The sequence below is a fragment of the Carassius carassius genome, chromosome 39 (assembly GCF_963082965.1).
Source record: "Carassius carassius chromosome 39, fCarCar2.1, whole genome shotgun sequence".
NCBI lineage: Eukaryota > Metazoa > Chordata > Actinopteri > Cypriniformes > Cyprinidae > Carassius > Carassius carassius.
This window is the reverse complement of record NC_081793.1, coordinates 20932269-21054151: the sequence shown is the minus strand read 5'-3', so window position 1 is coordinate 21054151 and position 121883 is coordinate 20932269. Positions and strand designations below refer to the sequence as shown.

At 36.6% G+C, this 121883-nt stretch overlaps 3 protein-coding genes across 3 annotated transcripts; 1 reads left to right on the top strand and 2 right to left on the bottom strand.

The window, feature by feature from the left end:
• The first annotated feature begins 9279 nt into the window (after positions 1-9279).
• On the top strand, positions 9280-13488 carry LOC132121091 (ectonucleotide pyrophosphatase/phosphodiesterase family member 7-like). Its single transcript, XM_059530272.1, has 6 exons — positions 9280-9659; positions 10616-10761; positions 10896-11528; positions 11616-11871; positions 12268-12391; positions 12481-13488. The coding sequence occupies exons 1-6, from the start codon at positions 9413-9415 to the stop codon at positions 12539-12541; spliced, it is 1467 nt and encodes a 488-aa protein (XP_059386255.1). The 5' UTR covers positions 9280-9412; the 3' UTR covers positions 12542-13488.
• A 13032-nt stretch (positions 13489-26520) lies between these two features.
• On the bottom strand, positions 26521-28254 carry LOC132121090 (noggin-3-like). The gene has a single exon (XM_059530271.1). It carries the CDS (start codon positions 27785-27787, stop codon positions 27116-27118), a length of 672 nt encoding a protein of 223 aa, XP_059386254.1. The 5' UTR covers positions 27788-28254; the 3' UTR covers positions 26521-27115.
• A 5256-nt stretch (positions 28255-33510) lies between these two features.
• LOC132121608 (ankyrin repeat and fibronectin type-III domain-containing protein 1-like) lies at positions 33511-106990 on the bottom strand. Its single transcript, XM_059531188.1, has 25 exons — positions 106789-106990; positions 106586-106667; positions 105662-105774; positions 105059-105211; positions 99059-99273; positions 89703-89932; positions 75342-75379; positions 64561-64689; positions 61419-61611; positions 60526-60736; positions 56048-56242; positions 54474-54587; positions 53811-53908; positions 53483-53573; positions 52683-52790; positions 47714-47813; positions 46786-46918; positions 45950-46066; positions 45131-45346; positions 44700-44866; positions 41644-41785; positions 41127-41295; positions 40269-40435; positions 36348-36567; positions 33511-34884 (listed from the first exon to the last, which is right to left on the bottom strand). The coding sequence occupies exons 1-25, from the start codon at positions 106833-106835 to the stop codon at positions 34127-34129; spliced, it is 4206 nt and encodes a 1401-aa protein (XP_059387171.1). The 5' UTR covers positions 106836-106990; the 3' UTR covers positions 33511-34126.
• Between the last annotated feature and the right edge of the window lie 14893 nt (positions 106991-121883).

The following is a 121883-nucleotide window of genomic DNA, read 5'->3' as shown; positions in this document are numbered from 1 at the left end:
AGCACATTCTCACCGGAACTTTTGCTACACCTACGTCATCTGCTGGAACACGACTCTTTCGTAAATGCACTTATGACAGTTAGCGGAAGTTAGAGATTAGTTGATAAAGTTATAAATATGGATATATTTCTTACAAAAACACATTGATTCATTTCAGGAGGCCTGTATTCATTGGGAGTAGCTGTCAGTGTGAAAAGTAGGTACTCTGCTGATGTCCATTCATGGCATCTCGCCATCAGCGCATCAGACAACATATACGTCAGCAGCAGGGATGGACTGGCCATGGGGAGTACCCACAGTGGACCAGTCGACTTGTGGGCCAGCTGTTGAAAACCAAATTTGGACACAGAGTAAATATACAAAGATTTAAAGAAATTGTCCACCCTCATAAGACTGGACCTTTAAAGTCCAGATAAAAAGTAACTAGCTCTTTTGCTTCATATTGTGACGTACATCTGAGTGTTATTGATAATAAAAAAAAAAGATTCATAGATATTTTCCCCCTTAACTATATATATATATATATATATATATATATATATATATATATATATATATATATATATATATATATATATATATAAAATCTACGAAAACAAATCATGTTTAATTAATTTGAAATATCAACACTACTGGTTTCCTGTTAATAAAAAAGCTAGAAAACAAGCATGGTTGCCAAAATTACAGATAATAATATTTTTTTTATTAATGTGTTTGAATACTGTTTGGTTAATGGGGGGGGGGGGGGGTATATGAAATGCAGATGTAACAAATATAGTACAGAGTACATAGTATCTAAAAAAAATAATGTATCATTTAGGAGTAGATAAGTGACAAGGGGGTAATTATTGCCCTTTTGTACAACCTTCCAAAAAATCAAATTTCACATATTTTTGGCCATTCACAAGCAGAAGAACAAGAAACTGTGCAGAGAGCACATTATACATTTTATCAGCTTGGTTCATAAATATTAATTAGGTGACAATGACATTCAGAAAACTGATTTGCAACAGGCAGGTAAGTGAACACTAGCCATAGCAAAATTACTTCTTGCATATTGATTCAGTTCAAGTCTGATTTTACAGAATGTATTTCTTCTCCCACTGTTGCCAATCCAAACACAACTCTCAAAATAAAATCATTATTTCCTAAAAAAGTGGGAGGCCAAATTTCTCAGAGCGTCATAATGCTCTGGTTTAGACTTCAAATTACTTAACATATTTGCATCAGATCTTCTGATTTTACTACCTGCCTGAATAATCACCTCAGTAAATGTGAACATCTCCTTTCAAAACGTAAATCCATGGCTATATTCTACCTAAATCATGTGTTCCTCTTCTCTCTTTGTCTCCCATCTTAGTTAATAACCAATACAGAGTCTAGCCATTGTAATTTTTAAACTCTTCTCTCACCTCCCAATAGCTCAGCACAATATCCAGCAAATAAGCCATTTTTTAATTGCCTGAATTCCCTTTTCTTTAACCACTTATGACAAGAACGTTCCCTATTCCAGAGACCTATAAACAGAAGGGTGGTTTCCTGACAAGAACATGGCCCTGTGACCCGAAGAGACCAACATCAGAGTTAACGAACCTCATGAAGTTTCAGAATTACAGTGTGGACTTCTCATTACAGGCACTCAGCCAATAAAGCTGTGAGATAAATTAATATTGTAGAAAAAAAAATACATGAAATGCAGCATGTGTAACTGAAATCAATTCTGGGCTCTAATTTATTGCGAATTGTGCTAACACAGAGTTCATAACATTGATCCGTCGTAGCGTTATTACTTGCTTTGAGTTTTAATGTCCCAGAGTCCAACTTTTCCCCATTTTGTTCAGCATATAAATGACCACATAACTCAAACTTCTCTACTCGATCTTGTTAATGTGAGAGATAATCAGTATAGTTGGGTTATTTGTGTGTTTTATGCATAAGCCCACGGCAGAAACACAAAGAAGATGCAGCCACATTAATGTAGATCTGATTTGCCTTGATCTGTAAAGTACATTTAAATGAGTTTTTTCTCTTAAAAAAAAAAACTGCATGGGAATGGGCTGTGGTTGGATGCCCTCTCAGCAGCTGGCTGCTTTGAAAAGAACGACTTTTTAAATTACCCATATATCACTGTCAGCACACAAGGGGCCGCTGTTTCAGTGGCCTGCTGGCAGTCAGTGGAGGGCGCTAAGGTGGCACAGCAATCTCAGACCCTGCCCCCATGCCTCACTGCGCCAGTCCAGGTACTGTAACACACAAACACACACAATCTAATAGATTACACAGGCACACAATTTACTCACCCACCAAGTACACAATGTTGCCTGCCAGAAAAAAAACGCTCACTGTAAGAACAGATTAAACAAAGCAGTTGATCACAGAATATTCTAGAAAATGACAATGAAAAAAAAAACTGGTGAAACAAACAAACAAAAATATATTAATGACATTTCATCTTATACATTTATGTTTGAATTTATGTATTCAGGTCTATTTATTTGTGTTTATTATTTTTTTTGTGTGTGTTTAAGTATTTTGCTTATTTATATAAAGTTTATTTTGTTTATTTAAGTTATTTATTAAGTTTATTTATTAATTGCCTGATTGATTGACATAAAAATATCCAAGGCTTTATTTATGGCAGAAATAGACAATAATTAAAAAATAATAATGATAAATAAATAGAATATAATATAATAATAAAGTAAAAATGAATTCACACAGCATTAAAGTAACTATATTAAATCTCGCAATTTAACATTTGATCCCAGGAGCAAACTTTTTTTTTTTTTTTCAAAACATCTACAATGATAATACAATTTCTATATATGGTTCTGGACGTACTGATCTGGATCTAGAAAAAAATTACATCCTCCCCTGACCTAAAGCTGAACTAAATGTCAAACAAAGCCAGGTTAACCTGCATTTTTCTATCTTTAAACACAATTCCTTGAGAAACAGTTGAACCTGAGTGGCAGGTAATTAGCCAGCTGCGGCTTTGGTGGAGTCTGAAAAGCCAATGCTTATGTCCCCATGATAAACAGCGTGAACAGGAGACAGGAGAGGAATCTAGCCATACTACACTCATCTGTTATACTCACAATTAACACAATTAATTAATGAAAGAGATCTTGGTATTAGATCCGTATGTGACTGCTGCTGTGTAACAACATTTGCTGTTAAAACTAATTAAGTAATAAGAGTTGAATGCAAAGTGGTGTGGCTCAGAACGCATTTGTCACAAATGAACGTGACGCAGGCCTGCGATAATGTCTCACAGCTGCCTCGCCAGCCATACGCCCTCAGTGATACAAACGCAAATGACCAAAAACGACAGGAAAACAAACCTGCTACGATAAAGCATACAACATTATCCATTTCATTTTACTATTACTTGTCTTTCCCAGCATCATTTTGTCGCTGATGAGTCACTATAAGACAAGATGACACATCTCTGCAGGAAGCCTCTCCTCTCGCTTGATTACAAACCCCAGTTGACAAATACAACCACTTAACAACATCTTTTCATAGGTTTCGCACAAACAATATCAATTCACACTTCCTCCGTGCATTCATTTCCCCCAGCGTTATATAGTGAATGCTATCAAGTGGCTATCAGCGAGTGCAACTTTAACGATGTACTGTAAAACAGTGTCTTCAGTCGGTGGTATTTAACAAGCGTTAACCCCCACTCCTTTACCCTTTCAGGTTCGTCTTCTTCATTAGTTTGGACTGAGTCTTCACCAAGGTAAACCCATAAAAAGGAGAACTATTAAAAGGCTCAGAACTAGTGTTACAAGGTGCCTTTCAAACTTGTAATATGATAGCTGAGGCCACAGTCTAGTATTTGAGGGCTTAGGATATGTTATTTGAAGTGCCCGGTGCAGGCTTAAGACTAAACCTAACCAGAGCTTTACCTAGGCTTAGTCCTAATCCTGCTTGCACAGTGCCATTAGGAGACCTCCACCCCCTTGGCCAACTACCAGACATGCCGCCTGTTCAGACCAAACAAACACTGTGAATATAAACCATAAGCTCAATGAGCACGTACAAATTGAAGTTTGCTGTGACTTTGATGTTTCAAGCGGGCCAAAACCCAATCATACAATTCAAATGCTGGAGTGGTATGTTGTGGTACTGACTTTCACATTTTTCTCTAACTGAGCTGCAAATGCGCAATCCAGTGTACAGTCAGTGTATTATGTTACTTAAAATTGAGATAAAACGAAAGTAGAAACAAATGTTTTCTTTCATATGGTGATGTAGCTGAGTGTGACAGATGTTTTCATCCTATGTCAAAAGTGAGGAACAAATCAGGTTTCATAAAGGCAAAAACTAAAATGTAATGCGTACGCCAACTAACGTTTTGCACTCACATAAATAATTAAAATAAACCCAACACTGTTTATTAAAACGTGAAAATTAATAGAGAATCATGTCTGATCTGAGCGTTTTTATTGTTCATAACTTCTGGAGAGAAATAATGCAGACACTATGACTAAGATCAAACTTTCTTGTGGGCATCCATTGACCACCTGCTTTGAAAGGCTATGGCTTCGACTCTATGTGTACGTTAGTGTACGTGTTGTCTCGCGTAGCCAGACCTTCAGACTAACAGCAGAAGGTCTGGGAACCTTGGCATCTTTGAATGGCAGCCAAGTCATGTTTAGGGGCGTGGAAATGTCCCTACAATGATAGACCATGTGTACAACTCTTGGACATATTTTAAAGATTCTATGCCACGAACTTTAAATATTTCACATAAAAATCCAGTGTTTAGTTGATCCTGATAAGCGCTCAATATCCCAGTTGTAAACATGACAGCCTTCTTCTAACATGAGGGAGATTGGCATCACGGCATATTTGTTTCCAGGCAGAACGTTAAAGAATGCAACACAAACATCTCCTGGAAATCCTGTTTAATTCAACCAATCCGATGACGACTTCGAATATCCCGGAATGTTTCTAATTTACTGTGCCATATGCATCAGACATGCATCCAAAGGTTTGTGGGTGTGATGTCTGTGGCTGAGACTAGACTCCGTGTTAAAAACCAAAGTATGCTTTGGACTTAAATGATTGGAAAAGTCAGAAAGAAGCCTTTCATTTTCACTGGAAGATTTAGTTATGACATTATAAGGTCAAAAAAAATTAAACATATGCAAAATAAATCATTCACAATATGATCTATGACATGAATGTGGAAAACAGATAGGGTGAATTTTCATTCCATGCCAACTTTAAACGCTTCACAGGCACAGAATGAAGAACTAGCATTCACTCTATCTCTAATACACACAGCTTTCGTTTTCTGTTCATGTATGCAGGTGAATGTAAATGAGAAAAAATGAGCCCTGATGACAGTAATAGGTTATCTTCCAAGAGATTAGGTGTTCACCTTGAACCTATCCCAAGGCCAAAAGCAACCCCCATCTGAGCAACTAGCTGTCAGATGATTTGATTGACTTCAATAAGGTCGCGTCATAAAACACTACTGACCAGCCTCCAAGATAAAATACTCTCCCAGTGATATACGAACAGACAACATTACCATCGATATGTGATTCTACTTTTCTTATTTCATAAACGGTCAAAGAGGGCAGTGGTGCGAACTATGTACTGAGGAAAGCAAGAGTGCTGCTTCTCTAAACACCAACACTCTTGTGATATGGCTAAAAAACCGGTAACAAGTTAATTTTGAGTAACTTGTTAATTGTAGACTCAATTTTGCCAGTCCAAAAATGTTTGGGCACATGGACAATTTGTGAACTAAGTGATGTACACTTCAATTCAATTATATTAGTCTATAATGTATCTTAAAAATAAGGCAAATGGATCAATATGTGTGGTTACCATACCAATAATCTAAACAAATTCACACAGAGATCAATATAAAATGGTTGACATGATTGAATAACCATAACTGTTATATGAAAAAAAATGCTTGTATTACTGGCAATCACATTCAAAAGCTTAAGGCAAGTGGTAATCACTTCTGTAGATCTAAATGGTCCTTTCCATTTACCACCACTTGTTTTCAGTAGTCATGATAATATACTACCATGTCTTCAAACAGCTAGCATTTGCTAGCTGAGAAAGTGCATCATAAACTGCATTATTAAATGAGATTAGTTTTGAGGTCGTGAACGTGTGTCACACGGAGGTCATACTATAAAACAACCACAGTTATTCAGTTATTGAAAGCCTGGGTCAAGACCATGAAATTACCAATAACACAAGCGAATGGGAACTAAGAGGTCGTGTGTGCCATACAATGATGTTCAAATGTTCAAAACATCTTGTAGGTCTTCTAGACTACATTTCTGAGATCTTTTTAACATATCTGTACAAAGTTTATTGAAAAAAAAACTGTAAAAGAGATGTTTGCTCTTAATAGAATTTCCTGCTACAATAAATTAAAATATTTATTAAATATTTATTTGCCGTTTATTCACATTCCTCCGATTCTTATTCTTTTTGATATTTCCTACAGCGGCTAATGAACCGGAAGTCTCGCACATAGACTGAAAACCGCCAACGTTACTTCTGCGTTGAAAAAGAGGTGGATGAAACAAACCAATTCTACGTAAGACGAAAAAAAAAACTCACACTAAGCTCTTACCAAAGATAATTTCAGCCAATTATACGACCACACTGCGATGAATGTTAATATATTGCATATCTCAGTGCCTGCGTAGTGTGAACCACCAAATGAAATTACAGACAGGATTCCTGCAGGTAACCAAGACTGAAACTAAACTGTGTCTGGCGCCATCAAGCGGCTGTAAGAGGAACCTAAACCACCATTTATTTTAGGTCAATTTTAGGTTACATTTAAGCACCATTTTTGGGGTTTTTATGTCTTCCCAGTGGTTCAGAAGTTCCTGCCACAGCTGTTCCAGAGATTTCTGTAATAACTACCCAAAAGGTTCCTGTCATGTATAAGAGCCAATCTATTCCCGGCATTCCTTTAAAGTTTAGGAGGTGGCAGACAGGCAGGCACAGAAAACAGGATTTTATTCGCATCAAAAGAGGGAAGACTGAAAAGTGAATATATAACATTTGTTAAACTTTAAAGCTGAAGAACTCAATTCATTGTTTAGTATTCTCCGGAGTAACAGGGTTTACATATAGTTTAAAAAAAGTTTCACACAACATATATCTAAAAATTATTACAGTCTGTCATTTTGATCACTCATCTTGATATAAAACGTGTTCTGGAATGTGAAAGTATATTGGTAGTAAAGGCAACCTGAATTTAATTCATTCTCATGTACTGAGTTTGAGTATATCTCCCTCTGGTGGACAATTTTGTGCAGCACAAGGGTCAATTGACTGTGCGGTACAAACGGAAAATCTGGACTCATTCTCAAAACTCCTCAGGACACAGTTTTGTAAAACAACAAGAAAGTAAGACCATGTACACTTTAGCACACTATGAGCAGTACAAAAATTGAGGTCCTTAAGATTTTCAATAATGTCCCACACATATACCCTAATGATTTTCTTATAACCCCTGTTTTATACAGACTGTTTGTTCAAGTACTGTGCTGGGGATGGAGTTGTGGGAATGAATGGTGAAGCCTGAACACTAGGTAAAACAAAATGCTAGCTAAATTGTAGTCCAAATCAATTTTACAGTATAGTTGACCAGTTAGAAACTTATTTGTACAACATAAACTTCATATAGCTTACATTTTATTTAATGTTATAAGCAGTGAACTATAAATGAATTATAAAACTATAAGGAAAAGAGCTGAGTAATTGCCTGTGCCCTTTAAATTCTGATAAGGCTGTCAGATAATGCAAGATAACAGAAACATGCAATCCTTCTCATAAACCTCAATGATAATGTTAAGTCTTAAGTCTGCAAAAACCGATGCCAAAGCACCTGGAAAAGAATAAGGCAAAGAGCTGACAGCATGTGACACATGTTGACTCTGCATAATACCACTGAATAGAAACTGGACTGCAAATCTGAGGCATTTAAGATTATTTAAATAAAAAATAAGTTTAGAATTAAAACATCTGTCTAGAATTTGTATAGATGCTTATCTTACATAATATGATGATAAGAGACAGGAATTAAATACTGAGTGAATAAAATATTTAACTCAAACTCCTGATTTCAAAGAGTATTACTTTATTATTTTTGTTTGAGAGAGAGAGAGAGAGAGAGAGAGAGAAAGTTTTTCTGCCTTAATTTTTGGTTGAAATCAACATAAAAGCTACATAACTTGCATAATAACATAACTTATACATTTCACATGGTCTGAACATAATGGAAGCCAGTGAAATATACTCATGCATCAAGAATCAGCAAATTATGGAAAAAAGAAAGGCCTCAAACCGAAGAAAAAACACCATAGAGCAGCCCAGTTAAGATCTTGACTTCAACTACAATTGAAACATTTCGCAATGACCCTAAAAAGAGCAATTCACACCACAGTTTTATAAAGAAGCCCAGTACAAAATTACTCCTAACTGTTGTGCAGGTCTGAACCACAATTTTGAGGATTACACTAAATTAGATTATGTGAAACTACAAACTCGGGTGCATTACCATACTCATAACATAGACATTCCTTTGGGCCACAAAATTACAATTTCAAATGTGCATCATTTCAGAAAACAAATAATTAGAAGAATATGCATAAGTATTGTCTTGTTACAAACAATGGAAATACCTTTTGTCAACAATGACCATGCATAACTTAAAATAACCTGGTTAAAGAACTAGACTGCAGGACTCCATGCTGAAAAGACCAGCAGGAATGTCCAAGCTGTTTAGTGTTGGTCGAGCTGGTTATCCAAGGAAATTGTGCCAGATAAGAAGGCTAGTGGGTACAAATACAGCAAGATGATCTGGTCATTTCAGCAGGGATGATTCCCAAATTGGTTAAGAGCAAAAATAAGTCAACAACAGCCCTTATACAGCTTCCATTCTTTACTATAGCTCACCTTTTGAAGCACTGTCTGATTATTAAAGTCCACTTTTTTTTCATCCCAATTGCATAAGCATAGATAAATAACTCATTTAGGCAATGAGTCTAATGACTGGTTAGACACTTATCTTTACCTTCACACAATACAGCCTTGATATAAAACACCATGTTTCATTTTATAAGCAGTGAGCAGTAAATCTTAGAAACCCTGCTCAGAAAAGAGCTGTATAATTGCTTTTGTCCCATAACGCCTGATAAGCCACTTGATAAGATATCAAAAGATAGCATAAGCATGTAATTCATCTCATAAACATCAATAGTGTGAACTTTAGTGTGCAGAAAGGGATGGAAAAAAAACACAAAGACAAAAGGATCAGTCAAAAGCTGAGGCTGTTAGATCAGGAGCAACCATCAGACCATCCAGAGAGAAGCACGTTTGTTACATCAGCTGTAGTGGTGAAATACCCATCATGTTATTGGCACTGAGCATTTTGCTGCTAATATTCCCTGAGTCTCTCTCTGCTCCAGTCAGAGATCACTGCACTACTGGCAAAAACAAACTTCTACTGATCAGCTTTGATGGGTTCAGGTGGGACTACGACCGAGATGTGGACACCCCAAACCTGGACAAAATGGCTGAGGAAGGAGTCAAGGCAGCATATGTCACTCCACCTTTCCTGACCATCACCAGTCCTACACACTTCACCCTGTTATCTGGTAAGGAGAAAAAACGACAGCAATACATTTCTAATTTAAAGTAAATAGATAATATACAAAATGCAAGTTGTAGATACATGCTATATTCCAATAGTGTAGATATCTACGGTCAATTAGTTCTTAATCAGACCACTGAATATATAACTGCATATGCAAAAATGCTAACAATTGGAATAAATATATAAAAGCCAAAACATATAAAGTCACATTATTTGTTTTATTTATTTATTAATAATTTACTTATTTTTTACTTCAAATCTTTTTTTTTTAATGTGTTAAAATGTGTCTTTATGCAGCCAAGTTTAGGTTGCTCTTTTCTTGCGCAAAATTAACTGTAAAGAAATAATAAAAACATTAATGCAGATTAAATGATGTCTGCTCTGACCCACCTTAGTCCCTATTAATCACAGTATACACAGTTGAAAATGCTGTGTAAATGCATTTATGCCACCTCTGAGCAGCATTAAACAATGTGTAAAGACATTTAATTACCACTTCAGAAGTTTTGCTTTGCCACCTTTGCGGTGTAAATTTGGCATGAGCAAAGCATTGATTGTTTGAAAATGCAACTTGCTTTTATATAATGCAATGAAATTTACACAGGTTTTTTGGTGTAAGTGCATCTTATATGTCTAAATATTTTAGGCACATATTAAGACAGAGAGTAAAGACAATGGATGTGTAGTTAAAAGAGCTTTAGGAACCAAATATACAGTACTTTAAGTGATAATTTAGCACAAACAGACAAGCATAATGCTAGAAATGCTAATGTCATGGGTTTGATTCCAAAAGAATGCACAAACTGATAAAACATATGCAATATACAATGCATGCAATGAAAGATGCTTTGGGTATATGTAACTGGCAAATTTTCAAACCCAATAAAATCTTCTGGGAAGTCTCAGCATAATTCAGAACTCATAAATTAGTGACACTAAAAATATCTCTTCTCCCAGGAAGGTACATTGAGAACCATGGGGTGATTCACAACAACTGGTTCAACACAACCACACAAGAGAAGAAACAATACTACATGACACAGTTTGTGGATGAATACTGGGATAATGGCAGTCTACCCATTTGGATCACTGCTCAAAGACAGGTACGTCTCAAAAAGCCTGACACAAAAGCTTTAGTACATCTCAAATAATATTAAAAATACTATATCACATCCTACTATACATACATTTGCTTTAAATAAAATATCAAGTGACTAGTAAATGTGTCCTTTCTTAGGGTAAGAAAACTGGATCCTTACATTTCCCTGGTACTGCTGCCACTTACCAGAAAGAAACAATCCAAGTGAAGGAGGTGGAACCGAGGTATTATGACCACACCAATGAGATGGCATGGAGGGAGAAAGTGGACAAGGTCTTGAAGGAATGGTTTAAAGATCAAGACTTAGATTTTGTCACTTTGTATTTTGGTGACCCTGATGAAACTGGCCACAAGTACGGGCCTGATTCACCTGAGCGCCGCTGGGCAGTAGAGAAAGTTGACCGAACTGTGGGCTACATAAGGGAAACTGCTGAGAAACACGGACTCAGTGACCATCTGAATATAATCATCACAGCTGACCATGGAATGAGCACTGTCTTTAAAGGAGAGCAAGTAAAAGAGATAATACTCGCCGACATCCCAGGATTCTCCTTGAAAGATCTGAAATTCCACATGGTGGACTATGGACCTTTTGGGCTGCTGTTGCCCAAAGAAGGGATGCTTGAAAAGGTTTATCAGGCCTTGAAAGGAGGTCATCCAAACCTTCACGTTTACAAGAAAGAGGACATGCCTGCTCGACTACATTACTCCAAACATCCACGCATCCTACCCATCGTTCTCTATGCAGACCCAGGATATGTCATCAATGGGGTAAGAATTCCATAAACACCTATAATAGACACCATAAATATACATGAAAAACATTATGTTATATGTGATCATTTCATATTCTTCCAGTTCTACACATTCCAGACCAATAAAGGGGAACATGGCTATGACAATGAGGTCATGGACATGAAGCCTTTCTTCAGGGCAGTAGGACCAGATTTCCACAGAAACTTGTTGGTTGGACCATTTGAGACTGTTAGCGTTTACCCGCTAATGTGCCACTTACTGGGGATAAAGCCAGAAATCAATGACGGGTCACTGGGTGACACCCAACACATGCTGATATCCAACGGAGAGTCATGCGATTCTGGAGGCGAATCTGGAGGTATCTAAATAAAAGTACAGATCCTACATATCTGACCAAATAATTCAAATAAAATCCTAGATAAGAATTACTTTGATTATTTTGAGAGGTAAAAAATACTTTAGAAAAGATTAAATCATTAACAACATTAAATCAAATTAATACCAATAAACTGCTATATTATGTCAGACACAATCTCTGCTTTGCCCTTAACTACCTTGACAGTTAAAGACAACTTATCATGATAGTCATTAGATGTGGTATTTTGATAAGTTATTACAAGTATAACTCTTTTACCCTGTCCTTCACCCATGAACCAATAACACATGAACCAACACTATAATCATCTTATCACAAATTGCATAAGTTACAGATAATCAATGTTTTTTTTTTCATCTTTTTTCATTTCTCTTGTAGAGGTCCCCAAGTCAATTCTTCATAACGTGTTCGTTGGTCTTGCTGCTGTGGCTGGATTTTTATTTCTTGTGTGTGTTGTTGTTACATCCTTCAACATGTATAAAAGATGGAAAGTGAATACAAGGTACGATAGTTGAAATAAGTATTTTTTTTTTCCCTAGCACATTACCAATTAAAAGTCTGATGTATAACTTTACCTTCACTCTCCAACAGAGCAAAAGTCATGGATGATGAGGACCAGATAAAAGCTGACTCCAAGCAAACATCATTCTAAGACGGACATTTACTTATTCTTGAATTGCTTGTCATTTAATGCTACAATGGGATCCAAGAATCTGAGACCACACTGAGACGTGAAACATTGAGGGCTTTTTTCCCCACTTAAATCCTGGATGTAAAATAGATAAATAAATTAAGTTAGTTAAAGAGATTTTTTTTCATATTTTCATATTTAAGTATTCACGTCAAGGCATCTTGACTACAAGTGTCATTAAAAGAAAAGAGGAACAGATTGTACAGTACTACGCTATTTAGTTAATAAGTCCATGTACAATTTGCAATTAACTAGGGTTGGCTATCGATTGGGTTTTATTCCATACCGGTGCCATTTCGATACTTTTAAAATGGTACCGGTGCCTAAACGGTGCCTGAATCGATACTTCTATAAAAATAAATAAATAAAATAAAAAAAGTCTAAAAAGGATAACATTAAAGAACATTAAAACTATTTACAATAAATCCATAGCATTCACATTGGATGCTCTAATTTCCCAAGCTTCCCTTAATCTAAGGCTAATAAATTTATTTCACGATCTGGGACATTGTTTAATACAACACCAAACACAATGTTTTTACTGTATCTCTGTCAATCTCTCTGATATTTAGTTAAAATAAGTGCTGTCTGTCACTGTCTTTAATCAGTTCTGTGAATGACTGTATGCTCATTATTTACAAAGTAGCAACGATGTTGTTTGTAAAGTACAGTCTTAGGCACATTAGTATTTTCACCACAAAAAAGGGTTTTAAGCAAGTTATTTATATCTTTTGCTGTAGTATGTCAGTAGGAAATATCAGTTTACATTTCCAAACATTAATTTTGCCATTAATTTTAATAATAAGTGAGATTGTTGAATGCACAAGCAGTCTGACAACACACTGCCTAAGACTATTGCACAGTAGTGTATATATAAAGTATGTATAATTAAATTAAGTGTGTTTAAATATGTGTAATTAAAGTATGTGTTCATATGTGTTAAGGGCTCGATTGTCACTGGAGGAAACAGCTGTGGTGTGATGAGCGGTGAACGCAGTGAAAACTTTACAGTAGATGAGAAACCGACTGCCCCTCGTGACCTTTTGTAAACTGTATTTATGACAAAGAACTGCACAGATACATATATTCTAACTATCTATCGTTTGTGTTTAAGTCCACTCGTGCTGCTCCGCAGTGGTCTGCGGATTGAAGAGCGAACTGAAAGATGGAGAGAAGACCGGTCTGACCCAGGTTTCATATGAAATTTAAGCAGAATGTCTCTGAGGCGAACACGAATTTGAGTACAGTTTATGGAGCTAAAAGCTATAGCCCTGCTAAAAAAAAAGCTTAGCGACGCCCCTGCTTCTTGTACATTTCAGAGAACCAGGACAAATATTTAGTTTTTTCCTTAATATCGATCGCTCAGGCATTTAAGAGGTACTGAAATGAGGCACCGAAATCTGCGTTCTTATTCGGTTCGGTGCATACCGGTTCCATAGGTACTGGTGCCATATTGGTACCGGATTTTGGTACCCAACCCTACAATTTACCCTTCATTCATATTTTTATGCTGATTAAATGTATTTAAAATGTTCCATTAAATTAGAAATGCTGAAAATATAATTTGTGATTTTAAATAGTTGTTTTAAAGTAGAAATGCTTTGATTTGTAATAAAAAATTGCTTTACTGCCTCATGTTGATTAATATGCAGCATATTTTATACAGTATATACTGATGCCATCTAGTGGAAATAGTGAGTATTTTCAAACTCAAAACAATTGTGACACTATGTAAACCAACTGCATCCAGCTAAATACTAACTGTTAATGATGACACATTATTTTACTCAAGTCTTCAGACTTTCTTGTCTTCCAATTACCCTCGCATGCAAACTCACCTTAGAATACACACAATGGGCTGGACAATACCAGTCGGTTCTATGGAAAACACAAAGCAGAAAAGGAGCTTAGGAGGACTAAATGACTGACAGAAGTTATCATTACACAAAGCTGCAGATTCAATGATTTATGATGAAATCCCATCCAGTCATGTGGAATTTTCCCAAAATAAGTTTAAGTAAACAGCTCATGACAAAGAGGCACTCAGAGCAGGCTGGTATGCATAAACAGTTTGAACAGTGTGCTGCAGTGTAGACCCCTCCTAACACACTCTCACATACACACACACGTACACACACTCAGTCACCCGCCAGAGCAGAGCCAGTCTGGAAATGTGGAGTCTCCCCCTGGCACGTGTGCCAGACTCCCATCCATCTTCCAGTGCAATAACATTTTTCTGTCTCTCCGTCTGTGTCTATTGCTTTACTACGGCTGCAGGACACACAGTCTTCTCCTGTGTGTAGAAATCATCCTTTATGCTTTTAAAGCAACAGTCTTGAATGCAGAAATTTATCACACTACACTTACAGTCAATGAGATGTCTTTCAGAGAACATATTAAAGCTAAGCATTTTAAAAGTTAAACTCAACACTTGTGGCATGATGTTGAAATCCACAAAAATACATTTTGACGTCCTTCGTTTCCTTTCAAAAAAGTAAACATCTGGGTTACAGTAGGGTGCTAACAATGGAAGTGAATGGGGCCAAATTTGAAAGTGTAAACGTAGTGCATTTTAGTATCCTTGTGATGCTAATATATTGAATTGTTTTTTGTTTTATTCATTTTTGTATTTTTAATGTCTAGAATTTGCATTCATTTCTATTTAGGTTTTCGTTATTTTAGTAGATAAAGTTAAACTACATTAAAATAATTGTTATGGTTTTAGTTTTAGTAAAGTTGTTTTTAATTAAGAAAATCATTTAAATCACTTACTAACCTTTTCTATATGCAGTTACTGTATATCGAATGTTTTATGCAATTATACAGCTTAATCGACATGAAAATGAAACCACAAAATTGACTAGTACCAATTTTAGTTTTAATATAATTAATGTAAGATATTTTATAAAATTATAAGCTGCTCATTTCTGCTTTCTAAACCTTTCAAAACTTGCCCCAATGGCTTGCATTATAAGCATTACACCATTAGGCTATATCATTAATTGCATTTTTAAAGAAATTAATTGAAATTTTCTGGTAATTAATATTATGCCACAAATGCTTTCTGTGGAGCTTATACCAAACATGTAATATTCCCTTTTGTCAATACACACATGCATCCTTTTAAACTTCACCCAGTTTTGGATCTGTCAGTAATGACAGATAGGAGACAAGTGTTAACTGCTTTGCTTCCTCTTGAGACCTTGTTATGACTGTCGTTTTGGCTGGTCAAACACTTGGGAATTTCCCTCTGAAGACCTACATAGCACTTTTATTCTATCACAGCATGTCAGCTCCTAACCAGGCCACTCTAATATTCTCTGCTCTCATCCATTATGAGCTGTGAGAGCATATGTCAAACAGCCACATTCTTCTGAGTGGATTTTCTCCTTCCCTCCGACTACACGCATGTCTGTGACATTCAGCCCACAGAAGCACGCTTGAGCCGGGAAACAAGCATGTTTACATCTGAGGCTTAACAAACATACTGTGCTGAGCTGAAGGGAATGCAGAACTAAGTATCAAAAGGATCATGTGGACTATTTTTCCAGGGCTATTTCAAGTTCATAGTGTATTGCTTTTTTGAGCACCGCCTTTATTCCTCTCAACGGGCAGAATATACCAAACTAGTTGTCTTCTATTAATTTGAACAGTCATATAAATTGAAATTCAAATATAGAGCCTTTTTATTGTGGTCTATCCAATAAAACCCTTAGTGGATGAAGTTTGAAACCATCTAAACTATTTCACAAGGACCGGCCAAGATGCACTGGTGTTCTTGGTCAAGCGCCATGTCTTCCAGCGGCCTTGTCTCGCGGGGGCAGACAAGAATCATGTCGCCTCGCACTCTGGTGAGACCTCGTAGGGTCTTGCGACGACAGATTTACTCTGACAAGCTCTGCGGTACGGCCGCCTGGCTCCGGACACCAGCACACCTCTGTAACATACCTGTCAATGAGGTGTCACTGCACAGAAAGTGCGCCGTGCTTTCTTCTCCAAAGCCGCTATGGAAACACTGACTCAACACCTCCATATCCTCACTCACGCACTCGCTCGCTCCCCAAGCAGTTCTGATGAGGCATTCCTTTGAGCTGAAACAAGGCATGGATCCATGATAACTTCTCCTCATGCCAGAATGGGTGCAGGTCAGTCCTCCAATGCTTGCCTCATGCTTTCATGCCTGCCAGGTTGAATAACTCAAATGTAGCTGCAAGATTTAGGAGGTAATATCTATGTAAAGAAGGAAATGGTCTCAACAGCAAAGCCATAAATCTGTCATTCCTCCTTTGATGGATAGACGCTTCAGAATCATTTTCACAAAGCGGCTGAACAAAAAAGCTAACATTTATCTGTGTCATATATGGTTTGGTTTTATGTATTTGTGAGAGCAGTAAGGTGTACGATATGCTTCTAATACCTAAGATGCTTTTTGCAATGCAAAAACAAATGATGTCCTTCTTTGTAACATAATTACAGATGGAAGAAGGTTTAATCAAAATATGGTTATGGATTCTCACGTATATTAAAGGGGTCATATGATGCGATTTCAATTGCTCCTTTCTCTTTGGAGTGTTACAAGCTCTTGGTGCATAAAGAAGATATGTAAAGTTGCAAAGACTAAAGTCTCAAATCCAAAGAGATATTGTTTATCAAAGTTTAGTCAACCACATCCCCCTAAAACGGCTCGTTCTAACACACCCCCACGTCTCTACGTCACTATGTGGGAAGATTTGCATAATGCCGCCCAGATATTCATGCAAAGAAAAGGCCTACCTTTTGTTCTTGTTTACCCTATAAACTTCTTTGTTTGGCCTTCCAAAAGAGGATGATATCTGCTTCGTCATGCCTGGAGCTGATCCGTGCTGGTCGCTGAGGAAATACATCAACTTTGCACTATGGATCGCCGGATCGGCTTTCCCCGTGGACGAAGCGGAGTCCAGCCCGGAGTCGTCACATGTGGCCCAACGAATGCTCACTCAAACCAGCCTCCACTCACTCTAGGCCTCCGGCCACCCTCAAGGCCATGGTGTGTGACGCTGTTTTGTTGAGAAAACGAAAATACTTTGTTACACCTCACTTTTCAGACCTATGAGCCTTGAAAAAAATCGACGCGTTTCAGAAGGTGGGGGCATAGAGGAGAAACAATAATGTACAATATGTGGGAAATAATGTGTTTTTTTATCCTTAAACCGCATAAACACATTTAATTACACCAAATACACAAAATAATGTTCTTTTTAGCAGCATCATATGACCCCTTTAAGAGTACAATGAGTCATATGTTAAATGGAGCCAAACCTCTCTGAGTGTGAATAAAAAACAAATTAACCAACAGGCAACTGGCCATATATGCCCAAAGGCCTATGACCACTTCACCTGACCACCATAAAACAAGCCAGATAAGATGATTTAGTGTACAATGATAAACTTTTAAGGAATTGGAACATTAAACTTACTATGAAGAGTGCTGCTTTACTGACTTACCTGGTCATGAAGGAGAGCTGATAGTACACCAAGCAATCAGTTTCTATGACTTGCCAATAAACATAACTAGGCCACATTCATTCTATTTATTCATTCTAGTTATTTTTGTATATATTATATGTAACACTTTATATATAATGTGTGTATATATATAATATTTGTTTGTATATATATATTTGTTTATATTTCTACACTGCAGTAATACTTTAGTAATTGTTTAACGTTTGTATGGAGTAGGCCTAATAGTTGTTTTTAATACGCAAGGGGCGTTTTGGCGGCAAATGTCTTTTCTCTTCCGGCTTAAACACGGTAGACATACGTAGCAACAATTTGAAAATAATTGTCAAATAAATTCTGTCAATATGGGGTGATGATGAATACTATGATGTCCCTATAGACTCAATTCAGTGTTCCAGGCTGAATTAATCATTATTTATGGAAATGGGGTGTCAACAAAGTAGGCAACATACTTTCTTGTTAAAATGGTGGTGTGTTTTTTCTTCACCATAAAACATAGCGGTATAAATGAAATATAAGCTAATTAACCCATATCTTTGTGGGTGTGATGTAAAGGGTGCTGAATAGCCTCTCAGTTAAATACCTGTGTTTCTAAGTTTTAGAAAGTCTTACGTTTTTAGCGATTCATACTAGTTAGATAAAAAAAAAATGGCACAGCTGTTCGGTGTCAAACCTGTCTATGGATTTATTTAATTAATACGAGTTCTTATATGGACCACTGGGGGGCGCTTCGTGCTTGGCAGCAAGACAGAGGATGCTAGAAATGTCTACATAACTGCTACGATGGCAATGATCACGACTGATCTAAAGTGATTCTGAAGTGTCCTTCTGGATGAGATATACATCTAGAAGAACATTAATGCTGCTAAAAGAGGTTTGATGGTTTGATTAAATTTTGCTTTCATTAATATATTATACTAACTCTTCATGGTTATTCTAATATTATAATAACAAATATATGTATGTATAAGTGGATGATGTCAGTATACTTTCACTGAATAAGGGTCAGGATTGAGTCAGATAAGACAGACTCTAAAACAATAAGATAAAACATTTTTTACGTTTTTGTTTTCTTTGGCAGTGAAATGCAAGAAAAAGAATAACAGATTTAGAAAATTGGATTAGCAATTCTCCTGCCACCTCTATCCATCAACAACACCACTCGTTTACTTTGGAAAATGCAGCCTAGACATTTAATGGCAATATTCTTTATGACTGTTCACATATTCTGTTACACCGCTTCTCATGTTAAGAAAGGCTGTGATCCATAACAATTCAGTCCTGAGCCTGTATTTGGAAATAAATAGTGGGGGTATCATTCAAGAGGAATTCTAAACTTTGATTCCATTACATATACAGACACAAAAACATGCACTCACATGCTGTCTCATCCAACACACACACATACACAAAGCAATGCTTATGTACAGAGGCACACGCGAGAGTGGCGCCACAGTCTGCTGGGTGCATTTATTATGGATCAGCTTTGCCAATACTTTCAACACCAGTCCAGCCTCTTTCAAACAGCCACAGGCCGATACATGATGGATCCCATTTTTGCGCAGAGAATCAATGCAGGACAAAAAGTTCCTACGTCGACCCATGTCAGTGCCGCCATCAAAAACACCACTCAATCCAACTGCTAAATTATGTGAGTAATTGATCTGGACAGCGAAAGGCTGAGATTTTAGGCCTTGGCTGTAAAATTGTGCCGCAGATTTCCCGGGTGGCTCAGTTGTTGAGCTCTTGATGAGCTTCCATGATGTTAATTAGCTTGAACACAAACAAAATACTGTTTCCATGAGGACTGAAGGTGATCTGTTCCACCTCATTACAAATTAAACCTCTATACATTCATCTAATCTCCTGTAAATATCTATTGCAGCAGCCGAGCATGACGACAGCACTGTGAAATTTCAAACGGAGGAACCTGATCTACACTTGAAAATATTGAGAATGAAGCATACGGGTGGTAACTGCGTACACAGAGATTTGTCTTTCAGTAAAGGATTAAAATGTTTGTTCAAAGCGTTATGAATACAGAAGAAGAGATCCTTCCTCTGCTACGGGAACGAGCCCATTCTTTACAATATAGACAGAGATGGGTGTAACGATGGCACAGAGCCCACATTGGCCTGGCGATTGGGGGAAAATTATAGGCCTACGCTGCCAATTTCTTAAGGGGGAAAAAAAACAAGGAGGAACAAAAGGGAGATGAAACTTGCGGTTTGATTAAACCTCAGTTGAGTCAAGTATTTGCCATCCCTCATGTTTGTGTAGTGTTTTGGAGGGGGAGAAAGGATGAGAACTTGAGCTCAAACTGAAGGCAAAAGGGGCTTTAGGCATTTCTGTCTGTCAACCTTGAGGTAAAATGAAAAATATACGCTTTTAGATTATAATTATTATTATATAAGATTAGGGTATATAAGGTTGTCAGACACTGAAAAAACTAAAATAAAAAAAAGAAGAACAAGAAGTAAAAAAACGAAACAAAAAAAACTATAAACTATAAATAAATAAAAAGAAAAAAATTAAACTGCATGCATTTTAATATTTTTAAATTTGGATCAATTTGCAGTCCCGATGATTATGCATTGATGTTCCCCTTTCATTAACAAGGAGATGTACTTTAATCATATCTGGTACTAACTCTCTTACACTTCAAAGTCAGTTTGAGCCTGCACGTCTGCAAATATAGCTCTGATCTTCCAACATATGACATGCAATCATCCGCCTGACCCCATTGCTATGATCTCTGGCATGAATTTGAGATCACGCTGACCTTTTTCTATGTGATGTTATCCTCAAGAGCAAACTCAGATATCCCAATTACACCTGGCCATTTTCAAAGGTGCCTAACAATAGCGTTTTAATGTCGTCCAAGAAAAATATAATGCTATTGAGATTTTGAGAGAGAGAAAAAAAAGATTGTAAAATGAAGTGAATTTCCTTGTAGCGGAGTAGTGACAGACATCAGCCTGAGGCTTATGTTGATACATGTCTCTTCCTGACATCATTCGCATAACTGTAAATGTAAGCTATAATAAAGAGTTTTACCACATGTTGTTTTTGAATGTCACACTCCCATAAAATATGAGAAATGTTGTCAAGGCTGTAGTGACACATTTCACTGCCAAAGTTAAAAACTACATAATTTCTCAATTTTACAGATATGTTTTCACAGTTGGAGGCTGTTTTTGGAGGCTCATCTGGTCCAGCTTTAAAAGTAAAAATGAAAATGTGTATAATAGAAAACAAACAAAAAGCTAATGGAACTCCACAGCACAGGCTACAAAAACTAAAATATATATGTATATATTATATGGTGGGATCCAACTAATACTAATACTAAAATGTTGTATATTTATTATTTAATGTATATGATGTCCAGCATGATTTGAGAATGTTCCAAAGAGCATTAGATGTGCAAAAATATATATTATACTCTCTCTCTCTCTCTCTCTCTCTCTCTCTCTCTCGCTCTATGGCTTGAGACTTGACATTTACCCCAAATATATGTATTTAATTTAAATATTAACATTTTAACGTTAGTTAAACAATATCTGTAAAGTTACCACACTGAAAGTTCAATGTAAACGGAGACATCGTCTTTTAAAATTCTGGCAGTTTAATGCCTACAAAAACTGCTTGTAGGGACTACAACGTTACTTCCCGGGTTTATTATATCACAAACCCTGATAAACCCTGCCCCCGGGAACATGCAACAAAGAGGGCAGGGCCATCTTGCACTGCTTTAGAAAAGATGAAGAAAACTAGGGGTGAACGTAAAAACTATTCATATATGAATCCCAATTCTGTCTTAAAATGATTCTAATGGATTCACAAGTTTCAAAATCAGTGTTCTAAAGCAGCGGTTCTTAATACTGTTCCTCGGGTCCCCCTCCCCTGGACATGCTCAGCATCTTTCTCTCTCTCTCTCAATATCATTCGGATCACCAGCTCATCTCAAACAATGAACTGTTCCATTTATACACTTATTTTCACATAGCTAAGAGAAAACTTACACATGGACGTGCATGCAGTTGCCGTACTGTATTAAAGCTTTAATCAGGATAACCCCATATATTACAAGCTAACAAAAGCAGTAGCATTTATGAATAGCAGTGTATCTAAAAGTAAAAGACATTAAAAAAAACATACCATTAAGAGATGTGCTTGCACAGGTTCTGCACGATACTCTTCACTAATATCCTCTCCGTCTAAATCAGGCTCAAATTGATAAGCAATATTGAAATAGCCATTGTTTGCAATACAACTGGAGCACATGCCGCTGAGGTGAGGGGCAGGACGTTTAGACGTGCACTACAGGAGGTTTAGCCAATCACAACACACTGGACTAGCTAACCAATCAGAGCCTATCCCATTTTTCTGAGGAAGTGATTCATAAAAGCAGGAAAGGATCTGCGTGTTTATAGGAGATGGGACAGAGCAGTGTAGATTAAAGGTAAATTATGTGAAAAATAATGCGTTTAAAAAAAACTAAACAAAAACAAAGCATTAACACATATAAGACTGCACCCCATAAACACAATCAAGTTTAGGAAAAAAAAGTCAACCATCACTTGAATTTTATTTTATAGGTTAGAGAGTCAGACTCGCAATCAAAGGGTTGTGAGTTTGAGTCTTGGGCCGGCAGGAATTGTAGGTGGGGGGAGTGCATGTACAGTGCTCTCTCCACCCTCAATACCACGACTTAGGTGCCCTTGAGCAAGGCATCGAACCCCCAACTGCTCCCCGGGCGCCGCGGCATAAATGGCTGCCCACTGCTCCGGGTGTGTGTTCACAGTGTGTGTGTGTTCACTGCTCTGTGTGTGTGCACTTCGGATGGGTTAAATGCAGAGCACAAATTCTGATTATGGGTCACCATACTTGGCTGGATGTCACGTCACTTTCACTTAAATGACCTGCTGAGATCATTTCAGTAATCGTCTTGTTAACTCAGGTGATAATGTTGACGAGCACAAGGCTGGAGATCATTATGTCAGGCTGATTGGGTTAGAATGGCAGACTTGACATTTTAAAAGGAGGGTGATGCTTGAAATCATTGTTCTTCCATTGTTAACCATGGTAACCTGCAAAGAAACGCGTGCAGCCATCGTTGCGTTGCATAAAAATGGCTTCACAGGCAAGGATATTGTGGCTACTAAGATTGCACCTAAATCAACAATTTATAGGATCATCAAGAACTTCAAGGAAAGAGGTTCAATTCTTGTAAAGAAGGCTTCAGGGCGTCCAAGAAAGTCCAGCAAGCGCCAGGATCGTCTCCTAAAGAGGATTCAGCTGCGGGATCGGAGTGCCACCAGTGCAGAGCTTGCTCAGGAATGGCAGCAGGCAGGTGTGAGCGCATCTGCACGCACAGTGAGGCCAAGACTTTTGGAAGATGGCCTGGTGTCAAGAAGGGCAGCAAAGAAGCCACTTCTCTACAAAAAAAACATCAGGGACAGATCGATCTTCTGCAGAAAGTATAGTGAATGGACTGCTGAGGACTGGGGCAAAGTCATATTCTCCGATGAAGCCCCTTTCCGATTGTTTGGGGCATCTGGAAAAAGGCTTGTCCGGAGAAGAAAAGGTGAGCGCTACCATCAGTCCTGTGTCATGACAAAAGTAAAGCATCCTGACACCATTCATGTGTGGGGTTGCTTCTCATCCAAGGGAGTGGGCTCACTCACAATTCTGCCCAAAAACACAGCCATGAATAAAGAATGGTACCAAAACACCCTCCAACAGCAACTTCTTGCAACAATCCAACAACAGTTTGGTGAAGAACAATGCATTTTCCAGCGCGATGGAGCACGGTGCCATAAGGCAAAAGTGATAACTAAGTGGCTCGGGGACCAGAATGTTGAAATTTTGGGTCCATGGCCTGGAAACTCCCCAGATCGTAATCCCATTGAGAACTTGTGGTCAATCCCCAAAAGGGTTTCACACTTTTTTGTTATGTATATAATTCCATATATAATTCCACATGTGTTAATTCATAGTTTTGATGCCTTCAGTGTGAATCTACAATTTTCATAGTCATGAAAATAAAGAAAACTCTTTGAATGAGAAGGTGTGTCCAAACGTTTGGTCTGTACTGTATATATATATATATATATATATATAAACAACGAGGCAGTAATGACTATAAAATAAATTAGTCATAATAAAGTTATAGCCATAGGTCAGGGATCCTCAAATCTGGACCTCGAGATCCACTTTCCTGCAGAGTTTAGCTCTAACCCAAATCAAACACACCTGAGCATGCTAATCAATGCCAATCAATGTCTTTCGGATCATTCGAAAATCGCAGACAGGTGACTTTGATCAGGGTTGGAGCTAAACTCTGCAGTGCATTAGACCTCCAGGGCAAGATTTGAGGAAGTGGGCCATAGGTAAATGTCAAGAGCTACAATTGTAATTTGTAAATAATTCAATTTATTCATTTACTTTTTTATTTAATTAAAGTTCTATTTTCACCCCTATAAAGGCGTTTTTTTTTCCATCATCATATTTGAGGAAGGGGGGCACAACAATACAATCGTGCTTAGGGCACCCATTTGGCCAGCAGCGGCCCTGTATTTAAATATTTTTTATCATGGCTTAGGTCATGTTCTACCATCTTAGATTTAGTGAAAATACTGCATATCAATAAGCTTTTAAGGATGGACATTGTTTGAACGTTTACATTTACATTTTAGTTATTTAGCAGACGCTTTTAACCAAAGCGACTTAAAAATGAGGACTATGGAAGCAATCGAAGTCAACAAAAGAGCAATGATATACAAGTGCTATAACAAGTCTCAGTCAGCTACAATGCAGTACATGTAGCAAGGGCTTTTAAATAATATAATACATAAAAGGAAAACAGATGGAAAAAGAATAGAGCAAGCTAGTGTTTGAGGTCTTTTTTTTTTGTTTGTTAATTGTATAATAAATTAAAAGAAAACAGATAGAATACAAAAAGATTAGAAAGATAGTAAACTCTTTAAACTCTGTTTAAACTATTAAACTCGGAATCATTAAATCATTATGTAAATATATTTGCGAGTGATATTGGAGCTCTTTTTTTTTTTTTAGCAAGGAGTTTCCAGCTCATTGGTGTTGCCCACAGACCCACTCACATCCCCAGGATCCTTTGGTTTGGGTTCCCTCCATCCTCTGCACGCCAGCTATTTGGTCAGACCAATGATAGGCTTTTCTCTTTAAGGGAGTGTCTGTGCAAAAAAACAATCTGAACATTTAATGACTGGTGGTTTTCCGCTCTGTCATGGTTAGAGGAGCGCCTCGGTGGCCAGACTGTCTTTCATCACACCTGATTGTTAGTGATACTGGATGATCTCCAGAACTTGGGTGGCATGTTACTAGGCAAGATGAAGTTTCCAGTTATATCTCCTGGGATGTGATGCCCTGAGAGCCATGAAATGGGATCATTCAGAGCATCTATGAGTGTAAAGGTCTGAGCGTTGCAGATCGATGTACATTAAGCCGGTGTTGAAAACCACGCATGGTGCTGCCCAGTGTTCACTGTGTGAAAATATGCCTCAAGAAGAAAGAGACTGGCACACAGCATTTCCTGTTAAGTACAGTGGAGTGACAGGTCCATAATCTTAGTTTATTGGTAAACTGGAGGAACAGGCAGTGTTTTTATTCTGTGGTGAGCTGAGAAGGATAAAGATGTCATGTTCCTTCATGTAAACCCTCCTTTCTGTGCAAAACCAAGCGATGCTGCACAATGTGCTGCTGGATTAAGTCAAAATCTATGTAACAAAAGCAGGATTTACTCTTTTGGCATGAGGAAAAGTTTCATTTTTGTTTTAAAGCTGTGTATTATATGTTACGTTGAGGTTTATGCATGAATGATCCCTGACTGAGATTTACTCTAAGCAAAATTTAACTCTTTGGACTCTTTAAAATGCTGCAGTTTAAAGTGTGTAAGACGTAAAACCATCTGTGTGACGTTGGTCAAAAAAAGGAGCTTAAACTTAATCGATACAGAGTGGAAATTCAGTATCTTCATTCCTTCGCGAGGTCAAGTTGTTCTTTCATGCCAACGGACTTTAGGCAGCAGACAGAGCAGAGAATGTTTTTACATGTGATCATCCATCCAGCATGTGTTTCAGGCGCCACGCAGATTAAATGAAAGAGTCTGAAAGTGAAGGTCTTTAACTTTTAATCCTTTTACAAAGACCCTTCAGACTGTCTGAGGACGGAATGGCATCTCGGAGGAAAAACAAAACAAAACAAAACAAAGAAACTGATCCACTCCCTTCGAGGAATACGAATGACCCATTGTCCATTACAATCCAGATTTGACTTGCTAAGTCAAATTAAAATAATATCACCTCTATTAGCGTCACATCAGCGTGGAGGGCTTTATAAATAGTGGCGGGTTTTTTATATGTACAGTAAGTGAAATAAGCAAAAAACAGTTCACGCCATTTTTAGTGGTTTTATTTTAAATGCATTTTGACTACATGGACATAAAGAATAAATAGTTTCTTTTAATTTACATGAGCAGTTATTTTCCATTCCCCTTATATATACAGCACACCAAGACTGTAATCTATATTCTCCCATCTGAGGTGTATAAAGTTTTTTTTTTTCCGAATAATGGAAAAAGCTTGGAATTCCTTCAATAAACGCACTTTGAATGCGAAATGTTCTTTGACATAAATATGTATAAAGTTACATTACAACCAAAGTTACAGTAGACACTGGATATTATAGGAAAATACTGACCTTTTCTTTCCTTTTTTTAATAAATGATACAGGCACCACTTTACATTACAGTGTCCATGTTAGACTTATTACTATACTTATTTATTAAAATGACTATAATACCAAGCAGCTCCACAAAAGAATCACATGTTACACAAGGTTTTGTCAGCATAACTCAGTATTTCTCTATGAAATTACACAGTAACATGAACACCAATGTAAAGTGTAACCTAGAATGGCACCACATATACATCAAATATACATTCCTACACTAGACAGTGCATGTGAGAATGAGCACAGAATGAGCTTATTTCAGTTCTGGCAGGAGCATTTGCACTCTGATATAATGGGGTACTGGACTTGTATCCAGGCACATTTGAGTCCACCCTTTCTCTGCTGGCACCTCCATCGCAAAACCGTAAAATGGCTGGATTTGGCAGGTTTGCAAACCATCCCTTCTGGAACTGAACAAGACCTTTTATTGTAGCAGCTGCCCACCTTTACATAGCGGGGCCAGAATCGGTTCCCCAGGTCCTGCCATGTGTGCACCACTGGGCAGAAGGCATAGGACCACAGCCACAGCTGAAGCCTTCTTCTGAGTTTCTTACTGGGCTTTTGTTTTTTCCCATGCTGGATCTCAAACTCCATGGCTTTGATTTCTTTGGGCATGGTGCCGGTGGGACGCTTTAAATGTTCAGACTCGTTCAGGTCATCCTGTCCTGCGTATTTGTCATCCGGTGGGCTGATGGACATGAAATTCTGGTCAAAGTGACTGCCTAGTATGGCTCTGAGTTCGGTCTCGTTCAGATCCCGCTCCTTAGGATCCAGTATGGGATCCGGGTCCTCTATGAGTTCCACTAAAGGCAGAGTGTCACTGGGAATGGGACGGAGGAGGTAGAAATGTTGGCACATCCCTTGTTCTATGCTGAATCCGAGAGAGAAAATGAGCACGTATGTAGCCAGAAAATACGGCACGTTATCCATCTTTTCGGCTGATTAATCCTCGCGCTTAAGAGTTCGCTTGAGTTTTTGGCGAGCCGTGAGCGCGCAGTCTCCAGCGCGCGCGGTGTTCTCTCCACGAGCGGTCTCCTTAGAAAATGTTCATTCAATTCAAACGGAACTATCCTCGATGCCACTTCGCGAGTAAATGTGATGGGACATCCAAGTATTCTGTGTCAGTGTCTACTTTGTGGTCATTCCGCGCGTCTTGTTCCGCTTTTACGCACAGGTTCCCATCAGCAGAAGGGCTCATGACAGAATAAGGCGTTTTGAGCTGGACCCGGTCTCCTTTTTGAGCTCGCGGGCTCCTCGCGTCTGAATCCGGAGTCCTGGTGTCTGAGGATCCGCATGGTTTCTGGTGACGGGTGCCGAACTGAGAATCACCTGGCTCGTCTGATTTATCCTCGCGGGTCGTGATAGAACCCAAAGACCCATTCTCAATTGTGGGTCTGTTGCCAGAGCTCCACGACACCTCCTTCTATTTAGGGTATGGGGGTGTGTGGGTGGGGTATAAGGGGGTCCGGAGGGTTGACTATCGTTGGTCGCCCTCTGCCGGTGCGCGCGCACATGAATGACATACCACGAGATGAATGACAGAAGAATTTTAGGATCTGGGTGAACTAGACTGCAGCGTAAAGTGGTCCAATTCATTCATTCATTTATTCATTGTGAAGCGACATTTTAATCATCATTTATTTCACTTATATAATTATATTATTATTCTTATATAAAGCGTATCAGAACAAGACTATGTCAATGACAAGTAAAGTAAAAAAGAGAGAATTTCTTAAAATCCTATTTAAAACACGCGTCTACTCCTTAGAAATGAAATCTTTGAAGTAAATGTTATATGTTTTTGAAACATATTTAATATTTGTTTGTTTTAAACATTTCAGGTAACCATGAAGTAAAATGCAATACAAATACTTTTCCTTGCACCTGAACACATGAGTCTATACAACTTCAAAAAATAAATAAATAAATAAATAAATATTGTTAACAAGTGAAAGTTTTCATATATATATATATATATATATATATATATATATATATATATTCATTCAAAAGTTTTTAACAATTAAACAAATATTACTGAGTCATAAATATTGACAAAGGTTCCATTTGACCTGAATGAAATGTGTCTTTTCAAGTCTTAGGCTTTTGTCATGTTAATAAATATTGTTAAAATATTTAAAATAATTTAAAACAAACTGCTTTACTCCTTATTTTAAAATAAATACTAATAAAATATTAAACAGATATCAACATTTACAGTTTTCAGCCTTTTAAAAATATAGAAAATTACAGTAAAACAGAATACAGAAAAATATATGTTATGAATATCTCGGGCTTTTTTTTAAATAATAGGCTATATTCACGTTTTTATTGTTTTGTTAGATGTGTTTAATATCTTTATAAATTGATATGAAGCATGGTGAACAATGTAAACGATTTAAACAGGCCAACTGACAATATATAATTAGGAAATGTTAACCTTGTAGAGGTTTTATACAGATTTTCAAATACAGAACTTTATATTTTATGAATGTTTAAAATAATAATATTTTTTTATAACATATTTATATTTTTATCAGTTTTTGTCATAGATGTGTTTAATAATTTTTTGTAAATTGATAAGAAGCTTGGTTTACAATGTTAACAACAAACGGGCCAACAGCAGAGCCAAACAGAGACTGTGTTTGTGTTTCAAACTTACTGACTGCGTGTTAGCTACGGCGAAACCGTAACTTTCAAATCGAGCGTTCAAATTGCTCTCTTATTAGATCATCAAAGGTCTTCACAGGGAACTAAACAAAAACAAATGACATTTTTATCTATCAGGTTCATGAAAGAATCAGGAATATTTCGACCTCGAGCTGGGAGGCCTTCTGATCCGTCTTTAAGATTAAGTGAACTTCAGAGTCAGATCAGATGTTGATGGTCATGGAGGCGCGACTGGTCTTTGCCCAGATATTCCGCGAAAATCAAAGGACAAATATACCCCCAGATGATTTGAAAGGAAAGGTTAAAGGTTAAAGGAAAGAAATGAGAGCGTATATGTACATTGGAAACGAACTTAAACTGGCAATATTGTTATCAAGGAGACGATCTGATGATTAGGTCCGGAATGACGCAGTGTTATCAATTCACAGCTAAAACTGACAGGAGCCTGTTTGAATATGGTAGGCTATCTAATCCACCTTGCAGTGTGTCCAAGCACACACTTCCATGGTTACCATTGTAACACAGTTAAACAGTCATTCGTAAAAATGACAAAACAGAACGAAGGAATCCTCAAAAGTATAACAATATAGCTACATCAACTGAGCCGCAGTTCACAGGTTAAGACACTTATTATGAGTGACATTTAGTGCTAAGACAGTATGACGTCTGTTCATCACAAATGCATTAATCAGTTTATGTTCTTATGGAAGACTCTGGAAAACAGCATAGCTCTTTATTTAGCTCTCAGAAATGTCTCTGTTCACCGGTAGACTGAGCCGGTCCTGCGTTCTGTAATTCTAGCCGGAGGATAGGCCATTATCAAGGGCCACAGATTCCTTCGTCACTACAGTCGGTTGGCAAGCTTATCTCAAAAACATAATTTCAGCCCACTTCCTTTCTTTTAAATAAGAACTCGCATTCTACTGGCGCCGGACACTCACAGACACAGGAGCAATCCAGAAAATTGCTCTAAGGTAAATTTAAACGTTAAAGAGGAGCACGGGAATATCATGGGATGTCTGAATGCAACCAAAAAAGCCACGAACACTGATTTTATTTCAGAATGTGTTTCAGAGTAAGCTGAAATCAACTGAGAATGATTTAAACAGAACAGCACACAGCTCACTTTTATCATATATAACACTTCATTTTCTTTTTAAAACATTCCATAATTGTACATTTTGACTGGTCAGTTTGTTTAAATTCTTAACATTGCAAATTAAGTTAAATATCAAATTATACAAAAATATTAAACAGATAACAAAACAAAATAACAATATATTATACAAATATAATTAATACAATTATTATAAATTATAACAAAAAAAGTGCATAACTTGTAGTTTTCTGCATTTTAAAATCTTTAAGATTAACATTTCATAATTATACATTTTGATTAACATTGAAAATTAAGATTCACATAAATGTCTTTCTATTTTAAAATCTGTATTCAACACGTATTCAACAGTTGTATTTAACAGTTCCCAATTATTAAATCAATCTACAGTGAGCCGTATGTTGAAAAAAATGACAAATCATGAAAGAAAAACAGAAAAAAAAACTCAGATTGGCCTCAAATGAAAGAAACACAAATAACATATCATAAAATATTTACTCTGGAATGTTTATTTTTTATGACTTAAATACATCTGTCACAACATCATTTTCGAGATGCATCACAAAAAGCAAACAAGTTACATCAGAAACTTCTATGACATGGGACCAACCATCAGAAATACAATACTGAAATATATTATTTGGATCAATAAATCCATAATGCAAAAATATACAGATATGATGCTTTTTAATTGTTTTGGCTTGCATTGTGCACAGTATAAAGGTATCAAGACAAACATACTAAATCATTTAACAATAATACACTGGAAAGAGTTCAATGATTTAACTGGAAGGTGGAATATGATAAATAATGCCTCGTGTGTGGGCTTGTGTTGCATTTTACCCACAGGATCTGGAGCACCAGCTGACATCGATGTACATTTTTTTTTACACAATCCTTCACAGGAGAAACTCCAGTTGTGACAATTTTTTTTTTTGGAATTCAATTAACATTTTGTGCAAATACCATTTTTCTTTCATTTGTAAAAAACACTACAAACAGTAATAAATTGTTAAAACATTGCAGCAGACTCATTCACAATGTTGCTTGCAAAAGCTGCCCTCTTCATTCGGGGGAAAAATATATCTCACTTAACTATAGGGCGTACAAATGGATTATGAGAATAAATATATACTATATTCACAATGAATCTGTAAGGTAATGATCATTGCAAAATGAATGTGGTGTAGTTTTACAGAATTACTGATGCATTACTAAACAATCTACCTTTTTGGTTATGTCCTTAGACCATAACTTGCATTTCATTTAAAATATCTATGGCTTTATTGACAAAATGAGGGCTGTGATATTGGTCATTATGTTTAAAGAATGATCCACTTCCAAATCATTGAAATATTTATGAATGTGTGTTTATATATGTGACACAAATTTGTGGTAAAAGCAAAGAAGGTTCCTTCCTCTGCAAAAGGTCAAAAGTGGTCCGATTAAAAATAATCCAGCTACCAAACTCTTATTATAGTAAAAGTTGTGGAAAGCAAATATACTTTATGTATTAAAAGTGCAGTTTTTATCATTCCTTCAGACTGTATAACATAAGTGGTTTTCTTTTCCTTTCATAACAGTGGGTTACCCAGCATAAATAGGAACAGAAACAGACAAATTACAACAAATCTTCAAATGTGAACAATCACACGCCACAAACCACCATCATATGGTAAACATCACACAACTCAAGGTATTTTTCAATGAAACACATTCTGTGGAACAAATGTCACGCACTCTTTCCTTAGAACTACTTACCAGCTTTTTCAATTGAAAAGGGCTCGTGTTAGCTAACAGAGTTTGTAGTGATGGGATCATCTTACATTCATCCAGGGTTTCTGAACACTGAAACGCAATCGATTAGAAACAGATGTAATGTGAAGTGGGTGATGCCACTTCATACATCAATAGTAAGAGCAAACAATGCTTAATGGGCAGTGAAATTAGCAGATACATCAATCTTTCATTGCAAGTAAATACATAGGTGATTTGACGGTCAGTTAAAATTCAGTTTAAGTCCATTCTCCACCTAAAAACAACACAACAGAGCACAACAGTATGTTTCCAGAAGTAGAAATCCCATTCATTTTCTCCACAGAGACCTTGATTTTCATCAATAACCTTTAAACCTTTCAAAATAGACCAACCAGCAGTTATTAAATCAATTAATTTAATTATATATATATATATATATATATATATATATATATATATATATACAGTACAGACCAAAAGATTGGAAACATTACTATTTTTAATGTTTTTGAAAGAAGTTTCTTCTGCTCATCAAGCCTGCATTTATTTGATCAAACATACAGAAATTTTTTTTAATATTGTGATATATTATTACAATTTAAAATAATTGTTTTTAAATTATTATACTTTAAATTATTATTTATTTCTGTGATGCAAAGCTGAATTTTTAGGATCATTATCATATTAATCCTTTAGAAATTATTCTAATATGATGATTCATTATCAAAGTTGGAAACAGTTCTGCTGCTTAATATTTTTTGAGAACATGTGATACTTTTTTAGGATACTTTGATGAATAAAAAAAAAAAAAAGCTATGTTTTTAAAATATAAATATTTTGTAATAACAATATACACTACTGGTCAGTAATTTGGGGTCAGTAATTTTTTCTTCTTTCTTTTTTTTTTATAAAATCATATATCATCAATATATATATATATATATATATATATATATATATATATATATATATATATATATATAATCAATATATATATATATATATATATATATATACAGTATATATATAAACTTAAGTTTTTAAAATTTACACACACACACACACACACACACACACACACACACACACACACACACACACACACACACACACACACATATATATATATATATATATATATATATATATATTATACACACACACTTAATACCTTACATAAAAAATGTATTCATTTAGTTTTACTTCTAATCAATGGATTAGAATGTTTATGTTTAGAATGTCAGAAATTGGTTTAAATACTATTGTAGCTTCTAATCAAAAAGCTGTAATATTTAGAGCTAATTTGGGTTTTGTTCATGACTTCAAAATCTTTTAGTCTGAGCAAGCTTTAAAACCCCTATGGTGATAATAAATGGGAAAAATACATTCCGAACAAAGGCAGCTGAAAAAGTGGGCGCTCACTGTTGGGCTCTATTGGCTGAGGCAATTTCAAGTTCTGAGGAAAAGCAGTGCTTTGTTTCATGTTGCAATGATAATCAACATTGTAACAGTCAGAGCCATGATTTATGAGTCCCGCAGAGTTGACCAGCAACTTCATCCTCTGCAGAGAGGATGCAAGAATTGATTAGGCTAAGTGTTCACTCATTACAACTGTGAGCTGTTGTAAAGTGTGCAGTTGGAGAGAAAAGGGGTGTTTTGGAGCTTAGAGGCAATTTTAGTACTGATATATCCCCATGTCTACATGATGGAATGCTTATATCATCCTAGAGAGTGCTGCTGAGGATTTCCGACACTTGTTCATTCGTTTGCTCATCCGAATCCATGTCCTGAGCTGTAGTGCCATATCCCGATCCGGCCTCTCTGGCTGCAGCTCCTCTCGATCCCGCCTCCGCCTCCTCCCAATGTGGGGCATCTCTGCAGGGTGACGTCTTGCTGCATGACTCCACAAAGATCCTGCGAACATTGGGCTTAGACTCCCTGAAGGGCGCCCTGTATTCATCCAAACTGTAGGAGGTAGTGGGAGAGTGTGGTAGGGAGAGTGGCGACTCCAGTGGCAGGTCGATATCGCTCTGTCTGGTGTAGATGCCTTCGGATAGTGAAGGAGTGTGACTCTCGCTCTGTACACGCAGCCAGCGGTGCGGCCCGCCAAAATAACTCCTCTGGGGATGGCTTTTGGACAGCAGCTTACGTTTCGTGGGTGGATCGGCCAGGAACTTGCTGCGGGATGGCTTGTCTGTGGTTTTCATAGAATAAGAAGACAGCGATAGGTCCTCCATGTCCTTGGTGCATGATTCGGTTTCCAGGATGGACTTGGAGCAAGTGCTGTTTTTGAGATCATGCATCTGGAGAACATCAGGAGCACTGCCGCTGAGGACATGCACAGCCTGATGGGAGAGATCCTGGGCTGAGGAGTAAACTAAGTCCAGGTCACGAGGACTCAAAGCATCACTGGAGTCGTAGTCACTGTCTGTGGGGAGAAAGACCTCCGAACAGCCCTCTTCATCTGAACCCGGCTGGGATTCTGCATCAGATGGGGATTGAAATAATAAATCCATTAGAAATAAGCAAAGTGTTCATAGAACTAACATTAACAATCCTTTGCCTTTAAAATCTGACTGGATGAACCATGTTCAGAGTCCATTGTGAAATAGCCAATATACACCCCTGTTCAAAAGTTTGTGATCATCAAAGATGCCTTTATTTGATCAAAAACACAGTATTATTGTGACATTTTATTTTTATTAAAATAACTTTTTTGCTGAATTTTCAGAAGTTATTACTCAAGTCTTCAGTGTCGCATGCTAAAGGAACATTTCTTATTATCAGTGCTGAAAATAGTTTTGTTATTAATATTTTTGTAGAAACTATGATACAAAATATATAACACAATGATATAATGAGAGACAGACAGACAGACAGATAGATATTGTAGATGATAAATTATTTAACTCACCTGAACTTTTGCACAGTGGTGTTTATTTATAATGTAGAAAATAAAACTGCTGTGATATCACATACTGTACTGTCAACCATTATATAATGCAATATTGTTTTGTTAAACGCATTTAAAAGATACTATTAAGTATCTATGGTGTATAGTGAAGAATCATGCATAGGTTCTTTCTGAAAGATCAATGAAAACAGTTTTAATTTTCAGTATTAAAATTTTAATGCCGCAGGTTGGCTGAATACACATCCTCACACATAATGCAATAAGTATAATCCCTGGGAAAATTGTCTTATCATCTGTTTTTAATTAATGTTTTTCATTTTCTTAATACATTCAAAATAAATGTAAAAGCATACTTTATCAGCACTGCATGTTTTTTTTTTAAATGCACTGAGACACTGGTAAGATTTGGAATCATTAAATCATCAATATTTGGCCTTACATTTATTGCCACTCTGTGTTTTAAAAGATAAAATAAGCAGTTTGTGACTTTGTGACAAGATTTGTGCAATGCCTTAGACAAATGCAAATCTATCAAATCAAGACATGGCGCAATTGGGTCTTATTAGAACAGTAATGATGATCTGTGAATTATCATAATTTGCCAATGCTTAGTGATACAGTATAGTTTGAAACCCAAATTTCCAAGCATCACAGGGTGCCAGAACATTACTGAGGTGAGCGTAATCTGTCATTTCATCTTTTTCTTGAAAACTAGTGTCTTTTGTTATATATTTATTTGCCACAATTTTATAAACTCTATTCCCTTTGAACACCCTGTAATGCTCTACAAAACACATGGCATCTTAAAGCTTTAATACTGAATGTTTTATCAAATCAATAAGTGTTGCATTATAATGAAGCTGATGCACTTATGCATTTCTTACAGAAACGTTCTTTTGTGCTGTCAACAAATACCACGTTCTCACTACTGCAAATATAATACAAATTTGAATGCAACACAGACACGCAGTCAAGCACCACACATATTTTTATGCCTGGAAGAAATGCAGCTATTGAAAAACAGCATTTACCATCTGTAGGCTTTCGTCTCCTCATTTCTGGAGAGGGCGAGGGCGAGGGAGTGGGCACGTAGTCTGTGTTAGAGGACATGGAGTCATTCTTCTGGACAGGAGGCTCCACGCTGACATCTACTAACCAGGTGATAGGCACCCAACCGAGAGGCTGTTTATAGCGGGCATGCTGCAGGGCATTGGTGATCCAGCGGACGTCTCGCCACATCTCGTCCGATTGCTTCAAACACACAAAGGGAAAAAACAGTGAGGCTGAGTGCACTCTTATTTCATTGGAAATGCTGAAAATAAAGTTAGCTTGAAAACCAAAGCGTGCGATTTAAATGCTGATTCAACATAAATGCAAATTGCAGCTTTCAGTGTGAGAAATGCGGTATTTCCCCCACACAAACATCACAAAGCTTTTCAAACCATTAACGCGCATCGCACAAAAGCTTCAAAGGAGGCCACAGAAAACTTGCTGTGAAGTCTGAAGGTGCATGACCATGACTAATATCACAATTTTTTTTTTTGTCATCTTCCCCTGTTCACCAATCACAGCAGGTCAGAGATGAATTGTACATATTGCTCCTGTTTAGTGTGCAGAAGCTAAATGAGAAGTAAAATGTGTTTTCAATCAAAGCTGTTAACCTCCATGAAGTGAATCTTCACAACTACCACTTTCATATTTTCCATCTTTTGGATGTACTATAGCAATTGTATTTACAAGGAGCTTATTTCAAATTGGAAGGAAAAAGGCTGTACAAAAATGAAGCAGGGTAGACGAAAAAAAAAAAAACTCGGCAATCTGAGCTCTTTCTAGCAAATGCCATGTGAGATCCATCTTATGGGAATGAGCCTTGACACCACAGGATGACTCCTTTGGAAAATATGCCGGGCTTCTAATGACGAACAGGGGACTCCAGTATGACAAGGGCAATAATATGAGTTTCTTTAAGTTGCGAAATAGACTACTTGAACTAATAAATGTTTGGCTGATCCTGCAGGATGGGAAATATTGCAACAAATTAGGGGAAAATAAGAATAAATAGGCAGCGTGGCTTGTATATCATACACAGTGCTCTAATATACAGTAGCAACTCTCAACCCAAAAATTAATCACAGGTCTGTTCTGATAGAGCCGTGGACAGTGGGAAAGAATAATTTTAAAATGGAAATAAAGAAAATGTAACTGAACTGCTATTTAGGACAGCAAAATTAATATTTCTTACTATTATTAAAGGAATTAGAAAATGTTTTCCTCTTTATGTGCGTCAAAGGCTGTGCAATCAAAGTCAGCGGGATTTTGATGCAAAACATTTGGCGAAAAATATTCAAATATTAGATAGATCCAATATTGAGAGGCTGCTTGTCAGCCAAGGTCCATTTCAAATGGGCCAGGACTGCATGGAGAAATAATGTTAAATGGAAATAATAAAATGCATCCGACCATGTAATCATGCATATTTAGGAAATGATTAGGCCTGACCGTTAACAGCGATGAGAAAATGCTTCCCATTTTTATATGCATTAAAGGCTGTGAAATCAAACTCAACAGTATTACGATGCAAAATATTGGCAAAACAATATTTAAATATTAGACAGATGCAACACGGCTATAATCTACATTTATACTCAAGCTATAGGAAAACCAGTTACTGAACATAAAAATTCAAGAGATATTTCGAAACTAACAGTCAATTTTCCCTCTCAGCCTGTCATGTTAACTATTTTAGTGTTAAACTATGTCCATTGTAAAATCTGGGCCCTGAACTAATAACTCTAATTTCACTCGCATTATAGCAGCAAACTTGTAAATCTGCCAACTTAAAGCCATAATGTTACTACTAAGTAAATTTGAGTGTCATGGAAGCTCCATCTCAACTATACATCTCGCCACATGCATCTGAAATGTGCATTTTGCGGTCTGCCGTTAGCTCTTTGACAGGACCTCACAGCGATACAAACCTGCCCTCTCGCACGAGAGCAGAGCGCAAAGCACTTTCCACCACCATGCCACTCTGACAGACGTGTCTCTTTTCTCATTCGCCGCCTCCTAGAACATTAAGGTTTTCAAGTTAATTGATGCCACATTGCTCAGCCCCACGCACACATTCATGCAGTAACACTCATTGATCGGTATTATTTTTTCCCCTCGTCACTCTTAGGCGCTGTGTAATCTGTGGTTAGTGTGCTGCTTTTTTCCAGCGCCTCTTGGACCTGACATCACACAAACACTCTTGTGGTTTTGTGGTCAATCTCAATTAATCGTCCAGACCAGGGTGGCGGAGAGGGATTATTTCAGACCGGCACACTTAACACATGCCTCTCTTTCAAGTCTGCTGAGCTGTTATTGAAATTTCGACACAAGAAAAACAACTTGTTTTACAGTTTATACGTCTAGTAGTTATGCTTTATGACATCAATAAACTATCTTAATTGGATTATTAGTTTAAATTGTTTTTGTAGTTTGATGTTTCCAACACTCCCAAGCGGCTGGGAATAAACATGTGATCCTCAGGAGTAAAACATGAATGACGTATTGCTAAAAGTTGTAATTGAAAACAACACGAATGGGGCTTATAAAAGGGAAAGAAGCAGTAAAGCATAATTTCAGATAGTGTACAAACAATTAAAAATACTAAATAGCAAAGAAAAAAAAAAAAAAAACACAACTATAGCACTATTCTACACACCTGTTTATTGCTATACATCATGTTATGCATACATTCTTACAAAGTCACTGCATGCATTGGCATAAGACAGAGTCTGAATTACTGAAATTACCACATGCAATTCCATTCAAATGTTTGGGGTCAGTAAAATCCTGAAAAAATGTTGTTTACACAGACAAAAAAAAAATAATTGTAGCTCAATTGTTTTCGAATTGGATAAATTAACAGCTTTGGTGAGCATAAGAGACTTATTTCAAATACATTAATAAATCTTACCGACACCAAACTTTTGTACAGAAGTTTACTTCTCATTTATTTAAGGTGATTTATCAATAGTTTTTCAGAGACTGCTGAATTTGTGATAACTAATTATTTAGAGAAAATTCCCTGTTGAAGACCAAAAACACTGTTAAGCTTGGCTATAAAGATGCAAAATGCTTGCAGTGCAACAAATTATTTAAATTGGGAAGGAATGGATTTGTTGTGATGGATGTGCAAAGTAGGCTCACACTGACTGCTCCAATTACAATGAAGATTCATTTTGCAAATTATTCATTTGCAAATTATAAATTATTACAATGAAGATTCATTTGCAAGATTCATTTGCATATTAACTAATATAGTTCCAAGACGTACAACAAGCTGTACAAAACACAAAATAATACAGATCTTATAAAACAGCTATTTGAGAAGTATTGAAAAAGAAAATGCACACGAAAACTTGAAAATATATATTCTTACACGTCATCCGAAAACATATTGCTGTAGAAAAAGCATAAGGTGCTAAATTGTTTCTATTTTGTATTATATTTATGAGTCCAGGCCCTTGTAAAAGTATTTAATAACTTTTGTAAAAAGAAACGTTAAAAGAAGCTTGTTAAAAATGGTGTTTCTCCATTAATATACAATATAGAGCTGAGTTAGATTATTTAAAAAAAAAAATTATTTGTCATACACTTTAGGACAAGAGAGAAAAATAAACCAAAAGAACAAGTATATATATTTCAATGTCATCCAAAAGATATTGCTATATTAAAAGTATTAGCACAAGGTGACTAATTATTTACATTTTTTAATAATATTTAGTCCAGGCCTTTTTTACAGCACTTTATTTTTTTTGTAAATAAATAAAAATAAAAAGGTTATAAAAATGTGTTGCACCATCAATATTCAATATGATACTGAATTATATTATGTAAAAATATAATTTCTAAAGCGGGAAAGGGAAAAAAAAATCACAAATCATATTATCCTTCAAAGACCATACCTGAATGTAGTCCAATATGTGCTGTTGTCTCTGTTTGGCTGTGGACACCTCAGAGTCAGTGATGGCCTCTCTAAAAGCCTGCTGGGTAATTAGAGCATCCAGATCCAGCACTGAGGACAGCCGGCAGTACAGACTGATAAATTTCTCCTTATATGAGCAGAAGTGAACTGCACATGGGAGACAAAAATATATAACACCACAGTTAGTAATGGACAATATAATATAAGGGTAGTGAGATAATATTGCATTTCTCAAACTGACTTCAATGGGTGGTGTGCCACATGAAATTGAGACCCTACGAAGGTTATCATTAATGTCCCCAAAAACACTGACAAATCTTTTTAAAAGATGTTTTTGTAATGGAAATCTGTGGGTGGTTTACAAGTGTATGGTGTTTGGGTTGAAACTACCTCACAGTATAATATTTAAAAAGTTGTTTGAAACTCTCCCCACAACAGCAGCTGAATAAGCTACTAAGTGTTCTAACTGGCACCACTGCTAAGCATACAAGCACACGGTTTGCCTTCGCGTCTGAAAACAAACCTTGCTATTTGAATGAAAGTGATCTGCCATTCTTTAAAACACACTTTATTGAATTATAATATTGATTACTTGTTTAACCTTTCCTTATTTTACACAGTCTGGGCTCAGCAAGGGGGGTGGGTGGCTGTTTGGCTGGCCGTGGTGCACACCGCCACCCCGCTGGTGTCTGTATGTGTGTGTGTGTGTGTGTGTGTCTGCTTGATTTACTAGAGGTCCTGAGGGAGTGCGACTGGAGGCAGAGGGGGGAGGAATCTGTGGATTTTTATAAGGCCAACTGAGCTAATATTGTAGGGGTTGAAACAGAAGCCAGTGTACCGAGCTCAAACATTTGAAGAGGGAGGTTGAGGAACCCCGAGTGTGGTGTGTAGGGGTTGGTCTGTCCCGGGGCAGAGCAGACGTCGTCTGAGGCAGGCAGCAGCAGAAGAAAGGACACATTGTGACCCAGCTCCAGCACCTCGTGTGTGTAAAGACGGAAGTGCTTGGCCTGTGTGGGACACACAGACACACACACACACCCAGACACACGCACACACACACACACACACACACACACACACACACACACACACACACACACACAAACACACACACACACACACACACACACACACACACACACACACAGACTTTAACTCATGAGGGTCGAAGGGTAACAATGTTATGCCATAACTTAGCATCAATCACATCTGTCCCCTCTAACCATCCATCCATCCAGATCTCAAAGTATTAAGTAAAATATATTGACAAACTTTTATATATAGAATTTTTTTGGGATGATTGTGGTGCTTTACACCAAGATACCACTTGTGACTTGTCCTGTAGACTGCAGTACCTGGTGGAGAGGTAGATTGATCTGGTGCAGCAGACTCTTAATGGCTGTCTGGAGCTCAGAGAAGAGGAGGCAGTCTGTATCCTGATCTTCTCTTTCCACCTCCACAGGGCCAGACAGTGACTGCAGCCATTCCCACTCATTCCTGGGTGGGAAGAGACACTGTTTAGTCAACATACACACAGCTCTATATCAAGGTTTCCAGTAGTGTCCTCGACAGAGTGGTTTCCAAAGGCTAGTGGGATGGCATGTCTGATTTTTAGGGTAAAGATTAGTGAGATGCTTGTGGCCAACCACTAAAAACTCTTCCTTTTAATCTGAACATTTTACACCAAGAAAAGTGCTTAATTGTCCAATAATGCTAAAACAGATGCCTAGGAAAGCGACAATGCTTGGGTATTTGTTGCAGAGAGAATTAAAACAATTAGGGCTGCTCCGATCACGATCGGAACAGCCCTAAAAAAAATGTATTGCAAAGAGAATTAAAAAATAATTCCTACACTATTATCTGTGACGAAATATCCATAAATCTAAAGTATAGAATTTTTTTTTAATTTTAGGTAAACTGATTTTAAATTAATTTAACTTTCTATAAATTTCATAAAAACTGAAGGATGAAAAGCATCAGCTCATAGTATGTGGGTAAGATGATGATGGGGCAAAATTGAGTAATTTGGTCTTAGTCTCAAGGACACCCTCAAGGCTAGATTCTAGGGGGTAGGTTGGTGGAAAAAAAAGGTGAATTTCTTTGCTCCAGAGGTTTTCCTCAAGCCGTGAGTGGGCATCGTCCAGTGTGAACCTCCCACTGACTTCCACAGTCCGGCCCCATAGTAAATTTAGTTTTACTGCCACACAGAGCTGCAGGATAATACTCTCACTGTCTCTAGCTACCTACCAAGGTCCACACCATGACCCGAGATGAAAATAAATAAATAGCTCCTTTACTGAACAAAAACAAATAGCAGTTTTGTTTTGACTGTAAAAAATGGTGGTGTCAAGAAACTATGTAAGCCTGTGGTGAGGGGGAGCCCGACGCAGAGTTCAGGCATATTTCAATCTTCTCAGGGTACACTCACTCTGGAGAGCTCGTATTGGCTTCAATAATAAGATATATTAACTTGTTTCGGTGCTATAAAATGTTTAAAACTGAACATCCATATCAATGACATTAATTAAATTGCATGAGAAGTTTTTATGATGAGTCAAGATGTACATTTGCTGGTCTTTTGGTAAAAGCAATAAATTAACAAAAAAGGAGAAAATAATTATATGATTCAATTACAGCCTTTGAATACATGCTTTAATTGTTTGCAATATTTATCCAGTGATTTTAAACCTAGGGTTGTTTTCTTTCATATTTTTTAGATGAAAAAAAGACTTGATTTGAGGAAAAAATGAGCTAAAACACATCCACACTCATTTACTATATTAGTATATGCAGAATATTATATTTCCCCTAAAGCAGGACCAAACAATTACCCCATTTGTTGTGTTGCATATTATGTAGAATCTTACTTTTTATTTGCAGAAATTAGCATTTTTCATTTAAACATCCCAGGTCATTTCCCACAGTTTTTTTTAGCCAAGCTATTGAAGCTTATTGCCATTATGGGATTTAAAAAAAAAAAAAAAAAAAAAAGTAATTAGTCTTTTTAGCTAACAGACTTTTTTTCTTGAAAATCTAAAATGTTAAGAATTGTGAGATGTAAACTCAGAACTCTGAGTTTATATCTAGCAATGCAGTTTTTTGTTTGTTTCTGCCACAAAATAAAAAAAATACAAAAAGGTAATTTACTTTTCTCTCACAATTCAGACTTTTTTTCTCACAATTATGAGTTATCTTTTCGGGAGTCTGTATATTATATTTCTCAAAATTGCACACAAACAAATTCCAACATGGCATGATCTCAGAGGAAAAAAAAAAAAAAAAGTATGATAAAGTGGCAGTTGCTTTTTTATTTTTGAAACAGGCTTCCATAAGTAACTCACGACAATAACAACAAAATCAGCATTGCGCATGTGCTCTACACTAAAGTAAAAAAATAAAAATAAAAAAAATAATAAAAAAACTTACTAACTACTTAACTCTCACACTACGGTGAGATAAGCACACGAAGACAATAAGGATGAGGATACAAGGATAAATCCATGACAGAACAAATCAGGAGACACACTTAAGGATGTAGCAGACCAGACGACAAACAGCGAACAGAACACAACTAATATAGTGGAGCAAACAAGGATAATTAACCAGACACACCTGAACTAAAAGACACAATCACACATGAGGGAAAAATGGATCACAGAACACACGAGTACTAAAAACAGAAAGGTCCAAAGGTGTGTGACAGTAACATTTAGTTCAAAATGGCCCATGTCCTAAAATGAGTTGACACCTCTGATATAAAGAGAAAACACTAATAATAAGTGTCCTTATTATTAGAGGTCGTCCTCCACCACACAGACTCTCACACTACACAGTACACCCTGGACTACATTTCCCATGCTCCATTGCACCAATCACAATTTTACCTGATAAGAATCACACCATGCACCTGAGACCCATTACACACACAGCACAATCATCAGACACACTTTATAAGCATTGGACTTTCTCTCACACACTACCAAGTATTGTTATGTGTTTGTCACTCTTCTAGCAATACAAAGCCTTTTCGTGTTAGTTCGTTTAGTCTTGTCTCTTTTTCTAGTTCTCATAGCCTTGTTTCAGTTTCTAGTTTTCATAGTGTAGTCTTTTTCTTGCTTTGCCCTGTTACTTGTGTTTTGACCCTTTTGCTCTGGATACTGGATTACCCCTCTTGCTTAGCCCTCTGTATATTGTTCACTCATCGAAGACCCACGCTCGCTCTAAGATTATTCTTGTGTCTTGCTCTATAAACCTGTTTGCTAGTGTTTGACCCATGTCTGTTATGACCACGTCTCTGTGTAATAAAAGCTTGCATATGGATCTGCACGTCTCATCGGCTCCCACGTTACAATAAGAAATATGTGTAAAACTGTAAAAGTCAATAACATGTTGAAGAACACTCTAAGCTGACCTTGAAACATTCCAGTTGTCTCGTATCTTGGTGTGGCAGAGCATGTTGGGCATTCGCTGAGGAACCAGAACTTTGATCTGATCCACAGAGCTGCTAAGCTTCAGGTAACCCAGATAAAGTCCAGAGGACAGCCGATGCTGACTTCGTCTCTGATAGGCCAGAATGTCCTACAATCAAAATAAGAGAGTTTATATTACAAAAATTTTCTTTGAATGGTGTATTATTTAATACCACCCTACAACTTATTCCATTGCTTGTAAATTATATTCTATTCCATCTATTAACCACAAATGTAAATAAATATTTTTGTATTTAGGTTCATATACAGTATATATATATATATATTTGACTGATTATTTGAGGTATCATTAATATCTGTAGACTAAACAGTGCAAGAGTTGACATTTGAGTCAAGACAGAGCTGTATTTACCTGAATGGTTATGAGGAGGATGTCCAGGGCATATGGTTCCTCAGGAGTGGAAAGAGACTTCCTCTGACTCTGCAGTTTGGAAACCTGCATCCACTTCCCATTGAAAAAGGAATAAAGGCTATCCATCTCCCTCACTGTCAAAAGCAGGACATTCCCATGACGGTCTTTAATAGGCTCATAATGGACTCGGCCCAAATTGTGAGTGCCCAAAAGATTCTGTTTGGAGAAAGAGAGAAAGAAATAGAGAAGAATATAACCCTATGATGCTGTGCACGGTGTCCACTACAAAACAATAGTTTTTTTTGGGTTGTGACATTGAAACCACCACGGAACCGATAATAATAATACACAATATAATAAAGACTGTCCTCTTTATCATATCATTATGCTTTTGATTTAGCACAACAGAAATACAAAATACCTGACAAAAAGGACATAGCACCAAGTATTTCTGGAATGCAGGACTGGACCAATGTGTAATTCTCTCAATTTTGAAAAATTTACAATTTAATAATAAAATATATAAATTCATTAAATAATGGTTATAATGTAAATGCATTGCATTGAAAAAGAAATATTTAAAATATTTTAGTTTAACTTCCAGGGAGAAAAATATACACATTATTGTACTAAAAAACTGTTAAGTAGAACATGAGGCCAAAATAATTGTTATGCAATTTAAAATATGCTCAAACACAGACGCACACTCTGCTAAAGAGTCCCACATAAGAGATTATCCAACCCAATTTCAATTTGTACTGAGATCAAATCCCATTATAGTGATAAATTGTTAGCAAGGCTCATCACGGGCTGGCAAACCTGCAGTTGGCCCGCGGCCGCCAGCATCTTCTGTCTGGACTGCAGAGTGGAAGAGGAAGAGGTGGAGACTGCCAGGCTCTGTCTCAGCCACCGGACGTCTTCCCACATACAGGACAGCTGCAAAATAAACACACACGTACACTTTTAAAGTTAGAGGAAGCTATTTACCTAATTCCTCGACATCATTCAAAGTCATGAATGCCAGAGTGCTTTATCTTCAGTGAGGCGATATCTCTGCTATAAAGTACTTTAGACGGAAAAGTACATCATTCGTAAAGAAGAAACCATCTGTGTGCCTGCCCGTTTAACTTTCAAACTATTTTATCAAGCCAACATCAAAATTTGCCATGACGAACTTTCATTTTTAATTGTATATTAGGAGACTAGTTGTAAAATAAACATTTGGATGTGGACTTGAGCACTTGAAATGCTGCAAGGTTCGTTCCATGAGTATAACATTACCTCCAATCTCACCATAATATCTAGAAGTATTTGGCCATCAAACAAAGAGCTATATTCTGCTAAGACTCTCTCTGCTTTTTGCATCACACCACTTTAGCCTTGTAATGATGGGCTAATTACAAATGCGCGGCCTAACGTCAAAAGTGTGGTGACTGTTCACTTTGACAGAATATATTTAGGACGCTAAGCTGACCACGGGCTGCATTTGGAAGAAACCAACAAAAATATTGATACTTGTCAAAGAGATGTGTAATGAAAACACCGAAAATGTATGTTTCAGTTCAGTGTTAACAAAACGCACGTTACTTTAGCGCAGTTTCTCTCCTGACCTCTCCGCTGCTTAATGTCGCGGTTGACTGTATGTTTTTACATACCTTGGTAAACCACAGAAAGTCCTGCATGAGGGAGCTGCTGTATGAGTCTTCCACCTCCACTATGGGGATCTGATCCTCATTAGTCACTAGCAGACTGTCTTTATGGTAAAATACTGATGCTATATAAACTCCCCTGAAAGAAAGAAAAAAACAGCCAAGAGAACATATTCAGAACAAGACGAATTCAGCATATTCAGCTAGAATGTTAATCCTATAATGCTTGGCACTTTCCAAGAATAGAATACAATATAGGGCCTGAAACTCGTAAAGAGGGGGGCTTTTACTTCAGCAAATATTTAGTGATATGAATTTCTTAAAGTTAAGATAATGTTGATTGTTAACTTTACAGGAAGCAAATAAAATATTACATTTATATTTTAAATATATTCATTAGCAGAAACACCCAAACACCTTATACAATTATAAGTTTTATTTTCTATTCACTGTAAAAACAATTGACGTTTTTGCATGTCTAAATGTTGTTAAATCCCTAAAAAACCCTAGACAGCCATTTTGTCATTTTCTAGCAATAAATATTGCATAAACATTAAAATTAAATTGGCAAAATAGATTTTGTCATTAAAATGTGAAAAATATATATATATATTTTAATATCACAATAAATTATAAATTATAATTATAAATATATGCATTATAAATATAGTTAATCAATTTTTCAAAAGATTCTTTAAAAATTATGACGTTTGATTTTGATTGCTGGATTCAGCGGAAAAGGTCAAGACCACCTGAGGTGGAAAAGGCTGCGAATAAAGACGTGCTTAAATGTACTGTCATGAACATATCTAATAGCACAACAATCTAGCAATAACTATTTTTGCTTTAATTCTGAAATAAAACTAATGTGACACAAATATGTAATCTTTTTGTGGGAAAGTGCCACCTATTTTCTGTCATATGCTCATACCACCTTTTGAGAGTCTTGACAAATTTAGTAGAGGAGTGAAAGAGGTGTTTCAGGCTCCGGGACACTGACTGTTTACGACTTGGATTCGGCAACTTTGATGTGTCTAGGGGAAAAGACGTGTCAAAATAAACAAACAGGTAAAAACAACAAAATATATAGACTTGGTAGATTCCTATGGGAGAGTGAAAATAGCGTGAGAGACCTGCAATGGAAAAACTGTGTGAAAAATCATCTTATTTATCTGCAAGATACTCTACTGAAAAACTGATTCATTCTGACTTCCTTAAGATTGACTAGTTGTTTAGAAAACCCAGTGATTTATTGAGTATAAGCCATGTAGTTTTGGTCATCCTCTGGAGATTAACATTTCCGAGTCACTTGAAAACACTGTTGTCATCAAGACAAAAAAATCATTGTAAAGAGCAAAACAGACCAAACAACATACTGAATGAAGGAAAAACGTAGAGCACTTTGAAGACAGACAGGGTGAAAGAGTCTCGGGTGTAAGTGAGGGTCCAGGGGAGTCAGGCCACCGACAAACTGGTTATCTGGAACATTTCAGCTGCGTATCTCCAGCTTCAAGTGCAGCCATATCAGCCCACATTTCAGCGATGCCAATCTGCAGACGTCCCTGTTTTCGTGAAATTAAGCGTCACGTAATTGCCCCCCGTGTAAACAGCAGGGCAGACGGAACAATCCATTTGGCTGAGAAGCTGTTTACAACGTGAAAGTGGCCATCAGATCGAGTGAGTGAGTCACTGTGAGAGCAATCACGCTAACTCTAGTCTCAATGTCTCCACCGGAGGGGCTAGAAAGGGAGGTAGGAAGGCAGATTTTCCGTTTGAAAATCACTATCAAACTCCTCAAGGAATAATGTGTCTTAAAAGTCCCTTAAGAAGATTAACCCTTGGCCCCTTTGACCCTACCGTGGCGACTGTTAACAGTACGTGATTAAATGCTTACACTGATTGTTTCCTGCTTGGTGAGATATTGACATAACGTAACCTCATAACTGCAACACGGAATCTTACTGGAATCTCATGGCAATTACGTCCCTATTGAAAAAAAGTCAACTTTGATTGCGTATGCTGGAATATCACAACCAGTCTTTAAGGTTTGGATGTCAACCGCAATTTTTGCATCACAATAAGTAGGAGTAAGAACATAATTATCCACTTTGGGAACACATGAAATCCGTTTTATCATTTTGTTTTAAATGTTAAGATCAGTGGTAGTTTCCAGTCTCCGCAAACAGAGCCACTGCACGTGTTGATAAGTTGAGAGCAGAATTTGTATTTATTTCTCCCTCAAAAGGTTAACTGGCTTTGACAAGCAGATTATAAGACATGAGTGCATTGGCCTCCTGTGCCGCCAAACTGTCACAATAAATAAATAAAGAAATGCCTTTTCATTTATGAAAGCAAAAAGAAAAAAATGGATCGCCTTTGATTAATGACTTGGCAATCCACCTGTCTACCGCACAGTGAGTGCAACCATGAAATGAGGTTAGCGAGAGCCGGAGAGATGGCGAGCACTGGTAGCATTCTTCATTTTCTAACTAATTTAGCGGGGGTCAACGGACCCTTTTCAACATACGAGAGCGAGCGAGATCATCCATAACGATCGTGGCCAGACTTTCCAGGCCCTCGTTGACAGAAAGCGCTTACATAGCAGTGGCGGAGCGCAGAGGTGTGCATGTGAGCCATTGCGCTGTGCGTGTGGGTGTTGCTGTGTCTCATGCAGGAACACTGAGAGCTGTGTGCATGACACACACACACACACCTTGGCTTGAGAGCAACCTCTCAGCTCCACATATACACATCATAAATTAAGATAACCTCTGCTTAAACAAGCTGCATTTTTTTCAGAGTGGTTTTTATAGTGGTGTCATTGTACTGATGCTGATTAATTTTGCAGATTAATTTTCGAACACCATTGCTCCAAAAATAACTATGGGGGACACATAATGCACACATATTGCAAATAAATGTAATTTTTTTTGTTTTCTAGGAAATATCTCTAAATGTTCTTAGAACTAGATGAATATATTAAGAAATGTATCCTTGCTTGCTCATTCTGTAATTGTTTTCACTTCACTTTGTCCCAGAATGTGAAAACTTGTCTTTGACAGTGTGATAAGAAAAATTAAACAATATATATATATGTTTTGAGGTTCATAAAAAAAAAAAAAAAAAAAAAAAAAAATATATATATATATATATATATATATATATATATATATATATATATATATATATATATATATATATATTATTTTTTTTAATCAGTTTTTACCATCTTGAATATATTACATCATCAAAAATTTTAAATAAATTCATGTGGATATTTTGTACTTAAGGATATTTATATGTTCTTGTAATCAAACAATTTTTGTTTTGTTTTTAATTTATGTGGTTTTTAAAGATATTTCAACATTTTTACTGAAAAACAAGACAGACTGATGAAGAAAATGCGTTTTGCAATGTACATACCCACATTCTCTCTCAATTAAAATGGACAAAGACAGATGTGTTATTTTTGCATAGTTTCTACTGCTTTTCTGCTTTTCACATCATTCAGTGTTTTTCTTGTAGAATCAATTAAATAAATTCATTTGCGACGCTGGCAGCCATCTCTCTGACATCATTAGTGTTGACTTCTAAACAGATGAGTGATGCCGTTTTTTTGCTCACCCCCCTCCTGCTTGTGGCCGGCTACATAGCTGCCTAATGAAGTTACTGTTTGTGAGCAGTGCAGCACTGTCAGCACCAGGAACAGCGTTCGTCTATACCTCAGCGGCCGGCCTCTGGCTTAGAGGGTGGGCCTGAAGCCAAAGCAGACTGTCTACGCTTCACGATACATCCAGCAAGCCTCGTTTTAAAGGTGTTTGTGCTCGAGTCCTATGATTTACAGTGCTGCACTATACGGATGACATGTTTGACACATAGATGTTAAAATCTAAAATGGATAAATGTATTAAAACATTATTTATTTACATGTCCTCCTCCCCGGCCTCGCCTCTTGCGTGCAGAGTGTTGGAGGGCAGGCAGCAGGAATGCTGAGAGAGCGTATTCATGCTGCTCTGGATGGCCATACTTGAGTCAAAACACTTTGACCATGCTTCATTTAGTCACTTTAATACGGAGTTAATCTACTGGAAGAAGTGTGGACTTAAAAAGACGAAAGGATGATGGTAGGGAGAGATTTCTGGTGAGTGGGCAGATGGGTGGATGTTAGGGAGAAATAGGCAGAGAGAGAGACGATGAGAAAGAGTGAGAGCATTATGAGAGGCAGACGAGGCAAAGGCCGAACACAATAAAGAAAGCAAATAATAGAGCACCAGCTGAGCAAAAAACAGAGATTATGAGGATGATGTCATCTGGTGAGTTTCACAAAGCAGTCAGTGCAAATTGTCTAAAATCACGCTAATGAAAGCATTGCTCTTATATAATTTGTATTTTTTAATGGAATATTTTAACTGGAATAAAACCATGTAACAAACTGTCTAAATTGAAATGAAATGAATGCAGCAACACATTTTTATAAATTAAAATTTTTAAACGAAATATTCAAATTTATTAGAAAATTATAAAGAATGTATACACGTATAAAAAAAATTTAATGAATATAAAATATTCATTCCATTGTGAAATTCACCAGATATATAAAATATATTTAAATATACAAGTATAAATGAAAAAATGAAGAAGAAAAAAAACAAGCAATAAGACCAAACAAGAAACATCACACAACGCTTCAAAAAAGAAGCATCACAGAACTCTAATCAACATTTGAATTTTGACATTTTGGAGATGAAGTCTACTACAGACTTGACCTCTGTATTGACTATTAATGAATACTGGTTCGTGACTGGACTGTATAGAATCACTTAATCACTAATTAATCTGGTTTAAAATATTTCCCCGCACCACTGATCACAATGAAGCAGGTATGAGATTCCCAATGTTTTGAACCATTTACAGTGTAATAGGTTTTCAGGCTCACATGGGAGAGCAGAGATATTACCAAAACTTTCAAACCTAATTGAATACACCTACGCTACTGTGGCGATTTATGATGCTCTGAAGGCAGAACCAGTTTGATATCAGGGACCATAAATATGTTGCTCTAAGACAAATGGGGATGTTGACCATTGGGAGTATAATTGTTTAATCAACCCAAGCTCATAAACCTGAAATGTTTAAAACACTAATGCTCAAAAGTATGTACAGTTTTTTATGTTTTTGAAATCTCTTATTTTCATTTTGTGAAATATTATTGCAATTTAAATAACAGTTTTCTGTTTTAATATATTTTAATTTGTAATTCATCCCTGTAATGGCAAAGCTGAATTTTCAGTAGTCATTACTCCAGTCTTCAATGTCACATGATCCTTCAGAAATCATTCTGATATGCTGAACTGGTACTAAAGAAACTTTTGTGTGTCTCTCTCTCTGTGTGTGTGTGTGTGTGTATGTGTGAACAAAACAGTTCTGCTTAATAAAAGTGATGCTTAATATTTTGTAGAAACCATGACATTTTGTAATTAGGATTATTTAATGAATAGAAAGTTTGAAAGAACATCATTTATTTTAAACAAATATATTAAAATCAAATTAAACATCTTGTCTATTGAAGGCATCTCTTATAAAAAAAAACTATTTAAAAAAAACACATTTTTGAACATAAAATTTTGATCTCTTACATGTATCTTACACAGACATCATATACGTTGATGTAAATCCACTAAAGTTTCTCACAAGAGACATCCCATGTGCTCCAGAGCCTTGCTACATCACATAACTGCTCATTTCTCAATCTCCTTTTTATAAAAAATTATATAAATGAAATTGCCAGGAAGCTAAAAAAGGAGCATTTGTGAATATTTGTGTGAATGAGAGATAGTGTTCTTACACTTTGTGTATCTATGTGAATCAATACGAGTGATCTGTATGTGTGTGTATGTGTGTACCTCCACAGCAGTAGTGCTGGTGTGTGGCTCGAACCTGCTGTAACAGCCTCTCCATAGCCTCAATGTGTCCTCTCCTCTTGCTTTCTCTCCCATCGCAGTCCTTCCAGTCTAACAGAGAGCAATATCACACAAGACTGAGCTTTAGATTTGTGACATGTTCTAGATGTAAAAAAAAAAACATTTAATTTGATTCAGTCAGACTTGCACAAAAAAAAGAGCAAACGCTCAAATGTCTTATAGTCTTAAAATACCCCAAAACAATCCAAAAGTATGGTGAAACAGTGTTGGGGCACTTACTGAACAGCAACACGTTATCAAGAGAGGGTCAGTTGAATGCAATGTATTATAATGAGTATTAAAAAAAACTGTAGCTGTTCCAAAAAGGAAGGACAGCCTGACGGTAAATTCTCTTTCAAATTTATTTTATGAAATCTTCATTTCACTTAGACGATTCTCTGTGTCTGTATTACGTACATGCAGTTTTATAATGCTGGATTTGTTACTGACGCAACACTTGTCAGTTTGTTTTTCTTTGCAGTGCTTATTTGAAAGCATATACTCAAGGCCAGATTGTTAAATAATAGCGCAGTCCTATATCCAAGGATGTTGGCTAAAATCAATAAATTTTTCTTTCCTTTTATCTGACATAATAGTTGAATTAGAAGCACAAAACTATGCTGACGCAAAGCTCAAAGGTTTGAGAACTTTCCAGTCAGTGGTGTTTGAAGCTGTAGTATGCTTTTTTATAAATTATCCTTTATTGCGGTACTTAACAACTGTGGCTGCTCTACAGAACTTACTGGAGGGAACAGCAGAGGGAGGTTGAGAGAGTTGTGCCGGACCCCAGCCTTTCATATTGTAGGCAGACACTTGAACGTAGTATTGTCTACCCTGTAACAACCATGAAAAAAATATCGAAGACATAATTTACTTATAACAAGCTGTACTACCAGTGGAGTTCTATGGACATAAAATAACACATAACTGACAGCAGACATATAGACCAGACAATAATCTTTGTGTTTGTGGCAACAAGTGCACAAGAGACGATGATGTGATATTCTGTGAAAACACTCGAAGCATCTATCTCTGGATCACAGTAAAGACTACAAAGTAATTTTAGCTCACCGTGGTAAGACCTGTTATTGTGTATTTCAGGGACTGCAGATTTTCGAGGATCAGCTCTCCGGCTAATAAAGAGAAGTCCTTCAGACAGCTCCATTCCACTGCAATAAACGGCATCATACTTTATACAGAGTTAAAAGCTGAGAACATCAATAAATGGGTGAATCTAAAGAACCAAAATAGGACAGAATGAAACAGGACCATGATATCATAAACTACAGAAATTCCAGCTAAAACAACATTATAATTTGAATAACTAGATATTTATATTAGAAAATGTGAGTTGTTTTCGTCCATGCAGAAATCTGCACCATATTGCTAGGCTGTTGTGGGTCGTCGCTAAGATGCTCTAGATGGTTCCTAAGGGGGATTACAGTGGCTGTTCACTGATACATATCTCCAACTCTCTAAATAATATTCAGATACCTAGATAAGACTTGTGAGCTTCCTTTAATTTAAGTCCATGGGTTTGTTCACCTGTTAATCATCTTTTGAAAATAAGAGAAACTGTAACTGTAAACTGCCAATAAAAGTAATAAAACACCTGTTCTCCACCCCTTTCATATAGTTGTTATACCCACTGTAATAACAATTTAATAAAAAAACACCCTTTCTCAATGCAATCAGGTATATGTGTGTGTAATACAGACAAATGGCTGCACTGACCTTTATATTTGGTCACTACGGCCGAGTTCATGCTGGCAGGTTCCTGAAAGCTAACAGTGAGAGACGTGCTGCCGGTCACACTCAGATGCACCATCAACGGAGCCTCCGGTGGTCCTGAAAGAGCCAGTTCAAAGGTCACATAGCAGAACTTGCACATAGCTTGCATTGTGTTTTTAGGGTGGGGAGAACAATTACTGTTAAATAACAATAAATACAGGTGATGTTTAATTATTATGATGTGTGACTTTTTATGCAAAGTAATCCATTGTCAGGTTGATTCCCCGCAAGTATAAACATTGTTCCGACATCAAAACATGTTCTGCTCTGTTTGAGCATCTCAGCCAGCCCAGCTCAGCAACAATAGCTATGTTTTTGGGGCGATTTCTGTTAGAAAGATCAATTGAAGTGTTTGAGAGTCTGCACACAAAAGTGACTCGACTAACCATTTATTTTCACAATTAATGAAAATAAAGTTTGAAATTGCTTACACCTTCAAATAGACATCTTATTGTCCTTCAGAGGTGGAATGTAATATCGGTTTATTGCTTTTCTGTTGACCTGCTGTCAGTGTAAATGGAGCCACTGTCTGCCCAAGGGGAATCCAACAGCAGTGGAAAACTGCAAAAAGGGGTGAAATCCACTCATTTCAACAGGAATCCATTATGTCTGAGGGTAGACAATTTTTCAACACAGATATCATGTTGGATTCAAGTTGCTCATGCGAATTCTTTAAAATTATTTATTTTATTTTTTATTTTTTTCAAATTTTTTATTGTAATTAAAACAAAGGTGGTTCAACAAAATACTGACACAAGTGGGTGATCCTTTTTCCAACTCAGTGATTCTGTTTATTTTTTAATTTTTTTTTTATGACAGGTTGGTGTTATATCTTACACTAAGATGTTATAATTTGCACAGAGTAAATACAGCTCGATAAAACAAAAACCATGTCCATCTTCATTTCAGACTGCAAAGCAACAAAACTTGATTATTGTAAAGGGGGATGATTCTTTTCTATACCCACTTTATTTGTACATGCACGCTGTATGTGGCTCCATCTTCTTGTTAGCACCTTCATATTGTACAGCTAATGGTGCTCTTGTGTTACCTAAAATCCTTTTCAGAGATACCGCTGAGTATTTCTTGGCAATCCGAGAGTGTCTGTGACAAAGCGATGCTGATTTATTGCTGCTGCTTTCACTTGAGGTTGTTTACAAAGAGAAGCCAACGAAACTCACCTGATTTAACAAGTAATCAATATGACAGGAGGGTGAGAGGAACTTTATTTTGTGTGTTCCCAGCTCAAGAGTCATTTCAGGCCAATCAACCTGATATTAATATCAGTGGGCCAAATGATCATGGTGGCTTGTTTGCAGAGTATTCACATTCTAATAAAGTTAACAGGTTGGGCTGATATGGGAATAGATGACCTTTCAGCAGATAGTGATAGATTAGACAGGACTGATATTAAGAAAGGCTAGTTTGCTGTGCAATTGTATTGTATCTTAACATATGAATGACCTTTCTTCTCCCTGAAAGGTTAGACAACAGTAGCAGACTCAGGTTTAACTTACGTGCATGCTCGAATCCCGTGCGCATGCGCTTGTAGAGTTTGCATCTCCACTCCCAAGCTTTGAGCTGTTTTTCCTTGTCAGATGTTTCCAGGCTGAGACTTTCTCTCATCACCTGGGTGGACAGCTCGCTGGCTCTCCTTTGGGCTTCCTGCACCAGCGCTGAGAGATGGGCATCTCTGCTCTCCAAACTGACAACTGAAACACAACACAGAGGTCTGGTAATGATACTTTTGTATGATTACAAAATGTATGATTTTTTTTTTAAGCTTCTGGGCAACCTTGTATCTCAGTTTAAAAGTGAGGTGTAAAGTCAAAATGTCTTACTTCAAACCTGTATAGTGTAAAAAATACAGGTTCTCTGCTATGAAATGAAAATGAATTACACATTCAAGCTCTTGTACAACAGAGCACAACACTGGTCACCCATTTTTTTCAGTGGCCTAGGTACTAGAATTTCCTCTGTGGGCAGTAAAAAGGTTTTTCCATCAAAGAGTTTTTTAAGCCTTGAACCAAACCAATCAGCTCTGAGATGAACACAACATTACAATTTGACTGGAAGCTAAATTACCTGAAAACAGACACTAGACTGCATACTTAAAATAATTTATAAGGAAATGAAGCTATCATTCCATGACACATTGAGATTGACGTAATACAAAAACTATAGTACAATATATAATGACTTCATAGTTTTAGTTATAAAAACAACATATTTTGAGTTTATTGCAAAATATATATGCACTTTGAGTGTAGGGAGTAGAAATTTTTATCCACAGTGACAGTGGTTTCTGTTTGGGCTTTCTCTTTTGAGGATTATGAGTAGTGTAGGTTTTTGAGCTATAATAATAAAATAAAAATATATGAAATGCATCAAAAATCAAACAAAGCAGAACCAAATAAACAGAGCATGGTTTACACAGAAAATGAACTCATCAAAACTCAGCAAGAATGCTAACAAGAACATATCAAACATTCAATAATAAACAACTACAAAGATAAACATAAACCAGTAAGCAAAACCAACACATGACAAATCAATAAACCATAAGAAATACAACCAGAATAACAAAACAGGAACAAATATACAAAAAAGCTAGATAAACTTCAAAATAAAAGACAGATACAATTATTAGAAGTAGTAAGTTTCTGAAATAATATATAATTCACACTTGTGGCTTCTACAGAAGAACGAGTCATAATTTAACAGCCTCGTGCTAGCTCTGTCTTGAAGGGTTTATGCGTTACTGCTGAAAATCAATTTCTCTACGGAGACAATGACTAGGACATTTACTTCTGGAAACCTTCTGTAGCATTACGCTCCATATCCAAAAAAACAAAACAAAACAAAAAAAGTATTAAAAAACAAGTAAAAATTTTTGTCACAAAAAAAAAAACCAGTTTAGGCAGGGCATAATAGTTTTCCCTTGCAAATTTGTCAACTTGTTTATAATCAAAACTGTAATGTGAAAAAGACATGTATCTCCAACTTACATGAACCAAAAAAAAAAGTCCTGATTGAAATGACAGGAAGCCCATTACACTACCATTAATTCTCCCAGCTCACACTACATGTGTCAGCATAGCAGTGTGGATGAATGTACTCTACGGTCGTCTGGAACACACAGGACTGTTTTTGGCCATATAGATTTGTCATGGTAAAATGAATACTGCCTGACCAAACCTCCTCATAGGCTGTGAATACTACTGCATTTTCTTTCAGAGTCTTAGTCATAGACCATGACAGCAAAATAAACAAATAAATACATGGCTGAAGAAACCCTCTTTCACTGGCCCAGCCCGAACCCCTGGAGACGGGAGCTCTCCAGGGGAGATGATAAAGTGCGTGTTGTCAACTCAAAAAAAGAGGGTCTAACCTAGCCGGTCTTACACGGGGGTCTACAGCACAGTGGAAAAGGTTGATATTAGCTGCCTTGAGGTGCAATTTCCTGCGCTTTGAAGATTGACATCTGGCTACTACATGCGGTTAATTGAGCAAACTATAAATTAATGGGCAAGACGGCAGACATTGCACTGTCACACACAGTTGGCATTGTCGGGACTTTGGGACAGCCCTAAATATAGGCATTATGGGCCCCAGTCCTGTCCATAAACATGCTTTAACATCAGTCTTCGGTCAGAACCCTAAACTGTCAGGCGTCTGGCTGATTGATTTACTTGACACTTCTGGCCTGACATAAATATAATGCTGAAAGCCCAGGAGGGGAAAATACGGCAATGTTTATTTTCTGTTTGTTTACAAGGATTGGATTGTGCCACGATGAACTGTTTTGAAATTTAACTGCAGCCCGGGTACAATAAATCACTTAGTATAATTGCCCCCCGTTACATGCATAATTGGAAAAGTTAAACCATTAAACGACAAACCTTGTTAAGATTTTTGTGAGGGATGCTGTGTGCTGTCTACCCAGCCCTGGCCTTGCTCAGACTGCAGTACAGTACTCCCTGTTAGGTCCCAGACAACATTCGGCTTTTTCATGATTGCACTGAGCGCTCTGGACTGGAGGACTTTTTTATTCACGTCTTTCAAGGTAAGAAACACCTGTTCTACTGTTGCAATAGACTCAGGGACTGAATATGCTGTTGATTATTCCAAGGGCAATGGGCGCAGATATTTTTAACAGATCTGTTCTTGATGCATTAAAACCTGATATCCGCACCCAGGTTGTCACAAGAATTGTTATATGCATGATAAAAAATATGCACGAATGACAACAATGATTGTTTTATTATAAGGGTACAGTATGTGACACTGTACAATGTTATTACCAAAATATTACATAATGAACCTTATTCATTAGTGGCCACGACAGATGTCAGTAGATGTTTAAAGTAATATTATGAGTGCTTATGGCAGCTTTCATGGAAAAGTTTATTCTAGTATTCCTACTTGGAGGCGATTATTACACGAGCCCCTAAAGCAAAGTGCCAAACACTCACTTCGGCTCAGTCTGTTTATCGTCAGCTTCATTCTAAACAGCTTGTCCAATTACAGAGCATCTGCTTTTGGTAACCAAAGCCAAACAGGAGCGTGTGACACAAGAAAAACCTTTTGATGGTGAAGAAACTGCATAGAATGCACTTCTGTTCCTTAGGGATGAAAATGTGAAGATAAGCAAAACATACAAAAGTAACCTAAGATAATAAGTAATAAAATCAAAGTAATACAAATTTAAATGTTAATAGTAAATAAAATGTGAAATTTAATTTAATTCAGCCAAAAACACAGAATTACTGCTTCTGTAAAAGAGATTTTATTGTATTACTGTGATATTAACTGTAAAAATGAAACATTTTATCACATGTGACTGTTAATAAACTGAACTGTATATTTATATATATATATATATATATATATATATATATATACAGAGAGAGAGAGAGAGAAAGAGAGAAACTATTTAGAACTACAACTGTTTAATATTAAATTAATAAATTTAGATATTTTATTGCTAAAGTGACTTTTTAAACCACTTAAACAATTTAATTTTATACAGTTTAAATATTTTAATCACACAGTGTGTTTAAGTGTTAATAAAATGAATACTACATACTATGTGTGTGTGTGTGTATATATATATATATATATATATATATATTTTGTGTGTGTGCCTATACTTCTTGAAGTCATACAATCATTTTATGTGAGGAAATGCAAACTAAGTGATGTGACATCCAGCCAAGTATGGTGACCCATACTCAGAATTCGTGCTCTGCATTTAACCCATCTGAAGTGCACACACACAGAGCAGTGAACACACACACACTGTGAACACACACCCAGAGCCATTTATGCTGCGGCGCCCGGGGAGCAGTTGGGGGTTCGATGCCTTTCTCAAGGGCACCTAAGTCATGTTATTGAAGGTGGAGAGAGAACTGTACATGCACTCCCCCCCACCTACAATTCCTGCCGACCCAAGACTCGAACTCACAACCTTTCGATTGCAAGTCCGACTCTCTAACCATTAGGCCACGACTTCCTGTACTGTATTCATTTGGAATATATATTTTATATATCAATATGCAACAGCTGACATTTAATGAGGGGACACAAGACTTAATACATTAAATCAAATAAAATCTATTTATTTATTTAAAAAAAATACTAAGAAAATGCTAGTATTTCAAAATTTTTGTTTTAGGCACAGGACTTAAAAAGAAAGACAAACGAGGTGAGAATGAAAACACAGCTGAATGTAATGAGGAAATCAAATCAGTAACTATGATGACAGACAGGCGGGGCTATAGTGCAAACAGAGAACAACGTCCAAACAAGGTGATATTGTGACACCACCATGACAAATGTTCATAAAGGGCTAGATTAATTAATTGATTCACTCCAGTCAAATTACATTGTAAACCTCAAGAATGGTTTAGTGGCTCTTTAATAATGAAACACATTAGACACACTGAGGGACTTGACTGTTTGAAGCTCAACGCTGTTAAATATGCATACTCACAGTGAGGGCTCTCCTTCCCTCCAGCTTTGAGTAGCAGTTTGGCTATGGGGACGTTGTTGGTCATGATGGAGATGTCCAGAGGTGTCAGACCTTCACTGTTGGGAGTGTTGAGGTCCAGTTCATCAGCTGTGTACTGAAACAGCAGGATCTGTACGGCATCCAGGTCCTGCTGTTCAACAGCCTCAAACAGAGCCTCACTGCTCTGAAAGTTCTGTGAGGAGAAAAAACGGTTTGAAGGTAAGCAGCGGCACTCATGATACTCTAAGTAGACATTTAGCAGAACTTTTTATACACTGTAATTTGCAGAAAATTTGTTACAGGAACAGTCCCCCTGTTGCACCTTTACACCTCACTCAGACAACATGAAAAAAAGAGCACAGATTGCCAATAGATGATTTATCATGGGTTTGACCTACAACCTTACAATTAGTAGCACAGACCTTTAACCAGGCATGCACCAGAAACTACTAGTAACCCAATCAATTAATGCAATAATAAATTAAAAATTAAAATGTGAATTCATAGTTTCTGAGTTTCTTAGCAGTTGAGTTTCTGCTCTTCAATTGTGAGTTAAATACATGTATGAAAACATATGGAGGCAGCGAGGGTGAAAGATGTATTTGGGCACTTGAGTCAACAAGATGATTGCTAGACCTAGCTGTATATAATCAGTGACATTTGTGTAAGCTCTGAGAACATGACACAGCGCTGACAGTCTCATGAGCATCCGAAATGTCACTCCAGTTTTAAGCATGTCATGTGTAAGGTCAAGTGAATGTTAATATCAATTGATTCTACAGTTTATTAATGTAAATGTTGGCTAATATCAGCTTTTTACTATAAGAAAAATGAATTATTGATGAATTAAAAAAAAAAAACATTAAGATACTCACAGATACTTTGCGGATACGATCAGATCGACCAAAAAAGTAGGCATCCTCAAAGGAGGAGTGGCTTCCCTTGAGCTTTTCTGAGAGGTTTCGGTAGAGGCGCTTGGCAGCACTGGGGGAGGCGGGACCCGCCCCCTTCTTACTCTGCGTCAGCTGCAGGTTCTGCATCTGTTGGGTCATACTAATGGAGAAGTTCCTGTGGAGTTGAGAAGGGAAGAGAACAGACAAAACACATTTAGGTGTGATGACTGTTACATCAGTGCTGTTAAGGGGGTGCTCTCAAAATAAATTAATAGCATGTGTTTCGGTATGCAATTTATGACTAATATCTGAGTGAGCAGTGTCTTGGTGACAGATGGCCTGGCCACTGGATAGTCATTAATTCCTCAGCTCAAGCAAAAAGCTACCTGCAAAACAACTGCATATCCACAGGTATTTTATTTTGAAAAGAAAGAGCAAATATGTGACATCTAAATAAACTTTTCTGATATCTACACTATTTTCATAAAGTTGATTTTTTAAAGTTGACAGAAATTAACGCTTTTATTCAGCAAGAATGCATTACATTTATCAAAAGTGACATTTACAGTGTTACAAAAGATTTCTATTTCAAATCAATGCTGTTGTTCTGAATTTGATTATTGAAAAAATCCTGAAAAAATGTATCACTGTTTCCAAAAAAAAAAAACTGTTTTAAACTAAAGGTTTCTTGAGCAGTGAATCTGCTTTTTTATCATGTGACACTGAAGAGTAAGAACTGATGAAAATTCAGCTTTGCCTTCACATTAATCAATTACATTTGAAAATATATTAAAATTGAAAACAGCTATTTTAAATATTTCACAATGTTACTATTTCTGTATCAAATAAAAAAAAAAGCTTTGAGCATAAAAGATATATATTTGGTGTAATGCTATGTGTTTATGCGGTTGAAGGTTCAAAAAACACATTATTTTCCACTTAATGTACATTATTGCTGCTCCTCTATGCCCTGCCTTTCTGAAACTTGTCGATTTTTACAAAGCTCATCGTTCTAGCTGATTGGCCAGCTATCCAGTGCATTGTGATTGGACAAATACCTCAAGTGTGTGATGGAAATGTTACGCCCCCTACCAATCTGGTATGTAGCATTATTTATCAGAACACCGGTGCGACAGGACAAAAACAATAAAACCCAGTATAAACAAGGAATTTGTTGCATACAGTGTGGACATAATTACGAATTATAATTACTCACACTGTCTTTTTACACATTTCGCATCGCGCTGCATAAATATAAAACCACGTCTGCATTTGTGATCGGAGAAACGACAAACAACAAGCACTACTTTACACTGTATAAAACTCTCGTTTGAATCATTTGTAGCAAATTCTTTAAATATGAAAACATACTTACAGACTGTGAGTCAGAAGCGCCAGACTGTCCTTGCAAAGTTGGAATTTCCCCAATTTATAGAAACAGACTCCATATTGTAGGCTACTGTCAGAGGAACAGTCCTCATCCTCTGTAAAATGTGCTGCACACATCTGAATATTTGGGTTGAACTGTTCCAGAACAGAATACAACTTAACCACTGATTTCTAGTTGTTTTCTCTTTTGGAAGGCCAAACAAAGTAGCTTTGCTTTCACAACAAAACACAGCATCTCCACAATATGGCGGGTGCGGCAACAGCGAGAAAGTTGTGCTTCTTTTTTTAATGAACATTTGGGTGGTGTTATGCAAATTTTCCACATTGTGACGTAGAGATGTGGGGGTCTGTTAGAACAAGCCGTTTTAGAAGGATATGGTTGACTATTCACTTTTATAAAGAATATCTCTTTGAATTTGAGACTTTAGTCTTTGCAACTTTACAGATCTTCTTTATGCACCAAGAGCTTGTAACGCTCCAAAGAGAAAGGAAAAATTTAAATCGCATCATATGACCCTTTAAAAAAAAAACTAATTTCATGGCATTATTAGTCAACATCAAAACTGATATCACTCAGTGATCCAAAACAGACAATTTAATTAACAGTGGCAGCCAGGCCAAATTGACCTAACTGCAATTTGTAGATACTTTACTAGGTGGCTAAATACAACATCACTCGTACGAATTTGTGAAAAATTATGAGGTGGCAAATTTGTATGAAAGACTACCCCTAACCCTGTCCTTAAATCTACAGAATTAATCCTTACAGAAATCATACATTACATTTGTATAAATTAGCTACCTTGCGAAAATATGTATGAATTGGTCGTGAGATAGCATTGGCCATCACTGCAGGACAACATAATCTGGTTATCAAGGATATCCATGTTCTTATACTATAATGAAATCCTCCAGGAAATCAATTAATTCTGAGCTAAGAATAACAGTATATATAGACAGTGAATTTATAGTAGCTGTTGTAAAATAAATAAAAAATGTCCGAACATATGTAATATGTTTTGCTACATCCCAAAAATGTATAAATTTGTGAAAGAATATTCTGAACACCATCAATCACTCCATGACATGTAAAAACAATTAATATAAATGCCTGAATAAAAGACAAGATCTGAAACATTTGTCAAAACATCTGGTGCGAGTACACACTGTCTGAATAGAGCATAAAAAACATGCTGTTAAAAAAAAAAACAGAGAACTTGAAGTCCTCATTATTGAAAAAAAAAATAATAATAATAATCTTGCAATGACATCGAATTTGTCCTTAATTGACATTCCCCTTAAAAGCTATGGAACCATAGGGGATCAATGTGGTATTTCTCATCTCAGCGGTCCATAATCCTATCAGACATGACATTAAGGCAGTGTCCTTTTTTTTTTCTTGTGCGCAGTTTTGAGTGTGCAAACACCTACTCAGTGCACTAATAATATTGCACTCTGCAGTGCCAGAGTGAAGCCTCTGACACCACTGAGTATTCGAGCGAGCAAATGAGAGGTCAAATCAGAGTGGTGCTCTACGGTTATGCCTTGAATACAATAAGGCCAATCAAAAAATGCAAATGCAGCTGCCTGGATGACTGAGAAGCACCTGTTGGAAGCAGCAGGGGGGTGATGGGTAATTTTAGTAACACTTAAGAGAGGAATCGTACTGTGAGGAAAAGTACGCTTGAAGTAAGAGACTGCGGACGGACGAGAGTGAAAGCGATGCTCAACTCACCTGTCCAAGCTCTGAGAGCTTCCCGCAGCGCCAGAGAGGAGGAAGAGGGGTCTGAAATCCTTAATCAGTGCAGCATCGCTCTGCCTCTGGTTGAGTCTCTGAGCCAGTCGGGAGATTCTACTCTCAGATCTGATGAGAGAAAGTCCGGTAAGATGTGGGACAGTGTTTGATTCAGGACACTGGAAGAGGAAAAGGGTCAAAACAGACACCCCTGCTCTGGAGTCGCCCGGAGTACCAGGTGTTCACCGGAGCTCTCCTCTTCACGAGCATCTCGCCACGGTGTTGGCTGGCTAATGTGCGGTGAGAGGAGAGGAGATGGAGGGGGGAGGGAGAGGGAGAGAGAGAGAAAGAGAGAGGGAGGGGAGAGAGGGGCATTCTGCAGGCGCTAGGATGAGCGACACAGAGACAACAAAAGCACACAGGAGTTTAAAGGGAGATTCCACTGAGCATGCCCAGAGTGATGGGGGGGGGGGCTGTTGTTCCAGTTGTCTCACTCTCCCTCTTATCTGCAGAAACAGGCATCTAATCCCCAACATAACAACAATCTGGTGTTCTGACTTTCATGAGTGGACCTGAGTTGGATCCACAGGTGACTTGGCTCTCATGTACACACATTTGCAGTTTCAAACCCTAGTGAGCTATCTGTCAACACAGTATTTTAAGACATCACAGGAGGCCTGCTCCAAAAGGTAGCTAGCATAATTATTAAGATTATGTTTCGCCCCCTCTGGGTGCATTTTATACTAAGGCGCTCAACCAGCCACCACTGAGTTTTCATCAGATTCTTGGAAAAAGAGATGAACCTAAAGGTCATAGCCTCTGACTACACACACTGGTGACACGACTACCAACACATTTATAAATATTATTTAAAGAAAAATATTAAAATAATTATAGAAAGAATACAAATACAACAATTCTAAACAAGATAGATAGACAGCTTCAATTAAATTAGCATGCAGTGAGGCAGTTCACTAGGTTTTGGAACAAGACCAGTACACATGAATCACAAAAGCAAGCTGATGAAAACTCAATTGTGGCTAGTTGAACTCTTCAATTTAAAATGTGGCCAGAGGGCAAAATGCATAATGCTCCAACTTAATTGAGGCATACTTCAAACTAAAACATGTCCTAATTTCCCCTCGTTGATGATGTTGTTATAATAATGATCAGAACATTACGGGAAAAAGGTTGTTTGTGTCTTTGTATTTGTGAAGACCCTTAGGTTTTAAAGCAATATTGAGAATGAGTGCTCAATCACTGCATGTAATGCTTTTAATCCATTAATACTGACTTAATAGCTGGAATGCTTGACTGTGTGTTTAGTGCCCTAGTGCACAAAAGCATGCACTGATTTTTATTGTCTACAAAGGCCAATGGAAAATTACAGTTCCATTTAGGAGATTTCGAAGACTTTTTAGAAGTAATACTAGCTTTTCAAGATGAAATCTGAATTAGACTACAAAAAAGATTTACTGTGGGAGGATGTGCTCAGACTTTACTGTGTCTATAGTCGTGACATGGTGTGAAATGGGTCCCCGGGGAAAAGGAATATTATACTAATATGGCTTATCTCTCCACCTACTTGGATATTAGTGAATGCTTTAATTTCTCAGAGAATAGCTCAAGCCATTTGTTTCGCATGCAAAATGGTCACTGTGTTACAAACACGCCAGGTTCCACCTCCACTCTTTCACAACGCACGCCCTTACCTGAGTACTGAGCACTTCCACCTGACCCTCATCATTACCCAATCACCTCGGCACCATAAATACCACACACACGCACTCAATCAGGGTCAGGTCTCGTTCGCGACAAGGTCTTACCTGTATGCTAACTCAAAGGACTAACTCTTCCTCTACTTACCTCTCTTCAGTGATTCTCCGAAGATCAAGATCCCCAGTGTGCGTGTGTGTGGTTCACCTCCGTCCTCTGACGTCTTCACCCAGCTCTCACGGATCCATTCATCACTCTACCCAACACTACCTGCTCCTCTGCTTGTGTCTATTAATAAACCCTTCTGTCTGTTACTCCTCAGCCTCCCGAGTGATCTGTAACAGAAGACCGGACCAACACCGCTAGGCACAAGCATGAGCCTCACGGACCTTCCGTTCACGCCAGTCCCATGGCCCGGCCGTCGCCCTACTCTGGTTCGGCGGAGGAGTGCAGCGGTTTCCTCCTACAATGCTCGCTGGTCCTGGAGATGCAACCGCACTTGTACCCCACCGAGAGATCCAAGGTAGCCTTTGTAATTTCTCAACTGCAAGGTAAAGCACTACTGTGGGCAGATTCAATATGGACTCAAAATAATCCAGTTATCCAGTCTTATTCCAGCTTCATCGACCATTTCCGAGAAGTTTTTGGCAGACCAGCTTGGGACTTTTCCATTGGTGAGAAGCTGTATAATCTCAAACAGGGAAAAATGTCTGTCATCTCGCTGCATACGAGGACACCATCGGGCTTGAACGATTCATCCAGCTGTCCATCCGCTTCGCCACCTGTATGCAGTCGTGCTTAGAAGAGCACCAGGGCCAGGTGTATTCCTCTACGCCACTCTGCCGACTAGTGGCCGTCAGCTCCCCAGAACCAGCCAGCGAACCCATGCTAGTGGACTCATATCGTCTCTCTATGGCTGAAAGACAAAGACGGCTGGCCCAGAATCTGTGCCTCTACTGTGCAGCCCCGGGGCATGCCATCGCTGTATGCTCCGTCCGTCCTCCTCGTCCCATGGTGAGTGCCATTCTCCCTTCAAGATACCAAATGAATCCACTCACCACTGTTGTCACTTACTTACTGCCGCTGACATATCTCTTCCAGTTTATATCCCTCCCACTTCTGAAGTGGGGCGACGCCTGTTTCAAGAGTTGCATCTTAGGTTGTCCAGTTCCGGCCACATCTTCCCCTGAACCTCTTCCAGTTTGTTCCACTTTAATAGAGAGCCCAGTGGGAAACCAATCCATCGCCATCCCTACCTGCTATGCCCCCTTCAGTGACGTCTTCTGCCCCAAACGGGCTTCCAAGCTGCCTCCACACCGGCCGTGGGACTGTGCCATCGATCTGCTGCCGGGTGAACCAGTGCCTAAAGGAAGGATATACCCCCTATCCATTCCGGAGGAGAAGGCCATGGAGGAATACATACATATTCGTCCATCTACCTCCCCTGCTGCTTCGAGTTTCTTCTTTGTGGAGAAAAAGGACGGAGGTTTAAGACCATGCATTGATTATCGGGCTCTCAACAATATCACTGTCAAGTTCAGGTACCCACTTCCCCTCGTCCCAGCTGCCTTGGAACATCTCTGTGGTGCCACTGTTTTCACCAAGTTGGACCTCCGCAGCGCCTATAACCTCATCCGGATACGAGAGGGGGACGAGTGGAAAACAGCCTTCATAACCCCTACTGGCCACTATGAATACTGCGTGATGCCGTATGGACTTGTTAACGCCCCCTCTGTCTTCCAGGACTTCATCCATGAGGTGCTCCGGGAGTTCCTCCACAAGTTCGTCCTCGTCTACATAGATGATATCCTCATATACTCCCGGAGCCTGGCAGAACATTAACGCAATGTTGCGGAGGTCCTGCAACGCCTGAGGGCCTTTCAACTCTATCTCAAGGCCGAAAAGTGCACTTTCCATCAGCCCTCAGTGCAGTTCCTTGGATACAACATCAGCAGCAGTGGCTTCCGGATGGACGAGGGGAAGGTAAATGCCATCAGAGATTGGCCCACTCCTATCACCATCAAAGAGTTACAACGGTTCCTTGGCTTTGCCAACTTCTATAGACGGTTTATCCAAAACTTCAGTACCATCACCAGCTCTCTCACCAGTCTCCTCCGTAACAAACCCAAATATCTCCCCTGGACTCCTCTCCTGGACTCCAGTCCCCTGGACTCCTGCCACAGAGGCCTTCCACACCCTCAAAGAGGCCTTTTAAGACTGCCCCACTCCTGGTTCATCCCGACCCCGACCGACCCTTCGTCGTGGAAGTCGACGCCTCAACCACCGGAGTGGGAGCGGTCCTTTCTCAGCAGCAGGGGAATCCCAGTCGCCTCCACCCATGCACCCAAACACCCCTTTCTGGTCCTCAAAGATCATAAAAACCTGGAGTATCTTCAAGTGGCCAAAAGATTAAATCCAAGACAAGCCCGCTGGGCATTATTCTTCACCCGCTTCCATTTTACCATCTCATATCGCCCAGGGGTGAAAAACGTAAAGGCTGACGCCCTGTCCCGTTGTCACGCCCCCGAAGAGAATCTTGAAGAACCAGAAACCATTCTTCCAGAAAAGGTCATCGTCTTTCCTATTACCTGGTCCGCAGAGACCCTTCCTCCTACCGATCCTACTATGAACACCCCGCCGGGTTGCCCACCGGAACATCAATATATTCCCAGGACACGGCGCACTCCACTCATTCACTCCGCTCACACATCTCTTGGCACTGGTCACCCGGGGGTCAATGAAACCCTCTCGTTGCTTAAGGAACGCTTCTGGTGGCCCAACATGGCCTTGGATGTCAGGAGGTACGTGAACGGATGCACAAGCTACGCCATATCCAAGAGCCCTCACCATTTTCCATCAGGCAAGCTCCATCCTCTGCCCATTCCCAATCGCCCGTGGTCACACCTAGGGAGTAATGCTAACTCAAAGGACTAACTCTTCCTCTACTTACCTCTCTCTAGCGATTTCCCAAAGATCAAGATCCCCAGTGTGCGTGTGTGTGGTTCACCTCCCTCCTCTGACGTGTTCGCCCAGCTCTCACGGATCCATTCATCACTCTACCCAACACTACCTGCTCCTCTGCTTGTGTCTATTAATAAACCCTTCTGTCTGTTACTCCTCAGCCTCCCGAGTGATCTGTAACACACTGAACAAAGAAAAGCTAACGGCAGTCCTTCTCCGTAGTTGGTTTGAAGATACCCAACCATTCCAGTTGGAGATAAAGACAAAGTTTGAGGAAAGAAAAGTGGATGATTCACACGACAACTTGGACAGACAAGACATTTTACTACTACACTCTTACCAACATAAATTCCATCCTGTGTTAATTCAAACTTCTAAAAGAAGAGAGAGACACATTAAAGAAGTAATGAGGAGATACAGAGAAGAAAACAAGAAGGTGATACAAAAAAGATTCATGCTGCAATTTGACAATGGAATTCAGCTAAATGATATAGGGCTGTGTTCTTTATTTAAGCATTAATGAATATATGCCAACATAAAAGACAGCTTCAATTGTTCCTTATCTAACATAAAACTTATGAGGTGCAGCCAGAGACTCTGCAATTTACTGGGTTTTTCAATTTGTCAACAGTTTTTTTATTTTATTTTTTAGGTTATGCTAATTCGCAAACAAAGTCAATGGTCAAGTGCCTAAAAAACAGTGTTTATGTTATACTAACTTTTAGATAAGAAATAAACTGAAATAATAATGAAATGCAGTGTCTAAAATCGACCCCTTGTTCACTGTTCTTTGTACGTCAAATAACAAGTACTATATGAAAGAGCAAATGAATAATACATTTTAATCAAATTTACTTATGTAAATTTATGTACTTATTTTACGTAAAACTTTATTTAAAACTATACATTTTCTTGTTTGCTTTTTTGTTTTGTAAATGGTTTGATTACATAAATCAGTAAACAGTATTATACACTGTAAAAAATTATTGTTGATTAAAATATATATATTGCAGTATATTTCAGGCTTTTTTATAGATATAAACAATACTGAAATAATGTAAAATGTAACTTATTTCTATGTGTTTCTTGCCATTTCTTAGGAAATAATTGTGAAATTCATTAGTAATTAATAAAAGTGAGTTTATGAGTAAAATTATAAATCCTACAACAATGTTTTGGTGTTTATTATATTATAATATAGTAATAATGTTTTATATACATACACCACTTAATACTGTACCTGTGTAAAAAACAGCAATTTCAGACACAGCTAAACTTAATGTTAATAAAATTAATTCACATACTTTACTTTAATACTAACTCTCAAAACAAGCTTTCAAGAGCTAAAACTGTCTCATATGCAATACTCAAAGTGTATATTGTTAAATGACACCAGATATATACACCAGGGATAAGGGGTCAGCCTCTTTAAGAGGGAACTGCGTCAAAACAGTTCAAATATAATGGCAAAAATTTAGAAGAACATTTTCCATGAGGGCAGAACAAAGCTGTTTCCATAGCTGCAGCTTAAAAGCAAAGCTCTCATTGTCTTGCATGTGAGTATTCAGGAGACACAAGCTTAATGAAAACTGACACTAATGGTACAGCGAGATACCCGTGTCATCAGTTCCTATCAGTGGAAGTCCTTGAAAGGGTATTAGAAAAAAAATTAATAAAAATAAAGAAAAGCATCATTGTGCACCACTCAGCCCAAGGCAATCTCTAATAAGGAGAAAATAAATACATTTATTATTTCTTGAATTTTTACTGCTACTTTTGCACAGTGATATTGCATCCCGTGGCCTACAGGAATACCTCCGTGCAACATTACGCTTTATAAACTCAATTCCTCATGTTTGGCAGCACTGGGACAAAGAAACTAATTTACAAAAGCAAGACAAATAACTCTGTCAACATGTAGTGGCTCTGTTAAAAAGGGCTTAGTTTCTTTCTAACGTCAGGAGTAGTGTTGTCAAAAGTACCGATATTGGCGCCAGTCGGTACTGAAATGTTAAAAATGTGACGATACCAGCATTTTGAATTCTTAAACGGCTCTGATTGGCCATTGTGTTCAACAGAAAAATCTGTTGAGTGCGTGAACACAATGGCCAATCAGAGCTGTTCAAGAATCTGCTCAACAGTGCTCAAAATGCTAGTGGGAAATGCTGGTATCGTCACATTTTCGAAATTTCAGTACTGACATCTGTACTATTGATAACACCAGTCAAGAGGAAGTTAAAAGTGATACAAGAAGGAAACAATGAAGAAACCATGCCAGCTAGAAATAGTACATAAGCACAGGTGTAGAATGACTGAAAGCACAAAAGGAAGGTTTGAAAACAGGTAGAACCAGTGAAGCAAATGGAAGGAGATAAAAAAGACACCCTTGGTTCCTATTGCTTGAAGCATGAAACGGCTTTATTAGTCCTCATGGAACTTCATGTAAAGTTGTAGCTATCACAAAACCACTTCTAAACTCATGTCATCTCCAACCTGATCCAGTCGTCTCACATTGCAGCTGCTTCCAGATATTTCTTGTCTCATGGAAAGACAAGAAACCTGCAGAAGGGGGGCTATGAGAGGAGCAAACACGTAGCCAATCAGAAGGCAGTATACCAAGTCACGACAGCGTGAAAGAGCAAGCATTCTCTTCTCAGCAGGCTTTTGTGTGCAGCTCATCTCCGCAGCTCAAGGCCAAGTCTTCCATTTGCATGGCAGGCAAAACAAAAGCCACGACAACAGCTCTGCGACACACATCTCATCGGGGGTATGGGCTTGGATGCTTGGTTTCTATTAGTATTTTGCTCAAAACCTTAAAATATTGTTTACTGGCAGGCAAATCCACGATATCATGTGCCGATTCCTCAGGCGAAGTGCAAACCATATGTACGATGGTGATTAGTCTCAAAACAGCTACTCCAATGAACAGAAAAAGTGGGAAGTGGATACTAGAGCCAAAATCAAGCTCCAAGAACTTGTAGAGTAAATTATCAAATGTCTGCAAGATTTTACAAATGAAAATGCAGATTTTTGTCAAGCTCGATGGGTAGAGTACCACACTAGCAATGTTAAGATTATGAGTTTGATTCCAATAAATGCGATTCCAATAAAATATACACCATGAACAAAAATGAAATTACTTACTTGGCCTCATGTAATTCCAAACCTGATATTAGAAGAACATTGGGAACCAAACAACAAGTTGGAACCCACTGACTTCCAATGTTTGGACAAGGAGATTCTGAGACAATTTGCAAAATATCTCCTTTTATATTCCACAGAAGTCATACAGGTTTGGAACGATACAAGGAAGACTAATGATGACAGGATATTCATTTTTGGGTGAACTAAATTCAATTTGAAGGCACCCACTGCAGTCAACACAATTTGATAATACTTTAGTTTAGCAAACTGTGACTGTGTTTAAATGACTGAATTTGTTAAGCTAAACTATTGGCACATGATTAAGGACTCTGTGATTCAATCCTTCAGCGTATAAAAGTCAAGTGTCGTATAAAGCTTACATAAACATTAAAGAGATCTTTACATAACTCTCCTTAATAAACTCAAGTGTTACCTTTATGTGTGGGCAACATGGATTTCTGTGTCCCAGGCTAGGTTGAGTCAGCCGAAACTATAATTCAGAACAATTTGTGTCAGCGAAAGTACAACTCATCCTGAGATCAACCTGGACTCTTCTTTTTTTGGCATAAAATTCATACATCAAATGCAATGTTTCAACTGGTTGCTTCACTTTAAAGTCTCCTGTGTCATGAGCGGGGAACATCCATCAGTGAGAAATGAGCCAGAGACTGCCTCGACTGACCGAGCATAAATCAAGCAGCTGTCAATTTGTCCTGATGTTGTCATTGTTCATAGGAAGCAAATAGCCGATCGTAATGTTCAAACTTTTATTTTTGTCTGTGAAGCCATCTGCTGTTTCAAAGATGTATTCAGAGTTGTATTTTTCATTAAGACAATTATAACTGCAAAATGTTGCTTCTGGCTTAAATATGAGTCCTCTATCCATAATATTGCTTTCTCAAAAGAAAAAATTGTTTCATCTGAATCAGGAGAGAAATATGAACAGATGAAGTGAAAACTGTCTAAAACAGTCGTAAACAAATATGTTGATGTGAGAGGACAACAGTTGATAGCCTTTTTTTTTTACTGGAGAGTTTTTATGCGTTATGTATTATGGTTTTATATTTTTGGCCAGAAGCAACGGGTTTACATTTAGCTTTATGCATTTAGCAGATGCTTTTATCCAAAGCGACTTACAGAGCATTCAGGCTATACTTATTTTACCAGTATGTGTGTTCCCTGGAAATTGAACCCACAACCTTTTGCGCTGCTAATGCAGTTTTTACTCTAATGTTAACTGATGGACTGGATTTGTGTGGATTACGTTTCAATTATTGTGATTAAATTTTATCAGCTGTTTGACCTTATTCTACCAGCACCCATTAACTGCAGATGATCGATTGGTGATTTTATCTACTCATCTATATCTTGGATGGCCTGACGGTTGAGTACATTTTCAGCAAATTTTCATTTTTGGCTGACCTATTCCTTTAAATTTCAGTTTGTGGCTTCAGATGACTAGAAATATATTGCACAGGTAGTATAGGAATTTAATTAGCTTTTATTGTGATTTTTGCCCTTTTTGGAGCTTGGCAGGACATAGTTCCCATCTACTTGCATTGAATGGAAAAGAGTATCTCAAGCATTCTTATAAACTATTACTTTTATGATCCAAAGAAGAAAAAAAGTCATACGGGTTTGGAGAGACATAAGGATGAGACACGATGACAGATTTTTCATTTAGGGTCAACTATCACTTTCACCCTTAATCACATAATTGCACTGCTACAAAAGCTGATGTGTACATTCATGTCTTTCAAACCCAGTATGACTTTCTTTTCTCTGTGGAACACAAAAGGAGTTCAAGCTGTTCTTCTCCATAAAATGAAAGTGAATGGTGACAACAGCTTTTTTTTCACAGATTTTTTATTTTTCACAGAGACAGATTTTTCATTTAGGGTCAACTATCAATTTCACTCTTAATAACATAATTGCACTGCTACAAAAGCAGTGTACATGCGTTATGGAATACAGCAGCATCAGAACATCTTTGTAATAAAGTCTAAATAATTTGAATTATAAAACTGCAAAACAATGCAGTGTATCAACACCACAATGTTGCAGCACATATCTCTGGAATCATGAAAGCCAAAGGACTTGATTATGTCTTCCTGAGGCTTAAATGCGGCTTCCATTGAGTTGATCTCCATAGCAACGCTACTAGTGCCATATTTCTTAATGGATACCATGGGCTCCACTGATTCAGACTGCAGGCAGTACGGTTTCTCACCGAGGGGAAGCATTCTGAACAGTTTCCCTCTGCAGCTACTAGATGTGCGCATGCAAACACACTATTACCCAAACAAACTGTCTGGTTATGCATTTTTTGCTCATTAACATATTGCAACAGTTAAATGAATGAATAAATACATTATCAAATAGTAAATGCTGCAGATAGCTTAGTCAAGTTGAGATATCAAAAAGCAAACCTTCATGAAGTTTCATCAGAGTAGGTGACCAAAGCAGCCAATAATAGTGCATATAACACTCTCGGATATTGGCTGCTTCTGAGTAATGGTGCCCCCCATGGATTCATATCGATAAAACCAATAGCTTAGAAACATGCTCCTCTGTGCATTTGATTGGATTAAAATTTCAGTGGATCACAACGGATAACAATGATAAGAAGCACAAAAAAAACAGTTATAAACGTCTTCTGTGATAACAAGACCTTCTAATATCATTGTTCTGAAGTCGGAACTTGTCTAACCAGAAATACAGAATTTTACTGCTTCGCAAAGATTAATATATAGATATAGAGTTCATACCGAGCTCATTAGCCAACTGTAGTTACACTTCATCATATTCATGAGTTTTCTCAAGTGTGTCAATTTTGTGAACAATATTTGATAGTGCCATCATAAGTTCAACATCTGTTTCTTGTCTTTATCTTTTCCATTTTCATTTCTGACAACTGCATGGAGTTTTAGAAGGTGAAGGATGTAAAATAAACCACTTACTTTTTATGGGTTTCGTATCTGCCAGTGGCTCCAAGACTCTGCAAAATTAAATAAACAAAACAGTACAACTTTAAACATCATTTATATTAACATTAATGATAAATTAACCTTGATTAATTCTAAATTAATCAGTATACTATCTGAAAACTTACTCAAAAGGTTCAAAACTTTTTTTTGTTTGTTTAAAAACTAGTTATATAAATAGATTTGTTTAAAAACTGTCACTTTATGCTTTTGCTTAGAAAGTAAATCGGTTGTTACGTAATTATGAACTTTTCCAAACTAATACTAGATTGTATAGGTATTGAATTACCCATAAGTCAAATAAAGGCAACATGACAAAAATGCATGAAACTACAGAGCCTGAATTACTAGTCTAGAATTCCACAGCAGACATACAGATGCATAAAACAGATGTGTACATGTGGCCCCTCGTTGCTTACATAATGTGAGTTGATGATATTAACACTCTCTACTACTACAATGCCAAACAGAAATATTTAATTTTCTAATTATACCGTAATCAACGCAGATACCAAAGCACTTCCGTTACCAAAAACTGTGTCCCCACGCTTGGGAATGGCACTGTTGTCATAGCAACTTTCGAGAATGTTTTGAAAATTACCTTTCTTGTAGATGTGCATATCCTTTCATCTGACATCTAACGCCATGTACAAGTGCTGAAAACGGTGCACATCGATCAGCTACCGATGCATGAAACTCACACGAAGTAAAACGTATCATAAATATTATTATGGGTGAAGTACACAAAAATAGATTTGTACAATGCTTGAGCTGTTACAGCATACAGCACTTTGTTCTTTATGTGGTCTTTGTTATTGTATGCAATTATAAACACAGCAGGAATGTTTTTGGAGGATACAAGGGAGGCAAAAAATATGAATATGAAATATGAAAAGCAAAAATTTATAAAATGTGAAACATGGAATAGATAACAATAATGCAATGGAACAATATATAAACCATTTATTTTACTTTTTAAGCTGTGACATGGTGTTGAGTCAATACCCGGAAATGGTGTCAAAGTAAAAATTTTAAAATAAATGCTCTTTAAACACAGTGAAGAGAAGTTGCTTCCTCATTTCAAGAGTCCAGTCACACACCACTCTTTCATTTGTATCCTCTTTTTTAATAGCATCATTTTTTCAAAGAAACCAAACTCTTAAAAAGTTAATTCAAAGTTAATTCTCATGAGAGGAGTCCTTAATTAGCTTTAATGTGAAACGGAAGCAGGAACGCAAGGTAATCAGCCTTTTTAAATAACCAAACAAAAGAAATGAGCAATTAAGAAAAAATTATCTGTAGATCTGTAAATTCTGTGCAAAGCAATATCTAAAGTGCTTGTGCTACTGGATGTTAAAAATAAAATTAAATCAATATCTGCACAAAAAATAACATCACTATATCACACTGATATAAAAAGAAATGAAAATACTACACTCCCTGTCCAGACTGTTCTTCTGGTTAATATTGACAAAAGGCGCAGTAGCCACGAGCCTCTTTCTCCTGAACAAAGTAAAGAAAAACATATTTTCACATACTGAAAGAACACGTCTTAATATATGATGTGACTCACTGAGATGCACAAAATCGAGCTGAATCAATTTCCATTGATGATGACACACTTGCCACAGTGTGTGGTACACAATGTTCTATTCCAAACCCAGCAGCGTCTGTGACTGAAGTCATGCTTCCTAACAAAGCACATAGCGTGAAGAGTCGTGAATATATCCGAGAGGGACTGAGTCCCCCATAAATGCTGCTTATCTGCTCGCATAGCATCTTGATGAAATCAGCTGGAGATGAATGACAATGATCATTATGAGTGTAATTGTGTGAAACAAATTGACATCCAACTCCCTAACATTTCCATAAACTGGCCTTTTGGCAGGTTAGATATTTCACACATACTGTAAATGCTAAACATCAGATGTATACACAAAATCATACAAAACTTGGCTAGAAATAATGAGACTAACCATTTGTAGAAATGGAAGAAATTCGCAATATTGCACGTTTTGGGTCAGATATCTCTTTTTAAACAACACATTCAGTATATCACAACATGGTCACATTAAAAAAAGGTATCATATATACATCAGATACTAAGATATCAAAGATAAAGTTTAAGTTCAAATGAAAATCCTAATGTTTAAATTAAACCTATGCTATACTGCATACACATTGGATGACTGATCCTGAAGAAAAGTCATTTTTAGTGTATTCTGAGCTAAAAGAACAAAATGTACAGTATCACTGCTGTTAGATTTTATTGCAAATGTGATATTAAAATGCAATCTTGAAAAAAATTTTTTTTGCTGAAATATATATAAAATTAGAAGTTCTTTTAATTTTATGTAAAATACATATTTTAAAAATTATATAGACATAAAAAAACAAAAATACAAAACACCCAACGTTACCAAAAATTAAACAAAAAATTACTAATTCAAAATATTAACAAAAATTATAAATGCATTCCCATGATACTACAGTAAAACTGACAAAAGTCCAATTTTGAAATAAAAATTCCCAAGCTATGATAGATAAACTCACAATTGCAAGTGTGAAATAAAAAATTGCATATCTGAGATCTAATGTCACAATTATGACAAAGTTTAAAGTGCAAGAAACTGCTTTTTAAACAAATTTATGATTACAAGAAGTCAGTTACTTTATGGAGTCAGTTTACTTGTCATAACGAGACTTTATCATACTCTACAAGGTCATGTTTTTGACTTGAACATCCAGATCAAGCACAATCCAGTAAAAATGAGACAGCAATCTTGAACCATGTGAAAATGTGAACACAGCAAAATGTCTGAAAGCAGCAAATGCCAACCGACCAGCACTTTGAGCTTAGCAGCTTTGAGATTTCTAATCGAGAGAATTGCTATTAACGGCTTGTTGATTTTGGTGAAATGTCACACTCAGGAAGCTCTATCGGGAACACAACACAGGGCTGCTCTTGAGTGCGCCTGTTTTTTAATGTCAGTGAACCTTCTGGACTAATACAACAGTTCAGGGGCGACAGCTGTCAATCTTTGGGAATTAAAGGAGTCTGGAAGGGCTGTAATTGCTTTAAAACATGAACAGAGACTAAGACAATGCAATGGTACGGTCTTTCTAGTTGTGATGCAGAACAGTCACTGAAGGAACACTGATCTGACAGGTCTGAAGATTAAACACAACGTTAAATCAAACAGCACAAACAGAGTTCATTCATTCATATAATGTGTTCATGTAAGCCATCAAGCTATAAACCAGGTGTCTGAAAGCTCATACTAAAACTAACACCTCCACACAGCAGAAAAAACGTTTTGCAGCTGTGCATACGGTGGACAGATAAATTCTGGCAGCAAACACTCTCACATCAGAATCTAACACACTGGCAGACAGGAAACGGAAGTATTCACCATCCCAAAATATCTGCTTGGATGGACAAACATCTGGTCTTGTGAGCTTACAAGTGAAGACTTACATATAGAAAGCTTTTACCATTTCCCTTCATAAACATGTCAAATAAAAACCATAGCAATTCTCCTTTTTTACAGTACTGAACAATCCTGCTTCGGCCATGGCAGCATGTATTAAATCTTTCTCCACTGCTGCATCACAATTGATTTTCACATGAGCATCAATAATGTGTTAACCAGTGATGGGGAAGCTAATCAAAACTGTGCCTACAAGTTACTTAAGCTACAGTAAAGCTAGTGTTTTGATATAGTTTGCTATACTATAAGCTGATATTGAATGTATGAAGTATTCTGGTTAAAGTAGCAAATATAGATTGTCAAAAAATCAAACTTAGCAGTACTTTTGAACAGTAGTGCATTAACTTGCTTTTCCAATTTTTTATTTTTTTTTAAACACTCACTTATAATTATCAGTCCAATTATATATGCTAAATGCATAAATGTACTATTTGTATGGAAAAGTAGCATGTACAGTAACAGGAAAGCTACATGGTTTTGGGTTTACTACGTAAGCAAAAGTAAGCCACTTTAAGTTAGTCACTCCCCTGGTGTTAAACAACTATTAGTGATGACACTGTACAGGGCCAGTCATAAAGTTATTTGTCCCCAAACAAATCCTAAATCAGCCAAGAGGAAATGCAATGCTGCTGGATTATTTAAGCAGAATTGTTTGTGTTGTAGCATTTCTCATTTGCAAGTCGATTTGGATAAAATGTTTTTCATGACACATTTTGAAAAAAAAAAGTCAATACAGATCAAGGAACCAGCAAGGTGTTTGGTAGCAAGTTAATTGGACAAATTAGTTAGCGTGAGCATAGCTACAATTGCAGCCCACGAGGAAGCCGGAGGTATATGACCTCAAATTACTGTAATCAATAATTCACTTTGACAAATTTATATACGGCTCAGTCAAGAGGAATAGCGGATGGCAGGGCATTTGAATGCTAATTGCTTAGCACCCGGAGGATCATTATAGATGCCTGGTTTATCTAATCTGCCCTCTGAACTCCGTATAGAGTCTTTTGCTTCTTGACCCTGCTCATACCAGCTTAAAGGATCATTCTCGGCTGAAACCGAAGTCTGTTTTCAGCTCTGGACGTAATGAATGAAGCGAACAGCTTGAACTGAACTCAAATAACCTCTTTCTGTAGATTAGGCTAGGCAAGCTCAGAGCTGACAGCCAAGACAGTCAAGGGCTTCTAGAACTTCTCACTTCACTGTGCTAATTTGAACAAGGCCTTTATTTTTCTATTTGTCAGTAGAGTAAACTGTAGCATGGTTGTTAAACCTCTCCCAGGCCAATTAGGGGAGCAATGCTAGCATTCATAGCCCAGATCTCGCTTCTGGTCCGGGAGGAAGAGGGGGCTGTGGTGATGCCCCTGGCAGCCTGGTCTTGGCAGCTCCCAGCTCTTGTGGCAGCAATATTAAGTGATTGCTGAAATTCATGGCATGCACAACCATTTTATATGTTTAGGTGACAACCGACTTTCATATGGTGCAGGCATTCAGCAACACATTAGCAAATTGTGCCGTTTCATTTTTCATTAGTGTGCAGTCGTGCAGGAACCAGTGCCCTGGTGTGAAAAACATAAGCTTTATGACGATTACTGGCAATTCTTGGCTTATCATATTAAAGCTTCAATAATTGGAGCATATTTTGCAACAAGTTAAGACATCAAATTTTGATGTTGATAGACAAAAAGGTTCACTGACATATTATGCATCAAGCACCCAAAATCCAAGCATGAAATGTGTAAAGATTTTGTATTATTTTAGATCTACACACCTTTAATGAACCGAAATATCCCAAAAGTAAAAGTTATTTTTTACCATGGTGTTCCAGTAGGGTCCATTACTCTATCACATTGAAAAGTTGTGATTTTTGTTATGTAAATCTTCAAATTAGGGCTGTAGCTATCGAATATTTTAGTAATTGAGTATTCTACCAAAAATTCCATCGATTAATCGAGTAATCAGATAAAATGTGTTTTTGCTTAATTAAAGTGCAATATTAATTATGCAAGAGAAAATAAGACTCTTGGGTCTCTTAAAATGAACAACTAAGTTTCCTTTTTTAGAAATTTTATTTTTTATTTTTTAAATGCATAGAATGCCACTCATACATCAAAAATAAACATTTAATTATTACCCGTTGTTTCTCTGTCTGTACTTGTACTGTGAACAATGACAAGAAAGTTGACAGATGAATTAAGTGCATTTAAGTGCCATTCAGTTGGGGTTTTAAATAAAGCATTTTCTGAGAGGCACATTAAACATTAAACACATAAAACATTAATTTAATTTATCTTTTAATTACTGAAAATTAACTTAACTTTTTGGTAAACAAAGGGGATTTACTATAAAAAATAAAACATGGAAGAAATGTTGTGTGATTAAACCTTAAAAAAATTCTTTTTTTAGTAGTAGGCTATGTATATTCTGCTGAACAATAGTAATAAAGGACTTTTATTTTGACGGGTTGACGTACCTTTACAGTTCTGTGTATGTGATGTGACGCTAGTTTTACTCAAATCAAACGGTCAAATGCTCATAAAAGTGACTTTCAGAGCAGTTCTGGAGATGTTGTTCATGTGTTCACGTCCTTATTTAGTGAGACAGCAGACGCTGAAATCACCGGAGCGTCACGCGCGCATCAGTGTGTGATAAAGGAAGACGTGCTTCTGCTCCATTCATTAACAGAGACACGCAGAACATGCAGGATTCATATTTAAATAGACTGTTCCGGCTTAATATTTACAGATATTAGTCCATATCATGATTTGATGTAAGTGCAATTACCTATTTTTGATTAATTCATTCAAAATTTGGCAAATTCCGTGCCATTCCGCGTTAAACTGTAAATTCTGTTTTTATGACTGTACTCCGCGATTCCCTCCGCGTTTTCTGCATTGCGGAAATCATAGGGCCCTAGTTGTGGTATGCCAGCTCTATCTTGCAATGGACACACACCACGACGTTCTCTTTACGTTTGCCCGCGCCCTCAAATCAAAACACTGCTGCCTCCTTGCAGTATGAGATTTCAGACTCAGCGCTTGTGTCTCCTTCCGCTTTGTGGGTGACGTAAACATGTTGTGTCACATTAAAAATATAATTGCGAAAGAAGCTGACGTGAGATTTAAAATAAATTAAAAGAGGCTTCGAGGCAGAGGAATTTGCCTCGATCATTTTTTGTAATCGAGTTACTCGAGGAATCGTTTCAGCCCTACTTCAAATGACAAAAAGAAGGGGAAAAAAAGAAAAGATTTAAAGATTCGACAGCATTTCTATACCACTAATCATGTGACCAGATGTTTTTGCTTCCACTAAAGCTCTGGATCTTTGTATCATTCTCAGATCGATAGCATTATCATAAAATTTTACATAAATGTGTGGATTTCAGTCAGCTCAAATGCAATTCTGAATGCAAAAATTTGTTTAGCTGATAATTTATCGTGCAATGAGTTTAGTATTAAGCTAGAAAAGGACATGTAATAGATGCATTTTTACTGACAATTTTGAACCCCACTGTATACTATATTAGGTCTATACTTTATGATGGATTACATTAATAAGTAATGGAAATGTTGGGCATTAAATTCACAGCTTATTCTCCTCTCCATAACTTAGTAAGAAGGCCTGACATTTTCTTTTCCCTTTTAATGTGCTGCTAAATTGATTCCACCCACACAAACAAAACATTCATAAACATCTGAAATCAGAGATTTAAACTAAGCTGCTGCACATTGTTATCCAACCTATTACAATGTCTGGGTGCAACACAGCTTTGAAATTGTTCTGTAACATCTTCTACCCACGCTCATCACCTTGGGCAAGACAGCAGCTCCGGCATGGCAGAGAGAGGGCAAGCTTGCCCCCTTATGGTCTCTTAATGAAGCAAACTTTCATATAAGGCCACACTTAAACCTGTAGAAAGCAAGTCTGCCGAACTAGACCACCGCACCCCATCCAAAATGAAAAGAAAATAGCCCTCCCCCATTAGACAGCAGGCAAGTTCTCTTTTTGGCGGCGCTTGACTAAGTGGACTCTGTAATGAGTTTGACCTCCTGATTAGAGTGATAGACACGAAGGAATCTGGCAGGTGCTGCCAGAGACCACCATAAAGAGGAGGAGGGGAGGGGAAACAGGACAGAATGTCGGAGAGGTCTGGAGCTAAACATCCCAGAAAAGTCCTAGAAGTAATGTAGACCTTATGCTGTATTGGAGCGCAGGAACTAGGGACACTAGAAAGAGGGATTGCAAAGTGGTGAGTAAACACAACAAGGAGTTATATTAACCTTAAACACTGTGAAACTGTAAAGGATAAACTCTGTAGGAGATTCTCCATACAATCCATGAAATTATAGCTTTTGAATGTTTCTTAGAATAGGCTTTGCTTTTATCAATCAGCACTGATTGAAATCCATTACGCAATCATGTGGAGATGGTTGTGAAGATGCTATTCTAGTATGAACGAAGGTTCAAGTGGTTGTTCTGTAACAATTATAGAAGGTTAATTTTTCAAAGATGTATTGTTGTCTAAAGATGTTTGATGCCCGAAGCAGTAATACATGAGATTAAACAATTCCTGGAAGCCAGTTTTTGGAAAGATTGGTTTTAAAAGCTTCAGGATCTTCAATTATATCACACTGAATGCATTGAGCACCTTGAGCAAAATAACTCGACCCTAAGACCAGCACTAACCAAGCACCATGGTAACACATGGTGATAATCAAGGGCAATAAATTGCTGCATCGGTCTGCAGCATCCAACATATCTTTTGTCAGATTTTTTTTAAAAATTAAGAATTTAAACCAAAGAAACACTGACGGCAAAATAAATTAACAATTATTACAAGGTCAATAATGGAATAAGCAGATTTGTGACACTGAGTTTTATGTGACACTGAGTTTTAAAGAGCTTTATAAATAATTACAAAAATGAAATGACCATGTAAACAAGGTCAGAACAAACTTGAGGAGTTCATGCAGTTCGACTGCATGAGATTTCAGAGTGAAACATACAAAATACTATGAGTTTTGCAGCAAGAGGTTATGTTTCATTGTGCTGGGTATCTAATATTCTCATCAACTGATTTGTATAGTTGTTTTTCTTAAGGTTTCGATACAGATCACTGCTTATGCGTCAATTCAGACTTTCATACGTCAGAATATCAAGCCTTGCACAAAAACACAAGCATCAGAACAAACCCTCTAGCCTTCTGAATTTCATGACCATCAGTGCTAGAGAGTGATTGACATAACCTGGCAACATAATTACACAGAGGGCCTTGCAGACTCCGCTTTAAGGTGCATTTCGATTTTAAAGGCTTTACTATTCACCATAACAAAGGAGCTCTCCGCTGACAATTTCCATGCAGTCATGCCTGAGCTGTGAGCAGGGAAAATTCTGGAATATCTTTGTAACTGTGTTTTCTCCTGCCATGGGGCTATAAAGTTTGACAACTCATCCACAAGCATTCTGGGAATTAACAAAACGGAACTTGGGTTGTGGACTGGACACATGCTTTTTTTTTTTCTTTTTTTTTTACGTCCACATCATTTCTCAGAATTCATTCTCTTGGAAATGGCCCAAGGATTCAAACGCACCGCTTAAACATGGCACTCTTTCATTCGACAAGGTGTAAAAAAACACCTGGGTGACATTAAATTCTGCATGTGGTATGAAAACAGAGCAAACACAAACTTTAGTCTCTCATATTTTTGGTCACAGAACAATTTCAGTGGAACAATTGTTAGGAAATTATAGGAGAGCAAGGAATGTAGGAATAATAAAAAAAAATTGCTAGACTAGTAGGAAATCATCTCCAGCTGGACTGTAAAATTCCCAGTCAATCTTTATAACGTATGCAGATTATCTATGAGCCTAGCGCCCTATTATTTTGTTAGCCTGTCTGGAGGGAATGGAACTAAAAAAAAAAGCCCTGTCATTATTTACTCACCCCTCATGCCTATCCAAACCCACAAAGAAAAAAGGAGATTTTTTTTGTATTTGTTATATCTTTACAAACTCTTGTCATGTGTTTCTATGTCTTTTAAAATCAGAAAAGGACCATTAAAGTATGAATGTGTATGTTCAAGCAAACCTCTGTGCATGTTTTGTTTTCAGCTCTGAAGGATCAGAGTCTTCATTTTTACTGAAACATACATGCATAAAGTTTTTATGTGATGTTTACTATCTAACAGACAGGGCAAAAGCTGGAATAAACATTTTGATCAAAAATTATTAGTAACATAGACTATTAGTCTCATATGGGCAATGTTTGTCACCACATCAATGAGTAATTTTGGAATCATCACAAAACAGATTTGCCTCTATAAATATGCAAAAAAAAAAAACTAGAGAAACTGCTAGAATTAGTTTTTCTGAGACCTTGTTCATCAGAAGTGATGAAATGTGACAGTGGCAATGTTCTTTTTTATGTTTTAGACTGTTTTCACTTGTGAGCTTGATCGGTGCATATTTCTCTCCTGAAACAGACAAAATGACTTTTACACTAGAGAAAACAATATTATGTATAAAGGACTTGTATTGTAGTCGGAAACAATGGTTTGTTAAAAAAAAGTATAAAATGTCTTGATGGATCGCAATAATCCAATATTATTTTCTTCACATAACATAATTGATGGACTGGAGTCATGTTGATTATCTGTGGATTATTGTGATTATTGTTTTATCAGCTGTTTGGACTATCATTCTGACGGCACCCATTCACTGCAGAGGATCCATTGGTGAGAAAGTAATATAAGGATACATTTCTCCAAACTTGTTTTGATGAAGAAATATTAATAATAATAATAATTCCTTAAATTTATATAGCGCTTTTCTAAGCACTCAAAGTGCTTTACATTGTCAGGGGGTATCTCTTCATCCACCACAGGTGTGCAGCATCCACCTGGATGATGTGCTGGCAGCCATAGTGTGCCAGAACGCCCACCACACACCAGCTTACTGATGGAGAGGAGACAGAGTGATGAAGCCAATCAGTAGATATAGGAATTGTTAGGAGGCCATGATGGTCATTGCTTCCATTGTCCTCATTTGTAAGTCGCTTTGGATAAAAGCGTCTGCTAAATGACTTAATTTAAATGTAATAACTGTGTAATAAACATGTTGACTTGAAATGAATGGAGCTATCAAATATGTGTAAATCAATTATTTGCTCATAATAGGCAGGAAGGGCAATATTATTAATCTAAAACTGGAAAGTGGCTGGGTTTAACAGGACAGAGGACTACAAATTTACAAGATTTGAACAGCTTCCTGAACCAGTCAGGCCAATTGAGGCTTCAGATGTCATCGGTGACATCATTGCTCTAAAGTTTCTATACACGCTTCACTGAAAACTGCCTGGATTTCTTGACACATGCTCAGGCACAGAAGATAACATCACTAACATATCGTCATGAGCCACAGGGTTTCATTTGGTTTTGTTTGTGTGTGTTTTATGACTCTCAAAGCCGTGATTCTCATCTGCTTACATTATATGGCTGACAGACTGCAATGGTTTGAGTGGTAACACTTCAGAATAGGTAACACCTATTACTGTATTTTTCGGACAATAAGTCGCACCTGAGTATAAGAAGCATCAGTCCAAAAATACGTCATGATGAGGAAAAAAACATATATAAGTCGCACTAGACTATAAGTCGCATTTATTTAGAACCAAGAGAAAACATTACACTACAGGAGCACTGAACAGCATAGAGCGCCCTCTCGACTTATACTCAGGTGCGACTTATAGTCCGAAAAATACGGTAATAGGTGTTACCTATTCTAAAGCTAAATGCATATTACTAGAATATTAGCCATGTATTAGTGCTAATTAAGAACATATTAAAGCCTTATTCCACTTGACCTTATTCTACATCCTTAATCTTACCCAATACCTAAACCTAACAACTACCTTATTAAATATTAATAAGCAGCAAATTAAGAATTTATTGAGAGAAATGTCGTAGTTAATAGTTAACAAGTGTTACCTATTCTAAAGTGTTACCGAAAATAAATCATAATCAATTTTCCTTTACAACAGACCAATTATTGGACACCTGTTTTACACTGAACAACTCACAAACAAGCAGTAAAAATCTCAGAATATTATGCATTTCAATGATTCTTTAATCTGCTACACCTTTAAAACGTTACGTAATCTGAATTTGTAACACACGAAGAATCCAACTTCATTCATTCATTGCTATGGAAACGATGGTGATTGTAGCAGAATGAAACCTGAACTGATGGGAGCAGCGTCTGTGTGTGTGTCATGTGTCCTAGGGGTGCACCGAAATTTCGGCCGCCGAAAATTTTCGGCCGAAATGGCATTATCGGTTTCGGGCTGAAATAAAAAAAACAGCCGAAAACGTAAACCGAAAATGAATGTCACCCGCCCCTCCCATCCGTGCGCAAGAGCTTAGGTTTCACTCACGGTCGAGCTGTTATCACGCGTCTGCCTATCAAACATTAAGCATGTCAAAGGGCTGTCACAATCAAAAAAAAGCTTGTCACAAAAGCTGCACAATCGATCGGAACCAACCAACACAAGTTTCGAAAACGAAAACAGGGAATGGATTTTAACGGCCTTCTCTCGGAGCGCGTCCAGCTCGTCACTATACGCTCGCAGCGACGCGCGTCACACAGCAACTGCAGGTTCTGACACACACACACAGACACACACACAGAGCCTATTAGTGCATAATATCAATGTAGCCTTCAGTAATGTTTTTCATTGATGTTATGGCAGTCCACATTGCTGACTTGTGCGCGTCTCAAGCGCCCTCTTTACGTTCGCCCTAATGCCTGTTTAGTTGTCGGTGGATTTACTAACGATTCAATGAACACTTTGCCTATGACTCAAAAATCGAACAGGATTTTTAAAAAACTATTTTATTTGATGGAACATAAAACTTGAAGAATAATTATTATTTATATTTATTGTAAAAAATATTTTATGTTTTGTTATGTAACTGTTAATAAAAGTTTGATTATTATATTGTGATTTTTCAATTCAGATCCATTAAATCCAAGCAATATATATATACGTTTTTAAAAGAAGCCATTTTCGGCTTCAGTTTGGTTTTCGGCCAAGTGCATCCTAAATTTTCGGTTTCGGTTTCGGCGCAGAATTTTCATTTCGGTGCATCACTAATGTGTCCAATTAAACCATATCAAGTTCCTTCACTGGTCCCTGAAGACAGATTCCTGTGGTGCTCTGGCTAGCGCAGCTCGAAATTATTTTCACATTATAAGCTCGCATCTATGCATACCATCTGCTTTGATGCCTTCACGGCATTTCCACACACCATACTGATGTTCAGCTTTGTTGATGTGCAGTAGGATCTGATACCTCACAATATAATACACAGTATTCATTTTTTTATCTGCATTATGATGAACTGCACAATTTCCTTCCTGAGATAAGCACACTAATTTCTGGATAATTTGTGAATTGTGAGATTTTGAACCATGGAAAACTATTTTCTTAGAGCGACTGTAGCAAGAGTTCTAAAAAAAGACTAACGTCTCCAATAACAAGCTACTTTTACCAAAATTTAGGGATTCTTTACACAAAAACACAGCATTGCTGTTTAAGCACACTTGTCTTGAATTGCTGTGGCCTTTTTGCCCCAGGTGCATGCTCAAGACTGCCCTCTATAGCATCTAAAGTAATATTAAGTCAGATTCATTGTAGTGAATCAGTTCGTTCAAAGATTTGTGTATATAAGCAGGTTCAAAAAAATATAAATGTAAACTTTTTTAATGGCTTTGAATATTTATTAAAATCATTTTTTTAAATAAAAGGAAAATAATTTTGAAACAATAAATAATACTGATACATAAATAATAAGATGATAAATAAATGAACAAATTCAAAAATGTAAAAAAAAAATATTCACCTTTCCCCATGTGAGATATTTTACATCTTCTTTGTAATGTAAAATACTGAATTAAAACCTTGATTGTTGCTTTCACCTTGATTATATGAATTCTAGTGCTTCTAGTTTTATTAGAAACATTTAGTGTTCTCTTGGAGGTTGCAAAATATTAATAAGCCATGCTCCACCCAGAGGGATCCAACTTCTGATAGATGCCTCATGATCAAAATGTTTTTATTTTTTCACTTTTTTTCCCAATTTATAGAGGACTTTGTTGTCAGAAAAACGACCCCAAGTTGTGCTGAATCATGTGCTTCAGTAAAGAGTTTTAAAATAAGGTAAAGTTTGATGCAATCCACCCATAATCCATAACCATCCATTCCGAGAAGCTAGAAATGTGCAGACCTGTTTGTTTATTCATGGCCATGATTATTTGAGACCAGCACATAAGCGCCTAATACTTCATAAATACTTCTTTATCTATCCCTTCTTAAAATCTATATTTATATACACACCAGCTTTCTCAAAACTGCACAGATGCAGCTTCTTTACTATAGCAAATGTATGCATATGGAATTCATGTTCTACAAAAGTCCCTAATGTAAGGTTACAAAGCAGTGCGTCCTCAAAGCACTGACTCACTGGTGTAGGATGACAGATGAGTGTTCGCTGAATAGACAGCAATGATCAAACTCCAGGATGAATTCTGTGCAAGCGTACCTTTCTTGAACTGTTACACAACTGAACGTCTATGAAGAACCTCACGGCAAAAGCTCAGCAGCTGTGAAACTGTCGACACACTGTATGCACTACATCAATATCTGCCTTCAAAGGTAGATATGCTAAGAAATGTTCTTAAACAAGACATTCCTAAAACAAGCAACGAAGGGCACATTTATATATAGGAGCAATATGAAATTTCCTAAGCTGAGCTCTATTTGACAGCTATATGAAACATCTCTTCCACTCACATTAATGTTCCTGAGTTTCTTCTTGCCCCTCTCTATTCGGCTGAGGAGTCTGTGATGTTCTCTAGGTGTTTGCTGGAAAAGGCGGTCATCGATGGATATGGTCTTCCTAAGAGGCACTATATCCCTCCAAGGCTCTGGGACACGGCTCTCTGAATCCACACTCCGAGGAAAGCGCTTCACTTCCGACAGTGACGACGTCTCCCCCCGGTCATGGTCACGCAGCACTGACCCTGAAAGAGAGAAACAGACACCTCAAGTGATAACTGACACCCAGAGAGAAAGAAAACACCGGAGAATGAGGATAGGACCAAAACCTCCCCTCAGAACACACATTTTGAAGTGTTTGTGTTCACAAAAATATTTAGGCCTACATTTAGGATTTATGTATATGAATTGAATTTAAACTTCCCATCTCTTTAAACAGTCTTAACATACTGTAAGCTTAATATGATGTACATACATATGGAGGCCTGTTTTTGCCATGGGATTAAAATAATAATAATAATAAATCTAAAAAAAGGTGTAATTGCAACTTTTTATCTCACAATTCAAACTTTTTTCCTTTCATTTATGAGTTTATCTCACAGTTCTCTTAATTTTTTTCAATTATGAGAACAAAAAAAAGTCAGAATAGAGAAATATAAACTCAGAATTGTGAAATTGAAACTCAGAATTCCAAGAAAATAGTCTGAATAGCGAGATAAAAGTTGCATTTATTACCTTTTTTATATTTATATTTTGTGGCAGAAACTAGCTTCCTTACATAAATGAAACAGGTAAGACAAAGTTATGTAATAGTACTAAAAAAACTGAATAAGTTTATACAGAACAGCCAGGTTTACACTGTATATTTATCATCAATAAATACAATTTCATTCGATCCCATACATTTTAATTAACTGAATATTGCTTATTCCACAATGCAATGGAAATTTTACTGGATTCATTTATATATAACTGACAAATATAAGTTTATTAGTTTATGTTAAAACTGTGTAATCAAAATGGATGGGAATTAGATATGCATTTCAAATACATAAACCTTAAATTTAGGCCTAAACAGTGTAGAAAACAGCAGCGATGAGATAGAATTTTGTATAAATGAGAAATCACTTAAAGAAGAAAAAATATGAATAGAACGTTCTAACCATTTTAAATAGCCCAAGCTCTCACTTCATTTTAAATGCTCTGATAAAGCATCTTCCCAATGATTCTCTAGTGAGTCATGTCTGTAACAATATCATAGTAAAGAACATGATGTAAAAAAATTATTACCACCTATTGTACCACATAAATCGAATGGCTAAAAATTTCACTTTCACCTCAAGTAAAATTAAAAGTAAAGTATCTTGATCTAATAAAGCAGTTCTTGTAAACTGGAGGCTTATAATGTAAACAAACACATGCACCATATGTTTCTAGATTTGTAAGCGGGGTGTTTGGTTTCTCTGTATATCAGCTGGTGAGCAGCAGTTCTTGCTCTTTATCCACTGGGCTACACATTGCATGGTTTCATCTCCTCCCCTTACAATTAAAACTGCATGAAGACCTCGTCCGTTACCATCTTCCCATCTGAGACTGTTGTGAAGAAAACATCCTCTAAAGAGGTCAAATAAACATTTATGAATTCTGTTTTACAGCTACAATCCACTATGTTTTGCATCTGTAATGAATTTGAATGGTGTCCAGACAAAATCTTGAACATTTTGATAACCAAGCTCAAATACAGTATATGATGCCAGTTTGTGAAAACAATCAACAAGTCACATAAATGCAGACGGTCAATAGAGAGAAGCACCAAACACTGTAGCACAGCACAGTAATAGTATCAGAGAGTAATACTTTGATTTATGGGTGTTTTTTCAATGACATACAAGCAGGTCATACAGTATAAATCCATTTTATGATGAAGTTTAAAATGTCATTTTCTGCAAAGAATGCTATTAGGCACAATGCATACTGTAATTTGAGATTTGTAAAATGACAATGTGTAGAAACACTTCTTTTTCAGATTATTTTCTTGCCCACATTTGAAGAAACATCCATATCCCATGGTTTTACAATTATTTTCATATTATATAATTTCATATTCTCCAAGATACTGCAAGCAATACCAACTGCCAAGAACAACTGTAATAACCACATCAGAAAATAATCAGTTCATTTTCTTAAAAAAAACTAAAAACAGCCCAATTACTGGAAATCCATGTGTTCCATTGACAAATCCACAAATAATCCACTGAAGACCTCAGCATTTTATGCCATTCAACAACTCTTATTAGTTACCCAGGTGTCAATCCAAGTGTGAAATGCACGCTAGTCATACATTATATAATCTCACTTGTCAAACAAATACTGTAGACTAACTTTGTTAGCGCATTGCTATGGAAACGATGATGACTGTAGCAGAATGAAACCTGAACTGATGGGAGCAGCGTCTGTGTGTGTGTCATGTGTCCAATTGAACCATATCAAGTTCCTTCACTGGTCTATGACGACAAATTCCTGTGGTGCTCTGGCTAGCGCAGCTAGAAATTATTTTCACATTATGAGCTCGCATCTACAGTATGCATACCATCTGCTTTGATGCCTTCACGGCATTTCCACACACCATATTGCTATCTGACATGCAAACTACATTATTAAAACAATATATTATAATGCCAACCATTTAGATGTCCATACCTGTGTTAACAGTTGAATCTTTATATTTATACTGATGAGTCACTTACACAGTAAAGAGATTTGAGATTTAATCCCAGGAGTCTGGGTTCAACAAAGACTCATAACCAAGCAGCTCTGTGTTTTGTGAAGATGTTATATCACATCACCGGCGGTGACATTATTTGTAAACCCTCCTACAGCTTGAGTTTGGCTCCAGGGCTGAGCGCACTAACAAATTGAATGAGTCTGCAAAGCATTTTTTACAGAACAACCCCACTTTAAAGTCAAATAAGCGATCAAAACACAAATTATGGGACTGATCTAATTTGGCCAATTACCCATTATGTCTGAAAAGCACCCATGGATGGAAACAAGGATGTCTGCGTGTTGATGAAGAGTTGCAGCTGTCTTTCAAGCACAGCTGAGAGTAAAGCATTTGATAAGAGTAACTTAACACAGAGTCCAATAAATTTAACACGTGAGAAGAATCTTAAGACTTTAAAAACAAACCACATCTGGTGCTAATGATCACAGTTTCCATGACAACCATTTGGGTTCAGTCTTCCTCATCCTCAAAAGCAGTGGGTAAAGAGGTGCTGGCATTCAACGGGTAGACCATACTTCTTGCCAAAAGATACTCAGCATGTCATCCGGGCCCATTAGAGGAAGGCAATGTCTTTATTAACCATTCTAGGAAAGTTTGGCAACAAATTTGCTGATAATGTGCAGGTTAGTTGGGAGATATGACCAAGAATCATGATCTGCTGGGACATCACATGTATACAGAATCACAATGCATACAGAATTAAGGACACAGTATATAATTTTTTGTGGTTATAAACGAGACAAAGATCATTTTTCAAGAAAATACTATTTCAGTCTTTCAACTAATGTTAATTCAATGTGTTACTTGCCACTTCTTTGTAAATGTGAAACTTACTAGCAATTTCTGAGTGAAAACTTATCCTACCCCATTTTTCTCAATATATAGTATGCATGTTAATAAAAAAAATGCAAATAATTTCAAAATGTTTTATTCAATTCACTACTATTATTTGCCACAAAACTGCACAAGGACATGAAGGCTGAGGATCCATGTGCAGAAGTTTATAGGAGGGATAATCTACAATTGTAGTCAAAACAGGTTTTAGGTTGAACACAATAAGCAGTCCCAATAATGAAGACAAATAAACAAGAGAACAAGGATAAAAGGCTAAGAAATGCAGCTGCCCACACACAAGACTTAGCGAAGAAAGACAAAGAGAACCAGGATTTTATAAGGTGAGCTAACAAGGTTAATGAGACACAGGTGCAAACAATGAGTGCCGATGAGACTGGGCAAAGGATTATGGGACATGTATTTAGAGAGGCAGAAACAGTCTGGTGTTGAATGCCCTCTAGTGGACATCTGTGGCACAGCTGTTCATCATGACATTATTATTATTATTGAAAAATAATAATTTTTGATTTATTTAAAATTAATCAATTATCTAGTTTCAATGAAGTATTTACAGCTTAATATGAAAATGGTGCAAAAATATGTTTAAAAGTTTATCATCGCTGTTTTTAATGTAACAATGCATCAACAGCCATACAGAATAACATTTGCTCAACCAATGGCATGAGTTTGGCGACATGATTTATCTTTATGACTGACCAATGACAGATGGTCAGCATGTGATCATTATTTTTGAAATTTTCAGCTTTAACCTCTTTGGTCTGTTTGATGTTCTTTAAATTAACAAAAGTAACCACACAATCAGGAACAAAACAATAGTGATATTCATAGTTGGCACTTGTGCAAATCATCTGACATCACAGTACTCAAAGTTGCTACAATTCCATTTAATGCTGAAACACTGCTGTGTGGTTAATCATCAGCTACAGTTTGAATGACAACTGACATTTTAATGGGAAATGAAAGGTTCGGTACAAAATGGCTGAATTTCTACTGCCCTACAGCATGTCAAGCTCAGAAATTATGGAATTTAAATTTAATACAGCTGTGGTTAGAAAAAAACACAAATACTCTATTGTTTGCTTCTCAATCATCAGTTCAGGAGAACCGACAAGGCTTCTGTTCAGTTATGTGTCCAAGCTCAAATGCAATTGTGACCTCTACTGGATGACTGGGGCAGCGGAAGAATTAAAAAGTGCACTGCACACTGCACACTATTGTAATATAATAAAAGGTAATTTATTCATGTGATGTAAAAGCTTAAATTTCAATAGCCATGCCTCCAGTCTTCATATAATCCTTCAAAAATTATTTGAATATTTTCCTATTTGGTGCTCAAGAAACATTTCTTCATAATTATCAATGTTTAAAACAGCTGTGCTGCATAATATTTTTGTGGATACTGTGATTTTACATAATTTTTACATTTATTTTAAAGTAGAAAACAATGTAAAAATCTTTACTGATTCTTCATTTATTTTAGAATCAGTGTTTTTATGTAAATCAGTTTACACCAATGTAAATATATATATATATATATATATATATATACATATATATATATATATATATATATATACATATATATATATATATATATATATATATATATATATATATATATATATATATATATATATATATATATATATATATATATATATATATATATTTATATATAAATATATATAACATAAAAGAAACATACAAAAAGATTCATTCTTATAAGATAATCAGAGATTTTTCATACCAAAGTAATATCAACAAATAATGAACAAAAACTTTCTGAAAAGACTTTATGAATGAACAAATGAATGAATGACTTAATTAACTGCTTTCACCCAGACAACCCCTTTTAGCTATAATTTCCCGCTTGTGTCATTAAGCGATTCCCCGTACACAGGGGTTATCTAACACTGATTGTATCATTTAGTACATTAAGGCTGAATCTAACATCCCCAGGCAAAAACAGAGAACCCAGTAGCTGAAAACAATCCTCCCGCAGCACTTATTCTGTTACACATGATGGTGTCATTATACGAAGATAACACCTAGCACCCATTGGAGCTCTTTGGATAAAATATTGATTCTGACACCACTGCTGACATCAATATGTGTACTCAACACTTCTGTAGAAACAATCCCATGATCCCTAGAGGGGCATCACATCAACACTTTCTTTTTCATGTCTTTCACTTTTAGCCCAAAGGTGAATTTAGGTACGGAAAACAGTCACTATTACAAACCAGACAAAGGTGTGGAAAACACTATCGTTGTTTACATCATGCTTACAACAGCATGGCTAGGCTGATGTTTTGCAAATCTTTGAATCTGATAAAGCTTGTCCTAAAAAAAACTTTTACTGAATGATGTTTTCTCTGCTAAGTACACTGAATCAAACTTAACTTACATTTGATCACATATATGTTCAGAATGGAGCACTAGTGTGTCAGCTGTATTTTATGCAGTATATACTGAAAGATCACATTACCATTCAAAAGTTTGAAATTGTCAAAATGTATCAATAGCCGCGTTTCCACTGTCAGGCTTAAACCGGGCGTGCTAGTGTGTGCCAGGGCCAGTCGCGTTTCCACTGTCACTTCCAGGGCTTGATCGTGCCTCGCAGGGGCTTCTTCGGGGCAAACGGCCAGGGTTTTTTGGCCCGACGAAAACCTTGGGCCAAAGCGGGCCAGCTGGGGCTAGAGGAAGGGTTATGAACAAAGGCGGAGTTTCTCAGCGTCTAGAGAGCTCAGCGCTGTGGATCATTTCAGAAAGATAACAGCTTTAAAGGTGCTCTAAGCAATGCCGGGAGTCGTAACTTCTTGTTGACGTTCAAATTGTTGTCAAACAAAACGGAGGTTAGCTAGACCCGTCAGACGTCAGCTTCAGATCACAATCGTGTAATTATTTAGTAACTTATATTCTCTGTCACAAGTCTCGTCTCGAGAGTTTAGCTCCACGTTGCCTATCATAAAAATATAATAATGTTTTTGTTCGGGAGCTTTTATAAAAATCGAGATATTATCATTCATTCTAAATGTGACGTATAGGCTGTGGCTACTAATAAACAGAAACAGGCTCGACTGAATAAGCAGGCTATTTTCATAAGCGTTAAAAATAAATAAATAAGATAGAAATAAGTATATTTATGTGTGATTAATTTTGAGTCCTGATAAATTAAATCATTATTATCAATGTAGCCTATCACTTTTTCTATAGTTAAAACATCAATGCTTTTGAATTTGAATATTTAACAAAGCATGCAAACAAACGGCCGCTTTAATCATGTTCCTGTGTGATTGCGCATGTTCCAGTGATTGTTTTCTTATTCGTTTTCTGATAACTTCTCTTTGTTGTTGAAATGATGAGGTTGCATGGCGTGTAAAGGGCGTATTTTAGTGACGCGCAGCAGAGCTTCAGGCCCTGACTGTGGAAACGCTGCGTGGCCTCGGTGCTACTGACCCGAGGCTATTAGCCCCACCCGGCCCGCTTTAAGCCCTGGCTCGCACTGGCCCGACAGTGGATATGCGGCTAGTGTTTTTAAAAGAAGCTCTTATGCTTACCCAGGCTGCATGTATTATTTAAACAAATAAACAGTAAAAACAGTAATATTGTGAAATGTTATTACAATTTAAAATAACTGTTTTCTAAAATCGAATGTATTCCCTGTGATAGCAAAGCTGAATTTTGAGTCATTATACCAGTTTTCAGTTGTCATGATGCTTCAGAAATCATTCTAATAGACTGATTTGGTAATCAAGAACCATTTCTTGTTATTATCATTGTGCTGCTTATTAGTTATTAGTTATTATTAGTTGTGTTATTAGTTGTGCTGCTTAAGATTTCTTTGGAATTCATGATACTTTTTTTGCTGTTGTGAGAAAAAAAAGTATTTATTTAAAATAGAAATATTTTGTAACATTATAAATGTCACTTTTGAGAAATTTACGGCATTCTTGTTGAATAAAAGTATTACATTCTTACAAGTTACACATTATAAATGGCATTATAAATTGTTTTATAGTACTGTTTCACTGTACTGCAAATTTAGTAAGTAAATTATATATATATATATATATATATATATATATATATATATATATATAATAACATTTAGTTACACTACGAACCGAAGAAATGCTAAATAAATAAACTCTTGTTGTACATCTTGGTAAATGTGGATTATCTGCGTAATCCATAAATACATAAAATTTGCACACATTGTACACTGTATATACAGTACATTCTATTCACTGTAGCAATAGTAAGAGTAGTATGCTAGTATGGCATAATAAACTCATAATTCTGTCATTATTAACTCACCCTCATGTCATTCCAAAGACCGTGTTCATTGTAAGGAGAAAAGTGTGAATAGTTTGCCTAAAAATCTCCTTTCATGTTCAGTGGAAGAAATAAAGTGGTGTTTGGAATGACATAAAGGAGAGTAAATGATGACAGAATTTACATTTTATTGTGAACAAACTCTTTAACAATCTTCCAAGTGCCCAGTAACACCATCCACTGTTTACATACCAGTCATACGCTCTTCCAGAGATAAACAGAGCTGTTTATGGCATTAACAAAAGTCATTTCCTGCCATTCCGTACCACCCCTAAAGATATTGATAACACTCTTTTGGTTTTTAAAAATTTGCTTTAATCCATATGTTCCATTTTTCTTTTTGCTAGTTAATGTTATAACATTGGACTAAAACTTATTTTATTCACACAGGGTATAACAATTTTCCAAACAATTGTTATAAATTTTGGGGATTTTTTTACCCACCTTTTTACACTTGTGGTGTTCCTGGTCAAAAATGTACTTGCTATACATTTCTTTTTATCAACTTTTATTTTAATTAGGACAGGTTTTGTATTTATCTTTTGACTCAGATTAATCATCGGACTCATTGATATGAGTTTACGCACCTCAGTTTTTAAGTGACTGTTGTTTGGTAAAAATTATTACCATTTATTGGCACTCAAAAACTAAGGTGCATAAGTTCAGACTGATGAGGCCTACGACCAATAAGTTCCAAAAAGAAATACAAAACCTGTGCTAATTAAAAGAAAAGCTGACAAAAAAGATTTAAACCAAGATTAGATAATAACACAGCACAATGAAAGATTTACAAAGCAATTTTAACACCAAATTAGGCAGAGTATTTTCAACACAGGGTTAATTGCTGGGTCTCATCTGTTTTGTTTTCATTTGGATGTGCTTTGTAGTGGATATAAAATGACACAATATATGTCAAAAGATACGCAAAAAATAAATTACAATTTCATATACAGTGCCTACAGTATTCCACAGCATCAGCCATTTACTATTGGTAATTGCAACAAACACAGTGAGAGTATCACTCTCAGCAGAAGCAATTAGCCAGATTACTCGAGTCATTAATTTTGCAGAGAACCTCCGCCCTCGAATTTCACAAATATGTATGTCAAACTGTGCAAATTGCTTGATGTAACAGGCAATCAAGCAAATAAAAACAAACATCAATGCCTGGCAAAAAATAGCGAAATGAGAAATCAATCCATTCAAGCACCACAAGACCTCCAAATGTGGTTCCTCAAACTCAGACACTGAAATACTACACATATGTACTTTTTTGTAAAAGGTTTCAACCCACAGCACTGGCACAATTATACATATTGAGAGCCAAAAGAGTTTTGGAGAGGAGTGGGTATCCGAGACTATGATGAATGGATGCAGTTTGTGATTGGCATACCTGATGCGTCCCAGTGCAGTCCTCCGGGGCTGGCTGCCAGGCGCCGGCGTTTCCTCACACTCACGCCACCTTGACAGGAGTCTCTGGTGTGCTTGGGCAGAGGAGTTGAGGTGGTCCGCAGGGGCGACGAGGACTGAGGGGAGGCTGAAACTGGCAATAGATGGGTTTCCCTCTCCTGGCACTGGCTCAGATGGATAGACTCGTTCTCCAGGGGCCTGTGGAACAAAAGAGATTTCATTTCTGCTGTCCTTCCACTATAATTAGCTGTCATAGTGTGATGTTTTCATGATCACAATGGAGCTCCCCCGTACCGCACAGCATGTCATAACAGCAGTGATAAACGCATGGTTTTTTTCCATACCAATCAATGCTTTCAGCTGTATGTCAGAAAAAGAAGGGAATAAAATTTTTGAAAAATGTGTGTGTAAAGAAAATGAGAGTATTTTGAAGCATTATATTATAGACGTCAAGCTGTAGAGACAAAATTATGACCTTTACATATTAAAGTTTAAAACTGCAATTTACAAATAATAACAATAATAATAATTTAAATATACTAACAACCATTATAAAATCACATATAATAATTTTTTTATTTTTTTATACAGCTTTTAAAATAAATTATAAGATTACTTGTTGTTTTTTACCTCCAAAAAAATAAAGTATTTTACCGTAAAACTACATTAAATGATTTTCCAGTTTCCCCTGTATATAACAACAGAACTTACAGATACTACTTTACAGTTAAAATGTATTTATTTAATACACGAGTTTCACAATTTGAGTTGAATTACTGAAATAAATGAACTTTTCCACCACATTCTAATTTATTGAAATGCACCTGTATACCTCCAGATGGGTTTAAAAAATTGAGATCAATTTGGAAGATAAAATATTTTTCATTGTAGTAATACATTTAGCAGAAGTCTTAATGAAAATAACAAATAGATATACAAATAAACAAACAAAAAACTGACTAAAAATATCCCTTTCTGTTTGAGGACATACAGTACCTGGAATCAGGAAGTGTATAACTTTGGCTTTTCCATGATCCTCTCTTGCATGATCCTGATTTTTTTCTTCTAAACAAAAATTCAACAATCCGTTCCATTGTAAACATGATGCCCTCATAGACTTCTTCTCTTCATGTAAAACAACTTATTAAAGATTTTCCATGTGTTTCATTTGAGCAATGAGCAGCATGGTAAACTTGAATGCACCTGCAAGATTTAACGCCACAGTTTTTGCCCAGGACTTCCCATAGCTAAAGCCTTTTCATAGTCAAATCAACAACGTAATCACTCTGGGATAAAAAGAAAGCTCCTAGTAAAAAAACATAAACCAGCCCCACTGAGCCTTCAGCGCCTGGCATAAATATTAAATTGCACCTTCAGCTGAAGTGCACCAGTCGTGCGCGCACACAAAAGCCACATCAGTCTGTCAAGAGTCAAGTTCAGTGTATATCTGATGGTAGAGTTGACTATGTTGCTTTTGTGAGGCTTGATTAACTGTACCAAGTTAGGAGAAGTTTCCAGTGAATGCTTTGTTTCCACTGAGAGATGTAATAACAGCATCTCAGTATGAAAACCTGCTTTTTGTTTTTAATAAATGGCAGAGCAGCTTATGAATGTAGCCTGATTATATCAACTTTAATGGCGGTGAGTTTCTTTTTGTGCCCCAGGTAGGATTAAAACTGTATTTACTGGTCTTAGTCATTTGTATGCATTGCATTTTTGACTAGTCCATGCCCTCCTAAAATGCCTCGTTAAAACACGCCCCCACATATCTATGTCACGATGTGGGAAGATTTGCATAATGCCGCAAAAATGTTCACGCAAGGAAAGAAGGCATAACTTTTATTGTTGCTTGTGAATGCAAAAATACCTTGTTTGGTCTTCCAAAAGAGGACACAACTAGAAATCAGTGGTTAAGTTGTATTTACAACACTATTCCAGAACGGTTCAACCCAAATATTCAGATGTGTGCAGCGCATTTTATGGAGGATCCTGGGAGAGTAGACTACAATGCCGGCTGTTCTGACTCACAGTCTGTAAGTACATTTACATATTCAAAGAATTTGCCACTGATGATTCAAAAGCGAGTTTTGAGCAGTCTAGAATAGTTGCTTGTTTTTTGTTGTTTCTCTGATCACAAATGCAAACATAGTTTTATGCTTATGAGGCATGATGCAACACAACACATAAAAAGACAGTATAAGTCATTATAATCTGTAATTATTTCCCCACTGGATGCAACAAATGGCTTGTTTGTAATGGATTTTATTGTTTTTGTCTTGTTGTACCGGTGTTCTGACCGGGACACACATCACAGTATGGCAAGGGTCATAACATTTCCGTCAAACGCTTGAGGCATTCGGCCAATCACAATGCACTGGATAGCTGGTGAATCAGAGCACACCTCGCTTTTCAGAATGATAAGCTTTGTAAAAAATGACACGTATTAGAAAGGCGGGGCATAGAGGAGAAACAATAATGTACATTATGTGGAAAATAATGTGTGTTTTGAACCTAAAAACAGATTACACCAAATACACAAAATATTGTTCTTTTTATCAACATCATATGACCCCTTTAAAAAAATATATATTTTTATAAATTAGGCCGGTTACATTTTAGTATAGGGACCAGTTATCACTATTAATTAGTTGCTTATTAGCATGCCTTTTATTAACATAATGGCTGATTATTAGTTTAGTTTATTAGTATTAGTATTTGACCGTATTCTACATCCCTAATATTGCCCAATTACTGAACTACGTTACCAACTATTCATAAGCAGCAAATTAGGAGTTTATTGAGGCAAAACTCACAGTTAATGGTTTGTAAATAGCGTGAATTGGACCTTTAAATAAGGTGTGACCTTTAGGCTTCAGCTGACTTTACTGGCAGATCCAAACACTGTGTAAATGTTGACATCATGTGGTCACTGGAAGAATTGCAGTCTAGCAACTGCAACTGCACTAAGCAAAACAACATAAAGACTAATATATATATATATATATATATATATATATATATATATATATATATATATATATATATATATATATATATATATATATATATGTATATACACACATTAGGGGTGTAACGGTTCACAAAATTCATGGTTCGGTTCGATACAATACACTGGTGTCACGGTTCGGCTCTGTACGGTTCGGTACGTTTTAGATACAGCAAAAAGAAAAAATTGGCAGATAAATTTCCTTGATTTTTAAAAAAAGTTTTATTTATTAAAACTAACAAAGTATGTTTTTTTTTTTTTTTACATTGAACAATGATGGAGCTATTCTTTACCCATCTTCTATGGTGTTTTCTTAGCAGCATACTGTATAAAACAAAAACAGCTCCTTATAAAAAAAAATGAAAATGTTATATTAGTTATGAACAAATACAAAGATGTAACTTTTTATATGGAACTCTATAACTCTTTATATTGAGTGTGTTTTTACTCAATTGGTTCTCTATAGGGCTTATGTTTTTTGGAACAAAGCAGGAATTACGGTCTGTCTGAAATGGGCTCGTGAAGGAATATTGTAACGGGGCTCAATTACATTAAGCATGTTCTTAAAACCTATGCGCTCGCTCACTCAGTACGCGCTGAAGGCTCGTTGCAAAATAGCTAATGTGTTTAACAGACCAGAAATAGAAGATCCTCCAATAACCAACAGGTCTGGTGTTTGGGTGCATTTTGGATTCCCTGTAAGCTATAATGGTGATGGTAGAATGAATGGTAAATAGTAATGTCTCATATCCGCGGCTATAACGTAAATGCCAATCGCCGTGGTGATGTCTTTTGCCCTGTTTGAATTCGTTGGAAATGTCTGTCTAAATGCTGCGGGGATAGTTTGTTGTGTGTATGTTTCTCCTTTTTTCCGTCTTTTCCCAGATACTGACACACTAAGGAGATTCCAGCGTAAATGAGTTGACATGTTTCAAGTATTCCCGCTGGTGTATTTTTTTTTTTTGTATTCCCACTGGTGTAACGTTACCCTAGACGCGACATATCGTTGTTTTTTTATCCACCACTCTCTTGCCATCACCATTATAGCTTACAGGGAATCCAAAGTGCACCCAAACACCAGACCTGTTGGTTATTGGAGGATCTTCTATTTCTGGTCTGTTAAACGCATTGGCCATTTTGCAACGAGCCTTCAGCGCGTACTGAGTGAGCGAGCGCCTGACTGAGTAGCCTAACATAAACATATAAGTTGGTGTTTTTTTTCTTCTTCTGGGGTGTCAGGGGCGTTGCCTGTTACGTCATTTGGGTTATTGGGCTACCTTGTTGAACGCATATCATTATATTTCACAATTTTTTTTTTTTCCAAATATAATTAATTAGTCCAACGAACCGTTCGGTCCATAATGCGTACCGCGTACCGAACCGAAAGCCTCGTACCGAACGGTTCAATACGAATACGCGTATCAATACACCCCTAATATATATATATATATATATATATATATATATATATATATATATATATATATATATATATACAGTACAGACCAAAAGTTTGGAAACATTACTATTTTTAATGTTTTGGAAAGAAGTTTCTTCTGCTCATCAAGCCTGCATTTATTTGATCAAAAATACAGAAAAAAAAATTAATATTGTGATATATTATTACAATTTAAAATAATTGTTTTCAAATTAATTATAATTTAAATTATCATTTATATCTGTGATGCAAAGCTGAATTTTTAGGATCATTATCACATGATCCTTTAGAAATTATTCTAATATGATGATTCATCATCAAAGTTGGAAACAGTTCTGCTGCTTAATATTTTTTTCAGAACATGTGATACTTTTTTAGGATACTTTGATGAATAAAAAGTAAAAAAAAAAGAAAAAGAAAAAATAAGAAGCTATGTTTTTAAAATATAAATATTTTGTAATAACAATATACACTACTGGTCAGTAATTTGGGGTCAGTAATTTTCTTTTCTTCCTTTTTTTTAAATAAAATCAATACTTTTATTCAGCAAGGATGTGTTAAATTGATAAAAAGTGATAGTAAAGAAAATATATTATTAGAATATATATTATTAGATTTTTTTTTTTTTTAAATAAATGCAGTTCTTTTTAACCTTTTATTCATCAAATATATTAGACAGCAGAACTGTTTCCAACACTCATAATAAATCAGAATATTAGAATGATTTCTAAATGATCATGTGATAGACTGGATGTTACGTGTGACACTGAAGGCTGGAGTAATGAAGCTGAAAATTCAGCTTTGCATCACATGAATAAATTATTTTTTTAAAGTACATTCAAATAGAAAACTATTATTTTAAGTTGTAATAATATTTCACAATATTACAGTTTTTTCTGTATTTTTGATCAAATAAATGCAGGCTTGATGAGCAGAAGAAACTTCTTTCAAAAACATTAAAAATAGTAATGTTTCCAAACTTTTGGTCTGTACTGTATATATATATATATATTTGTTCAGTATTTAAAGCATAGTAATTGCAAAAACTGGGCAGATTTGTTTGTTTTTTTCATTTATTTATTTATGACATTACAGTGCATTATTTCAGTTACTGCATGTCTACTTAACAACTACAGAAGCAAAAAGCAAATGTGAGTCAGAATTATTTGAATATGTGAGATGAAAGATACCACAGAAGAGGCTTGGAACTTGCACAAAAAAAAAAAGTGTACAGTACTTAGCTGCTTGTCAATAGTCAGTATACAGTTAAGTGGTCATTACACAAAATCTCAGTGGAGTAATCTAAAGCTGTGTAATAATTAATTTTAAAAAATCATTTTTGCATGTCGATAAGATAAAGCAAGACACTGCTTACCAAGCAAACAGCCTACACACAGACAAACGTGAGATTCCTGAATATATATGAAACTTGCCCTTAACTGAAACGCCTACACTAAGAAAAGCAATCAAACTGGTCTGTGACAAAGAAACAGGAACTATCAAGACCCATCCTTAAAATTCTCTCACAAACATGTTACCTTGACTCTTGTTCTGTGTCTGCAGTGCCATTCTCATGGGACAGTGACAGCAAGGAGCAAACTGAATCCCGGCTCCTGGGTAACAAAGTTGAGGGCATACACAGCCATGTCTCCAGATCAGAGAATTTGGAGTAGCTCAGCATTTCTAAAACACTGCAGTATAGGAATACAAAGACATATCATGTCAGTTGTGCTTTTGTAAAAATATATGAAAAAAGAATGTTTAATGTGTAATGTGATCAAGTGTGATCAAGTGTATATAAATCCAGGCTTAAAAAACAAGGCGACCGTGCTTTTGCGACTGCAGGTCCAAAACTTTGGAACAGTCTGCCTCTCTATATCAGACTGGCTCCTTCAGTTTCCATCTTCAAATCTTCTTTAAAGACTTTTTTGTTTTCTCTTGCTTTTGATGCTCATTGATTCTGATACGATTACTGCTTATTTTTTCTTTTTGTTTTATTTTTTCAGTTGTTTCTTTTGTCCTGTACTGCTCTGCATTTTATTCTCTGCTATGTACAGCACTTTGGTCAGCCTTGGTTGTTTTTAAATGTGCTTTATAAATAAATATTGTATTGTATTGTATATATAAGCAACTTATAGTACCTGTCCTCTCCCATTCCTGGGATTTCATATTTGTGACAACCACATGGTGTTCGTGATTCCTGTGGAGCCAGCAGGCAAGTTTTCTCAGTCTCACAAGGCATCTTGAGCCATTTCTGAGGAAAACACAACAACCTGTTAGTGCACTGTATGCTGATCATTTTCTTCTACAGCCACTAATGAAGCCAGTTATCCACATGGCTAATGTTTTGGACCTGAGGTCACTTCTATGCACAGGTCCCTTCTAGTGGTGCCAAACAGAAGCTGGCAAATCAAGCCTGCACACATGTCCATACATATGACTCAGTAGCCTTTTTAAGTTTTAATACAAAATGTGAATTCTGTCCTGTCCTGACATTTTAAATATGAAATCATAAACATAGAAATATGAACATGATGTTTCAAGATGAATTGTTTGACTGTTTACATTTTACTGAAAAGTCAAACCAGGCAGGTTCCATTGTGACACTTACTCGGATACCGTGTGACAGCATTTCCTGGTAAATGTTTAAATTAACTGAACATCCCCCCCCCCCCCCCCCGGTTGATTACGGGTGAAATGTTACATTTTGACTGACCGACTCTGACTGACTTAATACAGAAACTGACTTTCAAAAATAAAGTATCACGACAAACATTCACATCCTTAATCACGACAGAAATGCCCTCGGACAAACGAGCTTTAGCAGACTTGCGGTTTCGAAATGAGCTTTAAAATCTCCTCACACTTCCCATCACAACACTGTTAGTATCCCACATGTATCCATCTTTAATTACTCCTCTTCCTTTCGTATAACACCCCACCTTCACTGCAAATAGTCCAGCTGTGATGTACACTGTAAAGTTGACACATTTTCACGCTACGTCCAGTGCAGACAGCTTCATTGAATACGAACACGAACTCGTTTGGAAAAGCAGGGAATGTACCTCTTTGTTCTCCGGTTCTGGACTCAAGGAACTGCTGCGGATCCTCAGAACATCTGCATCCTCTTCCCGTAAAACCCTGAAACTGGACTCAAAACTTCCCGTTACGTGTCTTCCACTAGTGAAAGGTTAGACTAGTGAAAAGTCTTGCGAAAGTCCTGCGAGTGTATTTGCGAACAAAAGCTAAAGATTTCGGCTAAACTCACCAGATATGATCCCTGTTCGCCATCAGGAAGTGAAGGAACCCTGTCATCTGCTCCGAAGATATTCCCTTTTCATCTCTGGTTCAATAACAATAAACTATGTTCCACGGAGTAATGTTTAAATTGCCTATGTTTTGCTAACGACCGTATGAACGTTAAAATGTCGATATTCGTTGAAACCCGTCTGTCCAGGTTTTTTTTTTTTTTTTTTGTGCTTGTCATTGTAAGATAAGACAGGAAATATTTATGTAGTTATCCAGGAAAATGAGAGACTGCAGTTATCTCACATAAACAGTTCTTCATCTTCATGTTGATGTAGCCTAACCAAAGAACATCTCAGCCATTTCCACCAAACAACATGATGACTAGCCTCAGTGATATAAACTATAAAGTTTTTGTACATTCATGAAAAATATATAACTGTTAATTCAACAATACACACACACAACCCTCTGCTAAACCAAGAGAGAGAGAGTAATGTGGTAATTCACTTTATTGAAGTGCATTTTTATTTTATTTATTTATCATTATTATTATTATTTGCAGGTTTTAGCTATTTCATTGGTCAGAAATATGTAGCTATTGTTAAAACTGCCTGTAAAAGTTTTGTAAATTAATCTAAAATGCACTTTATGTGATAACTAAATAAGCTGATTTTACTCAAGTCAAATACACAGTGATTTTAAAAGGCTGGGGAGGGACATACTGTAAAATACTTGTGAAAATTAAATACATTTAATGCTGTTTTTAAACATTACGGTCCAAATAACACAGTATAAAATTATACATTTAGAATTTATCTTATATTAAGCCCACTCACTCCCTGCAGATAAAACTTTTTTCCCCTGTTAGTCACTATAAAGACCACAAGAGGGAGCATATAATCAGAGACTGAACAGATCTCCTGACTGAGGAAAAATATATTTTCGGAGAAATTAGAGATGTACTGAGTCTCTAGACTTCTTCATGCACTACACAGATCAAAGATTAGCAAGAGCCCGAGCACAGCACCCAGTAATGGGAGTGGGAATAAGATGAAAGAGACAGGGAGCATTGAACATCTGTCTGTAATTGAGGGCATGGCCAGAGAATCTAGGGGAGTGTGTGGCCTTGCAGCTGTGGTGCACAGATTTGTTTTCATTCCTTGGATACTGTGGCACCCTGGTGGCTCAGAAACCGACCCATCACAGGAATGATTTCCTATGTGCAGTCGGTATGTAGAGGGTTAAGTAAGGTAGACTTTAAAAGAAGAGAAACATATTGAAAAAAAAGAAAAGCTTCTTTTCAGTCTGGTTACCTCTCCAGGGCACATATGCTTCATCTAATGGTAAGTTTCTCCTTCAGCTTCTCAATCTGAGAGGTTTTATAATTCATGCATTAAACTTGCTGCATTTCTTCAGTAAACTGGTAACTAATTTTACTTTGCTGTTTTGTAAATCTGCTCATACACTATCTTTCAAAAGTTTTGGGTCGGCAAGGATTTTTTTATGTTTTTGAAAGAATTTCTGCATTTATTTAGGCAAAAACATTAAAAAAACGAAATATTGTTCAATTTATTACAATTTAAAATAAATATTATCTATTTTAGTGTATTTTAAAATATAATCAATTTCAGGCAGCCGTTACTCCAGTCTTCAGTGTCATACAGTCCTTCAGAAATCATTCTAATATGTGGATTTGGTGCTGAAGTAACTTCTTTCTTATTGTTATCATTACTATTATATTAAAAACAGCAGTGCTGCTTAATATTTTGCGGAACCATGAAACATTTGTTTTTTCAGGATTCAATGATGAATAGAAGGTTCAACGGAACATAATTTCCTTGAAATATAACTTTTGAACAGTAAAGTATTATATTTTTATTTATTTGTATAACTCATAAAATGACCAGATTACAAAACAAAGTGATTATATTACTTTTTTCATTCTTAATTGCCTGCATTTTTAGGATATGATTATACTTTATAATATTTATTATAAAGTATACTTTAGATATACTTTATTCATCTCCTGGGGGGAATTGAGGTATTACAGCAATACAAAAATAATAATAATCTTAGTATAGGAACTAGCAATAATATACAGCATTATGCAATAAAACTCAAAGCTAATCCAAAATAGTTTTTTAGTGCAAATATTGTACTTGATGAATGTACATAGTGAATGACTGAATAAATTAATGATAGCAATAATACCAAAAATATATGGTTGGATGAATCAATAAATATACTTAAGTATAATAATTCACTTTTCATCTAAGGATTTGCAACAGGTTTACATAAAAAATTGGTTGTTATTTTTTATCTTAGAACTGCTGATACAAACTGAAATAGTCTCAGCATTGCTGGTAAAGAGCAAGAGGAACCTGAAAATAACCAAGCAAAAGTGAATTTAACATCCCTGGAACTTTCACTGGACCATGAGCACAGATCATTCTGTGCTGAAGGGTTCAGCCCTGGTTAATGGAGCAGAGCTGGCCACAGCCACTGGAGGAGTGGAGGGGTCCTGCTCTCGCTGTACTCTTCCATTCGGTGTTGTTCTCCTGATCATTGGCGTTGCAGTCACAGCAGTGGCCTATAGCTATAGCACCCACGGATCGACCATCTCCATTCTGGGACTTCTGCTCCTCACCAGTGGACTGTTGCTTCTGGGCTTCAGTGCAATATGCATAAGATGCAGAAAGAGAAGAAAAATGGACAAAGCGTGGGAGAGTCAGACTGGCCTGGTAGAGTGTTTGAGGAATAGTTTTGATTAAAATATATTTTGAATTTTTAATTACTGAAAATGTATTCATTTGAACTAATTTGTCATTCTAATTCAATTTAGTAAAATATATATATTTGTCAAAAAATTAAGATTTTTTTAAAGTGAAAAAATAAAAACATATTCATCATGCACAATGCATGAGTTTGTTCAGTGTTGCTGTTTTTTTTCAGTGAACCAGCAGTGTTTAGAGTTTCTAGAGAATCAGACTGACCCAGATCACATATTTGCATAAAAATACCAAGGTTTTGATTAAACTGTACAATGTGCATGACATTTGAGGTTAAAACAATCTGCTTTAAATGGAAATATTGGGGACTTCAAACCACATAAAAACCAGAGCAGCGCACTCACTAGATTCTAAACAGATTATGCTTTGCATGGCCCCCATCTATGACAATCAGGGTAGGCTATCTTCCGTCCATTCCAAATCCGTCTTCAATTAAAAAACAGAAAACGGAAAGACTCAAGAGGATTCAAGTGAGAGAACATGAATTCAATAACGAGAAATTGAAAAATGGCTTGTTTATTCATTATTCCATTCAGTTAAACAAACGGAAAACGAGTTTTTGGCTCGATTTTTCATTTTGTCGTTTGGGGATTAAAAACCGGGTTATGGCTTCAATATTTAATTCGCACTTGTGGGCGGAGCTGAAACGCTGGTTTCATCTGATTGGTCGAACCGTTCCGCCTTCAACTTGGTCTTTCATTCTTTCAGAATAAGAGTCTTATAAGAGTAATGTCTGAAACCACCGCTCACTGTTAATTAACATACTATTTGAAACAGATGTGGCTGGGCACATAATTCGTGCTGCTGTGACTTGCAAGTCACCCCTTTAAATTATTTCTAGGTTATAGTATTGTATGAATATTGTCCCACTGTAAATACAGTGCAAATAGTTCTGTTTTCTTGGATAAAAGTGAAGTGGAAATAAAAATCAATAATAGACTGATAATATGTCAATAATAGACAGTTCCATGATAATATGTCTGTAACATTTACCACTCTCGTCTTTTAAGTCTAAAGGCACTAGGTAGGTATGTGCGACATTAATAATTAATTGGGAAAATTAATATAGTTAAATTTATGAAATAAATTAGTAATATTAGTTTTATTACATACTAAATTGAATAATGTTTCTCTTTTAGTCTTCTTTGTTGGCCTTAAGCCAACATATATTTGAACATTATTATCATTTATTATGATAGTAATTGACAACGACTAAAATTTTAATGTTTCACCAAATTCAGCTCAGATCTTCAGACTCGTCTGACTCGTTGCTGTAATTGGTCAGACTTTCTCCTTCTCAAAAAATCCTAGTGGCTTTCATTATCTGAGCAATGAAGGACGTACACTTAATGTCCACTAGAGGGGGAGACAGGATTTATATTTACGTAAGTTTAAATGACAAATAAATACATGAATTTCATGTGTACTACCATGAATATGCCATATCTGTGTACAAGAATAAACTTCACACTTCAAGCTGTACTTTAAAGCTTCCCATTCTGGCTTTTTCAACCTACCTCCAAATTTATTTTAAGATATTTTTTATTCACACTGGTTTATGCATTTAATGTTTGTCCATCTGGAACTTTTATTTTTCATGAGCTGTACATTTTAAGATGTACTCTGTGTTGATAAATCACATGCAGTGAATGTAAAGAGCTAATGTTAGGACTCTCAGTCCTCCTCCTGGATGGCCAGTGTCCTGCAAAGTTTAGCAACCCCAAATAAACACACCTAAGCTAAGCAAGGTCTTCAGGATCAGTAGCAATGTCCAAGCAAGTGTGTTGGGACTGAACTCAGCAGATCATGGTTCTACAGGTTCAGGACTGGGTTTTAAATCTATAAATGAATTTGTACAGTTGGGTGTCTGCATGCAGAGGTGTACTTCAGTAAGTACAATGTAAACTGTAATCTATAAAGACAAAATCTTCAGATCAGCATTTAGGCCACTGCCTTGAGGTCTCCATCCATTGGTCAAAACAGACCTCGCACCCCACCACACTCCTGCTAGCTGTCAACATTAACGGTGGCTGGTGCCAAACAAAAATTATTATGTATCCCTTGTGCATTGTTCAAATTCACTACCCTTTCGTTATGTTCGGGATGAAAACATCCACTCAATTAAACTGCTATAAAAATGTATCAGATAAATATATTTTTTTTTTCAATATTTTTTTGCATAAATCTATTAATCAACCTCAGTCCTCATCAAAACTACCAAATGTTTAAAAAAAAATTTAATTGCCAAGTTCATAAATAATGTCACTGATTTGGGGGGAAAAAATGACTTATTTTCAATATAAAAGTAATTGTGGCTGGATTTTGTTTTTATCACAGTCTTGGGCATGTCAAAGATTATTAACAAGATTGGCTTTGATGCATTTTTAGTTTTTGTGCAGCATTAGATTTATTATTTTTTTCCCCCCTAATTTATTGTTGGTGGCTGTTTTTGCCCCATTGACTTCCATTATAATGACATTTTTGATTGCAAAGCCATGACACATAATCATGCATTCTTGATTGTTTGTGGTTTTCCCTGTTGGGAAGAGGTAAAATTTGTTATTTTTACAGTTGATCACTAGGTGGGACCATCAACCCTTTAGATAGGCCTGTTCAAAAAAAGCTTAGTTTCTGACTTGTATATGAAGCTATATGGAGTATAACAGCATATTATATTGTGTGTGTGTGTGTGTGTGTGTGTGTGTGTGTGTGTGTGTGTGTGTGTGTGTGTGTGTGTGTGTGTGTGTAAGAGAGAGAGAGTGTGTGAGAGAGACCTTTGCGCACTTACCTTGATGTATTTGAGAAAATCTAAATGTACACCTCAGCTCTCAGAACTACATGGAGTAAACAAAAGTGTATTTATGCACCTGCTGCCTTTTAATGGTGGTGATAAGTATAGACTAAACAAAAGCAAAGTACATGGATTTAAACACTTGCATGCCATCCTGATGGTCATTTGATGGGGAGAAGAGCAGTAAGCAATACGAGAAAGGGCTTGACTTGAACCAAAGTTTTAGAAATGATTATGCAGCTTGACCCCTCCAGCTTATTTGAAGTTGGTATTGCATTTTGGTCCATAATAAATTATGTTCAAAGTAGTTTTTTTACAGGATTTAAAGGTTTTAAACTGTCTTTACCATCAAAAAAGACAAGCATTTCACACATAGGCCATCCGTACTTTTCACCATCAAAAGGCAGCAGGTACATAAATACACTTCTTTTTTTATTGTTTACTCCATGTAGATCTGAGAGCTGAGGTGCATATTTGGATTTTTTCAGATACATCAAGGTAAGTGCACAAAGGTCTCTCTCTCTCTCTCTCTCTCTCTCTCTCTCTCTCTCTCTCTCTCTCACACACACACACACACTATAATTTGCTGTTATACTCCATATAACTCCATATACAGAAACTAAGCTTTTTTTTTACACAGGCCTCTCTAAAGGGTTAATGGTCCCACCTAGTGATCAACTGTGAAACATAACAAATGTTACCTCTTCCAAACCGGGAAAACCACCAAAATTAAGAGTGCATGATTATATGGTGTCATGGCTTTGCAATCAAAAAATGTCGTTATAATGGAAGTCAATGGGGCAAAAACAGCCACCAACAACAAAAAAAACAACAAAAAATTTTAAATCTAATGCTGCACAAAAACTAACAATACATCAAAGCCATTCTTGTTACTAATCTTTGATATGCCCAAGACTGTCATAAAGATGAAAAAATATCCAGTCCACAATCACTTTTTATACTGAAAATATGTTATTTTGTGTGTGTTTTTGTCCCCAAATCAGTGACATCATTTATGAACTTGGTATTTAAAGAGTTAAAATCTTGGATATTTTTTTAAACATTTGGTAGTTTTCATCAGGACTGAGGTTGATTAATAGATTTATGCAAAAAGAAAAAAAAAATCTTTATCTGATACATTTTTACAGCAGTTTAATTTAGTGGGTTTTTTCATCCCGAACATAACAAAAGGGTAGAGAATTTGCCCACAGTGTACTGTTGAGTTTTTGAAACATTTCAAGCATTTTCCCAAAATATATGTCAAAATAAGATTTGTCACCAAAAATCATTCCATTAGCTGAAACACAGAGAAAGTTGTGGCCAAAATAACACTCAACTTCTAGTGGACGAAAACGTCCCCAACAACGCATAAGGGGTATTATTTAACAGCAAGTCATTTGTGCAAGTACATTTGACTTACAGTTTTCCAAAACATAATCATTTTTATTTGGCATCATCTGCAGTAGTTAATGTTGTTTTCTATTATACAGTTATCATTGAGCTAAGGTATACCCCCCTCCCACCCCATCTATCATTGAAGAACCTGTGTTACACAGATATGGCATATTCATGGTAGTACACATGAAATTAATGTATTTACCTGTCATTTAAACTTACGTGAATATAAATCCTGTTTCCCCCTCTAGTGGACATTAAGTGTAAGACCTTCATTGCTCATATAATGAAAGTCACTAGGATTTATTGAGAAGGAAAAAGTCTGACCAGTTACAGCAATGAGTCAGAGAGTCTGAAGATCTGAGCTGAATTTGGTGAAAGTTTTAGTCGATTTCAATTACTCTCATAATAAATAATAATAATTATGTTTTAAATGTTAGTGGCTTTCTCAAGGCCAACAAAGAAGACTAAAAGAGAAACATCATTCAATTTAGTATGTAATAAAACTAATTTATTTAATAAATGTAACTATATTAATTTATAACCCGAATTCCGGAAAAGTTGAGACGTTTTTTAAATTTTAATAAAATGAAAACTAAAAGACTTTCAAATCACATGAGCCAATATTTTATTCACAATAGAACATAGATAACATAGCAAATGTTTAAACTGAGAAAGTTTACAATTTTATGCACAAAATGAGCTCATTTCAATTTTGATTTCTGCTACAGGTCTCAAAATAGTTGGAACGGGGCATGTTTACCATGGTGTAGCATCTCCTTTTCTTTTCAAAACAGTTTGAAGACGTCTGGGCATTGAGGCTATGAGTTGCTGGAGTTTTGCTGTTGGAATTTGGTCCCATTCTTGCCTTATATAGATTTCCAGCTGCTGAGTAGTTCGTGGTCGTCTTTGACGTATTTTTCGTTTAATGATGCGCCAAATGTTCTCTATAGGTGAAAGATCTGGACTGCAGGCAGGCAAGGTTAGCACCCGGACTCTTCTACGACGAAGCCATGCTGTTGTTATAGCTGCAGTATGTGGTTTTGCATTGTCCTGCTGAAATAAACAAGGCCTTCCCTGAAATAGACGTTGTTTGGAGGGAAGCATATGTTGCTCTAAAACCTTTATATACCTTTCAGCATTCACAGAGCCTTCCAAAACATGCAAGCTGCCCATACCGTGTGCACTTATGCACCCCCATACCATCAGAGATGCTGGCTTTTGAACTGAACGCTAATAACATGCTGGAAGGTCTCCCTCCTCTTTAGTCCGGAGGACACAGCGTCCGTGATTTCCAACAAGAATGTCAAATTTGGACTCGTCTGACCATAAAACACTATTCCACTTTGAAATAGTCCATTTTAAATGAGCCTTGGCCCACAGGACACGACGGCGCTTCTGGACCATGTTCACATATGGCTTCCTTTTTGCATGATAGAGCTTTAGTTGGCATCTGCTGATGGCACGGCGGATTGTGTTTACCGACAATGGTTTCTGAAAGTATTCCTGGGCCCATTTAGTAATGTCATTGACACAATCATGCCGATGAGTGATGCAGTGTCGTCTGAGAGCCCGAAGACCACGGGCATCCAATAAAGGTCTCCGGCCTTGTCCCTTACGCACAGAGATTTCTCCAGTTTCTCTGAATCTTTTGATGATGTTGTGCACTGTAGATGATGAGATTTGCAAAGCCTTTGCAATTTGACGTTGAGGAACATTGTTTTTAAAGTTTTCCACAATTTTTTTACGCAGTCTTTCACAGATTGGAGAGCCTCTGCCCATCTTTACTTCTGAGAGACTCTGCTTCTCTAAGACAAAGCTTTTATAGCTAATCATGTTACAGACCTGATATCAATTAACTTAATTAATCACTAGATGTTCTCCCAGCTGAATCTTTTCAAAACTGCTTGCTTTTTTAGCCATTTGTTGCCCCCGTGCCAACTTTTTTGAGACCTGTAGCAGGCATTAAATTTTAAATGAGCTAATTAAGTGGATAAAAGTGTAAAATTTCTCAGTTTAAACATTTGCTACGTTATCTATGTTCTATTGTGAATAAAATAATGGCTCATGTGATTTGAAATTCCTTTAGTTTTCATTTTATTAAAATTTAAAAAACGTCCCAACTTTTCCGGAATTCGGGTTGTACACAATTAATTATTAATGTCACACACACACCTTACCTAGTGCCTGTAGACTTAAAAGACGAGAGTGGTAAATGTTACAGACATATTATCATGGAACTGTTCAGTCTATTATTGATTTTTATTTCCACTTCACTTTTATCCAAGAAAACAGAACTATTTGCATTGTATTTATCAGTGGGACAATATTCATACAATACTATAACCTAGAAATAATTTAAAGGGGTGGCTTGCAAGTCACAGCAGCACGAATTATGTGTCCAGCAACATCTGACTCAAATATAATGCGAATTAACAGTGAGCGGTGGTTTCAGACATTACTCGTATAAGACTCTTATTCTGAAAGAATGTAGAGACCGAGCTGAAGGCGGAGCGATTCGACCAATCAGATGAAAGGAGCGTTTCAGCTCCGCCCACAAGTGCGAATGAAATATTGAAGCCATAAACCGTTTTTTAAACGCCAAACGACAAAATGAGAAATCAAGTCAAAAACTCATTTTCCGTTTGTTAACCTAAATGGAATAACGAATAAACGAGCCATTTTTTCATTTCTCGTTATTGAATTCATGTTCTCTCACTTGAATCCTCTTGAGTCTTTAGTTTTCTGTTTTTTAATTGAAAACGGATTTGGAATGGACGGAAGATACCCTGATTTATGACCTTCTTTTTAAGATCTGCGTTATTTTTTTAGTCCATCTGGTACCTTTACACTATAATCCTTGTCAAACCATAAAACTTTGGTTAGGTGTGCTAGTGTTCACTGCACAACTGTAAACTGTAATAGATGCTGATGGACAGATCAAAGCATGAATAGACAAATGTTGTAACCCCAGATTAAGAAAAACATTCTACTTTGTCTTTTTCCTCCATTAACACAAACAGCATGAACAATAGTGTATCCTTGGTTTACCTTTGTGTATACCACCAAATGTCACATTTAAGTTTTATTTTTTATTGATAAATGACATTTAAAATGACATATTTGTAATATTGCTTAATATTTTTGATCACTTTTGTAGTTTACTTTGGCTTAAAATTCATTAAATTCACACACACACACACACACACATAACATAACAGTTTTTGTTGTTATGATGTTGTTTTTAATGGAGATTGGAGGTGTGTGTGTGTGTGTGTGTGTGTGTGTGTGTGTGTGTGTGTGTGTGTGTGTGTGTGTGTGTGTGTGTGTGTAAAAAATAATGGGGAGGGGGAAAATGGATATTACACATTCCCAAAATACACTGAATCTGCTTTTTGGCTTGAGTGTTATGTCATGGTCCATTAATGATGACATAACTAAAAGTCGTTCATTACACAACACTTACTGAAATCCCACATTGATGTGTTCCTGACAAAAGGACACTAAAAATTTTACTCCACCCTTTTACCTTCTCTGCATAATTTGGCCAAAGCCATCACGCAATGTGCAGCTGGCAATATAAAATGACAGTTTAAGCTATTAAAGTGAGCAGCTTTTAATCATTGGTGGAATAGAAGGGGAGGGATTAAAGTCTTTGAACGGCAGAGAGAAATCTCCACTCTGATCTCTGCACAGGGCCCTGCTGGTGCTTGCCGGGATATCCCTACTACTGCAAGCTTTGCAGAAGAGCCCGAAGGGAGTCCATGGTGCCCACATTTCTCTCAGAGTTTGGAGTCAGGGATGCAGCTTCGCCATGGGTCTCATGGAATTTTACCAGGAGATTGATCCAGTCACTCTAAACCTCATCATCCTCATCGCCAGCTACATCATCTTGCTTCTGGTCTTTCTCATCTCTTGCATCTTGTACGACTGCCGTGGCAAAGACCCTTCCAAGGAGTATGTTTCCGAGCCCCTCCAGCAGCAGTCTCCCATTCGGCTCGTGGTGATGCAAAACTCCCCGGCCTCGTCGCGTTTTAATGAGCAGAACAACACAGCTGCCTCCAGCTTCGCACCTCTGACCCCTGACATGCGCGAGAAGAGGAGCACGCTGGTCTGACACATCCAGTCTGCTGATGAGTGCCCTTCTCTCGTTTTCCCCTTTCGGACACATTATCAATCTTCTTGAAGTTAATAAATGTACAAATCTGAACCTAATTTGAGCTAAAACAGGTAAGATACAAATACTTCTCACTAACCTGAATATATGACCCTTTTAATGCTATTTATTGTTACTCATATTTATCCAAGGTGATGTCATTTGTACAATTATGACACAAGACATACAACGAGAAATTGTTTTCATTATTAATTACGGGAAGAGCAAAAATATTTTGCATATTTACATTATATTATTTGTTTTAAAATAAAACTCTTTAGAGATCTTTTGTTTTGTTCAACTCTAATAATGACAAACAGGATAATATTTTTTTTTATAAATCCATAAACATATCAAGAATTTAATTGAAATGATGAATAATTTATTTAGATGCTTAACATTTTAATAAATTATTAATTAAATTATTTTTATTTAATATTACATAGGTGTTTAATATCATGTATGTATGTATATATTTTTATATACATTTATTGCAATAGTATGTATTGTATTATTGATGTATTTAATATTGCAATAACACTCTTGGGATCATGTATATTACACTACAGAAGCGACAAAAAGATTAAATAATATTAAAAGTGAGCCATTCTCCAACACCATTTTCACAGACACATTTCTTTTCCAGGTAGAAAAAAGTGGATTACTCGCTGAATTCTTTAGAATTTATGGCTGTTAAGAGGAAGAAGGCATTTGGTAGCACAAAGATTAACTGCAGCAAGATCAAGTGTCTGTATTGCATCATCATCATGAGTAAACATACAAACCAAAATGTTTTACGCATTATGGTCTTTACTTTATCCAGATATGATGGTTGTATAAAAACAGTATTGTGTAAAGTTTAATTCAAGTATCTTAAATTGTGAAATGCAAAAGAAGAGGAGTTTTTTATGGTCATTTTGCATCTATTCCTCTACGGTTGGTCAAATGTCGCAACTTTAACTCATGACATGAGTTTAATTTAATACTAAGAGCAGAATTATCTAAACTTAAAAGTATACATAATTTGCTATTTTTTGTGTGCAAATAGGTGCTTCAAATCACTTTTTGTTAGTTTGAATGTATCTTATAGGCTCTATAAAAGTGGCAGCCATCATTTTATGATATATTCATGATCAGTTTGACAGACTACTTATGTATCGTATCTGCAGTATCTTTATTGCAATATATTTTACATATATTTTGCAATATATACATACATATATACATACATATGTATATATATATATATATATATATACATACATACATACATACATATATACATACATACATATATATATATATATATATATATTTTTTTTTTTTTATCAAAACAGTTTGCTAGACTTGAATAAGGACCAGTGCTAGTTTTTCCCCCTCAGATAATAGTTTTTACGATCAAATAAACCCATTAAAGATAGCCCAACAAACCCTAAGACTCTAAAATTAGACTCTTATTTAGTTAGTATTCTGTTATTCTTTTGATCTCCATTTACCACCTTTTTAAAGAGATAGCGCATTCACCATTAGAATTACGTGACATGACCCTCTGACATTCACTAATAATATGAAATGATACATCAAACATCATTTGCCACTGGAGGCGCAGTCAGTAAAACAGTCTTTAATGGTCTCTTCTCTTCTCTATTTCAGATCATCCATCTGCAGTCATTAGTTTATTGTGGACAATTTCATTATTCATTATTCCATAATTTCATTATGGAAATGGAGTTATTTTATCCTCTGGACACTGGATAGAGGCCAGTAGAAGACACAAGTGCATACCTGAACAGAGCTAACGTCTGGACACTTGTACAGTTATAATGTACTCTGCTGTAGAAATGCCGTGATTATACAGGTTTGTCAAAGGCATGAATGAAGCCCAAGTAGTGTACAACACTATGTATATAAATTATGCATCTTGAATGTGCTCGTTGTGAAGTTTGAATGTGTGTGTTTGTAAATGTGTAAACATATAGGAATATTGTAAAGAATACATTTACAATAATGAAACCACTTGGCTAAATGCAACTGTTAACAATGTAATCAGATGTAAAACATCTATATTTATGTATTGCATTTTTGCTTTTTTCCAAAGCAGCTTACTTTGCATTCTGTGTATATATTTTGCAAGTAGGCTTTATGTGTTCCCCAGGAATCAAACCCATGACACTGGTGTTGCTAGCACTATGCTGTTGAGCAGTTGAGCTATATACATCCTCTAAAATGCAATATTTATGAAGTATAACAACAGATGGTATTTTATTGAAAAATAATTGTGCTACAGTAAATGAGTTAAGATTACATCTCACTAATGTAATATTCAGGGAACTGAAATTTATTCTCAACCAAAAAAAATCTGAATAAAAGCAAAACATATTTTTTTAATCAGACTTGAGCATTCTTTTGTTGCATGTGCCTATGGCAGCTTCTTTCCACCACAAGTAAATATATGTTAACTAATAAACTAATTTAATAATAAAATAATTGTGACCTTATATTTTAAAATTTAGACTCTACAATTCTGAGAGGTTAACTTGAAATTTTTCTAATTTTACATCTTACCATTCTTACTTTTTTCTTTAATCTAACTCAGAATTCAGAGAAAAATATCTCACAACACAGACTTTTCTTCTCAGAATTGTTAGATAAAAAGTCACAATTAGCTTTTTTTTATTGTTTCTATTCCATAACTGAAACAAGCTTCCTTGGTAAGTGCTGTGCTAAAAACCAACTGCTCCTGAATAAGAGTGAATCCTGAATAATTTGTAATAATTCCTAACTGAATTTACAGAGAAAATAGGTCTGCATGTGGCTAAAATTGAACACTGGCCCTCAGTTGATCAGGGTCATTTATCCGGTGTTGGCCATGAGCTGGAGAGGGCAAGCAAGGGTATGGAAGGTTGAGGATGAGGATGTGACCAGTGTAAGGTTTGTAATTCCTGTTGCCGGTCCTTTCTTTCAGATGGATTGCAGCCAGGCTGAATGCAGGCTGGGATTAATGTTAGAACCCAATCTGCTCCCTCTGCATTTACAAATGGCTTTATATAACACCCAGTCTATTTGATAAATGCCACATAATCCCAAAGGAAGTCATATGTGTATGTCTCGAGTAAGAGGTTGAGAAGCAGCAAATACTGGAGCTCTGTTCTGAACACGTCATTGACTGTCATGCTGTTGACAGGAAGCCCGTTTTACAGCATGCTAAAGCTTTAGAGAGAGAGAGAGCATGACTGTTTGCATGCATGTCAAAGGGATGTAATGCTTAACAGAATATTTTTTGGAATTAATGAACAGTTTCTATATGTGGCCTACTTCGTGTATTGTTATTATACCGATTATTATAAATGTTTAAAAAAAAACAAAAAAACATTGAAAACGTTGTGTGTACTTGCAATGCCTTTCTTAAATGTCTATAAATAATAATAAAAAAATAATAACAACAATGTAATATTTATTACATTGTGATAAAATTATTGACAATATTTAGAAATACAAACAAGCATTTTTGGATAGTGGTCTCTAGTGGTTATTTGAGAAAAACATCTTTAATTTTTCAATCTTCCAATATACACAGAGTATGAAATCACAAAAGTTTCTTACAATTATTTGGCCCTTAATGAGTTTGTAGTGCAAATTAAGCCTTTGTGAAATCTTGAAGGAAAGACTTTAAATATTTATAATACAGCACATTAATATTTTACTCATTAAACACAACATCACCAAATATCAGCTTTTCAAAAGCTTTTTATTTTAATTAAGAGCAATGAAACAGGAAAAGGGAACCAAAAAGGACCACAGCAGACAACATATTGCAAATATTTAAGCCTTATAATAATCTGAAGAAAGAATGTCAAAATTTAAACATGTTGTATTTGAATATATTTAATATAAAAGACATCTTGTTTGTTGAAATATACAATGATTGACAACATGTGGCCAAGAGTAGAGCTCTTTTACCAAGTTTGGCAAATAATACCATA

Bases quoted from the DNA above. Each gene is read 5' to 3' on its own strand.
- LOC132121608 (XM_059531188.1), bottom strand. From the start codon at position 106,835: ATGACAGGGTTCCTTCACTTCCTGATGGCGAACAGGGATCATATCTG. The intron at 52,791-53,482 runs GTAAGTTCTGTA...GCTCTCTGTTAG, and splicing joins TCCCTCTGCTGTTCCCTCCA to ACTGGAAGGACTGCGATGGG. The intron at 45,347-45,949 runs GTTTGCCAGCCC...TTCTCCAAACAG, and splicing joins CGGCCGCGGGCCAACTGCAG to AATCTTTTGGGCACTCACAA.
- LOC132121091 (XM_059530272.1), top strand. From the start codon at position 9,413: ATGTTATTGGCACTGAGCATTTTGCTGCTAATATTCCCTGAGTCTCTC. The intron at 10,762-10,895 runs GTACGTCTCAAA...GTCCTTTCTTAG, and splicing joins GGATCACTGCTCAAAGACAG to GGTAAGAAAACTGGATCCTT. The intron at 12,392-12,480 runs GTACGATAGTTG...ACTCTCCAACAG, and splicing joins AGATGGAAAGTGAATACAAG to AGCAAAAGTCATGGATGATG.
- LOC132121090 (XM_059530271.1), bottom strand. From the start codon at position 27,787: ATGGATAACGTGCCGTATTTTCTGGCTACATACGTGCTCATTTTCTCT.